Source organism: Caretta caretta, chromosome 1 (assembly GCF_965140235.1).
Source record: "Caretta caretta isolate rCarCar2 chromosome 1, rCarCar1.hap1, whole genome shotgun sequence".
Lineage (NCBI taxonomy): Eukaryota > Metazoa > Chordata > Testudines > Cheloniidae > Caretta > Caretta caretta.
The window spans coordinates 355,151,163-355,273,058 of NC_134206.1; the positions used below are offsets into that span (position 1 = coordinate 355,151,163).

The 121,896-nt window shown below is 48.6% G+C and overlaps 3 protein-coding genes across 3 annotated transcripts; 2 read left to right on the forward strand and 1 right to left on the reverse strand.

The window, feature by feature from the left end:
- Positions 1-24,978: 24,978 nt before the first annotated feature.
- LOC125624704 (olfactory receptor 5V1-like) lies at positions 24,979-25,935 on the forward strand. Its single transcript, XM_048825908.2, has one exon. It carries the CDS (start codon positions 24,979-24,981, stop codon positions 25,933-25,935), a length of 957 nt encoding a protein of 318 aa, XP_048681865.1.
- A 2,401-nt stretch (positions 25,936-28,336) lies between these two features.
- Positions 28,337-63,945, forward strand: LOC125624650 (olfactory receptor 5V1-like). Its single transcript, XM_075124640.1, is given in 5 exon segments — positions 28,337-28,848; positions 56,622-56,777; positions 58,723-58,857; positions 60,893-61,753; positions 61,755-63,945. Coding segments are annotated over 2 exon segments (957 nt in total). The 5' UTR covers positions 28,337-28,848; positions 56,622-56,777; positions 58,723-58,857; positions 60,893-60,910; the 3' UTR covers positions 61,869-63,945.
- Positions 63,946-64,838: 893 nt separating this feature from the next.
- Positions 64,839-120,878, reverse strand: HCLS1 (hematopoietic cell-specific Lyn substrate 1). The gene is made up of 15 exons (XM_048824912.2): positions 120,749-120,878; positions 113,615-113,698; positions 110,777-110,850; positions 87,912-88,041; positions 86,173-86,283; positions 84,181-84,235; positions 83,638-83,748; positions 82,377-82,487; positions 79,444-79,499; positions 73,756-73,825; positions 73,282-73,430; positions 72,118-72,231; positions 70,354-70,684; positions 68,723-68,794; positions 64,839-65,713 (listed from the first exon to the last, which is right to left on the reverse strand). The coding sequence occupies exons 2-15, from the start codon at positions 113,696-113,698 to the stop codon at positions 65,577-65,579; spliced, it is 1,605 nt and encodes a 534-aa protein (XP_048680869.2). The 5' UTR covers positions 120,749-120,878; the 3' UTR covers positions 64,839-65,576.
- Between the last annotated feature and the right edge of the window lie 1,018 nt (positions 120,879-121,896).

Here is a 121,896-nt window from a genome sequence, read left to right on the forward strand (position 1 = left end):
ATTCGACATTGGTGAGGCCTCATCTGGAGTACTGTGTCCAGTTTTGGGCCCCACACTACAAGAAGGATGTGGATAAATTGGAGAGAGTCCAGCGAAGGGCAACAAAAATGATTAGGGGTCTAGAACACATGACTTATGAGGAGAGGCTGAGGGAGCTGGGATTGTTTAGCCTGCAGAAGAGAAGAATGAGGGGGGATTTGATAGCTGCTTTCAACTACCTGAAAGGGTGTTCCAAAGAGGATGGCTCTAGACTGTTCTCAATGGTAGCAGATGACAGAACGAGGAGTAATGGTCTCAAGTTGCCGTGGGGGAGGTTTAGATTGGATATTAGGAAAAACTTTTTCACTAAGAGGGTGGTGAAACACTGGAATGCGTTACCTAGGGAGGTGGTAGAATCTCCTTCCTTAGAGGTTTTTAAGGTCAGGCTTGACAAAGCCCTGGCTGGGATGATTTAACTGGGAATTGGTCCTGCTTCGAGCAGGGGGTTGGACTAGATGACCTTCAGGGGTCCCTTCCAACCCTGATATTCTATGATTCTATGAATTTCTGCAAGTTTCTTACTAGGTGCCTGAACTTTTAGTTTAAAGTTGCTTTTGCTGATAAGTAGCAATTATGAGGTTTTGCTGTTGCTAGAGAAGTTGTTTGAGCCCATTAGGGATTATGATTGGTTAAATTTATTGCATAGTCATGTTTTAAGTAAAATACTTGGTATAGATAAGAAGGACTCTCATTTTAACTATATAATCAGGGTCAAAAAAGATGCCCGCTGGAACTAACTCCGGGACACAGCTCAAGAATAAAGCTGCCTGAATGCTTACATCGTGCACGACCATTCCGTGTAGAAGCCGGCTCCCAGGACGAGATCTGATGCTGACCGGCCATTGGGAGAAGTCTGGCTGCTTTATTGGGAGTGGCGAGCATTAGATACTTGGCGTGTGTATTCTGTTGATTAATTGTTAATAAATACATGTACATGTTTAAGGGTATTACTGTGTAAAGACTCCTTCACTTGCACAAGATCCTGTTAACCCATAAAGGGCCACTGGACCCAGGGAAGGGGGAGGGCCTAAATTGTGTGGGTAACTCCTCCAGGATACATAGCAGCTGGAATAATTTACACATTAGTAACATCTTGATGTGACAGTCATATTGCATCATAGGAGAGAAGGGATCTGGGCAGGGATACAAGGCCAGACTTCTAGCTCTTTGTGGCACTAACTATAAGCTTCTTGACTCAGGTTGTTTTTTTGTTTTGTTTGTTTTAAAGAAGTGTGTTTTAATTTACCTGGGCTACATATTGACACTCTAAAATGCTGCAAAATCTTTAACTCGTTTCTATTCTTTTCCTGTCTTGTTCAGTACTTTGTGTCTATTCTTTTCCCAGGAGCTTAGAACATGGAAAAGAAGGAAGGGCTGAGCAGAGGGGGAGAACTTTCTGCTTTACCAACTAGCATTTTCTCCCCCTTCCCAGTGTTTTCACATTATGGTGCAATTAACTAAATTTAGAAATAAAGTTTTTAAAGTCACAGTTGAGCGCAAACACTGCAGCAGCAAGTGTCTCAGACAAACTTTTAACAAGTCCCTTTGTGCCTTATTTAGAAGTTACAGAAAAACACCCTGGTTAATAAATCCCCAGGAAATTATGTACTGTTGTCATTAATGCTCAAACCTTGGGGGGATTTGTCATGGAGACAAGTGAGGACTGTTGGGGGACAGGTCCTGAGCAGAGACAAGGAGCAGGAAAACTTCACTTTCAAACTTCAGCTTTTCCATTCAATTTAAAATGTGCTATTGAGGGGCACTAACTGACCCCTGTGCAGTTTCTGCCTCTCAGCAGAGAGAGGTACAAGCTGAGGGCTGAATAGGTAGAGGCTGTCATGCAGGGAACCTCCTGCAGGTCACTGGCAAAGGCTAGGAAGGGGAGAGGGTGGCTGGAGCAGCTGCGGTCTGTGCTGTACCTGTTCCGTGCAGTAACAGACCCACCAGGACTGTCAAGCCAGCACATTTCATCAACACTATACAAGACACTAGAGACAGAGTGTCGCTGCTATGGCTGCAGAAGAGATTTCACAGGGGGTTACCATGTCCCTGTGGGAACATCCAGGCCAGTAAGGATCCCCAAGATCCGAGCTGGAACCAGTCCCCTCCTGACCCCTTTGATGAGGTCCTGACACTCCACTCTCCCTGGCTTCATTCAGGCCGACGGGCCCCCCCGTCCCTTCCCTTGTGTGAGGCTGCAGAGTCACTTCCCACTTTTCCTGAAGTTCCACCTAGTTTTCCCCTGTTTTCCTCTCACTGCTCACAGTTACATTCAAGTCAACTTCCTGCTGAACTGGGCCAGTGCGGCTCCGTAAGGCCCAGCCCAGGGCCATATTCCCTAAGGAAGTCAAGCTGGTGAGAGGCAGAGCAGCTGGAAGTCTTTGTGCAAAGATACAAGTAAAAAATAGGGGTGAGGTCATGACAGGGGTCTACAAGAGACCACTAGCCACCTCCTCTTCCTGAGCCAGGCATTTCTAGAACAACCAACAAACAGTGACACCGCAAGACCGGAGGGACGCTACGCAAACATCTATTGGGAAGGTAATATGGCAAAATGCAATATTCCCAGTCAAGTCTTGGAATGTATTGGAGACCATTTTTTGTTTCAGGAAGTGGAGGAAGTAACCTGGGGCACAGCCATGTTAGACTGGATTCCAACCAACAGGGAGGAATTGGAAGCGAATCTGAAGGCGGAAGGTAATTGGGGTGACAGTGACTGTGAAATGAGAGATTTCATGATTGCACGGAAAGGGAAGAGTGAGAGCAGTAGACTAAGGACAGTGGACTTAAAAGAAATAGGGTTTCACAAAGTCAGAACTGGCAGGTAAGGTCCCATGGGAAGAAAATTGAAGGAATCATAGAATATCAGGCCTGGAAGGGACCCCAGGAGGTCATCTAGTCCAACCCCCTGCTCAGAGCAGGACCAACCCCCAATTTCTACCCCAGATCCCTAAATGGCTCCCTCAGGGATTGAACTCACAACCCTGGGTTTAGCAGGCCAATGCTCAAACCACTGAGCTATCCCTGCCCCGCAAAATGATACATGCATATGTAACGCCAACAGACCCCAGTTGTCGGCAGGCAGGATCGAACTAGGGACCTCTGCAGCTTAGTGCATGAGCCTCTACCGCATGAGCTAAACGTCACCTGGCTGTTCAGTCACCTGAAAAAGAAGATCAGGAGAGCTGGCAGTTTCTCAAGGAGAAAGTATTAAAGGCACAACTGAAAACTATTCCAGTGTGAAGGAGAGAGAGGAAAAATAGTAAGAGCCCAATATGGCTCCATCAGGACGTCTTTAGTGACCTGAAAAGGAATCCTACACAAAGGGGAAACATGGCTAACTGCAAAGGAGGAGTGCAAAAGAACAGCACAAGCACGTAGGGGAAAATTCAGAAAGTCTAAAGCACAAAATGAGTTACATCTAGCAAGGGACATAAATACATTAAGAGCAAGAGAAATAACATCAAGAAGGCTAAAGTGTTTAATGCCTCTTTTGCTTCACTCTTCACTAAAAAGATTAATGGGGACACATACTCAACACAATTAACATTAACAACAAGAGGGAAGAAATGTGAGCCAAAATAGGGAAAGAACAGGTTAAAGAATATGAAGATAAGTTACATGTATTCAAGTCAGCAAGGGCCTGATGAAATTCATCCTAGGGTACTTCAGGAACTAGCTGAAGCAATCTCAGAACCATTAGCTAGCAATTATCTTCAAGAACTCAAGAAGGACGAGTGAGGTCCCAGATGACTAGAGAAGAGCAAACATAATATGTATCTTTAAAAAGGGAAACAAAGAGGGTGCAGGAAATTACAGACTAGTCAGCCTAGCTTCGAAACCTGGAAAGATACTCGAACAAATTATTAATCAGTTTGCAAGCACCTAGAGGGCAATAGGATTATAAGAAAAGGTCAGAATGGATTTGTCAAGAACAAATCATACCAACCTGATTTCCTGTCCACATTCAGACATGCAGGGGAGTGTTTTGTTTGGGAATTTTCTTTACAATCTCTGTCCACATGTTGCTCTGTGTTAATGCTGGAGAGGGTGAGCTCAGATACAAGAATACTTAGTAGGGCTGTCAATTAATTGCAGTTAACTCACGCAATTAACTAAAAAAATTAATTGTGATTAAAAAACTAATCACAATTAATTGCACTTAACAATAGAATACCAATTGAAATTAAATATTTTGATTGTTTTGCTACATTTTAAATATTGACTTCAATTACAACGCAGAATATGAAGTGCACAGGGCTTTTGCTTACAAATATATGCACTGTAAAAACGATAAAAGAAACAGTATTTTTCAGTTCAACTCATACGAGTACTGAAGTGCGATCTCTTGATCATGAAAGTGGAACTTCCAAATGCAGATTTTTTTTTTGGTTACATAACTGCACTCAAACAAACCAGTGTAAAACTTTAGAGCCTATAAGTCCCCTCAGTCCTACTTCTTATTCTGCCAATCGCAAAGACAAACCAGTTTGTTTATATTGACGGGAGATACTTCTGCCTGTTTCTTTATTTACAACGTCACCTGAAAGTGAGAACAGGCATTTGCATGGCACTGTTGTAGCCAGTGTTGCAAGGTATTTACATGCCAGGTATGCTAAACACTCATACGCCCCTTCATGCTTTGCCCACCATTCCAGAGGACAAGCTTCCACGCTGATGATGCTCATTAAAAAAAATAATGCATCGATTAAATTTGTGACTGTACTTCTTGGTGGTGGTGGTGGTGGGAATTGTATGTCTCCTGCTCTGTTTTACCCATATTCTTCATATATTTCATGTTTTTGCAGTCTTGGACCATGACCCAGCACCTGTTTGTTTTAAGAACACCTTCACAGCAGATTTGACAAAACGCAAAGATGGTACCGATATGAAATTTCTAAAAATAGCTACAGCACTCGACCCAAAGTTTAAGAATCTGAAGTGCCTTCCAAAATCTGAGAGGGACGCGGTGTGGAGCATGCTTTCAGAAGTCTTAAAAGAGCAACACTCTGATGCGGAAACTACAAAATCCAAACCACCAAAAAAGAAAATCAACCTTCTGCTGGTGGCATCTGATGCAGATAATGAAAATGAACATGCATCGGTCCCCACTGCTTTGGATGGTCATCAAGCAGAACCCATCATCACCATGGACGCATGTCCTCTGGAATGGTGGTTGAAGTATGAAGGGACATATGAATCTTTAATGCATCTGGCACATAAATATCTTGCAACGCCAGCTACAACAGTGCGATGCGAACGTCTGTTCTCACTTTCAGGTGACATTGTAATCAAGAAGCAGGCAGCATTATCTCCTGCAAATTGTAACCAGTCTCGTTTCTCTGAGAGATTGGCTGACCAAGAAGTAGGACCGAATAGACTTGTAGGTTCTAAAGTTTTACATTGTTTTATTTTTGAATGCAGTTTTTTTGCACATAATTCTACATTTGTACATTCAACTTTGATAAAGAGATTGCCCTACAGTACTGGTATGAGGTGAATTGAAAAATACATTTTTTTTTGTTTTTCACAGTGCAAGTATGTGTTCTCAAAAATAAATATAAAGCGAGCACTGTAAACTTTGGATTCTGTGTTGTAATTGAAATTAATATATTTGAAAATGTAGTAAACATCCAAAAATTTTTAAAATATATGGTATTCTATTGTTGTTTAATCGCATGATTAATCGTGATTAATTTGCTTAATCGCTTGACAGCCCTAATACTTAGCTCTTACAGCAGAGTGGAAGGTGCTCAGCTGGAGACTCTGCTTACCCTCTCCTCACCTGTGAGATAAGGGACCTGCCATCCTTTGCTTATTACTGTCCCGTCCTAGTAGCAACACTTCTGTGCACCCTGCTGCCCCAGAACCTCCCTGCTTGGGACCCAGGGGCACCACTTCCAACTCCTCTGCGCGAGGACTTCTCTTCTGGCTCAGTAGTGCCAGCTCTGACTCCTCCCCTCCCTCAGGCCTCTCTCTGCTCTAGGACCAGACATGAAGGCAGGGCAGGTCTGGGTCCCCCACCCCAAGGCTCTTGCACAAAGCTCTGTCCACATGCCCAGCCCTGCAGATTGCAGGGTCAGAGGCAGTCATAGAAAAATAGAATATCAGAGTTGGAAGGGACCTCTGGAGGTCATCTAGTCCTACCCCCTGCCCAGAGCTGGACCAATCCCCAACTAAATCATCCCAGCCAGGGCTTTGTCAAGCCTGACCTTAAACTTCTAAGGAAGGGGATTCCACCACCTCCCTAGGTAGCGCATTCCAGGGTTTCACCACCCTCCTAGTGAAAAAGTTTTTCCTAATATCCAACCTAGACCTGCCCCACTGCAACTTGAGACCATTACTCCTTGTCCTGTCATCTGCCATCACTGAGAACAATCTAGATCGATCCTCTTTGGATTCACCTTTCAGGTAGTTAAAAGCAGCTATCAAATCCCCCCTCATTCTTCTCTTCCGTAGACTAAACAATCCCAGTTCCCTCAGCCTCTCCTCATAAGTCATGTATTCCAGACCCCTAATCATTTTTGTTGCCCTTCGCTGGACTCTCTCCAATTTTTCCACATCCTTCTTGTAGTGTGGGGCCCAAAACCGGACACAGTACTCCAGATGAGGCCTCACCAATGTCAAATAGAGGGGAACGATCACGTCCCTCGATCTGCTCGCTATGCCCCTACTTATACACCCCAAAATGCCATTGGCCTTCTTGGCAACAAGGGCACACTGTTGACTCATATCCAGCTTCTCGTCCACTGTCACCCCTAGGTCCTTCTCTGCAGAACTGCTGCCTAGCCATTCGGTCCTTAGTCTGTAGCGGTGCATTGGATTCTTCCATCCTAAGTGCAGGACTCTGCACTTGTCCTTGTTGAACCTCATCAGATTTCTTTTGGCCCAATCCTCCAATTTGTCTAGGTCCCTCTGTATCCTATCCCTACCCTCCAGCGTATCTACCACTCCACCCAGTTTAGTATCATCCGCAAACTTGCTGAGGGTGCAATGCACGCCATCCTCCAGATCATGAATGAAGATTTTGAACAAAACTGACCCCAGGACCGACCCTTGGGGCACTCCGCTAGATACTGGCTGCCAACTAGACATGGAGCCATTGATCACTACCCACTGACCCCGACAATCTAGCCAACTTTCTACTCACCTTGTAGTGCATTCATCCAGCCCATACTTCTTTAACTTGCTGGCAAGAGACCATGGGAGACCGTGTCAAAATCTTTGCTAAAGTCAAGGAATAACATGTCCACTGCTTTCCCTTCATCCACAGAACCAGTTATCTCATCATATGTCATCACAACAGCTCCTCCTGCAAGGGCCAAAAATCCTGTGACTCACACTCAGTTCACAAGTTGGCAACATTGCAACGTTGCCTTCCCCTGGCTGCTCCAAGGGGAGTTGCCTTCCCCCACAGTCCAGCCCCATGCTGGGGAGCTGCCAGCCAGTCCCCAGGGTCAGACTGGAAATTCACTGCTAAAAGTTTACACTGAGTAATCAACCATTGGAACCATTCTCCAAGGCTCGTGGTGGAGTCTCCATCACTTGACAATCCAGACTGGATGCTTTTCTAACCCAGGCTCTAGGAATTATTGTGGGAAAGTTCTAGTCTGATCTCCTGTGTATCACAGGCCAGAGATCAGACTAGATCACCACAATGGTCCCTTTTGGCCTTGGAATCTGTGAGTCTCCCACTTCCAGCACTGGCCTCTGCAACCCATCAGTGTCGCTTTTGCCTGTTTCTCCCCCCACATTCTCCCCTCCCCCTTTCACAGGGTCTCTGCTGTTCCTCACAGTCCCTGAGTCCTGTCCAGACTCCTGAACCATAGAGTGTCAGCCATTTGGCTTGTGGGCATGGCTTCAACTTCACTGAAAGCAGTGGGAGGTGGTAGCCATCTTTGCTAGTTAAACGGAAATTAAAATGTACAGTGACAAAAATGAAATCACTACAAGCTGCATGGAAACATTTTAGAGATACGACAATAGAGGCTCAACTTAAACATATACCCCAAATTTAAAAACATAGTAAGATGACCGGAAAAAAAAATGCTACCATGACTAAACAACAAAGTAAAAGAAGCAGTGAGCGGCAAAAAGGCATCCTTTTAAAAGTTAAATCCTATTGAGGAAAGTAGAAAGGAGCATAAATTCTGGCAAGTGAAACATAAAAATATAATTACTCAGGCCAAAAAAGAATTTGTTGAACAGCTAGACAAAGACTCAAAAAGTAAGAGCAAAATTTTTTTTAAGTACGTCAGAAGCAGGAAGCCTGTGAAACAACCAGTGGAGCCACTGGACAATCGAGCTGCTAAAGGAGCACTCAAGGATGATAAGGCCCTTGTAGAGAAACTACATGAATTCTTTGCAACGGTGTTCACGGCTGAGGATGTGAGGGGGGTTCCCAAACCTGAGCCATTCTTTTAGATGACAAATCCGAGGAACTGTCCCAGATTCAGGTGTCAATGGGGGAGGTTTTGGAACAAATTGATAAATTAAACAGTAATATGTCACCAGGACCAGATAATGATATTCACCCCAAAGTTCTGAAGGAACTCAAATGTGAAATTGCAGAACTACTAACTGTGGTCTGTAACCTATCATTTAAATCAGCTTCTGCACCAGATGACTGGAGGATAGCTAATGTGATGCCAATTTTTAAAAAGGGCTCCAGAGGTGATTGTGGCAATTACAGGCCAGTAAGCCTGGCTTCAGTACTGGGCAAATTGATTGACACTATAGTAAAGAACAAAATTAACAGACATGCAGATGAACATGATTTGTTGTGGATGAGTCAACATGGTTTTTGTAAAAGGAAATCATGCCTCACCCATCTACTAGAATTCTTTGAGGGGCTTGACAAGCATGTGGACAAGGGAGATCCAGTGGATATAGTGTACTTGGACTTTCAGAAAGCCTTTGACAAGGACCCTCACCACCAAAGGCTCTTAAGCAAAGTAAGCTGTCATGGGATAAGAGGGAAGGTCCTCTCCTGGATCAGGAACTGGTTAAAAGATAGGAAATAAATGGTATGAATAAATGGTCAGTTTTCACAGTGGAAAGAGGTGTCTCCCAGAGGGTCTGTACTGGGACCAATACTATTCAACATATTCATAAATGATTTGGAAAAAGGGGTAAACAGTGAGGTGGCAAAATTTGCAGAAGTCCAAACCAGGCTGTGAAGAGCTACAAAGGGATCTCACAAAACTTTGTCCTCACTGACAACTATTTCAGATTTGGGGACAATTTATACCTTCAAGTCAGCGCACCGCTATGGGCACCCGCATGGCCCCACAGTATGCCAACATTTTTATGGCTGACTTAGAACAACGTTTCCTCAGCTCTCGTCCCCTAGCGCCCCTACTCTACTTGCACTACATTGATGACCTCTTCATCATCTGGACCCATGGGAAGGAGGCCCTTGAGGAATTCCACCAGGATTTCAACAATTTCCGGCCCACCATCAACCTCAGCCTGGACCAGTCCACACAAGAGATCCATTTCCTGGACACTATAGTTCAAATAAGCAATGGTCACATAAACGCCACCCTATACCAGAAACCTACTGACCGCTATACTTACCTACATGCCTCCAGCTTTCATCCAGACCACACCACACGATCCATTGTCTACAGCCAAGCTCTAAGATACAACCGCATTTGCTGCAATCCCTCAGACAGAGACAAACACCGACAGGATCTCTATCAAGCATTCTTAAAACTACAATACTCATCTGGTGAAGAGAAGAAACAGACTGACAGAGCCAGAAGAGTACCCAGAAGTCACTTACTACAGGACAGGCCCAACAAAGAAAGTAACAGAACACCACTAGCCGTCACCTACAGCCCCCAACTAAAACCTCTCCAGCGCATCATCAAGGATCTACAACCTATACTGAAGGATGATCCCTCACTCTCACAGACCTTGGGAGACAGGCCAGTCCTTGCTTACAGGAGGACTGGCCTGAAACAAATACTCACCAACCTGAAACAAATACTCACCAGCAACTACACACCACACAACAAAAACACTAACCCAGGAACCAATCCCTGCAACAAAGCCCATTGCCAACTCTGTCCACATAATCTATTCAAAGGACACCATCATAGGACCTAACCACATCAGCCACACCATCAGGGGCTCGTTCACCTGCACATCTACCAATGCCATGTACATTGGCCAAACCGGACAGTCTCTACGCAAAAGAATAAATGGACACAAATCAGCCATCAAGAATTGTAACATTCAAAAACCAGTTGGAGAGCACTTCAATCTTCCTGGACACTCAATAACAGACTTAAAAGTGGCAATTCTTCAACAAAAAAAACTTCAAAAACAGACTTCAAAGAGAAACTGCAGAACTGGAATTAATTTGCAAACTTGACACCATCAATTTAGGCCTGAATAAAGACTGGGAGTGGATGGGTCACTACAAAAAGTAATTTTCCCTCTGCTGATCCTCACACCTTCTTGTTAACTGTTGGGAATGGGCGATGGCCACCTTGATTTCATTGGCCTCGTTAGCAGTGATCCCCAACAAGGTACGGCAACTCCCATCTTTTCATGTCCTGTAATACATATACACTGCTTACTGTATTTTTCACTCCATGCATCTGATAAAGTGGGTTTTAGCCCACAAAAGCTTATACCCAAATAAATTTGTTAGTCTCTAAGATGCCACAAGGACTCCTCATTGTTTTCATAAAATTGCGTGACTGGACAACAAAATGGCAGATTTCAGAGTGGTAGCTGTGTTAGTCTGTGTCAGCAAAAAGAAATTGAGAAATGCAAAGTAATGCAAATTGGAAAGCATATCCCCAACTATACATATAAAACGATGGGGTCTAAATTAGCTGTTACCACTCAAGAAAGAGATCCTGGAGTCACTGTGGATAGTTCTCTGAAAACATCCACTCAATGTGCAGCAGCAGTCAAAAAAAGCTAACAATGTTGGGAATCCTTAAGAAAGCTTTTGACACGGTCTCCCACAGTATTCTTGTCAGCAAGTTAAGAAAGCTTTTGACACGGTCTCCCACAGTATTCTTGTCAGCAAGTTAAGGAAGTATGGGCTGGATGAATGCACTACAAGGTGGGTAGAAAGCTGGCTAGATTGTCGGGCTCAACGGGTAGTGATCAATGGCTCCATGTCTAGTTGGCAGCCGGTATCAAGTGGTGTGCCCCAAGGGTCGGTCCTGGGGCCGGTTTTGTTCAATATCTTCATAAATGATCTGGAGGATGGTGTGGATTACACTCTCAGCAAATTTGCGGATGATACTAAACTGGGAGGAGTGGTAGATACGCTGGAGGGGAGGGATAGGATACAGAGGGACCTAGACAAATTGGAGGATTGGGCCAAAAGAAATCTGATGAGGTTCAATAAGGATAAGTGCAGGGTCCTGCACTTAGGACGGAAGAACCCAATGCACAGCTACAGACTAGGGACCGAATGGCTAGGCAGCAGTTCTGCGGAAAAGGACCTAGGGGTGACAGTGGACGAGAAGCTGGATATGAGTCAGCAGTGTGCCCTTGTTGCCAAGAAGGCCAATGGCATTTTGGGATGTATAAGTAGGGGCATAGCGAGCAGATCGAGGGACGTGATCGTTCCCCTCTATTCGACATTGGTGAGGCCTCATCTGGAGTACTGTGTCCAGTTTTGGGCCCCACACTTCAAGAAGGATGTGGATAAATTGGAGAGAGTCCAGCGAAGGGCAACAAAAATGATTAGGGGTCTGGAACATATGAGTTATGAGGAGAGGCTGAGGGAGCTGGGATTGTTTAGCCTGCAGAAGAGAAGAATGAGGGGGGATTTGATAGCTGTTTTCAACTACCTGAAAGGGGGTTCCAAAGAGGATGGCTCTAGACTGTTCTCAATGGTATCAGATGACAGAACGAGGAGTAATGGTCTCAAGTTACAGTGGGGGAGGTTTAGATTGGATATTAGGAAAAACTTTTTCACTATGAGGGTGGTGAAACACTGGAATGCGTTACCTAGGGAGGTGGTAGAATCTCCTTCCTTAGAGGTTTTTAAGGTCAGGCTTGACAAAGCCCTGGCTGGGATGATTTAACTGGGAATTGGTCCTGCTTTGAGCAGGGGGTTGGACTAGATGACCTTCTGGGGTCCCTTCCAACCCTTATATTCTATGATTCTATGATTCTATGAAAGGGATAGATAATAAGACAGAGAATATCATATTGCCTCTATATAAATCCATGGTATGCCCACATCTCAAATACTGCGTGCAGATGTGGTCGCCCCATCTAAAAAAAGATATATTGGAATTGGAAAAGGTACAGAAGAGGGCAACAAAAATATTAGAGGCGTGTAACAGCTTCCATGTGAGGAGAGATTAATATGTCTCGGACTTTTCAGCTTGGAAAAGAGATGTGCAAAAGGAAGTATTTTTTCACACAATGCACAGTCAACCTGTGGAACTCCTTGCCAGAGGATGTTGTGAAGGCCAAGTCTTTAACAGGATTCAAAAAAGAACTAAATAAGTTCATGGAGGATAGGTCCATCAATGGCTCTTAGCCAGGATGGGCAGGGATGGTGTCCCTAGCCTCTGTTTGCCAGAAGCTGGGAATGGGCAACTGGGGATGGATCACTTGATGCTTCCCTGTTCTGTTCATTCCCTCTGATGCACTTGGCATTGGTCACTGTCAGAAGACAGGATACTGGGCTAGATGGATCTTTGGTCTGACCCAGTATGGCTGTTCTTATTAAAAATGACAGTCCATCTGGCCAAGCCATAGCAATCCAACAACCAACCTGTGGCAGATTCCATCTTAGGCTCCATCTCTCTCTGACCTCTTAGTCAATCCCAGGTGAGAACAGCCAGTTTCTTCCAGAAGTCCACTCTATCTCCTACAGGTCACCTGCTAGTCCTTTGTCTCCAGGCTGGGCCATGCTGAGCTCTCTACCCTACTTGCCGGAGCTTCCCGCTGTTGAGGCTCGATTGTCTAGTTGTTAGGGATTTCACAGTCCCTCTGGACTGTCTGTTGAATTGCATCAGTTTCAACTAGTTCCTTAATGACACTATTCATTGCAGCAAGGTGACACCTACCCCTCATGTCCTGTGGTGCTTCCAAGAGCAGACTTCACCCTGTTTTCCCCACTGGGTAGCAATGCAAAGGACAGAGGGAAACTGAGGCACATGTAGGCTTCCTAAAATGATTACAGAAATTTTCCACTTCATCACACCCTTCCTGTTTGAGTGCACCTGTTTGAAGTGCCACTGTTCACTCCATCAGGCTCCCATAGGGAAGTCCACAACAGCCTCAGAATGGACATGATTCTCAAGATTTGGAGGGGAAGTCAGTTGGATAGCACCAGGATGGGTGCAGAGCAAAAACCTGAACAGAACAGATCATTGGCACTGATGCAGTCCCCAGTCCATGCTCAGCGCTGAAACCAGTGCAGCAGGAATCCAAGCTTGTACCTGGACTTCGGGGTTGGCACCAGGCTCAATAATCAGCTTCCCTAATGGTGGGAGGTTCAAATCAGGACCGTAACTGAGGAGGTCAGTAACATCCAGAGATGGTTTCATTTGTCAGCATCTAACCCACACTTCCGTAAGCAAGGCAGGCAGCTGGCCCTCCTGAATCCCCATCAGGAATGGGCCCATCGGCTCTGCTGGCTTTAGACAGCTATGAGGGACAGTGACTCCACTGCAAGTCTGAGAACATGGAAGTGGGGAGACCCAGCTGTATAGACGGTGCATTTCTTCTCTCGCCTGATGCAGTTCCCAGGGAAGCCGTCAGCTCCAACTCAGCCTGCCCTCTGAGAAGTAGGTTCACAATTCCTCGCAGCTCTGACTGTACCGCATGTTCCCCAGCCTGGCCCCAGCTCCAGGCAGCACTGCTGTTCTGGACTGGGCAGCTGCACGAAAAACTCTCTGCTTTGGCCACCACTGTGGCTTAGGGATGCAGTGACTCGTCAACTCCGCTGCCTGGATCGAGTGAGACTTGCTCCACCAGCATCCAGCTTCCGTGTCTGTCCCACCCACAGCTACCCTGCTGCCTGGGGTGCACTCACTCTGCCCCAGGATATAGAATTGCCTATCAGCAGCACAGACAGATATGTGCAGGGTGCTCAGGTTTGTCTACTACTGACTAAGAGCAAGAGAGGGGGAGAGGATGGGGGCTTCAGTGTGACAGGGCCTGCAACCTGGCAGGCTGTATATCCAAGGGATGCACTTTCAGCACTAAAAGGAACTCTGGGAAAACAGAAAAGTGATTCTGGACACTCCATAAAGCCCTTTTGCTGGTGTTCAACTGTGGGGACCTAGAGGTGGGGCCTGGGATTGGGAGATCGGGGGTTGGGGGAGGCCCAGTAAAGCTGACATTCTGGGCTTCATCCATCGGACTTAGATCCAGCACCAACACCCGAGAAGCCCCATGGGGGTGGAGTGGGAAGGGGAGTGTTTTTACAGGGCTCTGTTCCTGTCATTGACAGTGAGCTGCATTTGAGAGTCTGTCCCTGTGGGCTCTCTCAGCCGGGGTTAAATACCACGCCCTCCAGGCAGCCCCAGCCTCAGACCCAGGGAGCAGACGGGTTCCTCCTCAGGCAGGTGAGACCCAGGCATTTCCATGATCTTTTCTCTTCACAGAGATTTGGTGTGGGCGTGAGCTGCCATGCTGCTCACTCCTGAGGGCAGAGGTTCAGCAAGGGCCCTGCTTGAGCTGCTGACACCCCCTCCTCTCCGCCATGCCCGTGTGGCTCCAGCCTGAGCGATGGACCCAGCGACAGGACACCCTGATGGGTAAGTCGCTCTGCAGCCTCTGCTCTGGGCTCAGGGATGAAGGAGCTGAAAGCCAGTCCCAGCCTCTTCCCCATGGGGTTGTCAGCCAGTGATCCTGCTGCTTCCGCTGCATGGAGAGAAAGGGTCAGAGAGTCACTGAATACTGGGATGCTGGGGAAAGTCTCCCTCAGCAATGAGGGTGGGGAAGAGGACAGCTCCAGCCAGGCGTCTCCCTGTGTGTTGGGGACGGGGGGATTCTGGCCAGTCATCTCCCTTAGCAACACTCTGAGAAGGGCATGGGGGCTGGAGTCCGGAGGCCAGAAGGGTGTCTCCCCAAGTCCTGGGCACGCAACTGGCCTGCACCTAAGAAGAGCCACTTTGACAGGTTCTGTAGGGAAGTGTCTTGGCAGGTGGAACATTGCAGAGCAAAGCGATTCCCAGCTACGTAGGCGCAGACCATGGTGGCAGAGGCTTCATGTGGAAGGGCAGCTGCTCTCTCCCAGCACAGAGGGTGAATTCACCCCGAGCAGAGGGCCAGCCCAAGGCCTAGGCAGCATTTACCTTTCACAAAGGTGCTGGGTGCTCTGGGTAACTCTGACACTCAAGGAAAGTGACCTGCCAGCACAGACAGTTCTGAAAAGCCGGTGGCAGGGCAGCTGGAGCCAGAGGTGGGCTGGAGAGGAATTTGCTCAAGGGAAGTAAAGAGAGTTACCCTGTCATTCAAGGCATTCTGCTCCCGATTCGGCTGTCTGCCCTGTAACTGGTGCTGGGCTTCTCCTGGGGATGGGGGTGAGGAGGAAGGCAGGGAGAAGGGGAGAAAAAAAAGAGACCGGGAAATTAAATGTGGAAAAACTCCAGCCAACATCCAGAATAAGAATTTTAAACAGAGGAGCGAGGAAATTCAAAACACTGAGTCCCATTAATTTAGCCCCATTGTACCTAATGTATACAGAATAGGAGTAACAAACTACGGTGATACATAGAGGATGCTTTTTAGTTTCATTGTGTGCCACCTTGTTATGAGGAAAGTTAAATAGGAGCATTCCCCTTCCAGTCATTCTGGATCCCTCTCATGTTCCCTCTCCTCTAAACCAAGTAATCCCAACCTTTCAGTCTGTCTTCATATGAAAGTCTTTCCAGACTCAGCCATTCCTATCAGTCTCTTAAGCCCTTTAGTTTTGCTTTACTCCTTTTGAGATGAGGATGACCAGAACAGAGCATCACCTCCTGGGGATGTGTGCCATCAGTTTGTATCTATCTTTAGTACTATTCTCTAACCTGTATTTGCTTTCACTGCTGCCCAAAGCAGATATTTGCATTGACCTGGCCACAATATCTATTTCTTTTTGCTAATCTGATTATAGTTAAATTAGAACCTAGAAGTGCATCTGGGAAGTTCAGCTTGGAAGTAAACTGAATAGCATCTGTCATCAAGTTGCCCCATCGCTTAGCTTTGTAACCTCTCCCCAGAAGGGACCATTAGATCATGTTATATGACTTCCTGTTTATCAGAGGCCCTTACATTTAACCCACGTACCCCGGTATTGAGCCCAATCACTTGGGTTTGGCTAAAATGTATATTCCAGGAAGGCATTCAGTCTTGATTTGAAGACATCACAAGATGGAGAATCTATCACTTCCCTTGGGAGTTTGTTCCAATGGTTAATCACCTTCACCATTAAACATTTCTGCCTTATTTCTAATTGGAATTTGTCTGGTTTCAGCTTTCAGCCACTAGTTCTTGTTATGCCATGCTCTGCTAGATTAAACTGCCCTTTATTTTCTCCTTGTGAAAGGTATTTATACAATGTAAGCAAGTCACCTCTGAGTCTCTTCCTTGATAAACTAAGCATACTGAGCTCTAAGTAGCTCAACATTAAGCAGTTTCCCCAGCCCGTAAATCACTTTTGTGGCTGTTTATCACATGCTCTCCAATTTTTCAACATTCTTTTAAAAATGTGAATGCCAGAACAGGACACAGAATTCCAATAGCGCTCTCCCTAATGCCGTACACAGGGGGTAAAAAATTACCTCTCTACTTCTACTCACTACTCCCCTGTTTGTACATCTGAGGAACACATTAGCTCTTTTTGCCACAGCATAGCACTAGGAGCTCCTATTGAGTTTTAGTCCTTTATGATCCCTAAATCCTTTTCAGGATACAGTCCTCCATTATGTAGGTACAGCCTGCATTTCTTGTTCCTAGATCCATGGAAGAATGTGACCATGCGGACAAGGCAGGGGAAGAAACCAGCTAGTAGTGGTGAAATCGAGTTGAATAACAGGGTTTTCTGCATTGGGAAAAGAGGAAGCAGAAGATGGCATGGCAAGGAAGAAAAGAAAGGAAGCCAGTCCCTGCAGAGGAGGAGAAGAGATGATGGACATAGCCAGGGACCACAGCCTAAGGAAAAATGAGGAACATTTAAATGGGACCACAAGGGAGAACATAAGACTGATTCATACCAACACCAGGGAGAAACAGGTCTATGTGATTGGGGACCTCATACTCAGAAGAATTGACAGGCCAGTCATCAGACCAGATCCAGAGAATAGAAGAGCATGCTATCTGCCAGGAGCAATACCGCAAGATGGGGACGTGAGGTTGAAAACTATCCCAGTAGGACTGGAGAAAAAAAAATCCACTGATTCTGCAACATGTTGGGACAAATGACACTGCTAGATTCCCACTAGCATAGCTCAAGGATGACTATGGTTAAGATGTTTAAAGAAGTGGAAATTCAGGTGATCTTCAGCAGAATACTTCTGGTCCATAGCGAAGGAGGGAAAAGGCATGACAAGATAATGAAGATCAATAGATGGCTCAAGGATTGGAGCGACAAGGAAGGTTTTGGGATGATCAATCATTGGGAAGCATTAACAGAAAGAAGACTCTTCTCAACTGATGGGCTCCACTTGAGTACCTGGGGTATTTGCCTTCTGGAATCAAGGCTGGCATGACGGATAAGAAGGAATTTAAACTAGGAGATGAGGGGAGAAGGATGGGAGAGACTCAGGAAATCTTCATGCCTGGCTTAAATATGCAAGACGAGTCAAAATCAGTTAAAGGAAGATTTAGTAAGGGAATAATGGAACTCCACAAGGTTAAGAGTATGGACAGCAAGAAAGAAAGTACAAATATTGATTGGAATAGTAATCAGATAGGTGGTACAGTTAGTGAAAGGACTATACCTAGTATGACTAGAAAATGGGATGAAGTCCCAGGGAAACAACTGAAATGTTATTACATGAACGCAAGGAGTCCAGGCAATAAAATGGAGGAACCAAAACTACTGGTGCAGAAGATGGAACCAGATATTACAGGGATTACAGAAACGTGATGGAATAGCACTCATGACTGGAATACAGAGATTCAAGGGTATGTGCTGTTTAGGAGAGATAGGAATAAAAGGTGAAGGTGATGGGATAGTGTTGTACTTTAGCAAAGTGGTGAACTGTAAGAAGTGATGGAATGGACAAAAACACTTTGGGGCAGGATTGTAAGAGAGACTCTGTTAAGATAAAATAATGTAAGGGATCTGCTATTGCCCCACAGGGTCAGTCTTGGATATGGCTAGAGATCTCTATTATTAGAGAGATAATTACTACCAGGAATTGGGTCATAATGGGAAACTAACTTGCCAGATATAGACTGGAGCATAAATGCTACTAATACTGGAAGGACCCACTTATTCCTGGGTGTGAGAGATGACAGTTTACTTCAAAACTGCCACTTATCAAAACCAAGTGTGAAATTGCATCCTCTCTTGTTGGTTAAGTAGTAAGGGTTCCCTAGAAGAAACGGTCATAGGAAATGAAGGATAATCAAAGCCAGGTCATCAGCTACGTTTTTGATTTCAGAAGGGCAGACGTTCAAGAATTAAGGGCACTTGTTAAAGAAGTCAACTGAACTGAAGAGCTCAAGGACTTAAATGTGGAGGAAGCTTGGAATTTCTTCAAGATCAAGTATATAAAAATGATCTGATATTTGCATCCCAAGCAAGGTGTGGGGGCGGGGAGGGGAGGTGGGAGGAAGAGAGACAAAAATTATAGGGAAAGGCCTCAGACACAGCTGGATGAATAACCACCTCAAAAAAAGTTGTTAGGACTACACAGAGAGCCTATAGGGAATGGGAAAAAGGACTGGTCAGCAGAGATGCATCTTGGAGGTTAGAAAATGTAGGAATAAAGTGAAAATTGCTAGAAGTCAAGCTGAATTAGCTCTTGCCAAGAACATTAAAATTAGAGGTTTTTTAAATTACATAAACAAGAAAATAAGGAAGGATGAGTTTGTGCTGCCATGCAGTGCAGATGGGAAGGAGATTAAAGACAATCAAAGCAAAGTATTCATTTACTTTTTGGGCCATACGCAGGTTTTCAATAAGGATGATAATATGGAACATGGGCATGAAGATAAGGTAGCAGATGGAAATGAGTGTACAGAAATGGAAGTTACCACATCTGACATTGGCTCAATTTGTTCATGACACCCTATATTTGTATTTGTACCCCATTTCCTTCCTTAGCCCACCCCATGCCGGTGTTCGTTTAACATTCTCCTGGCTGTTCCAGGCAGGCGCCAGCCAAGATTAGCCCTGCTAGACGTGCAGGCGGTGTTGCTTGTGCAGCACCCTCTCCCCTTCCACTCATGCACCCCAGGCTCTCTCCTGCCCTATCCCATCCCCCAGTGACTCCCACCCCCATGCCCATGCACCCCTTCCATTGCTCCCATCCTCCTCCTCCCTCAGCATCCCACCAGCCCCATTCTCCCTGCAAATCCCAGCCACCTTTCTGCCACCCATTCTCTGCACCCCGTTCACCCTCCCTTTTCTCCTGGACACACTCCCAGCTTCCCTTCTACTCCCCCTGAACCTGCCTCAGGCTTCTGCCCCATTTCTCCCTCCCTCATTTCCCCTGCATCCCCCCAGCCTCCCTCCTTCCATTCCCCACATCCCTCACTCTCCCTGAGCCTCTCTTGCCCCATCTTCCCCAAATACTCCCATTTCCCTCCCCTGCATCCCCTCAGCCATCCCCCCAGAGAGAGTCCTGGACTTTCAGGGCCAGCACTAGGAGTTGGCTAAATAGGCAGATATTTAGTTTTTCAGGGATGGCTCTTTCCCAGCTATCCCAACAGAGCACCAGAAAAGAGCTTTGGGGGAAATCTGCCCCTTTAAGGACAACCCAGATCACCAGTGGTGACTAGGAGCTGCCATACTAGATTCATAGATTCCAAAGCCAGATGAGATCTAGGCCCTAGCTTGACCTCCTGTATAACACAGGCCATAGAAAGCCCCCAAAATAGTTCCTTTTGAACTACAGCACATCTTTAACAAAAGATAACAAAAGATTTAAAGATTGCCTGTGATGGAAAATCCACTGCGGTGCTTGGTAAGTTGTTCTAGTGGTTAGTTACCCTGACTGTTAAAATGTATATCTCATTTCCATAGCTTGTCTAGCTTCAGCTTCCAGCCATTAGAACATGTTATGCCTTTCTCTGATAGCTTGAAGAATCCATTGTTAAATATTTGTTCCTCATGTAGGTGATCAATGGCTCCATATCTAGTTGGCAGCCGGTATCAAGTGGAGTACCCCAAGGGTCGGTCCTGGGGCCGGTTTTGTTCAATATCTTCATAAATGATCTGGAGGATGGTGTGGATTGCACTCTCAGCAAATTTGCGGATGATACTAAACTGGGAGGAGTGGTAGATACGCTGGAGGGGAGGGATAGGATACAGAGGGCCCTAGACAAATTAGAGGATTGGGCCAAAAGAAATCTGATGAGGTTCAATAAGGATAAGTGCAGGGTCCTGCACTTAGGACGGAAGAACCCAATGCACAGCTACAGACTAGGGACCGAATGGCTAGGCAGCAGTTCTGCGGAAAAGGACCTAGGGGTGACAGTGGACGAGAAGCTGGATATGAGTCAGCAGTGTGCCCTTGTTGCCAAGAAGGCCAATGGCATTTTGGGATGTATAAGTAGGGGCATAGCGAGCAGATCGAGGGACGTGATCGTTCCCCTCTATTCGACATTGGTGAGGCCTCATCTGGAGTACTGTGTCCAGTTTTGGGCCCCACACTTCAAGAAGGATGTGGATAAATTGGAGAGAGTCCAGCAAAGGGCAACAAAAATGATTAGGGGACTGGAACACATGAGTTATGAGGAGAGGCTGAGGGAGCTGGGATTGTTTAGCCTGCAGAAGAGAAGAATGAGGGGGGATTTGATAGCTGCTTTCAACTACCTGAAAGGGGGTTCCAAAGAGGATGGCTCTAGACTGTTCTCAATGGTAGCAGATGACAGAACGAGGAGTAATGGTCTCAAGTTGCAGTGGGGGAGGTTTAGATTGGATATTAGGAAAAACTTTTTCACTAAGAGGGTGGTGAAACACTGGAATGCGTTACCTAGGGAGGTGGTAGAATCTCCTTCCTTAGAGGTTTTTAAGGTCAGGCTTGACAAATCCCTGGCTGGGATGATTTAACTGGGAATTGGTCCTGCTTTGAGCAGGGGGTTGGATTAGATGACCTTCTGGGGTCCCTTCCAACCCTGATATTCTATGATTCTAGGTACTGATAGACTATGATCCTTACTCCTTAACTGTCTCTTTGTTAAGCCAAATAGATTGAGCTCCTTGGGTTTATTTCTATAAAGCTTATTTACTAATCTTTAATCATTCTTGTGGCTCCTCTCTGAACCATCTCCAATTTAATCAACATTCTTCTTAAATTGTGGGCACCAGAACTGGACACAGAATTCCAGCAGTGGTTGCACCAGTGCCAAAGACAGAGATAAAATATTCAGCTAATTATCCACCACCACCTCCAAGCTTTTTTTGCTATCTCTGCTTCTCAGGATAGAGTCCACCAGCCTTTAAGTATGGCCTACATTCTTTGTTCCCAAATGTTTGTATACATTTAGCCATATTAAAAACACACATTTGCTTGTGCCCAGCATGGCTCTAACTGGACCCGACCATCCCTTCCTTCCCCATCAGCTGGGACATTCAGACAGACCATGGGGAATTACAGACCAGTCAAGTTAACTTCAGTATCCGGAAAGATAATGGAGCAAATAATCACGTAATCAAGTTGAAAAGACCTAGAAGATAATAAGGTGATAAGTAGCAGTCAGCCTGGATTTGTCAAAAACAAATCATGTCAAACCAACTTAATAGCTTTCTTTGACAGGATAACAAGCCTTGTGGATGTGGGGAAGCAGTAGTTGTGGTATATCTTGACTTTAATATGGTTTTTGATACTGTCTTGCATGACCATCTCAAATGAACTAGGGAAATATAGCTTTAGATTATGGCATAGAGAGTACACTTATAAAGTTTGCGGCTGGGAGGGGTTGGAAGTGCTTTGGAGGATAGGATTAAAATTCAAAGTGATCTGGAGAAATGGTCTGTAGTAAATAGGATGAAATTCAATAAGGACAAACACAAAGTACTCCATTTAGGAAGAAACAATCAGTTGCACACATACAAAATGTGAAAGGACTGTCTAGGAAGGAGTACTGCAGAAAGGGATCTGGGGGTCATAGTGGATTGCAAGATAAATGCGTGTTAGTGTAACGCTGCTGAAAAAAAAAGTGAACATCATTCTGAGATGTATCAGCAGGAGTGTTGTAAGCAAGACATGAGAAGTAATTCTTCCACTCTACTCCGCGCTGATACAGCCTCAACAGGAGTATTGTGTCCAGTTCTGGGCACCACATTTCAGGAAAGATTTGGACAAATTGGAGAAAGTTCAGAGGAGAGCAAGAAAAATTATTAAAGGTCTAGAAAACATGAGCTAGGAGGGAAGACTGAAAAAATTGGGTTTGTTTAGTCTGGAGAAGAGAAGACTGAGGGGCGACATGATAACAGTTTTCAAGTACATAAAAGGTTGTTACAAGGAGGAGGGAGAAGAATTGTTCTCATTAACCTTGGGAGGACAGGACAAGAAGCAATGGGCTTAAACTGCAGCAAGGTAGGTTTAGGTTGGACATTTTGAAAAACTTCCTGTCAAGGTAGTAAAGCACTGGAAAAAATTGTTTAACCTGTTCTTAACCACCACCAATGATGGAGATTCCACAGCCTCCGCAGGCAAACCCCAGTCAGGAATGGTCTAGTTATTACGTAGTCCTGCCATGAGTGCAGAGGATTGAATTACGTGACCTACTGGAGGTCCCTTCCCGTCCTACACTTCTATGATTCTCTGCCAAAGGATCTGCCCCATAAGGACTCCCCGCCACCAGGAAATCAGCCGTTGCCAAGGGCCAGAGTGGGGATGCTCTGTCTCCCTAAGGGTGGCCCCCAAGAAAGGCCTAGGTTAAGAGTCAAGAAAGGCATACACCTTTATGCTTCTGGCTCCCCAGGTGCACCCTCTTTTGGGCAAAGACACTAAGCTGGGAGGAGAGGTAGTTACACTGGAGGGTAGGGATAGGGTCCAGAGTTACCTAGATAAATTGGAGGTTTGGGCCAAAAGAAATCTGATGAGGTTCAACAAGGACAAGTGCAGAGTCCTGCACTTAGGAAGGAAGAATCCCATGCACTGCTACAGGCCGGGGACCGACTGGCTAAGAGGAAGTTCTGCAGAAAAGGACCTGGGGGGTTACAGTGGGCAAGAAGCTGGATATGAGTCAGCAGTGTGTCCTTGTTGCTAAGAAGGCTAACGGCATATTGGACTGCATTAGTGAAAGCGTTGCCAGCAGATCATAGAATCATAGAATATCAGGGTTGGAAGGGACCTCAGGAGGTCATCTAGTCCAACCCCCTGCTCAAAAGCAGGACCCATCGCCAATTAAATCATCATCAGATCGAGGGAAGTGATTATTCCCTTCTATTCGGCACTGGTGAGGCCACAGCTGGAGTATTGCGTCCAGTTTTGGGGCCCCCCACTACAGAAAGGATGTGGACAAAGTGAAGAGAGTCCAGCAGAGGGCAACGAAAATGATGAGGGGGCTGGGGCACATGACTTACAAGGAGAGGCTGAGGGAACTGGGCTTATTTAGTCTGCAGAAGAGAAGAGTGAGGGGGGATTTGATAGCAGCCTTCAACTATCTGAAGGGGGGTTCCAAAGAGGATGGAGCTCGGCTCTTCTCAGTGGTTGCAGATGACAGAACAAGGAGTAATGGTCTCAAGATGCAGTGGGGGAGGTCTAGGTTGGATATTAGGAAAAGCTATTTCACTAGGAGGGTGGTGAAGCACTGGAATGGGTTACCTACCGCAGTGCTAGAATGTCCATCCTTAGAGGTTTTGAAGGCCTGGCTTGACAAAGCCCTGGCTGGGATGATTTAGTTGGGGTTGGTCCTGCTTTGAGCAGGGGGTTGGACTAGATGACCTCCTGAGGTCCCTTCCAACCCTGATCCTCTAGGATTCTCTCTCCCTCCTCACCAGGGTTTTCCAAGGCTGCACAGTTCCCGGTCTGTACTGTGAATTCCCCAGCAAGTCTACCTAAGTAGGCCAGCATTTATTTTGTTTTCTCTCCAAAAACTATGAACAGCGTAATTACCCAGTTATAAAAAAAAAGTTACCACCCAGTCCTTTTTAAGCAAGCACATTTATTGTTAATGTGAAAGCATTAGAGAAAACACAAAAACAATAAAAGTTCCAATATGCATGCTAATAAGCTTACCAGAAGTCACCCATGAGTGTGACATGGCCTTTGTAGGCCAAAATTCTTCCAACCCATCCCAGAAAGTTTTCGGGCCCCCCTTGGTCAGAATGTCCTCTCCATTTGCTGATCAGGAAGATCGTACTGAGCCTGAGTTTTAACTGACTATTCACCCAAAAGTCCTTTCTTTGTTGGTCTCTGGAGAATCCAGATTGAACCAATATATGTGAGCCTCTCCAGGAGGCGATACAACCTGAGTGAATTGGCCTAATCGCCCCCACTGTTCTTTGTTCCTGGGGGGGGGCTGCAGTCAATTCTCTAATGGAGTTACAGACATCTGGCCTGCAAGGATACATATACTTAATACAGTAAGATCTCCCAAGGCTACTGCAGGAAAGTGCCATTCCTGTCACAGTGTGAACCTCTTGTAGTCAGACTTACATACACACAAGGGACAACAGGTAGCATTTTGAGCTCTAAGTTTCCATCTTTTCTGCATGTGAAATCACAGTCTCATTGCTGGAAGGAGGCGTTTTAGCTCTGAATTCCTGACTCTCACTCCCTGTCTCTTCTCTCTTCCTGTCCCTCTCCCCCACAGACAAACTTTACTGGCCCCATGAAACAGGAGAATCAGACACAGGTGACAGAGTTCATCTTCCTGGGCTTCTCCACCCTTCCCCATGGCCAGGCCTTCCTCTTCCTGGTGTTCCTGGTGATCTACCTCGTCACCCTGGTGCAGAATTCCATGATATTCACCCTCATCCAGCTGGATTCCCATCTTCACAGCCCCATGTACTTTTTCCTCAGCCACTTATCCTGCTTGGATATTTGCTTCTCGTCAGTCACAGTCCCCAAGATCCTGGTGAACTTCCTGCGTGAGCAGGAGACCATTTCCTACTGCGAGTGCATGGCCCAGATGTTCTTCCTGATGTCATGTGCGGGAGCCGAGTGCGCACTCCTAGCCGTCATGGCCTATGACCGGTACGCAGCCATCTGCAACCCCCTGCGCTACACTGACATCATGAGCCGAAGGGTGTGCTTCCCACTCGCCATGGGGTCCTGGCTCTGGGGTCTCCTGGACTCAGCCATACACACCTTCATGGCCTCCAGCTTATCCTTCTGTGGCACCAATCAGCTTCCCCACCTCTTCTGTGATGTCCCTCCCCTGCTGAAGATCACCTGCAGTGACACCTATGTCAATGAGGTCACACTCCATCTGGCTAGTATCTTCGTGGGCCTGAGCCCATTTCTGCTCATCGTCATCTCCTACCTCTACATCCTGGCAGCTATCCTCAGGATCCGCTCCAACAGAGGAAGGCGCAAGGCCTTCTCCACCTGCGCCGCACACCTCATCGTGGTCACCATATACTTTGGGATGGCCAACCTCAACTACAATCGCCCCAGTGCAGGCTACTCCATGGGGGTGGACACCCTGGTCTCCACACTGTACTGCATCGTCACCCCCATGCTGAACCCCCTCATCTACAGCCTCCGCAACCAGGAAATGAAGGGGGCCCTGAGGAAGGCTCTAGGGAGCCAGAGGAGAGAATATTCTTCCCCAGGCAGGCAGTGAGGACCCGGCTGAGGTGAGAGCTGGGAGGTGACTCCTGCTCTGCTCTGCCTGTAATGGCTCCTCCTCACTTCCAAGAGAAATGTTTTATTTTATATTCATGTTAAACAAAACCTCTTTTCTTTGGAATAAGTTAGCTGCGCCTTGATGATGCAGTCTGGGGGTGCAGGATCTATGTCTCTGTCATCTGCCTAGCACAGTTGGCCCCAGTCCCTGGTGGGGCCCATACACACTGCTGCAATAATAAATAATTATCTTCCCTGCTGTTTGACTCTTCTTTCTCCCGAGGCCTGGGTGTGTGGATTACACAGCACCAGCCCACGGATCCAATCTCCACTGAAATTCAGCTCCACCCGCTGAGCGTAGTCTTCACTCTGCTCTCTAACCAAGAAGTGGGAGCTATGCAGAACTGTGCACAGCCGCGTTGGCAGAATTTACCAGTTTTGCTGAAGTTGTCTCCCTTTGGGATCCTTCTGTTCCTGGAGGCTCCCTGCTGCTCTCCAGGGCCCCAGCAGACACCAGAGATGTGTGGGGCTCACACAGCTGACCTACATTCATAATACCCACTTCCTAACTGCTCATAAAGCAACAAACATGCCCGCTACCATTGGAGCCCACCAACAGTTCTGTCCCTTCCTAATGGCCAGAGCTGTAACCCAGGGCTCCATCCCTTTACCAGATAGGTTGGGCAGGATCCGCTCTTCTGAGTGGTAAGATTTGTTCAGATGAAGTGCAGTGGAAGGACTCACCCATTATCCTGGGACCCAGGATTGGGAAAGTTTGGCCAAGTACCAAGTAACTGCAAAGGCTTGGTTGTGATCCCACCTCTCACCCCATGTTAAGTAAAATGACTAACTGGATAAAAAGAAACCGATAAGAATACAATGACAACAAAAGCATCAGAGAGTGTGTCCATGTTAAAAGCCAGAGCCAGTCCTATGCCAGTCTCACTGACCTAGCCTGCAAACTCTCATGTACAACTGGATGAGAGGAAAAGAAAGTGGAGGAGTCCCTGCCAAGACAGACTAGAGGTTGGAGCCCTGGCCAGTAGGCCCTACAGGCCAACACCTAGTTGCCTCCAGCAGACTACAGACTAGAAGGGACATCTAGACACGCATCCTGAGGAGCCTGGTTAGCCCTGTGACCCTCAACAGGGCTGCCCTAGGGGCTGAGCTAGGAATGGCTGTGTTCATTCTTGATTGAAACTGACTAAAAGTATTCGCAGCCATGCCTCTCTTCCAGCCCCACTAAAGGATTTTTTAATTTCAGCCCCGTGTGCGAGCGCTTACTAGGACCCACCAGGTGCTCCAGTCTATAAAGCCTCCCAAGAGGCAGGCTGGTCTTGTGGTGCAGGTACACGTCCCTGGTCGGAGACTAAGAAGACATGAGTGCAATTCCCACCTCTGCCACTGACTCACTATGTGGCCTAGGCCAAGTCACTTTCTCGGTCAATGCCTCAGTCCCCCAAAAGTAACATAGGGATAATACTCACCTACTTTTCAGGGGCATGTGAGGCATACATTAATGGATTTAGCAAGGTGGTCAGATACTAAAGCAATGGAAGGAATACCACCTAGACAGACAGCTCCAGGTACACCCGGTGCTGAGTATCTGAGAAGCTTGGGTGTACCCCAGCACCCAGCGACACCATCAGGCAGCACAAAATTACATAGAATCATAGAAATGTAGGACTGGAAGGGACCTCAACAGGTCGACTAGTCCAGTCCCCTGCATTGATGCAGGACTAAGTATTATAGACCATCCCTGCCCGGTATTTTGTCTAACCTGTTCTTAGAAATTGCCAGTGATGGAGATTCCACAACCTCCCTAGGTAATTTGCTCCAGTGCTCAGCTACCCTGACAGTTAGGAAGTTTTTCCCAATGTTTAATCTAAATCTTCTTTGCCACAATGTAAGCCCATTACTTCTTGTCCTGTCCTCAGTGATTAAGGAGAACAATTTATCACCCTCCTCTTTATAACAGCCTTTTATGTACTTGAAGATTTATGTCTCCCCTCAGTCTTCTCTTCTCCAGACTAAACAAACCCAATTTCTTAAATCTTTCATTGTAGGTCACATTTATAGACCTTTAAACATTTTTGTTGCTCTCCTCTGGACTTTCTCCAGTTTGCCCACATCTTTCCTGAAATGTGGCGCCCAGAGCTAGACACAATACTCCAGCTGAGGCTTGATCAGAACTGAGTAGAACGGAATAATTACTTCTCCTTTCTTGCTTACAACACTCCTGCTAATATATGTGGTCTAGCAGTGCATTTCCTTCCTAACGTGGATGATTCTAATAAGATACATACACCAGAATTTCTCTCCCCATGTTAGTTTCCATGACAATCAAGCCTGATAACATCACTGCAAGATGCAGCAGGAGTAGAATCCATGTTGAGGTTTTGCCTAAATAGCCCTCCCTGAGGTGTGGCTTAAATCTCCTTCCTTCTCTCCCAGATGATTAGTATCACCAGTATTTGGAGTTGCTTCTCTCTCCTCACCTCAGTTGGGTCCTACATTCTTTTTTCTTGATGCCTCCACTCAAAGCAACTCCTCACTACACCAGATATACAGAGGTACTATTCCTTGAGAAGAAACAGTGATTAAAGGAGGATTAAAGGATAAAGGAGCTTGAGGTGCAAGTGGTGTTCTCGTCCATCCTCCCTGTGGGAGGAAAAGGCCCGGGTAGAGACCGTTGAATCGTGGAAGTCAACGAATGGCTACACAGGTGGTGTTGGAGAGAAGGCTTTGGATTCTTTGACCATGGGATGGTGTTCCAAGAAGGAGGAGTGCTAGGCAGAGACGGGCTCCACCTAACGAAGAGAGGAAAGAGCATCTTCGCAGGCAGGCTGGCTAACCTAGTGAGGAGGGCTTTAAACTAGGTTCACCGGGGGAAGGAGACCAAAGCCCTGTGGTAAGTGGGGTCGTGGGATACTGGGAGGAAGCACGAGCAGGAGCGCACAAGAGGGGAGGGCTCCTGCCTCATACTGAGAAAGCAGGACGATCAGCATGTTATCTTAAGTACCTATACACAAATGCAAGAAACCTGGTAAACAAGCAGGGAGAACTGGAAGTTCTGGCACAGTCAAGGAATTAGGATGTGATTGGAATAACAGAGACTTGGTGGGATAATTCACATAACTGGAGTACTGGATGGAAATAAACTGTTCAGGAAGGACAGGCAGGGCAGAAAAGGTTGGAGAGTTGCACTGTATGCAAGGGAGCAGTATGACTGCTCAGAGCTCAAGTATGAAACTGCAGAAAAACCTGAGTGTCTCTGGATTAAGTTTAGAAGTGTGAGCAACAAGGGTGATGTGGTGGCGGGAGACTGCTATAGACCACCGGACCAGGGGGATGAGGTGGACGAGGCTTTCTTCCGGCAACTAACGGAAGTTACTAGATCGCAGGCCCTGGTTCTCATGGGAGACTTCAATCACCCTGATATCTGCTGGGAGAGCAATACAGCGGTGCACAGACAATCCAGGAAATTTTTGGAAAGTGTAGAGGACAATTTCCTGGTGCAAGTGCTGGAGGAACCAACTAGGGGCAGAGCTCTTCTTGACCTGCTGCCCACAAACTGGGAAGAATTTGCAGGGGAAGCAAAAGTGGATGGGAACCTGGGAGGCAGTGACCATGAGATGGTCGAGTTCAGGATCCTGACACAAGGAGGAAAGGAAAGCAGCAGAATACGGACCCTGGACTTCAGAAAAGCAGACTTTGACTCCCACAGGGAACTGATGGGCAGGATCCCCTGGGAGAATAACATGAGGGGGAAAGGAGTCCAGGAGAGCTGCCTGTATTTTAAAGAATCCTTACTGAGGTTACAGGGACAAACCATCCAGATGTGTAGAAAGAATAGTAAATATGGCAGGCGACCAGCTTGGCTTAACAGTGAAATCCTTGCTGATCTTAAACACAAAAAAGAAGCTTACAAGAAGTGGAAGACTGGACAAATGATGAGGGAGGAGTATAAAAATATTGCTCAGGCATGCAGGAATGAAATCAGGGAGGCCAAATCACACCTGGAGTTGCAGCTAGCAAGAGATGTTAAGAGTAACAAGAAGGGTTTCTTCAGGTATGTTGGCAACAAGAAGAAAGCCAAGGAAAGTGTGGGCCCCTTACTGAATGAGGGAGGCAACCTAGTGACAGAGGATGTGGAAAAAGCTAATGTACTCAATGCTTTTTTTGCCTCTGTCTTCACGAACAAGGTCAGCTCCCAGACTGCTGCGCTGGGCAACACAGCATGGGGAATAGGTGGCCAGCCCTCTGTGGAGAAAGAGGTGGTTAGGGACTATTTAGAAAAGCTGGACATGCACAAGTCCATGGGGCCGGATGCGTTGCATCCGAGAGTGCTAAAGGAATTGGCGGCTGTGATTGCAGAGCCATTGGCCATTATCTTTGAAAACTCGTGGCGAACGGGGGAAGTCCTGGATGACTGGAAAAAGGCTAATGTAGTGCCCATCTTTAAAAAAGGGAAGAAGGAGGATCCTGGGAACTACAGGCCAGTCAGCCTCACCTCAGTCCCCTGAAAAATCATGGAGCAGGTCCTCAAGGAATCTATCCTGAAGCACTTACACGAGAGAAAAGTGATCAGGAACAGTCAGCATGGATTCACAAAGGGAAGGTCATGCCTGACTAATCTAATCGACTTCTATGAAGAGATAACTGGTTCTGTGGATGAAGGGAAAGCAGTGGATGTATTGTTTCTTGACTTTAGCAAAGCTTTTGACACAGTCTCCCACAGTATTCTTGTCAGCAAGTTAAGGAAGTATGGGCTGGATGAATGCACTATAAGGTGGGTAGAAAGTTGGCTAGATTGTCGGGCTCAATGGATAGTGATCAATGGCTCCATGTCTAGTTGGCAGCCGGTATCAAGCTGAGTGCCCCAAGGGTCGGTCCTGGAGCCGGTTTTGTTCAATATCTTCATAAAATGATCTAGAGGATGGCGTGGATTGCACCCTCAGCAAATTTGCGGATGATAATAAACTAGGAGGAGTGGTAGATACGGTGGCAGGTAGGGATAGGATACAGAGGGACCTAGACAAATTGGAGGATTGGGCCAAAAGAAATCTGATGAGGTTCAACAAGGATAAGTGCAGGGTCCTGCACTTAGGACGGAAGAATCCAATGCACCGCTACAGACTAGGGACCGAATGGCTAGGCAGCAGTTCTGCAGAAAAGGACCTAGGGGTGACTGTTGACTCATATCCAGCTTCTCGTCCACTGTGTGCCCTTGTTGCCAAGAAGGCCAATGGCATTTTGGGATGTATAAGTAGGGGCATAGCCAGCAGATCAAGGGACGTGATCATTCCCCTCTATTCGACATTGGTGAGGCTTCATCTGGAGTACTGTGTCCTGTTTTGGGCCCCACACTACAAGAAGGATGTGGAAAAATTGGAAAGAGTCCAGCGGAGGGCAACAAAAATGATTAGGGGTCTGGAACACATGAGTTATGAGGAGAGGCTGAGGGAACTGGGATTGTTTAGTCTGCAGAGGAGAAGAATGAGGTGGGATTTGATAGCTGCTTTCAACTACCTGAAAGGGGGTTCCAAAGAGGATGGTTCTAGACTATTCTCAGTGGTAGAAGATGACAGGACAAGGAGTAATGGTCTCAAGTTGCAGTGCGGGAGGTTTAGGTTGGATATTAGGAAAAACTTTCACTAGGAGGGTGGTGAAACACTGGAATGCGTTACCTAGGGAGGTGGCAGAATCGCCTTCCTTTTAAGTTTTTAAGGTCAGGCTTGACAAAGCCCTGGCTGGGATGATTTAGTTGGGGATTGGTCCTGCTTTGAGCAGGGGGTTGGACTAGATGACCTCCTGAGGTCCCTTCCAACCCTGATATTCTATGATTCTATGATACTGTCCAGGCTGCCTGTGTATGGCTTCATGAGCCATGGCATTAAGGGGTAGGCTGGTCCCCAAGGATAACTGTAGGCATTTCAACATCCCCAGTGGTTATTTTCTGGTCTCGGAAGAAAGTCCCTTCCTGCAGCTGTTGAAACAGAGCAGAGTTCCTGAAGATGCGAGCGTCATGAACCTTTCCTGGCCATCCCATGTTGATGTTGGTGAAATGTCCCTTGTGATCCACCAGTACTTCCAGCACCACTGAAAAGTACCCCTTTCGGTTTATGTACTCACTGCCTTGGTGCTCCGGTGCCAAGATAGGGATATGGGTTCCGTCTATTGCCCCATCAGTTAGGGAATCCCATTGCAGCAAAGCCATCCACTTTGACCTACACATTTCCCAGAGTCACTACCCTTGGTAGCAGTAGCTCAGTGATTGCATTGGCTACTTGGATCACAGCAGCCCCCACAGTAGATTTGCCCACTCCAAATTGATTCCCTACTGACTGGTAGCTGTCTGGCGTTGCAAGCTTCCACAGGGCTATCACCACTCGCTTGTGAACTGTGAGGGCTGCTCATCTTGGTATTCTGGTGCTTCAGGGCAGGGGAAAGCAAGTCAAAGTTCCATGAAAGTGCCCTTATGCATGAAAAAGTTTTGCAGCCACTGGGAATCGTCCCAGACCTGCAACACTATGCGGGTCCCACCAGTCTGTGCTTGTTTCCCAGGCCCAGAATCGGCGTTCCACGGCATGAACCTGCCCCATTACCACCAGGATGTCCACATTGCCGGGGCCAGTACTTTGAGAGAAGGTACTCATCACTTGCCTCACCGCACTGCCATTGCCTACTCACCTGCTTTTGCAGGTTCTGATTCTGGTTTTGCATATACTGCTGGATAATGTGCATGGTGTTTAGAACGGTCATAACTGCCGCAGTGATCTGAGCGGGCTCCATGCTTGCTGTGATATGGCATCTGTAGGAGAGATGAGTGGCAGTGGAAGCGGCGGGTGGATGATGGTGCTGACAGCAATATGGCACCCGCATGGAAAAAGGCGCAAAACGATTGACGGCCGTTGCTTTCACAGAGCGAGGAGCAAGGGTTAGGCAGGCAGCAGACAGTGCAGTACGACTGCTAGCTGTCGTCATCTCCTGGGTGCTTGCAGTGCTGCTGGCTGGGAGAGCAGCCTGAGGCAGAATGGCCCCCTCAAGGATTGAGCTCACAACCCAGGGTTTAGCAGGCCAATGCTCAAACCACTGAGCTATCTCTCTGCCAATATTCCAGGCAGGACTGAATCTCCATTAGGCAAAAAACTTGAAGAGAATGACCTGAGTCACTCCCATTTATGTCCAGGTGCCCCTGACAGACCTCACCGAGGCCAGCCAAGAGCACCCAGGAGACGACAAGGACGGCTACCAACCATAATGCACCATCTGTTGCCACAAGGCAATGAGCTGCTGCTACATAGCAATGCAGTCCCCACGTCTGCCAGCACCCAGGAGACGTAGGGTGACAGTGAGCTGAATGGGCTCCATGCTTGCCATGGTATGGCGTCTGCACGAGTAACCCAGGAAAAAAGGTGCGAAACGATTGTCTGCCATTGCTTTCACCGGGGGGGGGGGGGGGGGGGCTGACGACATGTACCCAGAACCACCCGCGACAATGTTTTTTGCCCCATCAGGCATTGGGATCTCAACCCAGAATTCCAATGGGTGGCGGAGACTGCGGGAACTGTGGGATAGCTACCCACAGTGCAATGCTCCAGAAGTCAACGCTAGCCTCGGTACTGTGGATGCACTCTGCCGACTTAATGGTCTTAAGTGGGGGACACACACAATCAACTGTATAAAATCAATTTCTAAAAGAAAAAATTGACTTCTATAAATTCAACCTAATTTTGTAGTGTAGACATAGCCTTAGGTTATGAGGTTATTGTGGTTTTTCCACAATTTCTGCCTGTGCTCGTCAGCAGAAGCGTCCTTTGTATAGGTCCAGACTGTCATTTCGACCCTCAGGAGGAGTCCATGTGGAGTTCTTCTTCTTGTGCTGTTGGTGGGAGGGTATCTGTGTGCTGTTCAGTGTTATCCTGAAAGTATTCTTTGAGTCGGAGAAGGCAAAAGTAGGCTTCCAGAGCACTGTGGAACTGTACCATGTTTGTGGGGGTGGTGGGGCAAAAAGAGTCCCTGAGATAGGACAGACCCTTCTGCCAGGCTGAATGTGTAGCTGGATAGATGGATGATATTGCTGGGTGAGTTAGGGATACCACTGTTGTGGCCCCATGTGGCAGGTAGGATTTTAGACAGCTTACAGACCTTTTTCCTTCATAGAGAGGTGCAGTGTGTAATGTAGATCTCCTGTCATATTTTAGTAAAGTCTGTTTGTATGGAAGGTTGGTTATTTATGAGAGTTTTCAGGTTGGAGAGCTCTTTTTTGATGTTTTCCTGTTTGCTGTATAGGATACTGATTAGGTGGTTCCTCAGTTTCTCACCAGCAGTTCTCACTCAGTTTCTCACCAGCAACGACAAACCGCACCATAGTAACTCTAACACAGGAACCAATCCATGCAACAAACGTCGATGCCAACTCTGCCCACATATCTACACCAGCGACACCATCACAGGACCTAACCAGATCAGCCACACCATCACCGGTTCATTCACCTGCACGTCCACCAAAGTAATGTATGCCATCATGTGCCAGCAATGCCCCTCTGCTGTGTACATCGGCCAGACTGGACAGTCCCTACGTAAAAGGATAAATGGACACAAATCAGATATTAGGAATGGCAATACACAAAAACCTGTAGGAGAACACTTCAATCTCCCTGGATACACAATAGCAGATGTAAAGGTAGCCATCCTACAGCAAAAACCTTCAGGACCAGACTTCAAAGAGAAACTGCTGAGCTTCAGTTCATTTGCAAATTTGACACCATCAGCTCGGGATTAAACAAAGACTGTGACTGGCCAACTACAAAAGCAGTTTCTCCTCCCTTGGTGTTCACATCTCAGCTGCTAGAAGAGGGCCTCATCCTCCCTGATTGAACTAACCTCGTTATCCCTAGCCTGATTCTTGCTTGCATCTTTATACCTGCCTCTGGAAATTTCCACTACATGCATCTGACGAAGTGGGTATTCACCCACGAAAGCTTCTGCTCCAATACGTCTGTCTATAAGGTTCCACAGGACTCTTCCAGCCATACCTGGGACTTTGCTCCCTAATGTACAATTTAAGCATACAATTTAACCAATGGCTCTGCAATCACAGCCGCCAACTCCTTTAGCGCTCTCGGATGCGATGCATCCAGCCCCATGGACTTGTGCACATCCAGCTTTTCTAAATAATCCTGAACCACTTCTTTCTCCACAGAGGGCTGGCCACCTACTCCCTGTGCTGTGTTGCCCAGTGCAGCAGTCTGGGAGCTGACCTTGTTCGTGAAGACAGAGGCAAAAAAAGCATTGAGTACATTAGCTTTTTCCACATCCTCTGTCACTAGGTTGCCTCCCTCATTCAGTAAGGGGCCCACCTTAATACTTCAGTTGTTCAGTCTGGAACCAATAAAAGGAAGACTAGGAGATTGTCGGACTAGGTGCAGCCAGGTGCACACAGAAAGAAATTAGGCTGGTAAACTCAGACTGAGAATTTTAAAAAGTGCATTTCAAGTGGTTCTGAAACAATTAACTGGTTTAAAAAAAAAAAGGCACCTTGGTAAATTGCTCAAAACGTAGTAAGGAAAAGAAATCTACCATGCTCCCCTCTTATGAGGACCATGACACTTGCTGCTGTTGCCTGTGCTTTGGCGTTCTTTGCTCCCATTTCTAGACCTTTGCTTTTCTTTCCAATTCTGCATGGGTCTGTAATGCCTTCACAGAATTCCAACCTTTTTGATTAATCTCCCTTGGCTCATGCCTCTTACATTTCCCCTTTAGAACAAAGGGAAGGAAGAAGAGAGGGAAGCAATACAGGAAAGGTAATAGTTATTACTAAAAGCCCAGGCATTGGAATGGAAAAAAGATTTTAAAAGCATCTAACCAAGGACATTTGTATGTGGGGAGGAAGGAAATTCAAAACAAAAAAATGCAACTTAGCTTAACGAAGAGTAGAAGACCAAGTCATGCTTCTGTCATATACTGTGCTGCAGTGTACCTTGTGTCATAAATGGCTTGGTCTCTTATTATATTGTGGATAAATTAAGTTAATCTGTGTATATGATTCAGGTTATTGGAAACCAGAGAAATGCAGATAAAATTTGCCTTGCAAATCAACGTAAGTTGTTTAGGGGTGCACCCCACAGAATGAGGACATTGGACTGTATCGGTGCACAGTGAAGAGATCCCTCCAGGCACCAGAAGGGAAAAATATAAACCCACAGATAGACTGGTCAACTGCCTTTCAACATATCATATATGGACAATTGTGTAACAATGCCTTAAGATAAAACTGGGCCCATCTAATACTTTAACTGCTGCAGCCATACCTCAAGTATCAGAGGGGTAGCTGTGTTAGTCTGGATCTGTAAAAGCAGCAAAGAGACCTGTGGCACCTTATAGACTAACGGACGTATTGGAGCAGAAGCTTTCGTGGGTGAATACCCACTTCATCAGATGCATGTAGTGGAAATTTCCAGAGGCAGGTATAAATATGCAAGCAAGAATCAGGCTAGGCACAACGAGGTTAGTTCAATCAGGGAGGATGAGGCCCTCTTCTAGCAGTTGAGGTGTGAACACCAAGGGAGGAGAAACTGCTTTTGTAGTTGGCCATTCACAGTCTGTGTTTCATCCTGAGCTGATGGAGTCAAATTTGCAAATGAACTGAAGTTCAGCAGTTTCTCTTTGAAGTCTGGTCCTGAAGTTTTTTTGCTGCAGGATGGCGACCTTTAAATCTGCTATTGTGTGTCCAGGGATACTGAAGTGTTCTCCTACAGGTTTTTGTATATTGCCATTTATCCTTTTACGTAGGGACTGTCCAGTCTGGCCGATGTACACAGCAGAGGGGCATTGCTGGCACATGATGGCGTACATTACTTTGGTGGACGTGCAGGTGAATGAACCGGTGATGGTGTGGCTGATCTGGTTAGGTCCTGTAATGGTGTCACTGGTGTAGATACATGGGCAGAGCTGGCATCAAGGTTTGTTGCATGGATTGGTTCCTGTGTTAGAGTTACTATGGTGCCATGTGTCGTTGCTGGTGAGAATATGCTTCAGGTTGGCGGGTTGTCTGTGGGCGAGGACTGGCCTGCCTCCCAAGGCCTGTGAAAGTGAGGGATCGTTGTCCAGGATGGGTTGTAGATCACTGATGATGTGTTGGAGAGGTTTTAGCTGAGGACTGTATGTGATGGCCAGTGGAGTTCTGTTGGTTTCTTTATTGGGCTTGTCTCGCAGCAGGAGGCTTCTGGGTACACATCTGGCTCTGTTGATCTGTGTCCTTATTTCCTCGTGCGGGTATCGTAGTTTTGAGAATGCTTCGTGAAGATTTTGTAGGTGTTGGTCTCTGTCTGAGGGGTTGGAGCAAATGCGGTTTTACTTCAGCACTTGGCTGTAGACAATGGATCGTGTGGTGTGTCCGGGATGGAAGCTGGAGGTATGAAGGTAGGCATAGCGGTCGGTGGGTTTTCAGTATAGGGTGGTGTTAACGTGACTGTCACTTATCTGCACCTTGGTTTCTAGGAAGTGGACCTCCTGTGTAAATTGGTCCAGGCTGAGGCTGATGGTGAGGAGGAAGCTGTTGAAATTGTGGTGGAATTCTTCCAGGGTTTCCTTCCCATGGGTCCAGATGATGAAGATGTCATCAATGTAGCGTAGGTAGAGAAGGGGCCTGAGTGGACGAGAGCTGAGGAAGTGCTGTTCCAGGTCAGCCATAAAAATGGCATATTGTGGGGCCATGTGGGTGCCCATAGCGGTGCCATTGGTCTGGAGGAATATATAAATTTGAAATAATTGTGCGTGAGGATAAAGTTACAGAGCTCAGCAACCAGTTGTGCTGTGGCATCATCAGGGACACTGTTCCTGACAGCTTGTATTCCATCTGTGTGGGGGATGTTTGTGTAGAGAGCCTCTACATCCATGGTGGCTAGGATGGTGTTTTCTGGAAGATTACCAATGCATTGTAGTTCTCAGGAAATCAGTGGTGTCACAGAGATAGCTGGGAGTGCTGGTGGCGTAGGGTCTGAGTAGAGAGTTCACATATCCGGACAGTCCTTCAGTGAGAGAGTGCCAATGTCAGAGATGATGGGGGGTCCAGGATTTCCAGGTTTGTGGATCTTGGGTAGTAGAGGTGACCATGATGGAGTCCCAGAATCGTGAAAGAGCTCCAGCATGGACCGAACAGGAGGTACAGGATCTGATCGCTGCATGGGGAGACGAATCCATGCTATCAGAACTCTGTTCCAAAAGAAGAAATGCCCAAACATTTGAAAAAATCTCCAAGGGCATGAAGGACAGAGGCTATAACACGGACCTGCAGTAGTGCCGCGTGAAACTTAAGGAGCTCAGGCAAGCCTACCAAAAAACCAGAGAGGCAAACAGCTGCTCGGGGTCAGAGCCCCAGACATGCCGCTTCTCTGATGAGCTGCATGCCATTCTAGGGGGTGCAGCCACCACTACCCCACCCCCGTGCTTTGACTCTGTCAATGGATTATCACGCAACAGGGATGCGCATTTTGGGGACGAAGAAGATGGAGGAGGAGGAGGAGGTTGAAGATAGCATACAGCAAGCAAGCGGAGTAACCATTTTCCCTGAGAGCCAGGAACTGTTTCTCACCCTGGACCTGGAGCCAGTATCCCCCAAACCCACCCAAGGCAGGCTCCTGGATCCGCCAGGCAGAGAAGGAACCTCTGGTGAGTGTACCTTTGTAAATATAATACATGGTTTAAAAGCAAGCGTGTTTAATGATTAATTTGCGGCCAGTACAGCTACTGGAAAAGTCTGTTAACATGTCTGGGGATGGAGCAGATATCCTCCAGGGACATCTCCATAAAGCTCTCCTGGATGTACTCCCAAAGCCTTTGCAAAAGGTTTCTGGGGAGGGCAGCATTATTCCGTCCTCCAGGGTAGGACACTTTACCACCCCAGGCTGGTAGCCCTTAGTCTGGAGTCATTGCATAACAAAGCATGGCAGCGTATGGTCCCAGTGTTTGCTGGTATTCAAGCAACATCTGTTCTTTATCTCTCTGCGTTAACCTCAGGAGAGTAATATTATTCATGGTCACTGGGTTGAAATAGGGTAATTTTATTAAGGGGATATTCAGAGGTGGCCATTCCTGCTGGGCTGTTTGTCTGTGGCTGAACAGAAATCTTCCCCGCTGTTAGCCACGCGGTAGGGGGAGGGGTGAAGTGATCATCCCAGAGAATTGGGTGTGGTGTGGGGGGGTTTAGTTGGGTTTGTGCTGCACGTTAACCCGAAAATCGCAGCCCGTCCTTTTAAATTGCCAGCCCATTTTAAATGGCCAACCCAATGGCTGTTTGGTATGGGAAATGAGGGTGCTGCTGTTTGAAACCATTCCCACATGTTATGAAGGTTAAAGAAGCCAAAAGACTGTGGCTTACCATGACTGCCTGCAAGCCGAATTCTGTTGCCCACCGGCCCTGCATGTGTGATCTCTCATACCAAACCGGCAGACCCTCAATATAAGAGGCAAAATGTGACCCTGTACTGAATGCACATGTGCTATGTAATGTTAACAGGAAGGTTCATCCTGAAAGAGTCTACCCAATGTTCTCTAAAATGTGTCTAACTGCTACTCTCCCTTTTTTTTCCTCCCGCAGCTGCAAATGTTTCAACGCTCACACGATCATCTCCATCCCAGAGGTTAGCGAAGATTAGAAGGTGAAAAAAAATGCACTTGCGATGAAAATGTTCTCTGAGCTCATGCAGTCCTCCCACACTGAAAGATCCCAGCAGAATGAGTGGAGGCAAGCAATGTCAGAGTCCAGGAAAGCACAATATGAATGCAAGGACAGGTGGCGGGTTGAAGATAATAAGTGGTGGGTTGAAGATGATTGATGGCGTCAGCTTGCTGAAAGAAGGCAGGAGTCAATGCTCAGGCTGCTGGAGGATCAAAAACTCATGTGCTCCGGCGTATGGTTGAGGTGCAGGAAAGGCAGCATGAGCACAGACCGCCACTACAGTCCCCGTGTAACCAATCACCCTCCTCCCCAAGTTCCATGGCCTCCTCACCCAGACACCCAAGAATATAGTGCGGTGGGCCTCTGGACACCCAACCACTCCACCCCAGAGGACTGACCAAGCAACAGAAAGCTGGCATTCAATAAGTGCAGTGTGGCCTTGTCACTCCTTCCTACCTCACCCCACCCGGGCTACCTTGGCAGTTATCCCCCTATTTGTGTGATGAATTAGTAAAGAATGCATGAATTTGAAGCAACGATGACTTCATTGCCTCTGCAAGCGGTGATCGAAGGGAGGAGGGGAGGGTGGTTAGCTTACAGGGAAGTAGAGTGAACCAAGGGGCGGGGGTTTTCATCAAGGAGAAACAAACAGAACTTTCACACCGTAACCTGGCCAGTCATGAAACTGGTTTTCAAAGCTTCTCTGATGCACACCGCACCCTCCTGTACCTCTTCTAACTGCCCTGGTGTCTGACCGCGCGTAATCAGCAGCCAGGCGATTTGCCTCAACCTCCCACCCCGCCATAAACATCTCCCCCTTACTCTCACAGATATTGTGGAGCGTACAGCAAGCAGTAATAACAGTGGGAATATTGGTTTTGCTGAGGTCTAACCGAGTCAGTAAACTGCACCAGCGCGCTTTTAAAGTCCAAATGCACATTCTACCACCATTCTGCATTTGCTCAGCCTATAGTAGAACAGCTCCCGACTACTGTATGTAAGGGAGCAGTATGACTGCTCAGAGCTCCGGTATGAAACTGCAGAAAAACCTGAGTGTCTCTGGATTAAGTTTAGAAGTGTGAGCAACAAGAGTTATGTAGTGGCGGGAGTCTGCTATAGACCACCAGACCAGGGGGATGAGGTGGACGAGGCTTTCTTCCGGCAACTCGCAGAAGCTACTAGATAGCACGCCCTGGTTCTCATGGGCAACTTCAATCACCCTGATATCTGCTGGGAGAGCAATACAGCGGTGCACAGACAATCCAGAAAGTTTTTGGAAAGGGTAGGGGACAATTTCCTGGTGCAAGTGCTGGAGGAGCCAACTAGGGGGGGAGCTTTTCTTGACCTCCTGCTCACAAACCGGGAAGAATTAGTAGGGGAAGCAAAAGTAGATGGGAATCTGGGAGGCAGTGACCATGAGTTGGTCGAGTTCAGGATCCTGACACAGGGAAGAAAGGTAAGCAGCAGAATATGGACCCTGGACTTCAGGAAAGCAGACTTCGACTCCCTCAGGCAACTGATGGGTAGGATCCCCTGGGGGAATAACATGAGGGGGAAAGGAGTCCAGGAGAGCTGGCTGTATTTCAAGGAATCACTATTGAGGTTACAGGGACAAACCATCCCAATGTGTCGAAAGAATAGTAAACATGGCAGGTGACCAGCTTGGCTTAACAGTGAAATCCTTGCGGATCTTATGTTTAAGAAGCTTACAAGAAGGGGAAGATTGGACAGATGACCAGGGAAGAGTATAAAAATATTGCTCGGGCATGTAGGAATGAAATCAGGAGGGCCAAATCACACCTGGAGCTGCAGCTAGCAAGAGCAAGCTGAACAAGGTCAGCTCCCAGACGGCTGCACTGGACAGCACAGCATGGGGAGGAGGTGACCAGCCCTCTGTGGAGAAAGAAGTGGTTCGGGACTATTTAGAAAAGCTGGACGAGCACAAGTCCATAGGGCTAGATGCGCTACATCCGAGAGTGCTAAAGGAGTTGGCGGATGTGATTGCAGAGCCATTGGCCATTATCTTTGAAAACTCATGGCAATTGGGGGAAGTCCTGGATGACTGGAAAAAGGCTAATGTAGTGCCCATCTTTAAAAAACGGAAGAAGGAGGATCCTGGGAACTACAGGCCAGTCAGCCTCACCTCAGTCCCTGGAAAAATCATGGAGCAGGTCCTCAAGGAATCAATTCTGAAGCACTTAGAGGAGAGGAAAGTGATCAGGAACAGTCAGCATGGATTCACCAAGGACAAGTCATGCCTGACTAATCTAATTGCCTTCTATGACGAGATAACTGGCTCTGTGGATGAGGAGAAAGCAGTGGACATGTTGTTCCTTGACTTTAGCAAAGCTTTTGACACTGTCTCCTACAGTATTCTTGCCAGCAAGTTAAAGAAGTATGGGCTGGATGAATGGACTACAAGGTGGATAGAAAGCTGGCTAGATTGTCGGGCTCAATGGGTAGTGATCAATGGCTCCATGTCTAGTTGGCAGCCGGTATCAAGTGGAGTGCCCCAAGGGTCGGTTCTCAGGCCGGTTTTGTTCAATATCTTCATAAATGATCTGGAGGATGGTGTGGATTGCACCCTCAGCAAATTTGCAGACGACGCTAAACTGGGAGGAGAGGTAGATACGCTGGAGGGTAGGGATAGGATACAGAGGGCCCTAGACAAATTAGAGGACTGGGCCAAAAGAAATCTGATGAGGTTCAACAAGAACAAGTGCAGGGTCCTGCACTTAGGACGGAAGAACCCAATGCACCGCTACAGACTAGGGACCGAATGGCTAGGCAGCAGTTCTGCAGAAAAGGACCTAGGGGTTACAGTGGACGAGAAGCTGGATATGAGTCAACAGTGTGCCCTTGTTGCCAAGAAGGCTAACAGCATTTTGGGCTGTATAAGTAGGGGCTGTCATAAATATAAAGGGAAGGGTAATGACCTTTCTGTATACAGTGCTATAAAATCCCTCCTGGGCAGAGGCCAAATCCATTCACCTGTAAAGGGTTAACAAGCTAAGGTAATCTTGCTGGCACCTGACCCAAAATGACCAATGAGGGGACAAGATTCTTTCAAATCTGGAGGTGGGGGGAAAAGGCTTTTGTCTGTCTATCTGTGTGATACCTTTGCCGGGAACAGATCAAGGATGCAAGCCTTCCAACTCCTGTAAAGTAATCTAGCTAGAAAATGCATTAGATTTCCTTTTGTTTTTTGGCTTATAAAATTTGCTGTGTATTCCTGTTTTTGTGTCTTTTTGTAACTTAAGGTTTTGCCTAGAGGGATTCTCTATGTTTTGACTCTCATTACCCTGTAAAGTATTTACCATCCTGATTTTACAGAGGTGATTCTTTTACCATTTCTTTAAATAAAATTATTCTTACAAGAACCTGATTGATTTTCCATTGTTCTTAAGATCCAAGGGTTTGGGTCTGCGTTCACCTGTACCAGTGGGTGAGGATATTATTATCAAGCCTTCCCCAAGAAAGGGGATGTAGGGCTTGGGGGGAAGACGTCTCCAAGTGGTCTCCTTCCCTGTTTTGTTTAAATTGCTTGGTGGTGGCAGCATACTGTTCAAGACAAGGCAAAGTTTGTACTTTGGGGAAGTTTTTAACCTAAGCTGGTAAGAACAAGCTTAGGGGGTCTTTCTTGCAGGTGCCCACATCTGTGCCCTAGAGTTCAGAGTAGGGAAGAAACCTTGACAGGGGCATTGCCAGCAGATCGAGGGACATGATCGTTCCTCTCTATTCGACATTGGTGAGGCCTCATCTGGAGTACTGTGTCCAGTTTTGGGCCCCACACTACAAGAAGGATGTGGAAAAATTGGAAAGAGTCCAGCGGAGGGCAACAAAAATGATTAGGGGACTGGAACACATGACTTATGAGGAGAGGCTGAGGGAACTGGGGATGTTTAGTCTACGGAAGAGAAGAATGAGGGAGGATTTGATAGCTGCTTTCAACTACCTGAAAGGGGGTTCCAAAGAGGATGGCTCTAGACTGTTCTCAGTGGTAGAAGATGACAGGACAAGGAGTAATGGTCTCAAGTTGCAGTGGGGGAGGTTTAGGTTGGATATTACGAAAAACTTTTCCACTAGGAGGGTGGTGAAACACTGGAATGCGTTGCCTAGGGAGGTGGTGGAATCTCCTTCCTTAGATATTTTTAAGGTCAGGCTTGACAAAGCCCTGGCTGGGCTGATTTAGTTGGGGATTGGTCCTGCTTTGAGCAGGGGGTTGGACTAGATGACCTCCTGAGGTCCCTTCCAACCCTGATATTCTATGATTCATGTAAACAGATTCTCTTTAGCACCATTTGTGATTTGGGGTCAGTGACGCCACATTCTGATCAAGGCACTATTCCAAACTATCTTGCTCACGGTCAGACTCGGCATATATTCCCTTTACAGCATCTTTACCAATATTGGCTCCTGAGACTGCAACATTTAGTAGATTTGCCTACTGAGTGGACAGCAGCCATTTATAAGACAATATGTACAAGAAGGACCTGATTACCACTACTATTTCACTCAGCAGCACAAACCCAGAGAGCACGTTGCAGCCTGTGGTTCTGTGAAAGGATGTTGGCATGTGTGCAGGCGTGATGTCTTCAATATCACAACTCCTCTCCGCGGCCATACCAGGCTGACACGAATCAACAAGACAAGTGAGCTACCAGCTACTGTCTCCTAACCTGTAATATGGTACCAAATGGTAACGGTCAGCTGTAAGGTAATCTATAATATGGATGAATGATATTGTGTAGGTTTCAGAGTAGCAGCTGTGTTAGTCTGTGTCCGCAAAAAGAAAAGGAGGACTTGTGGCACCTTAAAGACTAACCAATTTATTAGAGCATAAGCTTTCGTGAGCTACAGCTCACTTCATTGGATGCATGCGGTGGATGCATCTGATTAAGTGAGCTGGAGCTCACGAAAGCTTATGCTCCAATAAATTGGTTAGTCTCTAAGGTGCCACAAGTCCTCCTCCAGGAAGTTTTTGGAAAGTGTAGGGGACAATTTCCTAGTGCAAGTGCTGGAGGAACCAACTAAGGGCAGAGCTCTTCTTGACCTGCTGCTCACAAACTGGAAAGAATTAGTAGGGGAAGCTAAAGTGGATGGGAACCTGGGAGGCAGTGACCATGGTCCTGCTTCGAGCAGGGGGTTGGACTAGATGACCTTCTGGGGTCCCTTCCAACCCTGATATTCTATGATTGATAAGATGGTCGAGTTCAAGATCCTGACACAAGGAAGAAAGGAAAGCAGCAGAATATGGATCCTGGACTTCAGAGAAGCAGACTGACTTCCTCAGGGAACTGATGGGCAAGATCTCCTGGGAGAATAAAATGAGGGGGAAAGGAGTCCAGGAGAGCTGGCTGTATTTTAAACAATCCTTATTGAGGTTACAGGGACAAACCATCCTGATGTGTAGAAAGAATAGTAAATATGGCAGGCGACCAGCTTGGCTTAACAGTGAAATCCTTGCTGATCTTAAACAAAAAAAAAGAAACTTACAAGAAGTGGAAGATTGGACAAATGACCAGGGATGAGTATAAAAATATTGCTCGGGCATGCAGGAGTGAAATCAGGAAGGCCAAATCACACCTGGAGTTGCAGCTAGCAAGAGATGTTAAGAGTAACAAGAAGAAAGGCAAAGGAAAGTGTGGGCCCCTTACTGAATGGGAGAGGCAACCTAGTGACAGAGGATGTGGAAAAACCTAATGTACTAAATGCTTTTTTTGCCTCTGTCTTCATGAACAAGGTCAGCTCCCAGACTACTGCACTGGGCAGCACAGCATGGGGAGGAGGTGACCAGCCCTCTGTGGAGAAAGAAGTGGTTCGGGACTATTTAGAAAAGCTGGACGAGCACAAGTCCATGGGACCGGATGCGCTGCATCCAAGAGCACTAAAGGAGTTGGCGGCTGTGATTGCAGAGCCATTGGCCATTATCTTTGAAAACTCATGGCAATCGGGGGAAGTCCTGGACGACTGGAAAAAGGCTAATGTAGTGCCCATCTTTAAAAAAGGGAAGGAGGAGGATCCTGGGAACTACAGGCCAGTCAGCCTCACCTCAGTCCCCTGAAAAATCATGGAGCAAGTCCTCAAGGAATCAATTCTGAAGCACTTAGAGGAGAGGAAAGTGATCAGGAACAGACAGCATGGATTCATCAAGGGCAAGGCATGACTGACTAATCTAATTGCATTCTATGACAAGATAACTGGTTCTGTGGATGAAGGGAAAGCAATGGACGTGTTGTTCCTTGACTTTAGCAAAGCTTTTGACACGGTCTCCCACAGTATTCTTGCCAGCAAGTTAAAGAAGTATGGGCTGGATGAATGGACTATAAGGTGGATAGAAAGTTGGCTAGATTGTCAGGCTCAATGGGTAGTGATCAATGGCTCCATGTCTAGTTGGCAGCCGGTATCAAGTGGAGTGCCCCAAGGGTTGGTTCTCAGGCCGGTTTTGTTCAATATCTTCATAAATGATCTGGAGGATTTTGGATTGCACCCTCAGCAAGTTTGCAGATGACACTAAACTGGGAGGAGAGGTAGATACGCTGGAGGGTAGGGATAGGATACAGAGGGCCGTAGACAAATTGGAGGATTGGGCCAAAAGAAATCTGATGAGGTTCAACAAGGACAAGTGCAGAGTCCTGCACTTAGGACAGAAGAATCCCATGCACCACTACAGACTAGGGACCGAATGGGTAGGCAGCAATTCTGCGGAAATGGACCCAGGGGTGATAGTGGACGAGAAGCTGGATATGAGTCAGCAGTGTGCCCTTGTTGCCAAGAAGGCCAATGGCATTTTGGGATGTATAAGTAGGGGCATTGCCAGCAGATCGAGGGACATGATTGTTCTTCTCTATTCGACATTGGTGAGGCCTCATCTGGAGTACTGTGTCCAGTTTTGGGCCCCACACTACAAGAAGGATGTGGAAAAATTGGAAAGAGTGCAGTGGAGGGCAACAAAAATGATTAGGGGATTGGAACACGTGAGTTATGAGGAGAGGCTGAGGGAACTGGGGATGTTTAGTCTACAGAAGAGAAGAATGAGGGGGGATTTGATAGCTGCTTTCAACTACCTGAAAGGGGGTTCGAAAGAGGATGGCTCTAGACTGTTCTCAGTGGTAGCAGGTGACAGAACAAGGAGCAATGGTCTCAAGTTGCAGTGGGGGAGGTTTAGGTTGGATATTAGGAAAAACTTTTTCACTAGGAGGGTGGTGAAACACTGGAATGCGTTACCTAGGGAGGTGGTGGAATCTCCTTCCTTAGAAGTTTTTAAGGTCAGGCTTGACAAAGCCCTGGCTGGGATGATTTAGTTGGGGATCGGTCCTGCTTTGAGCAGGGGGTTGGACTAGATGGCCTCCTGAGGTCCGTTCCAACCCTGATAATCTATGATTTTCTTTTTGCGGTATTGGGTAGTAACTATTTACCAAAAAAAAATAACAATAATAATAATGCATGGCAACCTCACTAGTAACGCCACTACTTCAGATTTGTGTTTTATTCCTCACGTACATCGTATTGTGGGTCAAACTATAATTATGCCTAGTCCACTTTTTCCAGAAAGAATCCATTACCCAAAGTGAGCCCCATCACCAGGATGAAATTGAAAAAAAAAATGTCAGTTTTTAAACCTACATATTGATCCCCTACCACTGAATTTAAAAATTATTAGATTGAAAAGACATCTTCAAATTAGCAATGATGTGCATAAAGCAGAACTCATCCAAAGCTTTAATACATGAAGATAACTTGGAAATACAGTTTACTCCCATTTATCCAAAACCTTATTATCCAACCCTCTGCATTATCCGAATCCCTGCCTTGGCCGTTAGCTCAGCAGGAGATGTGTGCTGCAGAGAGCATGTATCTCATGCTGGGGGAGAAGGAAGGGATTTGGCTAACGTAGAGGGTCAGATACTAAACCAGAGACCCCTGGCCAGAGCTGTGAGGAGGAGGAGAAGCCCCTGGCTGTGGGAGAGGCCACCCTACTGCTGAGTGATTCCTGTGGCAGTGCAGGGAGCCCTCTGCTGCCCCGCTGTCATGGGAGTGAGGGAGCAGGGCTGTGACAGCAGAGCCTCCCTGTGCTGAATCAGGGCCAGGGACACGCAGCCCTTGAAGGTGCAAGGCACAAGGAAGGCTGCAGTCCTGACAGGGCAAAGCACAGTTCTGGCCAGGGGTCTCTGCCCTGCTGGGACTGCAGCCTTTGGGTGTCACTGGCCCTGCAGCAGCCAGGCAGCCCTCTGCAGTTCTGCTCTCACAGGAGTAAGCAGGGCAGGGCAGAGACACCCCCCCGACCCCAGCCAGGACGGCAAAGAGGACGGCTATGAGCCCCCAGCTGTGGGGGAGGCACCCAACTCTTGCCCTCTTGACTATCCAGATAAAAACCAATGTCCCCCAGATAACCAAGAGTGCACTGGACTTATTGCAAATATGGGAACAGAGGTCACCTTTAAGGTGAACTGTTCTACAAGCAGTATTAATTTTATATGGTCACTTATGCAGCTTGCTAAAATAGCTATTATTATGGTCAAGTAATTGACTATAAGCTGCTGGCATGGTGGGAAAATGTGGAGCAAACCAAAGCCTTGGCAGGCAGGAGACTGGGAGTCCCTGCGATAGAGGGGGATGGGAGGGTGGGCCCCAGAGACTTGGAGGTGGGGGAAATGGACAGTACTGTAAGTGTGGCTGACTGAAGCTACAAAGTTTGCAGCCCCCTAGTATTATTCCTAACTGACAAGGAGTGTAAAACCCACCACACAGAGGACAATAAGGTAAATCAAACAAATACAAAAAAATAGCACTCCACAAATTGCACCATAAGAAAGGTTCTGGGGAAGGAAGGAAGGAAGGAATTAGGGACAACAAATTTATAATAAACCAATTACCAGCCTCCTGATACTCACAAACTTCTTCAAACCTGACCCAAGGCAGATGGCACAGCCAAGCTTACATGCCCTAAGACGGAGCATTGCAGCACTGTGGAGGTGGCTGGCTAACACAGAAGCGGGGCAGTAGCTTCTCTTGACTCCAGCCAGGATCACTGGCTCCCTAGTCTGGAATCCTCCTGGAATCCTGACTGGTTCTTGGATCTCACCGTCTCTTTCTGGGCGCAGGTCACTGCAGCACTGGAGCCATACGGTCTCTTTCAGAACCAATCCCCCTACAGGGGCAGAGCCTTCCTGAGCTGCACTGTCTCCCTCCCAGCTTCCAAATTCTCTTTGAAAGTCAGGCTACTCCTTCCCCAGTTAACTTAAAGGGGTGTTTGCCCTGACTTGTCACTGGTACGTGGTCCGCTTGTCCAGATTACCCCAGGCAGAACCCTCTCTATTGGCCCCCTGATTGCAGGCATGCTAGGACTGGGCTCCGAAACCTAGTTAGTGCCCTCGGAGGCTCAGGCCAGAGCTCCAGGAGCCAGCAAGTCCTAAATGGGAGTCGTGCCAACACCTGCATTCACAGCAGGGGAAGCTCAGGCAGATCTGTTAGTTTGCCTATTTCCATGTTTACATCTGTGAGCAATAACGATGCTGTAGTGATAAATGCCCCCCCCGCAGAAGGGCTCAGGATGCTAGAGATCAATAGAGTGAAGATACAAGTAGGTCAAAGCACATGCTGGGACAGGAACATTGGGACGGAGGGGGAATAAATGCAGGGCTCTCATGGTCGTACTAACTACAGCTGCCTCCCTTCCCCTTTCCCACCAGTGTAACAGGGTCAGCTGCCTCCTGAGCACCCCCAGAAGTCACTGCAGCACCCTGCCCTCTGTTCTCCCTCTTCAGGGTCCCCATAGATCTTCACAGGGACACAATCCCCTAGAGCTGGGGTTCCCAAATTGTGGTCTATGACATAGTCCCAGAGGGTCCACCCTGGGTGGAGTTTGGTAGGCAACCCCCCCCACACACACACACACAGTAGATGTTGGCGGAGTGGCAGCCAGCAATGGCCCCTGCCCAGGGCTGGAGGAGATCAGCACCCCCAGTGGGCAGCAGAGGGTGAAGTGCAGCTGCTGGGTGATGGGCGAGGGGAAGGGCTGGCCCTGAGAGACAGCAGCTCTCAGGGCAGCTGGAGGAGGCTGGAGAGTTTGCAGCCATTCCTGCTCTGAGCTGCCGCACCCCGTGGCTGTTGGCAGGTGAGCCTGGGGCTGGAGTGCCTTGCCAGCCAGGCAGGGAGAAGCAGGCAGCCTGGCCCTAGGTCCCACCCCTTCCCTCAGACATGGTGGTCAGGGGGTGTGTAATCCTTCTGCCGGTCAGAGTTGGCAGCAACCAGGGCTGGGTTCAGCATCTAGGAGTTCCTTTTCAACAATACAACACAAAACTGGCTCGAGCCCCCACCCAGTGACAATTACACACCACTCCTTGGGCACCTCTAAGAGGAAATACTTCCCCTCTTGCAAGCACAGAGTCTGAGTGTAGCAAAACAGTTTTAATAAAAGGAGGAAAACACAGCATTAATTTGGGGAACACCGCAAACAGGGTTTATAAACATAAACCAAGAGCAAAAGACCCCACCATCAAGTAAGTTGGTCCGTGTCCTTTTCCTCTCAGGTTCTTAAGTCCAGCAACCCAAATGTCCCTTTAACATGCCCATCCCTTCTCTGCACAGTTGCTGTCCTTGGACAGTGCAGACCCAGAGGTGCATCTGCAGAGTTCACCTCCCACCCCTCTCTGCAGGGTCTACTCTAGTATTCTCTACCAGCCAAAGCAAGATATCTTCAGAGCCCCCCCACTTAACACAACTCTCAGTGATTCAGCCGTTAGCGAGGGAGCTTCACTGCTGGCAAACACTGGGCCTTGGTATCAGTGATTTCAATTCTGCAGCATGTAACAAGACTCAGTGGGGTGCAAATTAGCTCTATTACACAGTAATAGAGGGTCAATTGGTGTCTAAACCCTTTAGGCAAGGCCCACAACCTCTCTTCACTCACTGGGCGTTGGAACCCATGTCCCCTGCCTAGCGAGTGCCATTTAGTTGAGGGTGAGTTCCTCATTCGGCAAATGCTAAGTACAGTTCTGCAGCCCTGGGTGTACACAACAAGGATAACACCACTTTATTTACTTCTGCCCCAATAACAAGGAGACTGGGAATCCAACAGCAGCCAAAGGTCGCCAATTTGGGCACGCAATCTTATCAGGTTGAGCACCTAGGCAGAATGGGTGTGCCCACGCAAATGAGATCAGCCCCTGAAGTCTTCTTCCACAGCTCATCACTAGATGTCAGGAGAGAGCTCATTCAGACTCTGCTTACAGGGGGGATTTGATAGCTGCTTTCAACTACCTGAAAGGGGGTTCCAAAGAGGATGGCTCTAGACTGTTCTCAGTGGTAGAAGATGACAGAACGAGGAGTAATGGTCTCAAGTTGCAGTGGGGGAGGTTTAGGTTGGATATTAGGAAAAACTTTTTCACTAGGAGGGTGGTGAAACACTGGAATGCGTTACCTAGGGAGGTGGTGGAATCTCCTTCCTTAGAGGTTTTTAAGGTCAGGCTTGACAAAGCCTGGGCTGGGATGATTTAGTTGGGGATCGGTCCTGCTTTGAGCAGGGGTTGGACTAGATGACCTCCTGAGGTCCCTTCCAACCCTGATAGTCTATGATTCTATGGCCAGGGGAGCCTTCCAGCTCAGAAACTCCTTCCTGTGCAGCCCAGCCCAGCCGGCCAGAGAGCAGCGGTTGCTGGCTGAGTGCCCAACATGCCACCCTTACGTCTGTGCTGCCCGGCCAGCAGCTGCCACTGTCAAGAGGCAAGGATATGGTTGCCAGGCATCTGGTTTTCAACCAGAACACCCGGTCAAAAAGGGACCCTGATAGCTCCAGTCAGCACCACTGACCAGGCTATTAAAAGTCCAGTCAGTGGCACAGCAGGTCTAAGGCAGGCTCCCTGCTTGCCATGGTCTGTGCAGCTCCCGGAAGCAGCAACATGTCCCCCTCAGGCTTCTAGCCATAGGGACAGCCAGGGGGCTCTGCGCACTGCCCCCGCCCCAAGCACTAGTTCCGCAGCTCCCATGGGCCGGGAGCCGCAGCCTATGTGCAGGGCAGCACACAGAGCCGTGCCTCTGCATAGAGGCCAGAGGGGGACACACTGCTGCTTCCCGGAGCCGCCTGAGGTAAGTGCTGCCTGGAGCATGCACCCCTCACCCCCTCCTGCACCCCAACCCCCTGAGCCAGCCCTGATCCTTCTCCTACCCCCCAATCCCCTCAGCCCCAGCCCCCTCATGCACCCCAAATCCCTCATCCTCAGCGCTCCCCTCAGAGCCCTCACCCCCCTCCTGCATCCCAACCCACTGCCTCAGCCCAGAGGGCCCCCCCATCCCACACACCCTGAATTCCTCATTTCTAGCCCCACCCAGCAGCCCACACCCCCAGCTGGAGTCCTCACCCCCTCCCACACCCCAACCTCCTGAGCCAGCCCAGTGAAAATGAGTGCGTGAGGGAGAGCGGGGGGAAAGCGAGCGACGGGGAGGAGGGATGGAGTGAGCAGGGGCAGGGCCTCACGGGAGGGGCTAGGCAAGGGTGTTTGGTTTTGTGCGAGTAGAAAATTGGCAACACTAGGCAAGGAGCAGGGCTGTCCTGGGGCACGAGGCCACGGAAGGGAGCTTGGGGCAATTGGAGGGGGAGGCAGGAAGCAGGGCCAGAAGCCCTGGGAGGCAGCCAGGGCTCTTGCAGCTACACAGGTAGCCTGAGGGAAAGTTTGGGAACCCCTGCCATAGATCAGGGGATTTCAACCTTTTTTCTCCTTTGCAGACCTCTAAAAGTGTTCAAATGGAGACACAGTCCCCTTTGGAGTCCTAGACAGGTGCTGGAGCAATTTTTGTTGTAGGGGTGCTGATGATGGAAGCCATGGATTCAGTGTTTGTTATTACTACGTCAAGCCAGGGCTGCAGAGCAACCCCAGTTCCAGCACCACTGATCTCAGACAGTCTGCAAGTCTCCAGGGGTTCAAAGACCACAGGTCAAAAATCACTTCCCTAGGTACACATTGGCCCTGCAGGACTCAACCCTAGTTCAGTCTCGCTCTCTTCCCCCCCGAATAGTGCAAAAATAACAAAGGCTTTGAAAAAATAACACAGACCCTCAGTCTTCATCCCAGTTTCAACTAGCCTGAGGATCAATCTGTTTGCTTTCCAGCACCTCCTGCCTGGAGTTTGTCCTTCAGAGGCTGTCTTAGCTGGTGCCTTCCGCCTGCTGCTGACACAGGAACCTTCTTACTACTCCCTACAGCATCTCTAGGTAAAACTGCAGTCACCTGAGCCACCCCCATCCTGCTCCTTTTATACAGGAAACACCTGATTCCTCTCAGGTGTGGCTCATTCTGTAATCAGGGTTTGCTTAGCCCCAGGATCTTCAGCCCAGGGGAGCTCTGTGAAAAGTGAAACTTTTAGTTGGGAAGACCCAGTTTTCAACAAATTTCTTCACTAAAACATTTTTGGAGAAAAAAAATGTTTCTAAATTGTCAAAATGGGACATTTTGACATTTTTGGAACAAAAAAAATCTGGTTTTCTGGTTATAAATGACTTTACATTTTTAAATTTAAATGAGAGTAAAAACATTGTTAAAAATTAAAAATGGTCAAATTCAAAACAAAATTATTCCTAATGATCAAAAGAAAACATTTTGATTGACTCAAACCTTGGTTTGGAATTTTGTTTTGCAAAAATTCTCAAGATGGGCATTTTGTCTTGATTCAGGTCAGGAGCTTTTTTTAAAAAAAAAATCTCAAAAACAGAGGATGGGAAAACGCTGCTCTGCTGCTCAATACATGTCAGCTGCTAGACTTCAGGTGAAGAAGTCATTTCACAACAGGTTGGGAGGGGCTGAGCCAGTTGTCACAAGGAGCAAGTTCACATCCTGGAATGATGCTGCTCAAATGCCTCTTAGCACAAGTTTCAAGGAGGTGGATCGGGGCCGGGGAGTTGCACCACTGAGGGCTTTCTACATCAACAGCGCCAGTTTCAGCACACTTCCCAGGTAAAGTCTGATGGGCTCTCAGCAGGGCCCTATGTGCAAGGAGGGCAACCGTGCCCCGCTGAACCCACTCACTTGCACGGCTTGGTCTTGGCTACCCCCAGGTTGTCTTCTTGCCCTGGGGCTGCAGTTCACCCAGTGTAGGCCTGGGTGATTTCTACTCTCTCATTTTTTATGTAACCCTGCTGCCAGCTGTTGTCAGTAGCAAAAAGGGCTGGGCTCAATTTTCAGGGACTTCCTTCTGAAGACTTAACATGGACCCAGCCCCCACCCAAAACCTGGGCAACTCTATGTCTCACCCTGGGTATCCCTGATACATAAGTGCAGGAACTAGGGATGCTGCTGCACCCCCTGGCTTGAAGTGGTTTCCAGCATATCCAGGGTTTACAGTTTAGTTCAATGGCTCTCAGCACCGCAACTGTACAAATTGTTCCAGCCCCCCTGCCTTGATAGGCAACACTTCCGCAGCCGCAAACACAGAGTCCAGGGGGTTTAAACACAGAGAACTTTGTTAGGAGGAAAGGGAGGGACAGTAGAAGGAGCTTGCAGAAAGCCAGCAATTAAAAACTGACCCATTCTCTGAGGTAAGCCTCCCGCACACCTACTTTAACCAGAGTGTCAGCCTCAGTCCTCCTGGCAGTTGTGAATGGCCAGCGCATTCCAGCCTTGTCCCCAGCTCACAGCCTGCTGTCCTGGGCTGGAGAAGTCTAAGGATGCAGGCCAATCAGTGCTGCCTGGGCTGCTCCAGAGGCTCCTCCACCTGATGCAGTTTTGAGGTGATTTCAGCTTTAAGTGCTGGGCAGTGAGTCCCACACACGGATCCCTTGAAGAGGCCACTGCTTTCTCTGCAGGTTTGGCCAAGCTGCCTTAGCTGTGTGCTGTAATCTGAAAGCCACCACCACTCTGCACCATTACCCTCTTGTCACCACCGCTATGTCCCAGCACTGGGCTCAGAGCTACCACTGCTCAGCTCTCTGTGGGAGCGAGATCACTAGACTCAAGGACCCATAAGAGAACCCTCCCCACAAGAGAGGTATGGGTGCACACACATCATAGAATCATAGAATATCAGGGTTGGAAGGGACCTCAGGAGGTCATCTAGTCCAACCCCCTGCTCAAAGCAGGACCGATCCCCAATTAAATCATCCCAGCCAGGGCTTTGTCAAGCCTGACCTTAAAAACTTCAAAGGAAGGAGATTCCACCACCTCCCTAGGTAACTCATTCCAGTGTTTCACCACCCTCCTAGTGAAAAAGTTTTTCCTAATATCCAACCTAAACCTCCCCCACTGCAACTTGAGACCATTACTCCTTGTCCTGTCATCTTCTACCACTGAGAATAGTCTAGAACCATCCTCTTTGGAACCACCTCTCAGGTAGTTGAAAGCAGCTATCAAATCCCCCCTCATTCTTCTCTTCTGCAGACTAAACAATCCCAGTTCCCTCAGCCTCTCCTCATAAGTCGTGTGTTCCAGACCCCTAATCATTTTTGTTGCCCTTCGCTGGACTCTCTCCAATTTATCCACATCCTTCTTGTAGTGTGGGGCCCAAAACTGGACACAGTATTCCAGATGAGGCCTCACCAATGTCGAATAGAGGGGGACGATGACGTCCCTCGATCTGCTGGCTATGCATCCCAAAATGCCATTGGCCTTCTTGGCAACAAGGGCACACTGCTGACTCAGCACCTCTCCCCACAGAAAATTAGAGCTTTTTTCCCTCCTGTCTCTTAGACCCCTTCAGGCTCCAGTGCCTGACGCCAGTTCCACCAAGTGATCCCAGGCAGAGTCGTGCAGATCCTTTGTCCCTTCATTGCCCACCAGCGTCAGTAGCATTTTATTGACTTCAAACTCGAACCTTAACGGTATTTAACGACAATCACCAAACCGCCACCGACAACCGGCCCATTCGATCACTGCTGCCTGCCTGGCAACAGATGGCAACAGCGATCCCCAGACCAATGGACCCCTGCCCAGCGCCAGGCCTCGCCTCTCCCATTTCACCAAGTGGTGTCAATGGTGAGCTCCCTGCACCCGAAGCAGGGCACCAGGCTGGCATTTAACAGGACTCTTCCTAAAGCATACCAACTCTTGTCATGGATGGGAGCCCTGAGGGGAAGGGAACAAGGCAGATAGAGGGGGATTGTAATGAACACAGGGTCACAAGCGGAGTGTGAGGACGATGCAGGGGTAAGTACAGCAGGATCTGAAGGGCAGTAGGTGTGTGGATGAGCTGGGTGTGAGGATGACGGAGGGGTAAGTACAGCAGGATCTGAAGGGCAGTAGGGTCAGGAGCTGGGTGTGAGGATGACGCAGGGGTAAGTACAGCAGGATCTGAAGGGCAGTAGGGTCAGGAGCTGGGTGTGAGGATGATGCAGGGGGAGGTACAGCAGGATCTGAAGGGCAGTAGGGTCAGGAGTTGGGTGTGAAGATGACGGAGGGGTAGGTACAGCAGGATCTGAAGGGCAGTAGGGTCAGGAGCTCGGTGTGAAGATGATACAGGGGGAGGTACAGCAGGATCTGAAGGGCAGTAGGGTCAGGAGCTGGGTGTGAGGATGATGCAGGGGGAGGTACAGCAGGATCTGAAGGGCAGTACGGTCAGGAGCTGGGTGTAAGGGCGAGTGTTTGGGTGAGGTAGATAAGGCAGGATCCTGGGTCTAAGTTACAGGGGGTGCACAAGTGTGGAGTGAAGTGCGAGGGTTAAGATGTGCAGCAAAGCCCTTTGGCTGGTGTTACACAGTAGTGGCTTGGGGTTGGGTGATCCTGGGCTGGGAGAGGCCAGTAAAGTCCATGTTCTGGGTTTCAACCAGCCAGCTTAGCTCCAGTACCAACAGCCAAGAAGCCCCATGGGGGTGGAGTGGGAAGAGGAGTGTTTTTTCCGGGCTTTGTTCCTGCCATTAGCGATGAGCCACCTTTGAGAATCTGTCCCCCCGGGCTCCCTCACCAGGGTTAAATACCATACCCTCCAGGCAGCCCCAGCCTCAGACCCAGGGAGCAGACGGGTTCCTCCTCAGGCAGGTGAGACACAGGCATTTCCATGATCTTTTCTCTTCACAGAGCATTTGATGTAAGTGTGAGCTGCCGTCCCACCAACTCCCAATGGCAGAGGTTCAGCAAGGGCCCAGCTAGAGCTGCTGACACCCCCTCTACTCTCCGCCATGCCCGTGTGGCTCCAGCCTGAGCGATGGACCCAGCGACAGGACACCCTGCTGGGTAAGTCGCTCTGCAGCCTCTGCTCTGGGCTCTAACACTCACTGAAACCCAGGGATGAAGGAGCTGAAAGCCAGTCCCAGCCCCTTCCCCATGGGGCTGTCAGCCAGTGATCCTGCTGCTTCCGCTGCATGGAGAGAAAGGGTCAGAGAGTTACTGATTATTTAGCTAAGTTAGATGTGTTCAAGTCCACAGAGCCTGATGAAATTCGGCCTGCGGTATTTAAGGAAGTAGCTGAAACAATGTCAGGATCATTAGCAATTATCTTTGAAAACTCATGGAGGACAGGTGAGATCCCCGAAGACGGGCAAATATAGCACTTATCTGCAAAAAGGGGGAACAAAGAGGCCGCAGGGAATTATAGACCAGCCAGCCTATCTTCACTATGTGGAAAGATACTGGAACAAAGCACCTAGAAAAAAACAGTGGTATAAGGACTAGCCAGCATTGATGTGTCCAGAACACAGCATGCCAAACCGACCTGATTTTCTTCTTCAGTGGGGTTACAGAACTAGTGGAGGGGGGAAGCAGTAGACATGCTGTGTCTTGGGTTTAGTAAGGTTTTTGACATAGTCCCAAAGGACACTCTAAAAAGCAAACTAGGGAAATGCATTCTAGATTAAATTACTCTAAGGTGGGTATGCAGTGTTATTGTAGCTGGGCTTAATCTGCAGCAAGGGAGATTTAGGTTAGATATTAGGAAAAGCTTTCTAACTCTAGGGTGGTTAAGCTCTGGAAAAAGTCTTTCAAAGGAGGTTGGGGAATCCCTATCACTGGAGGGTTTTAAGACCAGGCTGGACAAACACCTGTCAGGGATGGTCTAGGGTTACTTGGTCCTGTCCCAGTGCAGGGGGCTAGACTTGATGCCTCTTGAAGTCCCTTCAAGCCTGACATTTCTATGATTCCTGGGGTGCGTGGGAAAGAGGGGTGGGGTGCGGGAGCTGGAGTCCAGTAGGGCATCTCCCCAAAGAAGAGTCACGTTGACAGGCGTGGAAGGGAAATGTCTGTGCCAGTGGAACATTGCAGAGCAAAGCGATTCTCTGTCCAAGCCCCATGGGAGCAAAGCTGCTGCAGGGTCCCTAGTGGTAGGGTTCACGGTTTCTCAGGGAAGGGCAGCTGCCCTCTCCCAGCACAGAGGGTGAATTCACCCCGAGCAGAAGTTCAGCCCTAGGCCTAGGCAGCATTTCCCCTACCCAGAGCACCCAGCACCTTGGTGAACCTGTGAAGCTTTAGGAACGTGACCAGACAGCTGTGCCAAACCTCTGACCGTGCAGCCAGCGCCACAGCTGGGCCTGGGGTGGGACGTTACCCACGAGTAGTAAGGAGAGAGACCTTGCTCTTCTCTGCCAGAATCTCCTCCCGTGTGGCCGCCTGTCCTGTAACTCCAGCATTTTCTTTAAAAATAGGGAAATCAAAAGTAAAAAGAACCTTAACACAAAATTAAGACAGTGTCATGGTTTCCACAGCAACATTAATTCGGTCACGGAACCGGACTCTGTGCAGTTTCTCTCCTGTTTCTGGGCTGCTGTTGTAATAACAACCTTGGTTTCTGACTGGACCCTCACACACACTGCACTAGCTCAGGCTCCAACTGAGGCTATGTCTACACTAGCCCTTTTGTCGGTGTAACTTACGTTGCTCAGGGGCGTGAAAAAACACCCCCCTCAGCGATGTAAGTTTCACCGACAGAAGTGCCGGAGTTGACAGCGCTATGTCGGCGGGAGATGCTCTCCCACCGACATTGCTACCGCCGCTCGTTGGGGGTGGTTTAATTATGTCGACGGGAGAGCTCGCTCCCGTTGGCCAAGAGCGGCTATGGGAGCGATCGGCTGCTTTGGTACAGCTGTGCCACTGTAAGCTCGCTAGTGTAGACATGGCCCTCGCCTGTTCCTCCCAGTGTCTCTAGGTAATGAGAGGGAAGCTGTTCACTTTCTTTTCAACCCTACAGATCTCAACCTTGAAGCTGTTCAGAGGAAAAGGCAAGAAACCCAGAATGAAACAACAACTGCACAGCAGGAAGTTCTTCTGAACCCCATCAGTCAGAGGCTGGCTCTTGCCCTGAGTGGGAGGCTTTACAGCCCTTGTAATTGTGTTACTCTATTTCACATGGTTCTGAATGCTCTCGTTATCTGTATACATGTGGGATCCTTCTCTGATTCCTACTGAGCTTTCAATCTATTGCACTCAGTTGCCTTGTGTGCTCCTGAGCGTGGTGCACTGAGGGCTGTGCTGGATTGCAAGCTGTAACCTGGAGTGGGTGAGTTTTCTGGTTCTGCTTGCAGGCTAGCGGCTCTGTGGTGACATTTCTGGGAGCCGCAGTCAGTCTAGACAGAGGTGGGGCATTGTCTCTCTCTGGCTTAGGGAGCAGCTTATTTCCTGTCTGATTTTTGGTTCTTGTGTGTAATTGTTCTGAATTTTAATTCTATGCTGCAGCCTTTCAGCAAGATTATTTATATTTGTATCTAAACCTGTCTGTGTGTATGCTGTGAACGTAACAGAGAAATCAGCTCTTGTGAGAGAGGGTAAACAGAAGCAACCGCTCTACTCTCTCCCTTTCATTATTTTGTAGCCCATCATCATATCTCCTCTAATTTGTTTCCCCTCTAAACTAAACAGTCTCAATCTTTTAACACTCCCTTCAAATGGATATTTTCTGGGTTTCTATCACACATTTAAAAAGTGCCTCTGTTTTTGCTATATCTTGTCTACGATAGGGTGACCAGAACAGAACCCAGTATATCAGGTGAGTTGGTCCACTGAGTTACATAACAGCACAATCAGTTTCAACATTAGTTTTTATCCCATACCTTATGCATGCTAACATGTTATTTGCTCTGTAGACTGTAACAGCAGAAGGGGTCATTAAATCATCTAGTCTGACCTCCTGTATATCACAGACCACCCACACACATATCCAGCCCCTACACATTAAACCCAGCAACCGAAATTAGACCAAAGGATTATAGCCCATAGTTGCTCCTGTATTGAATGTAACAACTTGTGTTTGGATAAAGCACATGTTCCAGAAAGGCCTCCAGCCTGGGTTTGAAGACAAAAATATGGAAAATCCACCACGTCTCTTGGCAGTTTGTTCCAATGGTCAATCACTCTCATTGTTAAAAATTGGAGCCTTATTTTTAATTTGAATTTGTCTGGCTTTAATTTCCAGCCATTGGTTCTTGTTACACCTTTCTCCGCCAGCTGCCCTTTACTAGCGCTATTTCCCCACACAAAAGGTACTCACACATGTCAATCAAGGGAGCTCTTAACCTTGTTTTTGGTAAGCTAAACAAATCAAGCTCCTGAGTCCCTTAGTGCAAGCCAATTTCATTCCAGCCCTCAAATGATTGTTGAGCCCTTTCACTGATCTAGAGCAATCTTGATTGCTTGGTAAATGGGAAAGCTTAATATGGCCAAATATAAGGTCATGCACTTAGGAACAAAGAATGTAGCACCCACATGGGGGACAAACATTTGACTGTAGATGACTCTTTAATCTAGCAGGCCAAGGCATATCAAGAGCCAATGGCTGGAATAGCTGAAGCTAGACAAATTAACGGGCTGTCAGCTCAGGCAGGGCACTGGCCTACCATGCACTCCTCCCTGCATACGTGCCCTGCACAATGTGGTCCCGATCCTGACTAGGAACCTGATCATTCTGTAAGACACAGGGCTCAGGAAGGACAAAACTAAAGGAGGATTGTGGGGGTGGAAGCTCCTGACAGACCCAAGGTATGTCTACATTGCAGTTAGACACCCATGGCTGACCCCATGCCAGCTGACTCAGGCTTGCGGGGCTGTTTCATTACTGTGTAGACCTTCCTGCACAGGCTGCAGCCTGAGCTCTGGGACCCTCCCAGCTCACAGGGCCCTAGAGCCCAGGGCTCTAGCCTGAGCCTGGACATCTACACTGCAGTGAAACAGCCCCACAGCCCGAGCCCCGCGAACACAAGTCAGCTGGCAGCAGCCAGCCCCAGCTGTCTAACCGCAGTGTAGACATACCCTAAGTGTCCAGCCCTTCTGCATGTGAAATTACAGGCGTGCTGCTGAAGATGGTTTAGCTCTGAATTCCTGACTCACTCCCAGTCTCTTCTCTCTTCCTGTCCCTCTCCCCACAGCCAAAGTTTACTGGCCCCATGGAACAGGAGAATCAGACACAGGTGACAGAGTTCATTTTCCTGGGCTTCTCCAGCCTGCCCCATGGCCAGGCCTTCCTCTTCCTGGTGTTTCTAGAGCTCTACCTCGTCACCCTGGTGGGGAATTCCATGATATTCACCCTCATCCAGCTGGATTCCCATCTTCACAGCCCCATGTACTTTTTCCTCAGCCACTTATCCTGCTTGGATATTTGCTTCTCGTCAGTCACAGTCCCCAAGATCCTGGTGAACTTCCTGCGTGAGCAGGAGACCATCTCCTACTGCGAGTGCATGGTCCAGATGTTCTTCCTGATGTCATGCGTGGGAGCCAAGTGCGCACTCCTAGCCGTCATGGCCTATGACCGGTACGCAGCCATCTGCAACCCCCTGCGCTACACTGACATCATGAGCCGGAAGGTGTGCTTCCCACTCGCCATGGGGTCCTGGCTCTGGGGTCTCCTGGACTCAGCCATACACACCTTCATGGCCTCCAGCTTATCCTTCTGTGACGCCAACCAGCTTCCCCACCTCTTCTGTGATGTCCCTCCCCTGCTGAAGATCACCTGCAGTGACACCTATGTCAATGAGGTCACACTCCATCTGGCTAGTATCTTCGTGGGCCTGAGCCCATTTCTGCTCATCATCATCTCCTACCTCTACATCCTGGCAGCCATCCTCAGGATCCGCTCCAACAAAGGAAGGCGCAAGGCCTTCTCCACCTGCGCCGCACACCTGATCATGGTCACCATATACTTTGGGATGGCCAACCTCAACTATAATCTCCCCAGTGCAGGCTACTCCATGGGGGTGGACACCCTGGTCTCCACACTGTACTGCATCGTCAAACCCCATGCTGAACCCCCTCATCTACAGCCTCCACAACCAGGAAATGAAGGGGGCCCTGAGGAAGGCTCTAGGGAGCCAGAGGAGGGAATATTCTTCCCCAGGCAGGCAGTGAGGTCCCGGCTGAGGTGAGAGCTGGGAGGTGACTCCTGCTCTGCTCTGACTGTAATGGCTCCTCTTCACTTCCAAGGGAAATGGCTTGTTAGACTTGGCAGCTGTGTAAGGAGCCAGGGTATGGGGCAGAGGGACTCCTTTCACAGCTACCATTGTTAGCAAGGCTCTCTGCCATGTCTCTGAAGCTAAATGGCTCGACCTATGTCCTGCACAAAGCCCCTAGATTCTGCAAAACTGATGTAGTAGACAGGAGCCGCTAGAGTAGCATCAGATCAATAAAAGCCGTCATGTGAAATAGTTCAATCAGCAAAAATCCCCTCTCCTCCCACACACACACATTATTGATTATCATAATATGCAAGTTATTTTAGGCTGCTCCATAATTTTCAGATTTCAAGGTACTGCAGACATTTGTATTGAAAATGCAGAACTACATTGTGGGAGCTGGGTGTCTGAGCCACAAGGGAGGCAGTTTGGGATGGGGATAAACACATTCACTGGGTTTCCATACAACCATAAAAGCTAGAAACATAATTGTTCAAATGTTGGTATTCTGGGCAGCAGGGGCTGGGCTATTGCAGGGCAGGCATGATCGTTTCACACTTTTTGCAGGGTGAGGCAGCATCACCGATCACTCCCTTTCCCTCCCCTCCTCTCCCTGGCAGATGGGTGCTGGAAGGGTGCTTCCCTCTGCAGGGCATCCAAGGCGGGAAGAGGAATGGGGAGGAGGGGTTGGGGGAGTAGAGCCTAGGAAGCTTCCTCCATGAGAGACCTCCCAACTCCTAGCGCTCCCCTGACACCACTTCCTCCCTGGCTAGCTGCCAACAGGGTGCACCCCGTAGCTGCTTCTGGAAAGAATGTTTATGTAACCTGGGGGTGGGTTTGCCCCTCGGCACCAGCTGCGTTACAGGCGCCTCCCCCGCATCTACAACAATTTTCATAGATCCCATTTGATTGACTGTATTTGCACTCCCCTGCCCCAGAAGAACAGACGTGCTCCCGCATCACTGGGCCCTGTCCGCCAGAGCCTCTAGAGAAGCGGTAGTGAAACATTAAACTGTATTACACTGTTCAGCCACTAGGTGACAACCTAAAAAGAAAGGAGTATTTGTGGCACCTTAGAGACTAACAAATTTATCTGAGCATAAGCTTTTGTGAGCTACAGCTCACTTCATGGGATGCAACACCCTGTATCAAATATTTTCTAAGCTAACCTGTCACTGCATTGACTGAGCTCATGATGAGCAGATCTGGAGTGCCTCTGGTACAGATGCAAGCTCTGCAGCCCGTCCGTACCTGGTACAGGAACATGACAGATTGGGACACCATGCAGACAACACAAGAAATAAATAGCAAATGTTTCCAAGAGCCCAGACGTTCCTGAGGAGAGGGGACAGGACAAATTACTGCAGAGAAACTGCTCCAAAATAAATCACACAATTGCCTTCCTGTGGTGGGCTGTGTCTTTACAGAGTGCTGGTAGCTCTGTGCTAGCTGGCGCGGTGCCCAACAACGAACAGGGACCTTATGCTACTCCCAAGGGGCTTGAGTCATCCATATCTGTGAAGCTCCCGGAGACCCTCAGCTAAGAGGTGCTGGCACAAGTGGACTGAGCACTGATAGCCAAGGGCTTTGCTGCTTGTTGCTGAAGCTGTCATTCATGTGCTGTGATTTGTTTACAGCTTAGACTGTGCTACGTAGCTGCTCAACTGTTATTAAACAGACCCGGGGTTGGGTTATTACTACTCTGATGGTATTTAAATGGCTCTAAAGTAGTAGTTAGCAAATCCTAGCCTCGGGATTGTGGTCTGGCTCAGCAGCTGCCAGGAGGTGGTTGGTGTGAGGTACCTGAGTCTGTTTGCTCTTTAACAGAGGGGCTTGTATTGGATTTCTCTTGTATACGTTAAAAAGAAATTGGACACACATTACCCCTACCCTACTCCAGTTCAGTCCGTTCCCTGCACCCTGTTGTACAGTAGGCTTGGGGCAAGCTGTGTGAGTTGCCCAGATCTCTCTCATGTAACAGGCCAACCCCAGGGTGGGCATACTGCAGACGTACTGTAATAAATCCCAATAAAGGCTCCCAGAAATGGTGCATCTGCTGTGGTCACTGGGGTTGGTGGGTGGGCTCCAAAGGGGTTGGAAGGATGAGGCACAGGAGTGGAAGGCCTCAAGGAGGCCAGACTTAGGCCCTGACTCAGTTTTACATTGCTTCCAACGGGCGTAAGGAGCTCAGGGCTTGGTGCCAAGGGCCACATTAGCCCTGGCTCTTGCCAATGGGACACAATGTGGCCCCTCACCACACACACACACTGCATACACATAAGGCTCAGGAACACATGCTAATCATAGTGAGGAGCTGGGGAGGGGGTAGGTGGGGCCATGGCCCTAGGGTGACCAGATGTCCCAATAGTATCGGCACCATCCTGATATTAGATCCACAGATTTAAGGCCAATTATCTGGTCTGACCTTCTGCCTAATGCAGACCAGAGAATTTCACCCAGTGATTCCTGTCTCCAGGCCAAAAACTTGTGGTTGAACTAGACCGACTCAGAGAGGACTCCAAGCTTGATTCAAAGACTCCAACTGATGGACAATTTACTACATCCCTGGGCCCATGTCCCAGTGGTTAATTACACTCACTCTAGACAGAAAAAGAGTTTCTTTTCCAAGTAGAAATGTTCCATTGCCCCTGTGCATTAGCTCTTGTTCTGCCTGTGTCTGCCCCATTAATCGTCCCTCTGGTATCACCTTCTAGCTCACGCTCAAGTCACCTCTCAACCTACGCTAACTAGGTAAGGTCCTTTAGTGTCTCACTCTGTGGCCTGTTTCCCAGACCTCAGCTCATGCTTCTCTGAACCCTCTCTAATGTTTCCAATACCCTTTTCAAAGGCTTGACCCGAGAACTGGGACGCGGTATCCAGCCATAGTTTCACCGGACAGAGGAACAAAAGGCAGGAAGTCTAAGGCTTTAGCAAGATTCTCCTTTATTGTCTGCCTCTGCACAGGCATCTCCCATTTAATGGAGCAGCATAGTACAGCCAAAGTCACAAATTCAAGACAGGAGAACTTGGTACGATTAGTGAAGGCAAAAGGTTCCCAGTTCCCCGCCCTGGAGGCTGAAGTCCTGTTTACCCCCAGGCAGCAAAAGCTCAAGCCTCCCCCTCCTATTTGCTGTTGTGCCTTACCCTGGCCTGAGCTGAACCTCTCAGAGTGTTACAAGGACTTTGTTCCTCATGGCATAGTCTGCTCTTGGCCTCTGGGACGGCTGCCATCCATGGGACAGTTTCTGTTACACAGATATAGGTGCACCCAGAACTGAGCTAAGCCCCCCACACAGGTAAGAGAGGCTAGCACATGTAGAAGACTTTGGTGATTACTAGTCAGGGGTTGATCTTAAATGAGAACCTAGAGGGAAAGGTCCCATATCCTATTCCCCACTTCCCTGAGGCAGCCAGTGCTCCCACCCTGGGGCTGGATTGGAACCAGCACCTCCAAGAGGGGAAAGACCCCATGCCCCATTCTTTACTCACCCCCCACCCCATTCCCACATGGGCCAGGCTGCCCCCCAGGATCCTATTTGTCATTTCTTATTAATTTCTCTCTCACGCTGGCAAGCTGGGCTGAGCTGAGCTGCTCCCTGGCTACACATAAAGCGCTGAAGCAGTAAGAGGCAGCAGCCCAGAGGGGTTTGGGCAATGGCAGGTCTCACTGAAGTAGCTTCACATAATTAGCTGGAAAGAGGCCAACTCTGCCACGGCAGCACCCCCGCCACCAGCCCTCATCCACTATCTCGATGTGAGTGATGGTGTCATTGGGGTCAAAGGAAATTTCATCGTCACCTTCTGCAAAAATGAAAGCGGAAAATGAGGCACAATGCAATTTGTTCCTGGGGGCAAAGACACCTTGGGATGGGCAGGGGGCAAAAATTACCCCAATGGGGAGTACAGCAGAGGCCACCACCACATCCTGGCAGACCTCCCCTCCTCTCCACTTACATCCCACACCAGTGGTTCCCCCCACCTCCCCTTCCTCAGTGTCCCATCCCAGCATAGGACCATAGGAATTGACCGACTGGGTCAGACCCATAGCCCACCTAGTCTGGAATCAGGATCTGTCAGTGGCTGGTACCAAATGCCTCAGAGGAGTGCACAAGAACAGGGCAGAAGCAGGGCAGGGGTATTTTGCTCCCACATTAGGTCTCATTCTGGTCTCTAACGGTACATCTACACTGCAATCATAGAATCATAGAATCATAGAATATAAGGGTTGGAAGGGACCCCAGAAGGTCATCTAGTCCAACCCCCTGCTCGAAGCAGGACCAATTCCCAGTTAAATCATCCCAGCCAGGGCTTTGTCAAGCCTGACCTTAAAAACCTCTAAGGAAGGAGATTCTACCACCTCCCTAGGTAACGCATTCCAGTGTTTCACCACCCTCTTAGTGAAAAAGTTTTTCCTAATATCCAATCTAAACCTCCCCCACTGCAGCTTGAGACCATTACTCCTCGTTCTGTCATCTGCTACCATTGAGAACAGTCTAGAGCCATCCTCTTTGGAACCCCCTTTCAGGTAGTTGAAAGCAGCTATCAAATCCCCCCTCATTCTTCTCTTCTGCAGGCTAAACAATCCCAGCTCCCTCAGCCTCTCCTCATAACTCATGTGTTCCAGACCCCTAATCATTTTTGTTGCCCTTCGCTGGACTCTCTCCAATTTATCCACATCCTTCTTGTAGTGTGGGGCCCAAAACTGGACACAGTACTCCAGATGAGGCCTCACCAATGTCGAATAGAGGGGAACGATCACGTCCCTCGATCTGCTTGCTATGCCCCTACTTATACATCCCAAAATGCCATTGGCCTTCTTGGCAACAAGGGCACACTGCTGACTCATATCCAGCTTCTCGTCCACTGTCACCCCTAGGTCCTTTTCCGCAGAACTGCTGCCTAGCCATTCGGTCCCTAGTCTGTAGCTGTGCATTGGGTTCTTCCGTCCAATCAAAGACCTGCAGCAAAGCAATGGCTGGCTGTGACGATGTGACGCAGCAGGGAGGGGGGAGTGTTGACCTGGGAATGTGCCCTGGGGATGGGAGACCTGAGAGCCTGTCACCTGAGCCGGGAGGGGGAGGGGGAGGTGACACCTCTGCCCAGGAATGTGAAGACAGGCTGGGGGGGAGTGAGGGAGGGTTAGTTTCAGTTTGGGGCTGGGTGGAGGAACACAGGGAACCCCAGGGCTGGGGTCTAAGCTCCCTGCTCCCCCAGAAGGACGTGATTGAGGGGTCCTGGTTGTACCCACAAGCTCTGTTGTGGACTGTGTTCCTGTTGTCCAATAAACCTTCTGTTTTACTGGCTGGCTGAGAGTCTCAGTGGATCCCAGGAAGGGGGATGCAGGGCCTGGACTCCCCCACACTCCTTGACACTGGCCAAGTCAGCTGACTCGGGCTCACGGGGCTCAGGCTGGTGGGCTAAAAATTGCAGTTTATAGGTTCGGCCTTAATCATAAAATATAAAAAAGTTGAGCAAAGGGGGTGGATCTCGGAGCCCAGTCTCCAGCCCCAGACCAAATGTCTACACTGCAATATTTAGGCCCACCGCCTGAGCCCTGCTAACCTGAGTCAACTGACCTGTGCTCTGAGACTTGGTGCCACACGTCTTTGATTGCAGCGTGACGAGTGTTGTCAACCCTCCCGGTTTCGCTGGGAGTCTCCCGGAGTCGGGCTCTATCTCCTGGAGGGTACTGAAGCCAAACCAGGAGACTTTAGGCCGCTAAAAGTCCGGCAGCGCAGTGGGGGTAAGGCAGGGTCCTGCCTACCCTGGCTCTGCGCCACTCCCAGAAGCAGCCAGCACATCCCTGAGGTGGGGCAGGGAGCTCTGCACGCTTCCCATGCCCTGAATGCCAACTCTACAGCTTCCATTGGCCAGGAACTGCAGCCAATGGGAGCTGTGGGGGTGGTGCCTGCAGGCGGGGGTAATGCAGGGATGTGCTTGCCGCTTCCGGGAGCGGCGCATGGAGGGGGCAGCGTGCAGAACACCCTGGTCCTGCTTACTTCGGGCAGCTCCCAGTCAGCAGTGCAGCGGGGCTAAGGTAGGCTCTGCGCCCGCAGCTCCCATTGGCTGCAGTTCCTGGCCAATAGGAGCTGTGGAGTCGGTGCTCAGGGCACGGGCAGTGCGTGGAGCCCCCTGACCCCCCCACCCCAGGGGCTGCAGGGACGTGCCGGCCACTTCCGGGAGCGGCGCGGGGCCAGGGCAGGCACCGAGCCTGCCTTAGCCCCACTGCACTGCCGATTGGGAGCCGCCCAAAGTAAGCGTTGCCTGGCTGAAGCCTGCACCCCTCATCCCCTTCCTGTACCCCAACCCCCTGCCCCTGCCCAGAGCCCACTCCTGCACCCAAACTCCCTCCCAAAACTTGCACCCTGCATCCCCTCCTGCACCCCTATCCCCAGCCCCAGGCTCAGCCCAGAGCCTCCTCCCACATTCCAAACCCCTCAGCCCCAGTCCAGAGCCCACACCCCAACCCCCTGCCCCAGCCCCGTGAAGGTGAGTGAGGGACGGAGGGAGGAGGGATGGAGTGAGTGGGGTGGGGCCTCGGAGAAGGGGCAGGGGCGGGGCCTCAGGGCCGGACAAGAGTATTTGGGATTGTGTGATTTGACAGTTGGCAACCTTAAGTGTAACGTACCCTCATAGCTGGAGTCTGGCTTAGGCCTTGAAGCATGAGGTTAATATTGCATCGTTATTCAGGCAGAACCTTCAGCCCTTCTCCTTCCCCTACCTGCCATCCAGGATAACCCCTCCCACATGTTCCCATGCAGGCAGATCACCTCCTTCCCTCTACTCCCCAGGCCAAACAGACAGACTCACCTCCTTGGTAATCGTACAGAGCCACAGCAGAAATCCCAGCATCATCTGCCTCGTACACATTCTCAGATACTCCTGCAGGAAAACACCAGGGGGCAGCTCAGGAGGAGGCAACCCCAAACCATGCACAGACCCTGCCAGGTTTACAGGGGTGATCTCCCTTCCCCTTCTGAGCCTCAGGCCCCATCATTGGGGAAAGGTCTCATCCCTTCTCAGAGTGCCTGTTGTCTTTGCGGAAAAGGGCCAGGCCAGACAGAGCACTCACTGCACCTCCGGTCCTTAGCAGGGCACAAGATGGATGCACTGGCTGACACTTACCACAAGGTAGTCAGGCACACAGCTCTCACTGAGTGGGAACGAGAAGTGCCTTACAATGCAATGCACAAAAGCCAACACGTTAGGCGTGAAGTCAGCTAAGCTAGCCACTGGTAGTGGCCTTGCCCTGGGCCATGCACGGTGAGGTACTCGCTCAGGGGGAGAGTCCTAGGTGCTGCCAAAGAGAAAGGGTCCAGGTGTTTGGCCAAAAGCAGGCTAGGACAAAGCCCAGCAGGGCCAAAGAGCTGTAGCCAGACTCGCTTTCACTTGGGCTCCCAGGCCCAGGCAGAGTGCTCAGTGTTCAGCTCTGAGATGCAGCTTTGTTCGCCACCTCCCACAGCAAGTGTCTATGTGCTCCACTCTGGTGCCTCTCCTGGTGCCCAGAACCTGCTCCATGGGCTGGCAGGATGCAGGGCTCTTCTCAGTTGTTTCTTTCTGTGCGGGTGCAGGGCCAGCACCGGGCACTGTCTCCTGCAGGTGCTGGGAACTGACAAGGTGGGCAGGAAGGTGCTAGTAATTTTGGTTTGTTAAAATGAGCCTCTTCCACTGTATCAAATTGATCTTTTGCCATCTGCAACTAAACAGAACCACCCCACGCCCCATCATCCCTTCTCAGCCCTTGGGACACTGGGTTAAAAGCTAACAGGGGGATTTGGCTGCACACTCCTAGCAGGTATGAAAACCTCAGCCACAGACCAGACAGAATGCCCTGTGAGTCACAAGGAAGCATGTGCCACTCAGCTCCTCTCCCTCAGAATGCCCTGCTGGAAGCCGCTCCCTTTAAAACCAGCTGGTATCAACTCTGAAGGCCTCACACCAGGAGGGCGCAGGCTCTAAATCACTTAAGCATTTGTAGGTCAACATCAGTTCTTTGAACTGCAGCTGGAAATGAACCAAATCAGCAGAGACTTTGGGGCATGGCTGGAAATCACTCCCTGCAAAACACAGCACTATGCACCAGAGCACACTACATTGTCCCATCCTCGGGCGAGCCCACCCTGGCCCCTCTTGAGCAGGTGAGTCTATTGCTGGCCCAGGACTAATTGCGCTAGTCTCAGAACTTAGAGTAGGGCAGTGCTTTGCTTACTCCCCACCCCCACTCCATCACCATTTCTCCCAACTGGAGGAGCAAAGCAGGCTGCCCCCAGCAAGGCTCCCCACAGTGTCTGGGGAGGACAATCACTGCAGAGCAACATGGTGCTGAGTTCCTCTCTGGTGTTTTTATGGCACCACAGTGCCTGCCTGGCCTGGCCCTGAAATGCAGACAGACACCTGCATCCCTAGAGTCATGCCCCAGGAGCTCATTCCCTGTCACTCACCAGAGCAGGGAATGTTCCTGATGTTGCTGGATGCACTCTCTGGGGGGATCTCCTCATAGTCCTCACTCGTATCGACACCCTCATCGCAGATGGCCTCCGGCTCCCTGGAGGGCTCCAGCAGCTCCTCATAGTCTCTGTCCATGTCAGCACCATCGTTATAGTCTGAGGGCTCTGGCAGCTCCTCATAGTCCCCTTGCAGATCCACGCTGTCGGCATAGATGGCCTCCTCCCCATGCGACTCCTCATGCAGCTTGCTGGAGCCTTCGCCCAGGTCTGAGGGCCGCGGTGGCAGTGCAGGGGGCTGTTCCTCATCCTGTGTGTCTGCCTCTTGCTGTGCAGTGAGGGAAGAATGGGAAACTAGCCCATGTCAAGTATAAACTGTGGGGCAGGGACTCGACCTGCGTATGTCTGTGCATTGCTCAGAATTAAGGGGTCTGATCCCTGACAGGGGTGCTACGTGCTACCTGCATACTGATGATGCCCATCACCAGAAGGGCTTTAAAGGAAACATCCCAATAACAGATTTAAGCAGCTGCCCAAGAACTGTGCAGAGCCACAGAACTTGAGCTTTACCTGGCAGGTGCCAATCTCACCATTGGCAAAACGGCTGTTTGTAAGCTAGTCCCAAGGGAAGGGAGCCGCTGGAAACCGCAAACCAGCTGAAACCCTGTGGTTTAAAAATGGCTGAGCCAGTTTGAACCAAATGCTGATAAAAAACAACACACACACTTCCCGGCTACAGCAAGGCCACTTGGGGCGAGTGCTGTCAGTATTGTGTGTCTTTTCCAGCTGCTATACAAGTGACACCATAGCACATTTAAATGGTAACAGGAAACATGCCCTGATTACATTCAATATGGGCAGAGATCAGACCCGATCAGCAACAGAGATCTGTCTCACCAAGCGTGTGCGGGTGGCAAGCTCTGCAGAGTGCAGATGACACACTACATATGACAGCTATAGCATAAAGACTGGGAAATCACCTCTGAGAGAAGACTGGAGGCGAGTGTGTGTGTGTGTGTTGAAGTACAGAAGTGTAGATATTATGTTGGAACCTTATATTTAAGTGTATATAACAGCAACAAAGTGAGAGGTCTGTATGAGGCACACCAGTATAGGTGTGGCCTAACAGCTTTTGGTTAAAAGTTATTCATAGCATTCCAAATACTCTTTACAATGTGTTCTGTGGCCATAAAGAGTGGTATGGCTCTCTCTCTTTGAAGCTGCTGGAAGCTATTAACATCTACTTGCCAGGATTTTACACACACTTGTCCTGAGGTTGAACTGACTCTGTGCATGCTTCCTGAAAAGTCAGCTCTGGCCTGTACTTTAGCAGAGCATTAAGCTGAGGTGCAGAAAGACTTGGCATGCACTTTATATAACACTGCAGCAGCAGCTCCCTGCCCTGTTACAGAGATGTAGGCACAGTCCAGCATTATCAACATCTGGTAGTATCCAGAGCCACTTAGAACTGGAACCATTCTCCCAGTGTTCCAGGCCTCTCGTGCTGCCCTGTGAAATCTCTTCTGCCCCTCAGCTGTGCTTCAGGCCTTTGCCCACTCAGCTGCTGCTCACCCCTCCCCTGAGTCCAGTTCCAGATTTGGTCTGCAGAAGGTGGGAAACGTAAAGTGCCCAGTAGCCATGACCCCCTCCCCACACTGCCCTACCTTCATAGTAACAGCCCTCCCCCTGCCCCCCTGATTCTGACCTACATGCTGTCTTTCCCCAGCAGCTGTGGCCCTCAACCAGTGCTGCCCCCTGTACCTGCTGTCCCTGTGGACTAGGCAGCATTGCTGGTTCTTTGCAAACCCTCCTGGGTACCACAGCTGGCGTGGGACCTGGCTTGTTACGGCTCATCTCTTCATCCTCCTGGGTTTCCTTTCAGGAGAGAGATCGTCATCACAATTCAGTCTTTTTGCACAGGATCCAGAGTGACTCCCTTTCCTACTCCTGATGGGGCAGTTTACACACAAGCCTCATTCTCCTCCCGCTGGAGCCTGTCCCATTTCCCATAAACCCCGCTCAGGAGACTAAGGGACCGAATGGCAATGGACCCATTGGTCGTGTGGGACCTGCAGGAATCAGCCTCAAGAAGGGTCCACAGAGTAGGAGCAGAGGTGCAGGAACTAGGGGTGCTGCTGCATCCCCTGGCTTGAAGTGGTTTCCATTATATACAGGATTTACAGCTGGGTTCAATGGGTCTCAGCACCCCTACTATACAAATTGTTCCAGCACCTCTGAGCAGGAATGCTTCTCCTTCAGGAAGGCTCCCCTCATCCATGTGCCAGAAAGGGCCATGGTGTGGGGAAAGGCTGAGACCAGTCCCCAGTGCACACACCACAGAGGCCCCTGTGGAGGGAAAGGGGGTATCTGGTCACGTAGTGGAGGTTCTTATCATAGAAATGTAGGACTGGAAGTGACCTCAAGGGTCCTGCGCTAAGTCAGGACCAAGTAAACCCTAGACTATCCCTGGCAAGTATTTGTCCAACCTGTTTTTAACAACAGGGATTCCACAACCTCTCTTGGCCCACCTCAGCTCCCCCAACCAGGAAGAGGCTGGCACTGTCCCCAAGCCTCAGGCAGTTGTGGAGCGGCACTGCAGGGAATCCAGGACAAATGCTGTCCCGGAGACATTCAGCCCAGGCTCGGGATTTGAACTGTACATTTCAGGCCTGTCCCGCCCAATTCGGGATGGGTGGTCACCCTGGTGTGTGTCTGCCCTGAGGCAGGCAGATCAGGCACTGGCCTGGAAATCAGGATGCCTGGCTCCAACACTAATTTGCCAAGGGGGCTCAGGCAAGTCCCTGCCCGCCCTGAGAGAGGGGGACAATGCTGCTGGGCCCCCTTCAGCGAACAGCTACCCCAGATCCTGGCCCCACCAGGGGGGACAGGGCAGCACTTGCCGTGGCTGGGCACTGGGCCCCTCACCTGCTCCTGCTGCTGAGCTGCCTGGCGCTCCCGCTGCTCCCGGGCCTGGCGCCTCATGCGTTCCTCCTCCACCCGCTTCCTGTTCTCTTCGTCAGCTGACTTGGCCATGCTCTCGAATCGTGACTTCAGGCTTCTGGCTCCACTGGAGGCTGCACAGAAAAATGGCTTTTCAGGAACAGGCAGCCTGGGCCAGCTTGCTGGGACACGCCACCCAACCGGCCTCCCCTGTCTCCACAGGGCAAACCCACTGGGGTCCCCCTCCCTCTTAATGGGCTGCCTCCCTCCCCCCAGGCCAAACCCACTGACCCCATCATCTCCCCCCTCCAGCCTGCAGGCCAAACCCGCACAACCCCACAGCCACGTGCCCGGTGCAGAGTCTCTGGCTGCGGAGGCTGTAGGAACAACCGTGGAATACAGGCTCTTCCCAGCTGCAGGGCCGGGGCTAGGCACTCTGGTTGTTTCCGAGTGTCTTACCTGCCTCCACAGGTTTGGTCTTCTCATATGAGGAAGTTGGAGCTTCCATCTCATTAAAGCCAGCAGCACTCTGAAAAGGGAAGAGAATGGCACATCCAGCATGCCAGGGAAGAGATGCAGCAGAGCCAGAGTCCCCAGGACAACAGCCCAGCTGGACACCCATCTGGGTTCTATTCCCAGTTCTGCCACTGGCCTGCCTGTGTGATGCTGGGCGAGACACTCTGTGCCTCGGTTTCCCCACTCTACAGGTAAGGATAACACCTGGGGGGCTTGGGAGCCAGGAGGAGAGTCTTAGCTCTTCCACTGACTATTAATATTGTTAATTTCTGTTGCTAATTCTTTGCACTTTGCAACCTGGCCACAATAATGGAATGCTGACATGGGCAGCAGAAAATAGGGAAATAACGGGTAGAAATACAATTAATGCTATTCAACATGGTTTTGTAGAAAATAGGTCTTGTCAAACCAACCTGGTTGTCACAGGGTAGCATCTGAAGCACCATCCAGCAGCAGGCCATGGCAGACCAACATGTGTACATCAGTTTCCCTCTTTCAAAATTCCCAGTAATGCCATGCAAGCTTTCTTGCCTCAGTTCTCCTCCTCCTTGGCACCAGTTTATTACAAAAACATAGTGGAAGATAGACCATAACAAAAACCCCAAAATTCTATGCACATAGTCCTTAACATCTAATCTTTCAACGCACCACATACCTATGTGGCATCTTCCACCAAACCTGGGCTCTTCTTCAGTCCTCTCCTTCCTTCTGCCAGGTAAACTGCCCAGCAATTCCAGCTAGAGTGCAAATCCTCTCTTCCCAGAAGGCAAGCCCATGCACTGTTCCCCCGGCTTCAGCTCTCCAGCATGGCGACATCAGTCCTTCTGCAGCTCCCTTGCCTTCAGCCCTCTCCCTTAGCTTCAGCTCGTGGCTTAGAAATCAGCAGTCTACTCCCTCTGCTGCTCTGTGGCCTTCAGCCCTCTCCAGCCCTCTGGCCAAGGCTCTCTGACTTGGGAAGGTCAGCTGGCAAACCCCTCTTGCTGCTCTCCTGCTTCAGCTTTCCCCCAGGCATCAGCTACAGCTTCATTTGGGGGCCTCCTCCAGTCCCCTGGTCCCTGGCAGCTCTCAACTGCCCTTGCCAGACTGAACTCCAGCAGCTTTCACCTAAGCCTCTGCCTCACAAACTCTCAGACCATTCTGTCCATTTATATGGCCCAGATGCCTTCCTTTAAGCTCGGTTGGGGGTCAGCTGACAAGTCACAGGTGTATTGCCCTCTTCCTTCTTAAATGTCCTGTGCCATGCTGTGAAACTGATACTCTTTCAAGAGAGTACTTGCCTGCTTGATAAAGGTAACTGTGCTGATGTAATAGACTCCTGTAAGGCATTAGATTTAGTTCTGCACAGTATTCTGCTTAAAAAATAGCATTGCATAAAAATCAATATGACATCTATCAAATGGATTAAAAACTGGTTAACTGATCGCACTCCTAACAATTGTAAATGGGGAATCGTCAATGAATAGGGATATTTCTTATGGGATAAGAGGAAACGTTCTCTCATGGATCAGTAACTGGTTAAAAGATAGGAAACAAAGGGTAGGAAAAAATGGTCAGTTTTCAGAATGGAGAGAGGTAAATAGTGGTGTCCCCCAGGAGTCTGTACTGGGACCAGTCCTATTCAACAAATTCATGAATGATCTGTAAAAAGGGGTAAACAGTGAGATGGCAAAATTTGCAGATGATAAAAAACTACTCAAGATAGTTAAGTCCCAGGCAGACTGCGAAGAGCTACAAAAGGATCCCTCAGAACTGGGTGACTGGGCAACAAAATGGCAGATGAAGTTCAAATTTGATAAATGCAAAGTAATGCACATGGTAAAACATAATCCCAACTATACATATAAAATGATGGGGTAAAAATTAGCTGTTACCACTCAAGAAAGAGACCTTGGAGTCATTGTGGATAGTTCTCTGAAAACATCCACTCAATGTGCAGCAGCAGTCATAAAGCGAACAGAATGTTGGGAATCATTAAGCAAGGGACTGATAATAAAACAGAAAATATCAGATTGCCTCATGTAAATCCATGGGACGCCCACATCTTGAATACTGCGTGCAGATGTGGTCACCCCATCTCAAAAAGATATATTGGAATTGGAAAAGGTTCAGAAAAGGGCAACAAAAATTATTAGGGGTATGGAAAGGCTTCCATATGAGGAGAGATTAATAAGACTGGGACTTTTCATCTTGGAAAAGAGGTGACTAAGGGGGGATATGATTGAGATCTATAAAATCATGATGGTGTGGAGAAAGTAAATAATGAAGTTTCAGAGTAGCAGCCGCATTAGTCTGTATTCGCAAAAAGAAAAGGAGTACTTGTGGCACCTTAGAGACTAACCAATTTATTTGAGAATAAGCTGTAGCTCACGAAAGGAGGTAAAACATAATCCCAAAGGAGGACAGGTCATTGACACAAAGTGATCTGTATATTCCCACACATTTGGGAAGACTTCTCAAACAGCTCCCCACACCAGTGATTGCCTGCATTCTCCAAGGTCAGTACATTCACTCTACAAGATGTCCTGGATGCCAAACAGGAGGCATGACCAGAGAATCCTATTCCTGGCCTGTGAAAGAGAGTCATGGACTGGTGCCACTCCTGACCAAAATGGCTAGCACCTCATTCAGAGAAGGAATCATCTCTTCTCCCTTCAAATTCACAATAGGGCAAGTGACACTGAAAAAGCCAACCCTGGACATATTGGTTCTAACCTCCCACTTCTGAGTAAACTCATAGACAGGGTAGGCGAACACCTAATTCAGGATCATCTAATTGATGTTAATATCCTAAACCTGGCATCATTTGGATTAAGGCCTGGACATGGGACTGAAACCATTTTAGTGGCATGGATGGCACTCTCCTGATATCAATGGACAGAGGGCAGTCAGTCATCCATTCTCATCCTCCTGGAACTTGTTGCAGCATTTAGTACTGTCTACCTGAGAGTCATGGATTCATATTTCCTAGATTCCAAAGCCAGAAGGGACAATTGTGATCATCTAAGCTGACCTCCTGTAGAACACAGGCCAGAGACCTGCCCTGAAATAATTCCTACAGCATGGGTTTTAGACAAACATCCAATCTTGATTTAAAAGTTGTCAGTGATGGAGAATCCACCATGATCTTTGTAAATTGTTCCACTGGTTATTGCCCTCACTGTTAAAAGTGTGCACCTTATTTCCAGTCTGATCCTGCAATCTCACCTAAGAGAGGTGACTCAGTTCCAGGGAAATGCACTAAAATGGTCACTTCCTGGAGGGATTCATCCAATGAGTGGTGATGGGAAATTGCACCTCTGCCACCAGAGTCCTCAACTGTGGAGTTCCACAAGGATCAGTTCTCAGTCCAGTCCAACTTAATGTCGACATGCATAGCTTAGGAGGCTCTTTGATTCCTCACTGACACTGAGCTCTCACAAAACAAACCATTTCTAGTTGGCTAGAAGACTTTATCCCATCCTGGTGGCCTGGATTATGCACACCTTTGTCAACTCTTTTTTGGACTACAGTAGTGCAGTATACCTGGGTATGAAGCCATCAGCATTTAGGAAACTCCAGCTGGCACAGAATGCTGCCATGTGTCTCCGCAGCAACATAGGCTACCATGAGAGCATCCAACCTGCTCTCCACTCCTGACACTGGCTCGCTATAGAATATCACATCAAGTTCAAGGTCTCAATTCTTATCTTCAGGGTGCTCGGAGGCCTAGTCCCAGCATATCTAAAAGAGCCTAAACTCCAGGGATGTAGACCATGGTCAATAAGTCCCCTACTCTGCACAGCAGAGCTGGCTACACCACGTGCAAGGCCATTTCTGTAGGAGTCCGTGCTTTCTCAGAAGACAGTCCCAGACTGTCAAACACAGGAACTAAGGACCACCCCAAATCTCACCACCATTGCTCTGCTCCAAGTGCCAGGCACACTTCTGAAACCTGCCTTCTCTAACATGCACAGAGCAAAATGCACATAAAATACCCCCCAAACAATGAAAACCATACCAAAACAAAACACTCCCCTGCACACAAAATTCTCCCCCGGGGGAGAGGGAGAGAGAAAGAACAAACCACACGTGACAACTCTTAGTCACATCCGTCAATGAATGACGCAAAGGTACTCAAGTACTGCAGTCTGCGTGCAGTATGAGAACCTGCATAGAATAGAATCTAGATCGCTTATCCTTGTGGGTAAAATCATACCAGAATCAACACTTTCCCCTGCATACGCTGCACCTATAGGACCCACATTCCATTTCCTTTTGTGCCAGCACGACATCTGTTCACAGGTGCAGGACTGGAGACAGGGGTGAAAGGAACAAGGGATTTACGGGTACTCCGGACTCCTGAGCAGGGGTCTGTGGCCTTGACTGGAAGAGGCGGGGCCTCAACCGGAAGAGACGGGGCCTTTAAATGCCCAGGCCCTTTAAATCAAGATTTAAAGGGCGGGGGCTCCCAGGCTCCAGCCACCGCTACCACAGCGGAGCTCTCGGCCCTTTAAATCACCGCCAGAGCCCTGCCGCTGCTACTCTGGGGCTCCGGCAGCGGGGCTCAGGCGATGTTTTAAAGGGCCTGCAGCTCCTGCCGCTGCGGGGAGCCCGAGGCCCTTTAAAGCACCAGCCTGGGGAAGCTGGTCCGGGCCGGCACAGCTTACTGGCTCTTGCCGGTATGCCGTACCACACCGGACCAGCTTACTTTCACCTCTGACTGGAGATGAGGCAGGTAGCTACAAAGGTAATTTCCTACAGAGCCATGGCCTTAGCGCATGCTCACCACTGTTATTGACCTTGAAGCTCATTTCCCAGCACGTGCACGCTCAGTGCAGCTGCCCTTACCATTGCACCTTCTGAACTCAGAAAATACCCAACCCAACCAACCGTGACTGCACAGCACAGGATCCCAAAAGACTTGTAACTCAGCCAGACCCAAACCAACAGGCAGTGGAACACACTCAGACCATTCTCGTAACTCGGACCCTGCCATGGCCCAAATGTGGGGTGCACAGCACGAGGACCACACAAACACTGATGAAGAAGATGGAAAATGGTGCAAGAATCCTTCTTGTGGATAGAAATGACACTTTGTAACCCCAGGCTTGCGATTCTTTATTTCTGATGTAAATAATTAACAATAAAAAAGTGTGTGAGAGAAACAGAAGGGAAATGACACCAAATCTGCATGCAAAGCAGTTTTGGGACCACAGTGAGTGAGGTCCTTCAGAATGAAGAACTTACGAGAGGAATGGCCCTTCCCCGACAGATTCCTACTGTAGCCCCATTCACTGCAGAGCGGTTCAGAAAAACCTTTTTGTCATGGGAAGGGCATCTGCTGCTCACTCACAAATCACTGACCTGGATCTGCTCAAACTCGCGTAGTGAAATGGGAGAATTCAGCCCAAGAGGAGAGCAATTCAGAAAGGACTTAAAATGGAAATACCACATGGTCCCCCACTTTCCATCTCTCTCCCCCCACACTTCACCACACCAGGCCCTACCCTTCCACCACCAGAGCTAAATAACTGCATGGGGGAAAGGCTGCGTGAGAAGAGGCGCAGCGGGTGCCACTCCCCTTTGTAGAGGAGCAAGGTTTGGGGGTTCTGGGGGCATAACTGCGAACTATGCTGAGCACAGCAGGCTTACCTTATCCACTCGGTCCTCCTGAACGCCGTACCGACCTCCAAAGCCCTTGGCATAGTCTACAACACACAAAGGGTTCAGTTTGCCCTCAGCTATCGGGGGAAGCTCCCATAGACTTCACTGGGAGATGCCCCATGCAGCCGGGGAAGGATTGGGCCCAAACACATCAGGGAGGATTTTGTCCCATTCCAGCAACCCATGAACAAACAAGAACTGCCAGAGCAGCCCAACAAATCTATTTGTACTTCAGAACTAGCCCACTCAGTCAGGCACCAAAGCTGGATGCTCCTGGAGAAGGCATGAAATCCCCATTACACAGCAAACCCACATCGTGCACCCAGCACCCAATGGGCAATACTCCAGCAGGGGGAAACATCCTCCTGACTCCCCGTCTGGTGCCCTGAGGCAGGTGTGACATTGCACTCTATGATTTTATAAAAATATGCTAATGAGTGTGAATATAATGTAACTGGAATATGCTTCATGCGAAATGTCTCTTGTAAGGTATCATTACAAAGCTTATAATCTACTGAGTGGTTTCAGAGTAACAGCCGTGTTAGTCTGTATTCGCAAAAAGAAAAGGAGTACTTGAGGCACCTTAGAGACTAACCAATTTATTTGAGCATAAGCTTTCGTGAGCATAAAGCTTATGCTCAAATAAATTGGTTAGTCTCTAAGGTGCCACAAGTACTCCTTTTCAATCTACTGAGTGTGATCATCCTATTTGTATAAATGTATCACTCTTGTATCTGAAACTAGAAATATGAAATATAACTCTGAGGTCCGACTGTAGTTATGCAAAGTATGGGCCATTAATGGTGGTTTGGAATCTTAATGGCTCCCATTAACCAGGACAATTGACTGTAGATGGCTCTGTTTTACTTAATGACAGGTTTCAGAGGAACAGCCGTGTTAGTCTGTATTCGCAAAAAGAAAAGGAGTACTTGTGGCACCTTAGTCTCTAAAGGTGCCACAAGTACTCCTTTTCTGTTTTACTTGTAAGTCTTCCTGTATACCTGTGTGCTGGCAAGTGAGTAATGAAATCTTACAGTGACATGTGATCATGTCACCTGAACTGGAATCCATCTTTAACCTGGTGCTTTTCCACTGAGAAGGAGGGGTGGGAGACCAGAGGGACAAAGGATTCCCACCTTATGCAAAGGATATATAAGTGGGTTGAACAGAACAAAGGAGGCGGCCATCATGAGAAATCCCCTAGCTACCACCTGAGCTGGAACAAGGGCTGTACCAGGGGAAAGGATTTTGCCCAGACTAGGAAGGTATCCAGTCTGTGAAAGAAACTTATTGATACATCTCTGAGGGTGAGATTTTATCTGTATTCAGTTTTATTACTGTACTAGACTTAGACTTGTGTGTTTTATTTTATTTTGCTTGGTAATTCACTTTGTTCTGTCTGTTACTACTTGGAACCACTTAAATCCTACTTTCTGTATTTAATAAAATCACTTTTTACTTATTAATTAACCCAGCGTATGGGGTTAATACCTGGGGGCGGGGGGCAAACAGCTGTGCATATCTCTATGTCAGTGTTATAGAGGGTGAACAATTTACGAGTTTACCCTCTATAAGCTTTATACAGAGTAAAACGGATTTATTTAGGGTTTGGACCCCACTGGGAGTTGAGCATCTAAGTGTTAAAGGCAGGAACACTTCTTAAGTTGCTTTCAGCTAAGTCTGCAGCTTTGGGGCACGTTGTTCCGACCCTGGGTCTGTGTTGGAGCAGACGGGCGTGTCTGGCTCAGCAAGACAGGGTGCTCGAGTCTCAAGCTGGCAGGGAAAGCAGGGGCAGAAGTAGTCTTGGCACATCAGGTGGCAGTCCCAAGGGGGTTTCTGTGATGAAACCCGTCACAGCAAGGGCTTCAGAACCCTAGTCATTTCATCTTAGCCAGAGGCCTGGGAGGTGCTTTGATTGGAGCTGGGAAAACACTGGAAAAAGCCTCCACAAATAGTCCCTGGAATCACTGCCTGATTGTACCCCACCCAGTGTCTGCTCCCTGCGTGCCACAGGAATGTGCCGGACACCGGGAATTTTAGTCAACACCTCAGAATAGCTCTGCACAGCCAATTTCAGATTCATAGCCAAGTATCTGCTCTGGAATCCTGACTGTAACACATTTCTCCAAACAGGAACCAAAACAGACCATGGACCCTTTATGCCCATTCAATGTAGCACGAATTTAAAATGCCAAGTATAAAATTAACGGGTGTTATTGCAGGGTCTGCATTTGTTCGTGAACAATCGTCGCAATGGCAGCAGGTGCTCCAATGGCATCTTTGTTGCTAGGGGACCAATGCTGAGTGCTCGCCATGAAGGTTATTTGCTGCCCCTGACCTACTGACTGGCCAGCGGCACATCAGCAATAGCAGCCATCCTGGGAAGGTGGCAGTTGGCCACTGCGGAGATGTCCAAGCCCCAGGGCTTGGGGGTTGTTCTTCAGAATAGATTCCTCAAGAATGAATTCTACATCTGTGCAATGTGGCATTAATCCAGGTGCCTTCCCTCTAGCCCATCCCCCACTGATCGGGGTACCCTCCCAATAGCCCACCCCTTACTGAGCTGGGCGCCCTCCCATTGGCCACCCCCTACGGAGCCAGGCACCCCCCACCTCCACTCCTCATTGCTGTAGGTGAGCACTTCCCGTGCTCTGTCCTCCAACATACATTGATCCAGGTACCCCAGCCTCCCAGCCCTTGTTTGGCTGCTGCCCTGCCCGTGCCCTATTCCCTGACCCCCACTGCTCCAGGAGTCTGAACCCCCACAATGCCCTGCTTTTTGTGTTTCAATTCTCAGCGTTCCCCCACCTGTATCACAGTGCAGTGCGGTGAGCCCCTGAGATTTAGTTGGGCCAAATGCACCATAGTTTGGCCCAAACGAATATGCCCCCCCCCAACTCCCAACTGGCCACAGCACACACCTGTCTGGGACTCATGACGCTTCAACTCTTCCTGGTGCTCCCAGCCGAGGGCACATTTGTCCTGACGGTCCTTCTGCACCCCAAACTTCCCACCAAAGCCCACAGCATAGTCTGCAGTCATAGGGGAAGCCAAAGCACGGGGGGGAACAGTAACAGAGAGACAAACATAGATGGTCCATTAATTCAGGCTCACATAACTCTAATGAAGGCAGCTCCAGTCCCTGGGTCAGCGGCTGGTGGGGGGGGTTGAGGTAAGGCTAATGGGATGCTGGCAGGGGTGGGGATGGAGAAGCTCACAGGGGGCTTATGGGAGGGTGGAGCAGGGCTCAAGTGGGCCAATCTAACTGATTTTTTCCTCATTGCCTTGTTAAAGTGGGCAAAATAAAAGCCGTCTCCAGCTCACCGCGCCCCTCACCTAGGGTATGTGTAGGGAGTAGGCTGATGTATTGAAGGCTGGACTGTCCCTTCAGACACTGTTCCCTCATCAACAGCCCAGCTAAGGTGACCAGGTGTCCTGATTTTATAGGAACAGTCCCGATATTTGGGGCTTTGTCTTACATAGGCGCCTATTACCCCCAACCCCATCCCGATTTTTCACACTTGCTCTCTGGTCACCCTAAGCCTAGCCCTGCTCCAGAGAGACACCCCCCACCACCCGGCCTTTTGTGGGATGAGAGAGGCATTCACACTGCACACATATGGTGTTCCCTCATTGACCTGCTTCCCTGTCGGGTCCCTGGGGCAAGAGGGAATTTGGTCTCCGTCTTCATTCAGTCCTGAGCTCCCCACACAGGGGCCCTAGTCCAGAATCCCAGAGCCATGGGACACAGACACAGCCTGCTATCCACCACTGCTCCAGCCCTTCCTTGCTGACAGAGAGGGAACTCGCTCCCTCCACATCACTCAGTGCCACCTCCCATCCCTCCGCTCCCCAAGGAGGCCAGCCTCACCTGCCTGCTTACCCGTTGCCCCCATTAGCTGCCGGCTGTGCTGCCTGGGCCTGGAATACCCTAACCTGGCCCGTGAGGCAGCCAAACCCCTCCACAGGGCCCATTCTGCCACGGTGCCTGCTGGAAGTGGCGGGTCCTGGTTTGTCTCAGCGTGGGGCTCCCCAGAAATGTGCTGGGCTTCTCAGAGTTACACTGCTGTGGGCAGTGCCCCCTCAAGTACTCCTGGCCCCTTCCTGCCCATGTTTCACTTCGTGTGGGAAAGGCCAGACACAGGCTGGGCACTCGAAAACAATGGCCACCACAGGCCTGACCTTTCTGCGACTCGTGCTTCTCTGTCTGACTCTTGTAGTCGAACCCCACGGCTGCTTTGTCCAGCTTGTCCTTCTCCACCCCATAGCGGCCACCGAACCCCTTGGCATAATCTGGGGAAGAGCACACAAGCAGAGATAATTGCTGCCCTCCAATCCACTGCAGAGGGTAGGTGGATACAGGGAGGGGCAGGAGAAATGCAAGAAGAGAGAGAGGGCAGCGGTGGGGGTGAAGGGATGAGGCTAGGAGGAAGTGGAAGAGGAGGGAGGATGGGGTCCAGGAGCAGCAGAAGGGGGGACGGGGGGGAGGTGCAAACAGGTTGTGGTGGGGGAGGGAGTGAGGGGCTGGCAGAGTACAGGGGAGCGCTGTGGCAGAGGGTGGGCTGGGAGGGGAGGTGGTGAGGGAGAATGAGGAAGGGAGAGGCAGTGGGGAGGGGAGGGAAGGAGTGGTAGAGAGGATGGGGTGAGTCACGACTTGGCAAGGGGAGCAATAGCAGCTGGGGTGGTGGGAGTGTCATGGGAGGTGAACACTACCACTGAACTTGCCTTTCTGGGATGAGTGCTTCTCCACCTCACCCTTGTACTCAAACCCAAGCGCTGACTGTAGAAGGAAGGAGAAGAGCATCAGCTGGTTCCTTTGGACGAGGTTCCCAGTGAGAGCCAGGGACTGCCCCCTTCACCCTCCGCCTTCCCAGCTCGGCAGCCGCCTTTGTGACCAGAGACCCTTCCACCTCGGGGTCACAGGCTTCAAGCCAGCCCACCTTAACAAACGTAGGCTTCTTGCTCTGCCCTCTCCATCAAGCCCTGCCCACTTTGTGCCACCCCATCCATTCTTGTCCCCCCTTGTGCCACCAGCCCCTGCCTTGACCTCTGGTTTGTTGCGTCACTCACAGCTGTCTCCGCCTGTCTGTCTGTGGCTGCCCCAGGATGGCACCCTCGCCCTGAGGCCCTCAACAAGACGACCCCTTCATCCCCACCCCCCATGCCCACTGCCACACCACTCTGTAAGGCTCTTGGGTGTCCTCAGGCACCGCCCTGCTCATCAGCCACGACACCAGTAGAAGCCCCGTCAGGGGCAGCAGCGCTGACTGAGACGTAACCAGGGGATTCGAGTCTCCCTAGCTGGTCACGATGGGCTGCCCGCTGGTCAGGGCAGCACCAGGGCTCCCTGTGCGCAGAGACGCCGCACACAGCACTGCCTGGGAGGTCACCAGCTCTGCCCCGGGGTGGGGGTGGGGGCTTCACATCACAGAGCCCTTCCCCTTGCTCAGCCTCCGCTGAGATGCCAAGATGACAGTTTTCAGAGTAGCAGCCGTGTTAGTCTGTATTCGCAAAAAGAACAGGAGGACTTGTGGCACCTTAGAGACTAATTTATTTGAGCATAAGCTTTCATGAGCTACAGCTCACTTCATCAGATGTGTTCCCCTCTCATCAGCTGCTCCCACACCACAGCCACTGCTCCCCTGCCCCCCTGCCAAAGGTCAGTGGCTGAGCTTAGTGACCAGGGCTGCCCCATTCTGTGATGTCAGTTACACACGCTGCACAAATCAGGTATCCAGCCAGATGGGGGCAGCATGACACATGCTAGGTGCAGAGCTGCCAAGTTTTGTGTAGCTCCATGGGTGACAGTTTATGCAAATGAATTAGCTGGTTTGCATAATTGAAAAAAATTGCAGATAGCCATAAATATCAGTTTGGAAACCACTGTGTGGATTTAGTGAAAAGTGTCAGTGTGACACCCGATACGCGAGCAGGGCTCCCCAGTGAGATGGAGCAGGGTGCTCAGGCAGGGCCCGGTTCCTGGCACCCTTCAGAAGAGAAGGCAATTGCGTTGTGCCAGAGGAGTGAGTTATCAGTGGCGGTTCCGAGGCACACAAAGCATGGAGAAATCCTGGGCCCAGACCATTGCATGCCTTGAAAATAAAGGCTGAGACCTTCAATTTACTGCTGCGGCAAGAGCAGGGCACCGGCTGTGTGTTCTCACTGTGCCCTGCACCAGAGCCGGACTATTCTTTTAATCCTTCTCCCATTCTGCCCCACAATCCCCACTCCCACCTGCATTGTTTCTTGCACTTTTATCCAACTCCCACCTGCAAAAACCTTAGATCCCACAAATCCGGCAAGAGAGAGATATTCCCAAATAAAAAAAGGTTACACACACACACAATTCAGACACAATTTTTACTACTAAAAGAATAAAACAAATCTTGCTTAAACCATGTAAAAATACTTTAACTCCTATTATAATAGACATCAGATCTCTTTCTATCCCTCGGTTAAATTTAATTATTGAAACCTTTATTATTTTTAAAAAAAGAAAAACTTCCTTTCCATTGCTGAAATTCTATTTATGACAAACTGACGAGAGATTTAGTGTTTTCCAGCAAATTACCTCAGTTTGGTTTTTTTGCCCACCCAATCCTGCCTGCAACAAAGTACATTTTACCCACTCCTGCGATTATGGCAGCGGGTCCTGTGGGACCTGTGGGATTCCTGACCCGCTGCAGGGCTCTAACCTGTACCACCGCGGCCACCTACCTTGTCGGCTCGGTCCCTCTGGACTCCATATTTCCCCCCAAAGCCTTTAGCTGCATCTGTCTGAGAGGAATGCTTCTCAACATCAGCTATGTACTCGTGGCCCAGTGCACTCTAGGAAACCAAAAAGAATAGTGGCAGGCACCACCACTGTTCCTATCCAACAGAGAGGACAGACACACTGACAGAGTCAGTCACCACTTAATTCTGGTCTAGCAGTCAGGACAGACACACGGGCAGAGGCACAAACAGAACATACTGCACTGCCATTTAGTCCCACTGACTAACACACCCTGCTTGAGCCCAGGCCCTGCTCTGAGAGACACTTGGCTGAGCTCTAGGGCAGCATCCCCGGAGCCATTCCCACACAGTACTCATGACCTGATTACATTCGATATGGGCAAAAAGAGGACTGTCCCACCCAGCAGTACATACACTTGGTGCTTCAAAAGGGCTAATTTCCCAATGGTGAGGAAACTGGTTGGAGGTACAGAAAAAGAGCTACACAAATTATTCAAGCGCTGGAGAGAATGTGGTACAGTCAGAACCTTAAACGGGGGGAGGAGGGGGAATTTGATAGCTTCTTTCAACTACCTGAAAGGGGGTTCCAAAGAGGATGGCTCTAGACTGTTCTCAATGGTAGCAGATGACAGAACGAGGAGTAATGGTCTCAAGTTGCAGTGGGGGAGGTTTAGGTTGGATGTTAGGAAAAACTTTTTCACTAGGAGGGTGGTGAAACACTGGAATGCGTTACCTAGGGAGGTGGTGGAATCTCCTTCCTTAGAAGTTTTTAAGGTCAGGCTTGACAAAGCCCTGGCTGGGATGATTTAATTGGGGATCAGTCCTGCTTTGAGCAGGGGGTTGGACTAGATGACCTCCTGAGGTCCCTTCCAACCCTGATATTCTATGATTCTATGATTAAAGAGCCCAATCTTTCTGGCTTATCCAAAAGATCAAGACTTGATAACAGTGTATAAGTACCTTCACAGGGAGAAAACCCCAGGCGCTAAAGGGATTTTTAACCTAGCAGAGAAATGAAGAAGAACAAGAACAAGTGACTGGAAGCTGAAGCCAGAGAAGTGCAAACGAGAAATAAAGCATAAATTAATAGCGAGCGAGATTAACCACTGGAATAAACTACCAAGGGTTTCTCCATCTCTTGATGTTTTAAAATCAAAACCAGACGCCTATCTTGAAGAGATGCTTTAGCCAAACACAACTTATGGGGCTCAATAGAGAGGTAATGGTAAAATTTAACGACCTGTGATATACAGGTCAGACTAGATGATCTAATGGTCATTTATGTCCTTAAACTCTCTGGGCTGTGAGCCCACCTGCATCAGCGTGTTCAATTCTGGGACCCTGAAGGGTATGTAACTAGGAGGAATTGGACAGATTTAAGAAACGGGATGTTTATGATAATTAAATCAGGAAATATTCCGTCAGGGAGATGGATTTGGCTGGGAATCATCCCATCAGGAGAAAGGCTGGGGGCCCCATCATGTGGGACATTTAAAGTTAGACGGACAAAGCTCTACTAAGAGTTCATTAGGAATAATCCTGCTCTGGTCCATGGGGAGGGAGATGGGTGGGACTGCACAGACCTATTCCACTTCTAACGTCTGTAAATCTCTGCTCCTGCTCTTTCCCTGCCGGGGACCAGTCACTCAGACAGACCCATCCCCCCACTGCTGGGACAGGGAACTCTCTGCAGAGCACAGACAAGCCACAGCAGCTTTTACCTTATCCATTCGGTCCTGCTCTGTTCCAAATTTGCCCCCGTAGCCATAAGAGGACTTGGGCCCAGCCTCCAGCTCCTTCTTCTTGATGACTTCATGTTCCTCAGACACCTTGCTCCTTAGCTGGTGGATGCTGGGAAGAAATAGAGGGTCAGGGCAAATCACTACAAAACCCTCAGACTTGGTCCAACCCAACAGTTGTTACTCTCCATTACAGACTGGAACATGCTGCCGTGCAGCCTGTATCATGATCAGTGGAACCTGAGTCAGAGGGCCCATTTTCCCTGGAGGGATTGTTATTAACAGGACACCAGTGGAACAGGGAATGTGAGAAGTTAGACTGGAAGCAACTCAGCCACAGGGTTTAATAAATCCAATTGTTCAACATAATCTACATCCAGCCTCACTCTTCGCAAATGAAACACAGACCAGGCCTATGGCATTGCCTCTTCAGACCCATCAGCGCACTTCACAGCCAGGGGCCACATCATGTGCCCAAGGCTCGGGCGCTCCCCAGTGAGGCAGATCTGAACTCTGCAGCCTCAGCGCAGCAACCTCATGTAATGAAGCTCTGGAGATTTGGATGTGAAAATGAACAGTCCATTCAGCATGATGCTCCCTTCCTTTTGTGCACTATTACATTATTTACACTTTCCCTACATATTCCATTTTCTTCATGTGGCAGATTTTTGCACTGACAATGTAGGGCAGCGCTGAAGAAGTAATTGGGGAAGCTGGTGGTTGGTGCAGCTAGGGTGACCGGACAGCAAGTGTGAAAAATTAGGATGGGGCTGGGAGGTAATAGAAGCCTATATAAGAAAAAGATCCCAAAATCGAGACTGTCCCTATAAAATCGGGATATCTGGTCACCCTAGGTGCAGCCAGTTATGAGGGAAGTGGGGATTGGAACCAGGAAGGAGCAGGAGACCTTCTGGGAAGTGAGGTAAGCACATTCACTGATCACTCTGTTGCCATGGTCAGCAGCAGGGAAGTAGTTTCAGAGTTAACACCCCATTGGTAGGACGGGTTTCAGAGTAACAGCTGTCTTCGTCTCTATTCGCAAAAAGAAAAGGAGTACTTGTGGCAGCTTAGAGACTAACCAATTTATTTGAGCATAAGCTTTCGTGAGCTACAGCTCACTTCATTGGATGCATACTGTGGAAAGTGTAGAAGATCTTTTTATACACACAAAGCATGAAAAAATACCTCCCCGCTCCCCACTCTCCTGCTGGTAATAGCTTATCTAAAGTGATCACTCTCCTTACAATGTGTATGATAATCAAGTTGGGCCATTTCCAGCACAAATCCAGGTTTTCTCACCCCCCCGCCACCACAAACCCACACAGAGTAACAGCCGTGTTAGAAACTGTTGAATTGGAATTCATTTGCAAATTGGATACAATTATCTTAGGCTTGAATAGAGACTGGGAGTGGATAAGTCATTATGCAAGGTAACCTATTTCCCCTTGTTTTTTCCCACCCCTACCCCCACCCCACCCCCCCCAGACGTTCTTGTTAAACCCTGGATTTGTGCTGGAAATGGCCCACCTTGATTATCATACACATTGTAAGGAGAGTGGTCACTTTAGATGGGCTATTACCAGCAGGAGAGTGGGTTTGTGGGGGGTGTGTGTGAGAAAACCTGGATTTGTGCTGGAAATGGCCCAACTTGATTATCATACACATTGTAAGGAGAGTGATCACTTTAGATAAGCTATTACCAGCAGGAGAGTGGGGTGGAGGGGAGGTATTTTTTCATGCTTTGTGTGTATAAAAAGATCTTCTACACTTTCCACAGTATGCATCCGATGAAGTGAGCTGTAGCTCACGAAAGCTTATGCTCAAATAAATTGGTTAGTCTCTAAGGTGCCACAAGTACTCCTTTTCTTTTTGCGAATAGAGACTAACACGGCTGTTACTCTGAAACCTGTCATTATGTAAGGCACTTCATTTAGCCATATGGAGTGGAAATCTATCAACTGCATGAAAAAACTTGTACAGATACAGACAGACATCATCTTCCTTTCCAAATGCAAACAGATGGACATCGTACCAAAAGGACTGAAGGTAAAAAATCCATTGCAATCTACATACCACACAGACTACGCTGACAGCTTGTGCCACACGCTCTCAAAGAAACTGCGGAATCACCTGATCAACATCCTTTACCGCAAACAGGGAAAGATTAAGAATGAGCTCTCAAAAATGGATACTCTCATAAAAAATCAACCCTCCACACAAACTTCCTCGTGGCTGGACTTTACAAAAACTAGACAAGCCATTTACCACACACGCTTTGCTTCTCTACAAAAGAAAAAGGACACTAAACTATCTAAACTACTACATGCCACAAGAGGCCACAGCAATGGTTCCCTCAACCCACCCAGCAATATTGTTAACCTATCCAACTATACTCTCAGCCCAGCAGAAGCAGCTGTCCTATCTCGGGGCCTCTCCTTCTGCCCCTCCACCCCCACGAACACGATACAGTTCTGTGGTGACCTAGAATCCTATTTTCGACGTCTCTGACTCAAGGAATATTTCCAACATACCTCTGAACAACATACTAATCCACAGAGACCTCCCTACCAACGCTACAAAAAGAAGGATTCTAGGTGGACTCCTCCTGAAGGTCGAAACAGCAGACTGGACTTCTACATAGAGTGCTTCCGCCGACGTGCACGGGCTGAAATTGTGGAAAAGCAGCATCACTTGCCCCATAACCTCAGCCGTGCAGAACACAATGCCATCCACAGCCTCAGAAACAACTCTGACATCATAATCAAAAAGGCTGACAAAGGAGGTGCTGTTGTCATCATGAATAGGTTGGAATATAAACAAGAGGCTGCTCGGCAGCTCTCCAATACCACTTTCTACAAGCCATTACCCTCTGATCCCACTGAGAGTTACCAAAAGAAACTACAGCATTTGCTCAAGAAACTCCCTGAAAAAGCACAAGATCAAATCCACACAGACACACCCCTGGAACCCCGACCTGGGATATTCTATCTACTACCCAAAATCCATAAACCTGCAAATCCTGGGTGCCCCATCATCTCAGGCATTGGCACCCTGACAGCAGGATTGTCTGGCTATGTAGACTCCCTCCTCAGGCCCTAAGCTACCAGCACTCCCAGCTATCTTCAAGACACCACTGACTTCCTGAGGAAACTCCAATCCATCGGTGATCTTCCTGAAAATACCATCCTGGCCACTATGGATGTAGAAGCCCTCTACACCAACATTCCACACAAAGATGGACTACAAGCCGTCAGGAACAGTATCCCCGATAATGTCACAGCTAACCTGGTGGCTGAACTTTGTGACTTTGTCCTTACCCATAACTATTTTACATTTGGGGACAATGTATACCTTCAGATCAGCGGCACTGCTGTGGGTACCCGCATGGCCCCACAGTATGCCAACATTTTTATGGCTGACTTAGAACAACGCTTCCTCAGCTCTCGTCCCCTAATGCCCCTACTCTACTTGCGCTATATTGATGACATCTTCATCATCTGGACCCATGGAAAAGAAGCCCTTGAGGAATTCCACCATGATTTCAACAATTTCCATCCCATCATCAACCTCAGCCTGGTCCAGTCCACACAAGAGATCCACTTCCTGGACACTACAGTGCTAATAAACGATGGTCACATAAACACCACCCTAAACCGGAAACCTACTGACTGCTATTCCTACCTACATTCCTCCAGCTTTCACCCTGACCACACCACACGATCCATCATCTACAGCCAAGCTCTGCGATACAACCGCATTTGCTCCAACCCCTCAGACAGAGACAAACACCTACAAGATCTCTATCAAGCATTCTTACAACTACAATACCCACCTGTGGAAGTGAAGAAACAGATTGATAGAGCCAGAAGAGTTCCCAGAAGTCACCTGCTACAGGACAGGCCCAACAAAGAAAATAACAGAACGCCACTAGCCGTCACCTTCAGCCCCCAACTAAAACCCCTCCAACGCATTATTAAGGATCTACAACCTATCCTGAAGGATGACCCAACACTCTCACAAATCTTGGGAGACAGGCCAGGCTTGCCTACAGACAGCCCCCCAACCTGAAGCAAATACTCACCAGCAACCACACACCACACAACAGAACCACTAACCCAGGAACCTATCCTTGCAACAAAGCCCATTGCCAACTGTGCCCACATATCTATTCAGGGGACACCATCACAGGGCCTAATATCAGCCACACTATCAGAGGCTCGTTCACCTGCACATCCACCAATGTGATATATGCCATCATGTGCCAGCAATGCCCCTCTGCCATGTACATTGGTCAAGCTGGACAGTCTCTACGTAAAAGAATAAATGGACACAAATCAGATGTCAAGAATTATAACATTCATAAACCAGTCGGAGAACACTTCAATCTCTCTGGTCACGCGATTACAGACATGAAAGTTGCGATATTACAACAAAAAAACTTCAAATCCAGACTCCAGCGAGAAACCGTTGAATTGGAATTCATTTGCAAATTGGATACAATTAACTTAGGCTTGAATAGAGACTGGGAGTGGATAAGTCATTATGCAAGGTAACCTATTTCCCCTTGTTTTTTCCTACCCCCCCCCCAGACGTTCTTGTTAAACCCTAGATTTGTGCTGGAAATGGCCCACCTTGATTATCATACACATTGTAAGGAGAGTGATCACTTTAGATAAGCTATTACCAGCAGGAGAGTGGGAGGGGAGATATTTTTTCATCCTTTGTGTGTATAAAAAGATGTTCTACACTTTCCACAGTATGCATCCGATGAAGTGAGCTGTAGCTCACGAAAGCTCATGCTCAAATAAATTGGTTAGTCTCTAAGGTGCCACAAGTCCTCCTTTTCTTATTGGTAGGACGGGGGCAGTTCTTGTAATGGAATGCTAAACTGTATTATATTGTTCAGCCACTAGGTGGCACTATGCATAAAACACCTTATTTAAATGAACCTCAACCATACCTGGCAGAGCATTAAAGGATCTTATGCTGAACAGAGCTAGGGTGTATAAGCTCTGTAACCAGTCCATATCTAGCACAGGGACATGACATGGTATCAGGAGTAAACTACAAACAAAAATAGAAGTACCAAAGCAACAAAGAATCCACATGCCCCTCTTCAATGACATGGAGAACTTCAGCTTTGACAAACCTTCAGAATGGACAGACTAGAAACAAGATTTTGCAAGATTTCGCTTTGCTGCTAAGCTTCACAAGGAAACTGGGGATACACAAGTTATCTTCTTTAATTTATGCTCTGGGGAAACAAACAGAACATATCTTTAAATCCTTTGACTTTACTGAAGACAGTCACAAGGATGACTATTAAAGGGTTCTGGTTATGTTTGAAGCATACTTTTTACCTCAGAGAAATGTGTTTTTATGAAAGAGCAAGTTTTCTCCAGAGAATTCAAGAACCAGGGGAAAATGTAGAATGTTTTACAAGAGTTCTGCATACATTGGCTGAAAACTACAGTTTTGGGGAATGCAAAATATGAAAATATCAAGAACAGATTGGTTATGGGGATAACAGATAAAACCTTTCACAGCAGCTACAGCTTAAGAGAGTTTTAATCCTAGCCATAGCTATACATAGAGCAAAGGTTAAAAGTCATTATCATAAAACCTCTGTGGCAAGGAGAGAGAATTCCTAGCCTAAGAGGGACAAATTCCAGCCTACATGCACAAGGTGTGGAAAAAATCATATCCCAAGAGCTGATCCATATCCAGCCAGAGGCACGTGGTGTAATAAATGCAGGAAATACCCTGCACTAAGGAAGTCAGGGAGTTGACTCAAACTACAGACAATCAAGCACTATTCTTGCTTGGATACGTCACTTCTGAGGACACAGAGCCTGTCTGGAGAGTAAAACTGAATATTCATGGCAAGACTATTGACTTAGGAGCTGATGTCACAGTCATCTGAGAAGGGACTTACAGTCACTTTCAGCCTCTCCCAGAGCTGAAGTCACCTGACACAGCTCTGACTAGCCCTGGAGATATTCTGAACTTGGGCCAGTTCACAATAGAAACAACTTTCAAAGACAACAGCTTTGCATTCAGGGTGTATGTGATTAAAGGACCACTGACCATCAGCCTTCCCAGCTGCAGCGTGGCAGCCATGATGGGCCTAGTGAGAAATGTGGAAGAAATTGATGGAATATTGGGTCATATTGGACTTTGAAAGGAGATCCAATACAAATCACTTTAAGAAAAACTGCTGAACCATATAGTGTACATACACCTCATAGGATTCCTACCCCTTAAAGTGGAAACTGAATTAAACAGAATGAAGTGGATTGGCATGATCAAGAAAATCTCTGAGCCAACAGCATGGTGTGCCCCAATGGTACCATTTATAAAGCAAAATGGAAAAATACAGATATGTTTGGATCTTAAAAGCCTCAGTGAAGGAGCTGTGAGAGAACAATATATCCTCTCAGCACTGGATGACTTCCTTCCCAAAATGAAAGGAGCTACAGTATTCTGCAAGCTGGATGCCTCGAGATTCCAGCAGATTCCTTTATCCAAAGAAATAAACTACATTTATCATAGAATCATAGAATATCAGGGTTGGAAGGGACCCCTGAAGGTCATCTAGTCCAACCCCCTGCTCGAAGCAGGACCAATTCCCAGTTAAATCATCCCAGCCAGGGATTTGTCAAGCCTGACCTTAAAAACCTCTAAGGAAGGAGATTCTACCACCTCCCTAGGTAACGCATTCCAGTGTTTCACCACCCTCTTAGTGAAAAAGTTTTTCCTAATATCCAATCTAAACCTCCCCCACTGCAACTTGAGACCATTACTCCTCGTTCTGTCATCTGCTACCATTGAGAACAGTCTAGAGCCATCCTCTTTGGAACCCCCTTTCAGGTAGTTGAAAGCAGCTATCAAATCCCCCCTCATTCTTCTCTTCTGCAGGCTAAACAATCCCAGCTCCCTCAGCCTCTCCTCATAAGTCATGTGTTCCAGACCCCTAATCATTTTTGTTGCCCTTCGCTGGACTCTCTCCAATTTATCCACATCCTTCTTGTAGTGTGGGGCCCAAAACTGGACACAGTACTCCAGATGAGGCCTCACCAATGTTGAATAGAGGGGAACGATGACGTCCCTCGATCTGCTCGCTATGCCCCTACTTATACATCCCAAAATGCCATTGGCCTTCTTCGCAACAAGGGCACACTGCTGACTCATATCCAGCTTCTCGTCCACTGTCACCCCTAGGTCCTTTTCCGCAGAACTGCTGCCTAGCCATTCGGTCCCTAGTCTGTAGCGGTGCATTGGATTCTTCCATCCTAAGTGCAGGACCCTGCACTTATCCTTATTGAACCTCATCAGATTTCTTTTGGCCCAATCCTCCAATCCTCCAATCAGACCCTTTGAGAGATTTTGCTTTCGAAGATTACCAGTGCACCTTTAATTTTCCAAAGACCGATGGCAGAACTGTTAATGAAAACAAATTGAAGTTGTAGTTTCATGGATGATATTCTGATATATGGATCTTCAATGGAAGAACACAACAAAACACTCACCCTAAGCCTAATTGGTCAGTCTGAACTGAAGCAAAACAAGGAAAAATGTGTTTCCTGCCTACCCCAAATTGAGTTTTCAGGATAGACAATAAACAAAGATGGGATCTGTCCTAGCCCTGAGAAAGTAAAAGCCATTCATGAATTGAATGCATCAACTAACATACCAGAACTGAGACACATACTGGGGATGGCATATGACCTCGGTTGATACTTTCAGGACCTTTCTACAGTGACAAAACCATTGAATTGTTTTGAATGCAAAACTGGGATTGTTTAGTCTGCGGAAGAGAAGAATGAGGGGGGATTTGATAGCTGCTTTCAACTACCTGAAAGGGGGTTCCAAAGAGGATGGATCTAGACTGTTCTCAGTGGTAGCTGATGACAGAACAAGGAGTAATGGTCTCAAGTTGCAGTGGGGGAGGTTTAGGTTGGATATTAGGAAAAACTTTTTAACTAGGAGGGTGGTGAAACACTGGAATGCATTACCTAGGGAGGTGGTGGAATCTCATTCCTTAGAAGTTTTTAAGGTCAGGCTTGACAAAGCCCTGGCTGGGATGATTTAGTTGGGGATTGGTCCTGCTTTGAGCAGGGGGTTGGACTTGATGACCTCCTAAGGTCCCGTCCAACCCTAATATTCTATGATTCTATGAATGTATTATTAAAATCCAACACCTCTTGGCTATGAGGGGTAAATCAAGAAATTGCCTTCAAATGATCTCTACAGCTCCAGTTCTCAAGTACTATGATGTGAACAAACCCACAATGGTCAGTGAGGATACAAGTAACTACGACCTATGTATTGTTGCAACAACAGGGCTTGGAGTGGAAGCCAGATGCATTTTGCTCTTGCACACTCACAGAAGCAGAAAAATTATATGTACAGATTGGCAAGGTGTGCCTGCCAAGTGTTTGGGCATGTTACATCTTTAACAGATATCTGTGTGGACTAGATTCATTTACGCTGATAGCAGACCACAAACCACTTGTAACTCTCAGCAATGGAAAAGACCTGGATCAAGCACAGAGATGCCAAAGTCTATTACTAAGGTTAATGCGATTTAGTCCAATTACTAAATATGTTCCTGGGAAGAATCTGGACTAGCAGACATTCCATCATGGAGCCCAGCACCACACACAGCTACCCATGAGCTCAAAGATGACGTAAAGGCGTATGTGGATGCTGTGGACACATACAGACCAGTGTCAGGAAAGAGACTACTCCAGCTCCAAAAATCAACTACAACAGACACACAACTTCAGGAAGTTCTAAGTTACATTGGGGTGGCTGGCCCAAGTACCTAAACCACGCTAACGAAGTGACAAGAGACTACTTTGCAGTGTGTATTACGTGAGTCAAATGCACTCATTGTTAAAGGCAATTACAAACGAAATGAGAAGAGAAATCCTAAACTTCGTCCATGAAGGGAATCATTGATTAACTAAATGCCATGAATGGGCCAACCAGTCAGTGTGGTGGCCAGGCATCAGCAAGGACATAAAGTATCTGCATGTGAACCTTGCAGAACTAATAGACCAATACAACACAAAGAACCTTTAATAACAACACCCCTACCAGATAGACCTTGGAAGAACTAGCTGCAGATTTATGAATATTCAGAGGACATCATGACCTTGTCATCATGGACTATTTTCCCAGGTGTATAGAAATAACATATTTGACAGACATACCATATCATAGTTTTATTGAGAAACTGGTGCACTTTTGCTCACTTTGGCATTCCAGAACAGCTAGTGACAGACAATGGACCACAATTCACTGAAACAGAATTTACGTTATTCTAAACAAAATATGATTTTGATCATATTACTAGCAGCCCACGTTACCTCCAAGTAAACGGAAAGACAGAGAGCTGCACAGACAGCCAAGAAATCATACAGTAGGAAGATCCATTCTTTGCCCTTCTGAGTTACAAACCAACACCAATAGCAGCTACTTGATGTAGTCCAGCACAACTCCTAATGGGAGGACAATTCAGACCAAGTTCTGAAAAGAACCTATTTCCAAAATGGGCCAGACATGAAGAAAGTGACCAAACTGGATAAAAGCCTAAAAAAAAAACCTTATGAACACTTTTACAGCAGACGTCACTCAGTTAGAGAGCTGCCAGGCCTAGAAACTGGTGACTGTGTTCAAGTCAAATTGGATGGAAAAAATGGATGGACAATTTCAGATATCGTTGTTTAAAAACAACAAAAAAAGAATTCCACACCCAGATCATATGTGACCAAGACTGACTGTCAACTCCTACAGTTTGTTCTTCAGCAACAGCAATCAATAGAGAAAACTCTACAAATAGCAGGTGCAGAAGACAATGACTCAAGGATTCCAAACCAACCAGTCAATTGTTGATACTAACGGAAGACCAAGCTGTTATGCCTTCAGGTAGAGTAATTAGAAAAACAGTGTGATTCAGACACACTTAACTTAGTGTTCTGTACTGAACTTCAAAGACCGTGTAATAATGTAAATGGTAGGAATGTAGAACTTAAAGAGGGAGATGTAATGGAATGCTAAATTGCATTTTACTGTTTGGCCACTAGGTGGCACTTTGTATAAAATACTTTACATAAATGAACCTCACCCATAGCCTGCAGAGCATTAAAAGATCTTATGACTGCCTAGGAAGAATAACGAGGAGTCCTTGTGGCAGCTTAGAGACTAACAAATTTATTTGGGCATAAGCTTTCGTGGGTTAGAACCCACTTCATCAGATGCATGGAGTGAAAATACAGGAGCAGCTATAAATACATGAAAGGATGGGGGTTGCTTTACCAAGTGTGAAGTCAGTCTAATGAGATAAATCAATTAACAGCAGGATTTATCTCGTTAGACTGACCTCACACCTGGTAAAGCAACCCCCATCCTTTCATGTATTTATAGCTGCTCCTGTATTTTCACTCCATGCATCTGATGAAGTGGGTTCTAACCCACGAAAGCTTATGCCCAAATAAATTTGTTAGTCTCTAAGATGCCACAAGGACTCCTCGTTATTTTTGCTAATACAGACTAACACGGCTACCACTCTGAAACCTGTCTAGAAAGGAGTACTGTGGAAAGGGATCTGGGGGTCATAGTGGACCACAAGCTAAATATGAGTCAACAATGTAACTCTTGCCAAAAAAGCAAACATCATTCTGGGATGTATTAGCAGGAGTATTGTAAGCAAGACATGAGAAGTAATTCTTCCGCTCTACTCCACTCTAATTAGGCCTCAACTGAAGTATTGTGTCCAGTTCTGAGCACCACATTTCAGGAAGGTTGTGGACAAATTGGAGAAAGTCCAGAGAAGAGCAACAAAAATGATTAAAGGTCTAGAAAACATGACCTATGAAGGAAGATTGAAAAAATTGGGTTTGTTTAGTCTGGAAAAGAGAAGACTGAGAGGGGACATGATAACAGTTTTCAAGTACATAAAAGGTTGTTACAAGGAGGAGGGAGAAAAATTGTTCTCCTTAACTTCTGAAGATAGGACAAGAAGCAATGGACTTAAATTGCAGCAAGGGAGGTTTAGGTTGGACATTTGGAAAAACTTCCTAACGGTCAGGGTGGTTACGCACTGGAATAAATTGCCTAGGGAGGTTGTGGAATCTCCCTCATTGGAGATTTTTAAGTGCAGGTTAGACAAACACCTATCAGGGATGGCCAACCTGTGGCTCCGGAGCCACATGCAGCTCTTCAGAAGTTAATACGCTGCTCCTTGTGTAGGCACTGACGCTGGGGATGCAGCTACAGGTGCCAACTTTCCAATGTGCCAGGGATGCTCACTGCTCAACCCCTGGGTCTGCCCCCATTCCATCTCTTCCCACCCCCTCCCCTGAGCCTGCCGTGCCCTCACTCCTCCCCCTCCCCCCAGAGCCTCCTGCACGCCACAAAACAGCTGATTGGGACGTACAGAAAGGGAGGGGGAGGCACCGATCGGCAGGGCTGCTGGTGTTTGTGAGCCACTGGGAGCAGGGCTGGCGGGGAGCTGATGGGGGTTGCTGATGGATTACTGTGGCTCTTTGGCAATGTACATTGGTAAATTCTGGCTCATTCTCAGGCTCAGGTTGGCCACCCCCAGTCTCAATAATTACTCCTGCCAGGAGTGCACGGGATTGGACTAGATGACCTCTCGAGGTCCCTTCCAGTTCTATGATGAACCCATTTGGGTGTACAAGCAAGCTCTGTTGCCAATCCATATCTCATACAGGAACGTGACAGTTCTCACCTTCCAGAGCTACTGTTTCAGGCTGTCTGCAGACTTTGCTCTTGAAGTGCTGTCTCCACCACTAAAACAGCACAGAAAATGTGACACTGCCAATGCATCCCCTGCAGGCCCCTGTGCAGGACCACGGGCCTGTTTTGGGCGGGAAATAGCAGCTGGCACGTAACTGGCTGGCATGCCATGTCCATGCCTAGCCACAGCCTCACAGGCCACAGGATTAGGGCCTCTACCAACTGGGGAATCGGAGTCCAGCCCAGGATTGCAGAAGGGTGGATGCTGAGTAGGTGTTCCCTGGGCCATGACAGAGTGCACTTCAGGAGCTGCTGGATTTGGGACAAAGCTATGGTGCCAGGGCACAAATCCCAGCTCCTTAAGCATGGAGCGAGAGGTCACAGCATGAGCCATGCCCAAAGGAAACACCCAGAATCCTTCAAGGCAAGACCCAAGCGGAGTAGGCGACAGGAATGGGTGCAAAAGCACATGCCCCCAGTCCCCTCCCCCCAGTTTCACTGCTGGTGATTTGCAGAAGCCCTTATTTGGCTGATTTCAGGTCAGTGAATGCAGTCACCACTTCCTCTTCCTGTAAGTAGACATCACCATGGCAACAGCCTACTTACCCCTCACTGTTCCTCAGAAACCAAAAATCCCATCAGAGCTGCGGGCACTGGTGTCTGTTAGCTCAGTCTGAGGGAAATGGTTCAGCCTTAGTAGTGACCCCCAGGCCAGGATCAGTCCCCTTTTGTATGCCAGAATCCCTCTCTCACACACAAACCATGCACCCCACACACACACACACACAATCCCCAGCCAGGAGTGTACCCCGTGTGCACCACTCCCAAGGCCAGAATCATTCCCACCCATGCTGCGACCCCCAAGACACACCACCTAGATTGTCGGGCTCAACGGATAGTGATCAATGGTTCCATGTCTAGTTGGCAGCCGGTATCAAGTGGAGTGCCCCAGGGGTTGGTCCTGGGGCCGGTTTTGTTCAATATCTTCATAAATGATCTGGAGGATGGTGTGGATTGCACCCTCAGCAAGTTTGCAGATGACACTAAACTGGGAGGAGAGGTAGATACGCTGGAGGGTAGGGATAGGATATAGAGGGACCTAGACAAATTAGAGGATTGGGCCAAAAGAAATCTGATGAGGTTCAACAAGGACAAGTGCAGAGTCCTGCACTTAGGATGGAAGAATCCCATGCACCGCTACAGACTAGGGACCGAATGGCTCGGCAGCAGTTCTGCAGAAAAGGACCTAGGGATTACAGTGGACGAGAAGCTGATATGAGTCAACAATGGCATTTTGGGATGTATAAGTAGGGGCATTGCCAGCAGATCGAGGGACGTGATCGTTCCCCTCTATTCCACATTGGTGAGGCCTCATCTGGAGTACTGTGTCCAGTTTTGGGCCCCACACTACAAGAAGGATGTGGAAAAATTGGAAAACATCCAGCAGAGTGCAACAAAAATGATTAGGGGACTGGAACACATGACTTATGAGGAGAGGCTGAGGGAACTGGGATTGTTTAGTCTACGGAAGAGAAGAATGAGTGGGGATTTGATAGCTGCTTTCAACTACCTGAAAGGGAGTTCCAAAGAGGATGGATCTAGACTGTTCTCAGTGGTAGCGGACAACAGAACAAGGAGTAATGGTCTCAAGTTGCAATGGGGGAGGTTTAAGTTGGATATTAGGAAAAAAATTTTCACTAGGAGGGTGGTGAAACACTGGAATGCATTACCTAGGGAGGTGGTGGAATCTCCTTCCTTAGATATTTTTAAGGTCAGGCTTGAAAGCCCTGGCTGGGATGATTTAGTTGGGGATTGGTCCTGCTTTGAGCAGGGGGTTGGACTAGATGACCTCCTGAGGTCCCTTCCAACCCTGATATTCTATTCTATGACATCTCCTCCACCCCTAAAGGGTTCCCCCTGCTCTAGGTTTCAAGGGCTCCCACCCCTGCCCTTAGGGGCACATTCCATCTGGCTCAGACTCTCAAGTGGGTGGAGATGGAAGAGGGCTGAGAGTGGATGAAATGCGAGGTCTGTGGGGACCTAACTGGCTCGTTGGCAGCGGGTGCTGAGGCATATGTGACCTTCCCCTGGTCTCCCATAGCCCTGTACAAGGAGCCCTTGGGAGACTGCGTGTGGGGCAGGGGACTGAGCTCTGGCTTGTGGGATCAGGACATAAATGCAGAAGCCCCTGTTCTATTTTTCAGCCATTTAACCTGCCAAATCTCTGTTCACTCTGGGTAGATGCCAAAGGCCAACGATGGGAGCAGCTGCAGTTCCAGGGACTGCAGAGTCACACCTGCCTTGTCCCCAGGAACTCTGCAAATCTGAAGTCCTAAAGCTGCTTTTATTCATAAGGCCCAGGTGTCCTGGTGGTTTCCCCTTCCCCCTCCCAGACAGAGCACTGCAGCTGGGCTACCTCCTAGGAGTGGGAGTGATGGCACAAACTCCATCCACACAGGGAGATGTCACTCACAAGTAATGGTGCTGATCTCCTGGGCTCTCTTGGTCTCATAATGGCTGAGGAGGTCCTGCTTGTCATGCCCAGTCCCATAGGCTGGAGGACCCTTCCCAGCTACATCACTAGCCCGTCCCAGAGGTAAGGAAACAACTAGAGGAGGTCTGGTGCCAGGGAGGATCTATCGTCATTCCCTTACACCGAGCTCTAGTGAAATACCACCACTCTGTGTGACCTTCTCTCCCCTGCACCTCTTGCTCGCTTAGAGCCCCCCCAACAGGCTCTCTTCGAATTGGCACCCAAAGCTGCCAGAGTTGATGTCTGTCTGTCTATCCATCACTTCTTTCTACAATGCTGCTTACAAAGTGTGACAGATATTGATTGACATGGGGACCAGAGCATATCTTACATTGAAAGCATGAAAACTTCAAAAAAGACTTTCTACTGAGATGGGCCAGATGGTTTGAGCCATAGACTATTCATAGCCCTTTGAACCAATATAGGTGATGTATTTTTATGTGTTCCTGGCTCATGGGAGCTGGGTGTTCCTGTGGAATCTGAAATTGCGAGGGGGTGATAAATACAGAATCCCAAGGCTGGGCATGCCAATACCCTACTCTGGAAGCTTGGCCACCTGGGGCAAGGAGGATGTATGGGTTTTACCAGTTTCCATGACGCTGGGAGGAAAAGATTTCTGAGATGTAGAGGCTGAGCTTAACCAGACTCAGTGCCTTCTTTCTGGGCTAGAAAATGGACAGGACCTTTTGTCCAAGAGGGTCCCAAACCCTTGCTAATGTGTTGGAAGGACTTTGGCCTGCCAGGGCCCAAAATCATAGAATCATAGAATATCAGAGTTGGAAGGGGCCTCATGAGGTCATCTAGTCCAACCCCCTGCCCAAAGCAGGACCAATCCCCAATTTTTGCCCCAGATCCCAAATGGCCCCCTCAAGGATTGAACTCACAACCCTGGGTTTAGCAGGCCAATGCTCAAACCACTGAGCTATCCCTCCCCCCCAACACTGAGCTATCCCTCCCCCCCACAAAAGGGTGGCTGGGAGAGTTCTGGTATGTTTAGCGTGTGTGTACATGCCTGTATTGTTTTTTTCTGTATGCTTTTGTCCTTTAATAAATGTGTTTGCTTAGGAAGAGCTGTCTGCTCATTTGCAAAAACACTGTCATTGTCCTTGGACAGAAACCAGAGAGCAGGGGCTGGATGTTTGTCAGACCACAGGACAATGGCAGTAAAGAGCAGGGGGCTGTAGCCTAAAGCCCCAGACAGAAAGGAGAGGGATGCAGGTGTCTGACCAGAGAGGAGATAGCTTGAGGCCTGAGATCTGACGGTCATTCCTAGAGCAGACTACAGCAGGTCTCAAAGGTGCAGTAACCCTGACATTATAACACAAAGAATCTGTTTTTCCTGTCTAGGGCTTGTGTACCAGTGACCTCAACCCTGGCTACTAGCTAGCATCCCAGTTCAGACTTGCCACAGCCTCATCCCCACAGGCCAGCTGACTGTGCTTGCATGCACACAAGCGACTCACTTTGTCACTGTGACCTGCCAATCAATTATATCGTTATGACAGTGACGCTGCAGCCACTGCCAACAAGTGCAGCCCATGCCTCCAGCGGAGCCTGCAAAGCAGTGGGCTCAGCAGTGTTGCCTTATACACTCTGGGATTCCAGCTCAGATAACTGGGGTTCCACTTGCCGCTGGAGACGGGGGGAAATTGACCTCTGGGCTGACCTAATCTGGCATAAGGACGACAACCGACTACCCACAAGGCAATGGCCTCTGTGAGTGAGCCAACTGGATGCCACTAGTAGGGCCAAGGACCCAGTCAGAGACACAGCGGAGAGACTGACCTTCCTAGCTGCCAGAGCTGACCTATGTTTATAACATTGCAAACACCTCCACAAAGCATAACCCTTACTTCCTGACATTCAGCAGGCATGGCCAGCTGCTAATAGACATGAACCAGGGTCTGGGGCCCCGAATGGGTCCATGAGCATGAGGCTGGATCGTAGCCACTAACATGGGCCAAACCTGAGACTGTCTAATGAATGCAGCTGCCTGTAGTAGGCTGCCTGTTTGGCTACACCTCCTGATGGGTAGGAAGAGACAGCAGACTAGCTATTCCACCCAGCAGCGGCGTAGTTTGGCAGCTGCTCAATGCATTCAGCCACGATTGCATTAGCTCCTGCACCTGCCTGTTTCCAGCCCTGCTCCTGTCTTGCTTTGCTACAGGTATCCCTGCTCTGACCCTCTGCTCCAGTTCCTGACTTCTGTCTTCAGCTCTGACCCTTGGCTCTGGCATCTGGCTGCTGACTTCTGCTCCAACCACTAGGCATGGCTATTCACATTCTGGTCTCTGACAGGTTGGGCAGCCCTAAAACCACAAACCGTCAGGGAACTAGAGCCTATACGGCAAGCATGGATCCTAAAAAGGCCTATATCTCTCTGATGAAGACAGTGGGACCCCATAGACTTTGCAGGCCCAACTTGCCACTCTGCAGAATGCAGCCCTATAAACTCAAGCCACATCGCCTTCAGCTCTGACCCCTGCTCCCATGAGCCCAAGCTCCCTCTGCCTGACAAGTCCAATGGCAATTGTGACTAATTTCATGTGTCCCTAAATCAGTGTTGGCTCCTCCTCCTGCTACACTCACAGTCGTATCCCACTAACCACACCTTGGTGGGATTGATTCTGAGCCTGCTTCCTGGGGAGGCCCTGACTTGGGCCTCTCTGCTCCTGGAAAAATCAAACCCACTCCTGGGCCAATTTGAGAGATTCATTCGAGCTATGGCGATGATCTTTGATTACCCGAGTTGCAAGCATGCTGCCAAAACCGCGTGTCTGGTGTTATAGCAGGGATGCCGGCCAGCTGCTAAATATGCAGGGGAGTTCCAACACTTGACAGTTGATGCTGAGTGGAACAAGGCCATCCAGTCCTGGGATGTATATGTTGTAATATGCTATTGACCATTTGGGCCTAGCATAAATGCTATGTGCTTGACATGAATATGTGAGTTACGTGTTGGCAACTGAATCATAGAATCATAGAATATCAGGGTTGGAAGGGACCTCAGGAGGTCATCTAGTCCAACCCTCTGCTCAAAGCAGGACCAATCCCCAATTAAATCATCCCAGCCAGGGCTTTGTCAAGCCTGACCTTAAAAACTTCTAAGGAAGGAGATTCCACCACCTCCCTAGGTAACACATTCCAGTGTTTCACCACCCTCCTAGTGAAAAAGTTTTTCCTAATATCCAACCTAAACCTCCCCCACTGCAACTTGAGACCATTACTCCTTGTTCTGTCATCTGCTACCACTGAGAACAGTCTAGATCCATCCTCTTTGGAACCCCCTTTCAGGTAGTTGAAAGCAGCTATCAAATCCACCCTCATTCTTCTCTTCTGCAGACTAAACATCCCCAGTTCCCTCAGCCTCTCCTCATAAGTCATGTGTTCCAGTACCCTAATCATTTTTGTTGCCCTCCGCTGGACTCTTTCCAATTTTTCCACATCCTTCTTGTAGTGTGGGGCCCAAAACTGGACACAGTACTCCAGATGAGGCCTCACCAATGTGGAATAGAGGGAGACGATCACATCACTCGATCTGCTGGTAATGCCCCTACTTATACATCCCAAAATGCCATTGGCCTTCCTGGCAACAAGGGCACACTACTGACTCATATCCAGCTTCTTGTCCACTGTAACCCCTAGATCCTTTTCTGCAGAACTGCTGCCTAGCCATTCGGTCCCTAGTCTGTAGCGGTGCATGGGATCCTTCCGTCCTAAGTGCAGGACTCTGCACTTGTCCTTGTTGAACCTCATCAGATTTCTTTTGGCCCAATCCTCTAATTTGTCTAGGTCCCTCTGTATCCTATCCCTACCCTCCAACGTATCTACCACTCCTCCCAGTTTAGTGTCATCTGCAAACTTGCTGAGGGTGCAATCCACGCCATCCTCCAGATCATTAATGAAGATATTCAACAAAACCAGCCCCAGGACCGACCCTTGGAGCACTCCACTTGATACCGGCTGCCAACTAGACATGGAGCCATTGATCACTACCCGTTGAGCCCGACTATCTAGCCAACGTTCTATCCACCTTATAGTCCATTCATCCAGCCCATACTTCCTTAACTTGCTGGCAAGAATACTGTGGGAGACCATGTCAAAAGCTTTACTAAAGTCAAGGAACAACACGTCCACCGCTTTCCCCTCATCCACAGAGCCAGTTATCTCATACTTGTATAAGTAGGGGCATAGCGAGCAGATCGAGGGACGTGATCGTTCCCCTCTTTTCGACATTGGTGAGGCCTCATCTGGAGTACTGTGTCCAGTTTTGGGCCCCACACTTCAAGAAGGATGTGGATAAATTGGAGAGAGTCCAGCGAAGGGCAACAAAAATGATTAGGGGTCTGGAACACATGAGTTATGAGGAGAGGCTGAGGGAGCTGGGATTGTTTAGCCTGCAGAAGAGAAGAATGAGGGGGGATTTGATAGCTGCTTTCAACTACCTGAAAGGGGGTTCCAAAGAGGATGGCTCTAGACTGTTCTCAATGGTATCAGATGACAGAACGAGGAGTAATGGTCTCAAGCTGCAGTGGGGGAGGTTTAGATTGGATATTAGGAAAAACTTTTTCACTAAGAGTGTGGTGAAACACTGGAATGCATTACCTAGGGAGGTGGTAGAATCTCCTTCCTTAGAGGTTTTTAAGGTCAGGCTTGACAAAGCCCTGGCTGGGATGATTTAACTGGGAATTGGTCCTGCTTCGAGCAGGGGGTTGGACTAGATGACCTTCTGGGGTCCCTTCCAACCCTTATATTCTATGATTCTATGATTCTATGATTCATCATAGAAGGCAAATAGATTAGTTAGGCATGACTTGCCCTTGGTGAATCCATGCCGACTGTTCCTGATCACTTTCCTCTCCTCTAAGTGCTTCAGAATTGATTCCTTGAGGACCTGCTCCATGATTTTTCCAGGGACTGAGGTGAGGCTGACTGGCCTGTAGCTCCCCGGATCCTCCTCCTTCCCTTTTTTAAAGATGGGCACTACATTAGCCTTTTTCCAGTCGTCCGGGACTTCCCCCGATCGCCATGAGTTTTCAAAGATAATGGCCAATGGCTCTGCAATCACATCTGCCAACTCCTTTAGCACTCTCGGATGCAACGCATCTGGCCCCATGGACTTGTGCTCGTCCAGCTTTTCTACATAGTCTCGATCCACTTCTTTCTCCACAGAGGGCTGGTCACCTCCTCCCCATGCTGTGCTGCCCAGTGCAGCAGGCTGGGAGCTGATCTTGTTCGTGAAGACAGAGGCAAAAAAAGCATTGAGTACATTAGCTTTTTCCACATCCTCTGTCACTAGGTTGCCTCCCTCATTCAGTAAGGGGCCCACACTTTCCTTGACTTTCTTCTTGTTGCTAACATACCTGAAGAAACCCTTCTTGTTACTTTTAACATCTCTTGCTAGCTGCAACTCCAGGTGTGATTTGGCCTTCCTGATTTCACTCCTGCATGCCTGAGCAATATTTTTATACTCTTCCCTGGTCATTTGTCCAATCTTCCGCTTCTTGTAAGTTTCTTTTTTGTGTTCAAGATCAGCAAGGATTTCACTGTTAAGCCAAGCTGGTCGCCTGCCATATTTACTATTCTTTCTACACATCAGGATGGTTTGTCCCTGTAACCTCAATAAGGATTCTTTAAAATACAGCCAGCTCTCCTGGACTCCTTTCCCCCTCATGTTATTCTCCCAGGGGATCCTGCCCATCAGTTCCCTGAGGGAGTCAAAGTCTGCTTTTCGTATGCCTCAAAGATGAATATCTCGCATTGGCAAAGAGCCTGTTGTCACTGTGTTCAAGGTGTCCAACTTTGCCAATGAGATCATTGAGAGCAATCTGATGTCTTCCATCTGCTCCCTCCTTCTCAATTACCTGTTTGCAAACCAGATCCACCAGACCCTGAATGAGGCGACTACCCAACCCAACTCCGAGTTCCATTTAGAAAATGACATCCTTTATTGCAAGAGTTATATTTATGTTCCAGAGGGAAAACCTAGGCTTCACGTATTGAAGCTATGCCATGATCCACTGCTTATAGGCCATTCTGGTCAATTCAAGACCTGGAATCTGGTCTCAAGGAGCTTCTGGTGGCCAGGCCTACATCAAAGATTATGTAGGTGACTTCTGCACCTGTACTAAGAACCCACGATCAAAACCTCTAGGTCTCCTCCAGCCTCTGCCCATGCCCCCAGAGCCTTGGTCTGCTATATCAATGGACCGCATTGCGGAGCTGCCATGCTCCCATGACACTCAGTAATCTTGGGTGCTGTCAGTCTCCTCACAGAGATGGCACGCTTCATCCTGTGCTTACTGTTCTACCACATGGGAGACAGCTTCCTGGAAAATGTCTTTCATTACCATGGTTTACCACAGGCATTGTGTCAGACTGAGGACCTGAGTTCATCTCCTGTTTCTGGCAGGAATTCCTGCAGACTCCTTAGCATCGACTCCCTTACCTCATCCGCCTGTCACCCACAGTGTAATGGGCAAGCAGAGAGTCAGTCAAATCTTGGAGCAGTCTCTTCACTGTTTTCTGAGTTACGACCAATATGACTGCCTCTGCCTCCTGTGCTACACCAAATCATCCTATCATAATGCAATCCACGCCTCGATCCAGCAGAGCCCATAGTTCTTTGGGAACTATGTCTCTCACCCCCACTTCTGCCCAGACTTACCTGTAAGTTCCCCAGTACCAGCCACTGTGTGTTTAGCCTCCCATCTAGTGCACCAGGAGCTCAAGGAATCCTTGCAGTCCTCCAAAGCAGCCTACAAACTGCACATGGACCAAGATCCTCAGGCTGCCCCTAATCTGTCCATGGGGGAACAAGGTGTGGCGCTCTACCCAGAACCTTAAAATTCAGCCACCCATCCACCAAACTAGACTACCGCTCTACAGTGGGAGCCTACACCCAAACCCCTCAAACCCGCCACCACCACCCATAGCGGTCTGCAGCGGGCGGCATGCTTGGTTCATCAAATCCTGAACTTTCAGTGAGTTAGGGAAAAGCTTCAAAACCTGGTGGACTGGGAGGGCTACAGTGCGGACAAGTGGTCTTGGGACCTGGTAGAGAACATCCACACCCCAACCCTACTGTGAGTTCTACCAGAAGTACTCGGAGAAACCGGGGCCTGAGGCCCTTGCAGGCACCCTTGGGGGCAGGGATGGGTGCCCTCAGGAATCAGGGTCTGCAGCAGAGTCAGTCTCTGGGCAACCTGACATGTGCAGCTGGCATGTAGCAGGCTGCCTGACTGGCTACAGTGCCTGATTGGTGGGGAGAGTCAGCAGACCTGCTCTTAAGCCCAGCAGTAGTTCAGTGACTGCTCAAAGCATTTGCCCATGGCTGTGTTAGCTCCTGCACCTGCTTGTTTCCAGCCTTGTTCCAGTCCTATTCCTGCCTTGGCCCCACCTTGCCTTGCTCCAGATAACCCGGCTCTGATTCTCAGCTCCGATTACTGACCTCTGACTTTGGCCCTGCCCTTGGCTCTGGCCTCTGACTCCAGCTCTGGCCCTTGGCACTGATTCCTGGCCCCCAACTCCTGCTCTAACCACTAGGCATGACCGCCCATGTCCTGGTCTCTGAGAGAGACAGACGGAAACAGAGTTATGCCAGATGTGCTGGGGCTGGGCCAGGGCCACTGGAGCTGGGATATGTGTCGTCAGGTCCTACTCACGCAGTGGTTCAAATGGGACACAGCTTGGGGCCCCAAACCGTACAGCATCTGTTGGATCCTACATCCCAAATGGCCAGTATACAAGATCTGAGCAGAGTCTGAGGATAGATCAGAGACAGTCCACCAGAACATACCTTGCCCCTTTGAGGCCAAGTCACCAAACTGGTGGGGGAGGGGGACGATGAATCCAGTCCAAGAGGCAGGGTCAGAAAGCATCACTGGGCCCCCACTAATGGGCTGGGTCACATGGGGGGAATCCCCCCAGAGGCACCCAACCCTAACCCTGGCCCCAGGGCAGGGGAAGAGCAGAGTGAGGAGGTCAGGGGGCCAAGGAAGGAGGCACCCGAAACTGGCCCCACAGCAAGAGAGGAGCAGAACAGGGAGGAGACACCCAAGTCTGACCCTAAGGCAGGGATGTGTGGGAGGGGAAGAGCAATGAGGCCGGACTAAACCAAACATTCTCAAAGGCCAAATATGCCCCCCACCCCCAACCAACAGATACAGCAGTGCTGAGGGTGGCCAAGCCATGCCAGCTGCATGGGGACAGGTGTGTTTATGTGGTGGTGGCTGTGGGACTGGGTAGAGAGCTCCTCCCCCTTGCCCCTTCCTTTCTCCCCCTCCCCTTACGCTGCCTGACTAGTGGAAGGATGAGTGCCACTCCAAAATAAGAACCTAGAATTAGCTATGGACCACCTGGGAGGGTTTGAAGGTTGGTGTTTGTGCACAGGCATGTGGCTGTGACTCCCCTCCCCAGCCCTGGGAATCTCCCATCTGACACACCTGGCTCTGGAGACTGGACCAAATGGCTCCCTGGACTGAGCTGATCTGGCAGCTCCTAGGTGCTAGCAGACAGCCTGGATAACAGCTAAAAGGGGGAGACTTACTTGATGTGCTCGGCCCGTCCGGAGCCCTCAATGGTTTTGGCTCCCCATCTCTGGTCCCTCTCTGAGATGTCGTTCTGCAAAACAAACCCAAGCCCCATGAGAGGAGCCCACAGGGCTGCTGGGGACGACAGCGCTGGGTGCAGGGAACCGCTCCTCTGCTGCCTGCAGACTGGACTAGGCCCAGGTGTTTTACTGGACAGGGCTGAAAACAGCGGAGGGCACAGCACTTCGGTGGTCCCTGGAAGCTGGTGCCCTGGGCGACTGCCCTGCTCACCTGCCCCTAGAACTGGCCAAAAACTCCAGCACAGAGATCCCCATTACCTCTCACCCACATCAATGGGCCAAGACCCCTCAGGCACAGGAGTCATCATTACCATGCACGCTTCCATCAACAGGCAGACACTCCCTGGCACAGGATCACCATTACTGTGCATGCACCCGTGGATGGAGCAAGACCCACCCGTGGCACAGGGTTATCATTACTGTGCACGCACCCATGGATGGAGTAAGACCCACGCATGACACAGGGTCACCATTACTGTGCACGCACCCATGGATGGAGCAAGACTCACCCGTGGCACAGGGTCACCATTACTGCACGTGCACCTTTTAACAAGCTGCGATCCTGGCACAGGGGGTCACCTTACCACACCCATACACATCAATGGACTGAGATCCCCAGCATGGTATTACCCCACAGCTGGGCAGGCTCCATCTAAAGGAAGCAGCTGTGTCTCCAAAAAAATTTCTTTCAGCTTGGTGGCACCTTGTGCTTTTCAGACTATTTCAGTATGACTGCAGGCCTGTCTGCATTCAGAGACCCCCCCTTAGAAATTCCCCCCTGAGGAGACACGTGGCTTCCCCAGGCAGATGAGCGCATGGACTACATGTGATCAAAAGTTTCCTGCTGAACTTTTTCCCATGAGAAAATGCTGATTAGTTGAATTGACACATTCTGCTGGAATGTGTCAATTCTGATTAAATTTCATTTTGCATAAGAATCAAAACAAAATGTTTCAATAAAGTCAAAATGTTCCGTTTGGACCTTATCGGAATGGAATATTTCAATTTTCTGTTAAGGAATTTTATATTATAAATTATAAAATACAATATAAATATTAAATATAATAACGTGATTGTTTTGTTTTACTATAAAATAAAAATATAATAAAGTCTAAACAGAAACAAAATATTTTGATTGACCCCCACCCCACCAACCCAAATTCTTTTTTCCCTAAAATTTCATTTCTCAGGAAATTTCAAAATTTTGGCTTTCCATTCTATTTGCAACCATTTTCTTTTAACATCGATATTCCCATGAGCTGAAAATTCTGGTTCCTGACCAGCTCTAGCTCTGACACTGCCCTAGCCCCAGACCTGCAGCACATATGGCCTCCAGCTCCAGGGATCTGTCACCAGAGAGGTTGTTTGGGCAGTAATCTGTACTAGGACATCTGCCCATGAAGTTGGTGGGATCCTTGGCAGAGATGCCAGGCAGGTTTCGTCCACTGAACCAGAACTTTGCAGAGGCACCAGCAATGGGGTACTGCACCATCAGAGTCACTGTGCCACAGGGTGAGCAACCAACAGGGTCACAGGATGCTCTGCAATGTTACCTGACTGCACCCTCACGGTTATTTGTGATACCAACCCACATGCAGCCTACTTACATCTGGATGTATTGTGAGCAACTGCAGCAGAAAGCTAAGGGTGAGGCAATGTCTCTTCTTGTGCCACAGTGGGAGGGGGAGAGGACTGGTATCTGCAGTTTGCAAAGTGGAACACCCTCCCACACTGCTCTTTACTTGCAGCCACGAGTGAAAAATCAGCAGCTTGTCATTTTTACTCCTGCAGTGTGGTTTGCACCAGTGACATACACATGCTAATGTACAAATACAAAGAAATTAAAGCTATGAGATTCCTGCATGCCAGTGTCCTAGGTGAGATGGATCACTCTGATTTTGTTTTTTGTAAAGACTCAAACAACTCATTGATGGAGTGAATAAGAGAGAGAGAGAATGCACCTCTGCATGTCTAGAAACCCACTCTCTGCAGGGGCAGTTGCGATTTTGGGACACAGAATGTTATAGAGGAGACACACCGCTCTCTCAAGTTACTTGACTTGAGTTTTTTGTTGTTTCCCTTAATCAAAAATAAAGTCACCCAGACTAAGAATATGGCTGCTCTTTGTGGCTGGAAAACGTATCAACCCACAGCACTGCACCACCCTACTGCCTACAAGTACCTTAAATGCTCTACAAGCCTGACCATCCACAGCATCTCCTAGTCAAACTCTGGTCTCCCACACAGCTCTGCTGATGACCCTCAACCCCAACCCACAGCACTCTACTATTCCAGTCCTGCCCCCAGAACAGTTCTACTGCAGACCCCTGCTATGTCAGTCTTACACCTCTGCTGAGCAGAGACTGCCAATTGTTACTACATGTATGAGGGTAGCTCCTAAAGCTGCTAGTGGAGATTGGGGCCCTGTTGTGGGGCCCTGATCTGCTTACAGTCTGCACCCAAAAGCTTACAGTCTAAAGAGACATGAAACAAAAATGCTGGGAAGGGAATCAGAGGCACTGAGAAGAAGTGACTCGCCCAAGCATGCACAGCAAGTCATGGCAGAACTGGGAAGAGCACCCAAGGTCACCCAGTTCTCAGCCAGGTGCCCCAGCCACTAGACCAGGCTGGTAGATCCAGCAACAAACATCCCCAAGGAGCAGAATGAACTCTCTAGCCCCATCTCTCTCCTAGGACCTATTCAGGGCTCAAGTCCCAGCTCTTAGCTCTGCGTACCCATGATTGACACAGTCCAGCAACATGAGTGAAACTCACCACAAAATCAGGGTCCGTGTCCCAGTCATCTCCTTGGGACTCTTCCTTCACGGCCACATTGTGCCCTACAGCTGCCTTCCACATCTGCACAGGGTGAGAACACAGTGTTAGAGGCAGGGTTGGGACGAGCCTATAGTCTCCTCCCATCCACAATGTAAAGTGCACAATGACCAGACTCATAGGTTCATAAATTCTAAGGCCAGAAGGGACCACTGTGATCATTTAGCCTGACCATTTATTTATACTCATTTAATACGACGCAGGCCATTGAGTTTCCCCAACATCCTACAGCAGATCTTTTAGAAAAACATCCAATTTTGATTTAGAAATTTCCAGTGGTAGAGACTCCGCCATGAGCCTGGTAAGTTGTTCCGATGGTTGATCACTCTCACTGTTACAAATTATTGCCTTATTCCCAGTCTGAATTTGTCTAATTTCAGCTACCAGCCATTGGATCGTGTTACACCTTTGTCCACTGGCTGGAAGAGCCCTCTATTGATCACAGCTGAACCTCGACTTGGGGAGGAACAACTTCCCTAGGCAACACAGCAGCATGGAAGCCAGCAAACAGAGCTGAAAACAGGGGGGTCTGAGTGGAGATCTGTTGGAGAATAAGGGACTCAAGCGCCTCTTCCTTCGGGCCGGTGAGTGAATTCTTGAAAGAGTGTTTGCTTGCTTACATCTGATGAAGTGAGCTGTAGCTCACGAAAGCTCATGCTCAAATAAATTGGTTAGTCTCTAAGGTGCCACCAGTACTCCTTTTCTTTTTGCTTGCTTCCTAGTTTGTTTTCAGTTTCGGAGTCTGATGGGGGCAGTATGTTGTAAGAGAAGCAGAGCCGTTGATTGGTGGTGGGGCTTCCTCAAGCAGTCAGCCTGCAAAGGCAGCCTGCTGGCCAGTCAGCAGCACAGGAGCCAGCAAACAGCTGAAAACAGGAGAGTTTGCATAGAAGTTGGGGGAGGGTGTGTGTGTGTGTTTGGGATTTTTTTTTGGGGGGGGGGGGTAGGCAGGGTCTTGACCAGGAGTTTAGGAGGGAAGGCTATGGCAGCTACAGGGACCTGAAGAATGGAAGAGGCCAACTGAAGAAGACTAAATGTGGAAGCGGCAGGATGTACATTATTCTGCAGAATTCCCTTGTATCTTCTATCCTCTTGGGGCTCCAAACACTGGCAATCGCCATTGTCTCTTCCTATCATCTTCTCGGACTAACTGCTCTTCTCTTCTTCCTTGCTCTTCCATCTTCTGTTACTGCCTGCCTCTCCACTTCATTTTCCAACTCAGTGACCCTGTTCCTCAGCTCTGTTTCTCCTTCACTAGCCAGTCTGTTCCTCTATCTTGTTTTCATAGTCACAGTCTTCCGTGGGACACTTTCTTCATCCAGATGTCTACCCTCACAGTACTCTTGTCGAGCGTTTATCTGCAAGTCTTGAGTTTTCCTTCTCCCTCTTCTCAACCTTCCCTCCATCATCTGCTCAAATCTCCTTCTAAACTGAACCATAGTTTCTAGCTGCATCTCCAAACCTCAGACCTTCTCTTCCATCAGAGAATCATAGAAGATTAGGGTTAGAAAAGACCTCAGGAGGTCATCTAGTCCAACCCCCTGCTCAAAGCAGGGCCAACACCAACTAAATCATCCCAGCCAGGGCTTTGTCAAGCCAGGCCTTAAAAATCTCTAAGGAAGGAGATTCCATCACTTCCCTAGGTAACCCATTCCAGTGCTTCACCACTCTCTCAGTGAAATAGTGTTTCCTAATATCCAACCTAAACCTCCCCCACTGCAACTTGAGACCATTGCTCCTTGTTCTGTCATCTGCCATCACTGAGAACAGCTGAGCTCCATCCTCTTTGGAACCCCCCCTTCAGGTAGTTGAAGGCTGCTATCAAATCCCCCCTCACTCTTCTCTTCTGCAGACTGAACAAGCCCAGTTCCCTCAGCCTCTCCTCGTAAGTCATGCTCCCCAGCCCCGATAATTTTCGTTGCCCTCCACTGAACAGTCTCCAATTTGTCCACTTCCTTTCTGTAGTGGGGGCCCAAAACTGGACGCAATACTCCAGATGTGGGCTCACCAATGCCGAATAGAGGGGAACGATCACGTCCCTCGATCTGCTAGCAATGCTCCTACGAATGCAGTCCAATATGCCATTAGCCTTCTTGGCAACAGGGGCACATTGCTGACTCATATCCAGCTTCTCATCCACTGTAATCCCTAGGTCCTTTTCTGCAGAACTGCTGCTTAGCCAGTCGCTCCCCAGACTGTAGCAGTGCATGGGATTCTTCCATCCTAAGTGCAGGACTCTGCACTTGTCCTTGTTGAACCTCATTAGATTTCTTTTGGCCTAATCCTCCAATTTGTCTAGGTCTCTCTGGACCTTATCCCTCCAGCATATCTACCTCTCCCCACAGCTTAGTGTCATTTGCGAACTTGCTGAGGATGCAATCCATCCCATCATTAATAAAGCTGTTGAACAAAACCGGCCCCAGGACCAACCCTTGGGGCACTCCGCTCGATACCAGCTGCCAACTAGACATCGAGCCCGACAGTCTAGCCAGCTTTCTATCCACCCTATAGTCCATTCATCCAATCTATGCTTTTTTAACTTGCTGGCAAGAATACTGTGGGAGACCATATCCAAAGCTTTGCTAAAGTAAAGATATATCATGTCCACCACTTTCCCCATATCCACAGAGCCAGTTATCTCATCATAGAAGGCAATCAGATCCAGCAGGTTGCACATCATGCAAGTGAAGCACCTTCCAGCTACCTCTGCAGAATGGATACAAGGGAATTTGTTTAGATCAAAATCACTTTGGGGAAAAAACTGGAATAGTGTTTGGGGTCTGCTATACATCCCCAAGATCTAATTTGATATGGATAGAGACCTCACAAAACTGAGTGACTGGGCAACAAAATGGCAGATGAAATTTAATGTTGATAAATGCAAAGTAATGCACATTGGAAAACATAATCACAAATATACATGTAAAATGATCGGGTATAAATTAGCTGTTACTACTCAAGAAAGATCTTGGAGTCATTGTGGATAGTTCTCTGAAAATATCCACTCAGTGTATAGCGGCAGTCAAAAAAGTGAACGGAATGTTGGGAATCATTAAGAAAGGTATAAATAATAAGACAGAAAATATCACGTTGCCGCTATATAAATCCATGGTACGCCCACATCTTGAATACTGCGTGCAGATGTGGTTGTCCCATCTCAAAAAAGATACATTGGAACTGGAAAAGGTTCAGACAAGGGCAACAAAAATGATTAGGGGTATGGAACAGTTTCTATATGAGGAGAGATTAATAAGACTGGGACTGTTCAGCTTGGAAAAGAGACGACTCGGGGGGATATGATATAGGTCTATAAAATCATGATTGGTGTGGAGAAAGTAAATAAGGAAGTGTTATTTACGCCTTCTCATAACACAAGAAGTAGAGGTCACCAAACGAAATTAATAGGCAGCAGGTTTTAAACAAACAAAAGGAAGTATTTCTTCACCCAACGCACAGTCAACCTGTGGAATTCGTTGCCAGAGGATATTGTGAAGGCCAAGACTATAACAGGGTTCAAAAAAGAATTAGATAAATTCATGGGGGATGGGTCCATCAATGGCTATTAGGCAGGATGGGCAGAGATGGTGTCTAATAAACACTAATAAAATGTGTGCTAATAAAATTTGCAGATGACACAAAATTAGGAGGTATTGCCAATATGGATGACCACTGCAATATCATACAAAAAGATCTGAACAACCTTGAAATCTGGAATAATAAAAATGGGTGAAATTTCATAGTTGAAAGTCATGTACTGAGGACTAACAAGAAATTTTTGCTGCAAGCTCAGGCCTCATCAGTTGGAATTGACAGAGGAGGAGAAAGACCTGGGTGTATTGGTCAACCACAGGATAGCTATGTGCCACCAATGTGATGCAGTCATGAGAAAGACTAATTCAATCCTAGGATGCATTGGATGAGATATTTCCAGTAAAGCTAGGGGAGTATTGTTACCATTTACAAGACAGTGGTGAGACATCATCTGGAATACTGTGTGCAATTCTGGCCTCCCACAGAATAATAGAAGATTAGGGTTGGAAGAGACCTCAGGAGGTCATCTAGTCCAACCCCCTGCTCAAAGCAGGGCCAACCATGTTTAAGAAAGATGAACATTAATAAACAAATATGAATAAAATTGGAACAGATTCACAGAAGGGCTACTAGGATGATTAGAGGAATGGAGAACCTACTTTATGAAAGGAAAATTGAGTTTGGGTTGTTTAGCCTAACAAAACAGAGGGTGAGAGGAAATATGATTGCTCTCTATAAATACATCAGAGGGATAAACACCAGCAAGGGAGAGGAGTAATTTAAGTTAAGAGCCAACGTTGGCACCAGAACAAATGGATATAAATTGTCAATAAGTTTAAGTCTGAGATTAGATGAAGGTTTCTAACTATCAGAGGAGTAAGTTTTGGAACAGCCTTCAAAGGGGAGTAGTGGGGGCAAAAAATCTAGTTTCAAGACTGAACTTTGATAAATTTATGGAGGGGATGGTATGATGGTGTTGCATGTGGCCCAGCCACGACTGCTATTAGCAAATATCTCCAACCAGACAGAGATGGGACACTCTGAGTTACTAAAGAGAATTATTTCCCAGATGTCTGGCTGGTGGGTCTTGCCCCCTGTGACACTCCCTTTTGTCATGTGACAGAATCAGGAAACATGTCCAGTCTCTCCCCCAGCTCACCCTCATGGTAGAGCAGGGGTGGCCAACCTGAGCCTGAGAAGGAGCCAGAATTTACCAGTGTACATTGCCAAAGAGCCACAGTAATACGTCAGCAGCCCCCCATCAGCTCCCCCCCAGGCTCCCCACTCCCAGCGCCTCCCGCCCACCAGCAGCCCCACCAATCAGCACCTCCCCGTCCTTCCCTGCATCTCCTGATCAGCTGTTTCCTGGCATGCAGGAGACTGGGGGTGGAGGGTGGGAGGAGGAGCGAGGGCACGGCAGGCTCAGGGGAGGGGGCAGGAAGGGGTGGAGGGGGGGCAGGGCCTGGGGCAGAGCCAGGGGCTGAGCAGTGAGCATCCCGTGGCACATTGGAAAGTTGGCGCCTGTAGCTCCAGCCCCGGAGTTGCTGCCTATTCAAGGAGCCGCATATTAACTTCTGAAGAGCCGCATGTGGCTCCGGAGCCCCAGGTTGGCCACCCCTGGGGTGGAGCTTCAGTTCATACTCAGTTCACTGTATTAGCTAAAGAGGCACATTCTGCACTTTCCCATGGACCCTAAGTGAAAGGGTAAGTTAGCCATCACCACAGAATGAGTTTGACACCCCTGCTATACACAGTGCTCCCACACTGACAGAAGTAGCAGCAAATGCAGGCAGAATAATTGTCTCATCTGTCAGGGAGTTCAGCTTGTCTAACATGGCTTCTCTATTTGTGCCTTTTGCCAATTGCCTGTATTCGTTGGTGGCTATTGTTTTTGTTTCTACCAAAATATGTTTTATTTGTCTTTGAGTTTCAAAAAGAAAGATGTAACTAGCGATGGCAGTCAGGGACTACACACCCCAGCCCTGAGACAGGCTTTATAACCTGTGTAGGGGGAGGTCTGCGGCTGTACGGTTTGTATGTGCTGAGAAGACAGGAAGCCCAGCTTGGAGGACGTGCTGGGCCCAGGAAGTGGGGAAGAGGAAGTTGAATGCTATTTCAGTGTAAAACTTAAAAAATTCTGCCCTTATATTTAAAGGAGACACATTCCTTATTTAGAGACAAAACTGTTCAGACCACTAAACCTCCCCACAACATGGTCCCAGATGTCTAAGATCAGCCACTAAAAGAGCTAGTGTCTCACCTCAGAACTCCTTCCCCGCGTTTCTTGCTGCTGCTTGAAAAAAGAATCAGTATTTATATAAAACCAAGCAATAGAGAACGAAAGGCTGGTTTCCGGGGGCTCCAGTCGGACTGTCAGGGGCGGTGTCAGCTCACTCACCTCGTCCACATCTTGTGCCACTCTCTGACGTAGACTGATCGTCCCAAGCAGATGCCTCCCCCCCCATTTATTATTTTCTGAGCCTGCACAGTCTTTTCTGCCCCTCAGCCAGAGCTGACAGCTCCTCAGGGCTGAGGTCCGAGGACTGGGAGCTCACATAGCTGCTCTGAGCCACCTCTTTGCGAAGGGCCTGGCTTCTGGCGCCCCTTCCTCACCTCCAGGTGTGGACCCAGGTGTCTGAAAAGTCAGGCAGAGGCCACTAACCCTCAACCGGCAACATCTGGCCGGCAAAGACTTTAAATTAAAAATAGGGTGGGGTGGGGGTGGGTGAACGTACAAATGAATAAACCAGAGTCCATCCTGGCGCATTGCTCTGAGCTTGTCGCTGTCTCATGAGGCTCTTGGGACAATCAGAGACAGGAGTCTGAGGAGCGAGAGATCAGAGACTGACAATGCAGGGACAAGGTCTCTGTGTGGCCTGCACAAGACTGCTCACATTTGGACACAAAAGCACTGATGACTAGGCTAACCCAGGGCTCCTTGGCATGACTGTTTTTGCAGCCTAGCCAAGGCCTCAGCTTAGCTCAGTGGCTCTCAACCAGCGGTATGCAAGACAAATCAGACTCCTGAAAGGGGTACAGTCGTCTAGAAAGGTTGAGAGCCACTGGCTTAGCAGGCCATCTTTTTAACCAGTTATAACAGTTTGACCACCTTTATACTGACCTGGCCAGACACACCATTCTAGAGTGGGTCTCTTTACAAACCATGGCCTGTACTACCACACAGGATTAGGATGGCCCCTGCACTGAGACTGGGCAACACCACAGTGAGTTTAACTTGTCCCCCTTTTAATTATTCCTAATGTATCTATAGCCCAGACCAGCCACAAGTATAAACACCTGCTTGCGTGAAGTTCTGAGACTTGGTTAGCCTGATTTAGATGGGGGCATCCGTTGTTTGGACCCTGAAAAATTACAACAGCTCCCAGAGAGCAAAGCCTGCATTTGAGAAGTAACTGCCAAGAGGTGCAGAGTAGAATTTGGCCTGATCAGGGAAGAATTTCCCACTCCCATCCCTGAAGGCCATGGAGCCTCAACATTTTTTGGTAACTTTCCTTCGACAAATGCCACTTCTACGCTGGTACTTACCTTGGAGGAGGTGCGTCCCGCTTGCTCCTTTCTGCCCAGCTACCTGGTTTCCGGCTGCTGCTATGAGACTGCAGAGCGCTGTGGCGGTTCCTGTTTTAACTTCAGCTAACTGCACTTCCTGCAGTCCAGCCCTCTGCACAGCTTCTGAGTGGAATAAGTCAGTGTTGCGTGTAAGCAGAGTCAGGATGAGCTCCACCCTGACATCTGGTGGTGCCTAGAATGAGGCCATAGCTGCCCAAATGGTCACTTTGGCTGCTGTGGGATCCCCAGTGTCTCTGTCATTGGGGCAGAAAGAATAAATTGTTATTACCCTGATTATGGGAACTGTGCTTGGAACTGTACTGGGCCTTTTGTTATGATGGAGGGACTCGCCATCAACTAAGTAGCACTCGCTAGGCAAGGGACATGGGTTCCAAAACTCTGTGAATTGAGAGAGGTTGGGGGCAGGTATTTATACTTGCTGGTATGTACCCCCTGGTGAGGGCCTTACATGCTAATTGCACTTCCTCCTCTCTCCACTGTGGAATATCAGAGCTAATGTTGATTCCATTAGGAGTCTAGTTACAGGCTGCTGAGCTGAATTCACTTTGGGCTAATGGTGCACCAGTGCTAAGGATCCCTTACTACAAGCTGAAATCACAAAAGAGCCAAAAACTGACTAAGAGCTGAAATCACTGAGTGTTGTGTTAAGTAGTGGGGGAGCCTGAAGATATATTGTGGAGCAGTTTGCGGGACGGCAGGAGCAGCTTGTGGACTGGCTGGTGGAGCAGTTCATGGGACGGCAGGAGCTGCTTGTGGGACGCAGAGCTGAGTGGAGCAGTTTGTGGACTGGCTGGTGGAGCGCAGCGAAGCCCTATGGAGCTGTGGGGTGGTCAGCTTCAGATCATGTAAGGTGCCCCTTACCTCTTCTCCCCCCCCCCCATCTCCACCCAGGTTGGGAGGTAAAACTCTGCAGATAAACTTTTGAACTCTGGGGCTGCCCTAACCAGGGACAGAGACTTCTGGGTCTTTGGACTTTTGGGACTTTAGGTGATTTCGGGTTGCTGGACTCAAGAACCCAAGGCAAAGGGCATGCCCCAATTTGCTTGGGGCGGGTTTTTGCTCATGGGTTGTGTTATGAATCCTGTTCATGGTGTTTCCCCAACATA

Excerpts from the sequence above, each read along its gene's own strand:
- LOC125624704 (XM_048825908.2), top strand. The coding sequence starts at position 24,979 with ATGAAACAGGAGAATCAGACACAGGTGACAGAGTTCATCTTCCTGGGC.
- HCLS1 (XM_048824912.2), bottom strand. The coding sequence starts at position 113,698 with ATGTGGAAGGCAGCTGTAGGGCACAATGTGGCCGTGAAGGAAGAGTCC. Across the intron at positions 110,851-113,614 it reads ACACGGACCCTGATTTTGTG|AACGACATCTCAGAGAGGGA; the intron begins GTGAGTTTCACT and ends TTTGTTTTGCAG. Across the intron at positions 86,284-87,911 it reads AGCAGGACCGAATGGATAAG|AGTGCACTGGGCCACGAGTA; the intron begins GTAAAAGCTGCT and ends TTGGTTTCCTAG.